This window comes from Salvia hispanica, chromosome 1 (assembly GCF_029641045.1).
Source record: "Salvia hispanica isolate PSC_SH4W2 chromosome 1, Shi_PSC_v1, whole genome shotgun sequence".
Classification (NCBI taxonomy): Eukaryota; Viridiplantae; Streptophyta; class Magnoliopsida; order Lamiales; family Lamiaceae; genus Salvia; species Salvia hispanica.
Window position 1 is genome coordinate 65,077,570 of NC_142692.1, and position 115,898 is coordinate 65,193,467.

Genomic DNA, 115,898 nt, shown 5'->3' on the forward strand with positions numbered 1-115,898 from the left:
AATGACTAGGTCGGTGGACTCTGATCATTCAATGGCGCACACAAATGATGCTATTTTATTTTCTTGTATAAAGGTTTCGAATTGCCCAAATTTTTGTATAAATAAATTAGTTTAATAAATTAAGTCACTTAAAAATAGCAGTATATTTTTAAATATAATTTAGGAGGGGAGTGATCAATTGCTAACTCATCATTTAATTGCTAACTACAACTAATTTAAGGCCATAGGATTTTAGAAAATGTGTGGTCTACAATTTGCCACGTGTAATTTTCGTTTTTATTAATAAAATAGAAAAAAGATTAAAAAAACACGCCAAATTAGGGTTTTAGATGAAAATGTCAATATAGTGTTTCGGAAATATCAACACAATGCTTTAAGAATGTTAACTCATTGCTTATATTGACATTCTACATGTATTATATTGACATATTTTATATAGTGTGTTGACATTTCTGCTATACGAAACAATTGAAATTTTTTTTTTTTTTTTTCAAATTTTGACGTCGGAACATATGCATATATGATATCGTTGGAATCCTTATAAAATTATCTTTAATTTGATATATGTTATATGAATTTAAAGTTTTGGGATTTCTTTTAAAAGTTAGTTATAACTAAACATGTAGTTAATTGACATTAATACCCCTATTGATATTTTATGGAATTAATCTTATGGCTTTATTGACGTTTTTTTTATCGTATTGATATTTCTTGGTTGATGATCTAGGCCCTTAATTTGAATATCTAATGGCTATTATTTAGTTGTAGTTAGCAATTAGGTATTGAGTTAGCAATATAACACTCCCCTAATTTAGGAAATATAGTTTTAACATTTTTTCTTTGCAATTTGATTTGTTTCGGATTAAAATAATCATAAATTATTAAAAATATTATACGAAAATTAACTATATGCATCATAAGTCATAACAATGAAACAATTGTCGTTCGAAGTGAAATTATGTTGGATTGTATTAAATACTACTCTCTCTGTGCAATTAAGAACACACTCCTTTTTCGTCAATTCCATAAAACTATATCATTTTCATTTATAAAAGTTATGCCAAACTCATTATCCATATAGTACTCCTCTATATTATTTCTCCTTCTTACTTTATTTGTTATTCACTTTATGTGCTTTTTATTAATTTTATAAAACGCGTGAAAAAAAGTGTTCCATTATTTCTAATGGGACAAAGAGTATTACACAAATTTATTTACAACTTATATTACTAGGGTCCATCAATAAACACAAATAATAATATGAGCCTCAATATCCATTAACACTATTTTAACTACTCTTCTTCTCATTTTTCGTACTTTACTATATATGCATTAATTATTGTGCCGTCGCAAATGTCCTTATTTTTTTTGGACAGATGAAGTATATATTAATAGTGATATATAATTATCCGTTATTGCACATGACCATGTCATAACAGTAGACAGTAGTACATTAAGCAGTTGAAATAATGAATAGGTTATTCATTTTCTTAGATTGCCTTCGATTTTCGATGTTGAAGTCAAACAACTTGTTCTCTGTGATTTCAATTTACGCGTTTCCCTTTACTGAATTATTTGGGCTACTGCATATAAAATTACGTTCGGATTTGTTGGGATACAAATAAAATTACATTCGGAATTGTTGAGCTACAAAGAAATTTACTTTTTTATTTGACAAAATGGTAAAATGGAATAATACTATATAATTATTTTTATTATTTGTGATGCATAACGAAAATTGGATAGAATTATTACTATAAGTATAGCTGCATAGGCACAGTGACGGATCTACACAGTGCCAAGCCCCCGCGCCAGCGGGGGCTTTCCTGGCACCGAACCTCGAATCCCCCTTATACCGCCGTGCTCCGACCGTCTCCGCCCCGGAGCGAGCCGCCGAGCCCTGACTCCGTCTCCCGCTGTACTCCAATCGTCCGCCTCAATTTAATTTCTGAAACAGTGAAACTGAAAATTGGGGAAGAAGAAGAAGAAAAGTGGGCTGGATTTGTTTTGGGCTCTTTAATTCATTATTGAACTGCTCTTTTATTTTGGACCTTTTAACTTAATAACTAAGTACCTAACAAACAATGCCAAGCCTAAGCCCTTACACAATTAGCCCAAACCCAAATCTTTACAGAAAGAGACTGAGAATTCACGCCTGGAATTGGAGGCTGGAGATTTTCGGCCGCCGCTGCCAGAGTTCTTCAGCTTGCCTTTCGCGATTTAGGTAAGAATTGATGTAAATAGGTGATATATCATACTATGTACTAGCCCAGAAATTGTTCGATGAAATGCTCGAAGGGAATTTCGTAAGTGAGTTAAAATTAAAGTTATTGATTTGAATAAAGAGAACATTTATTTCGAAATAATTTTCTATGTGCCAATTCATTTTGTCAAAAACAATCATTCAGTTTATTATATAATTGTTTTAATTAATTGTTTCTATTTATTGCTTAATTAATTGGGCCAAAGATTTTCGCAAGAGATAAATCTTTCCCCTTGGTGTACCGTTTGATTGAGTTGACACTGATCCTCCCGGTTGCAACAGCTTCTGTCGAGAGATTATTTTCTTCCATGAAAATTATTAAGACATATTTGCGCAATAGAATGGGAGACGAATGTATGAATGATATCTTAGTTGTATACATTGAGAGGAGAATTTTCAAAAAAATTGGAAATAAGACCATTCTTCGCCGATTTCAGGACAAGGCGACTCGCCGGAAACAATTATCATATAGTGTGTCGTAAGAGCAGACATTACATGTAAAATTATATATTTTAAATTTCAGCCCCGGCTTGCTCAATTTTCTGGATCCGTCACTGCATAGGCATATATGGGTTACTACTTACAACCATGATAACATATGAAACAAAATCCACCGTCTTCAAAAGATTCTCCTTCATTTTAGTTACCTATAATCAGCTTTCGAAATTAATCTTCAAAATTGAGGAGAAAACAAAATAGTAGATATAATCTTTATGTTGGCATACTAACTCTATATTGCATTCCTTCTTTGAAAATGGGGCCTTAAAAGGACTTCCCTTAAAAGGACTTCCAAAGATGTATGGAATTTTGAATCCTGGACATATATGTTTGGGTGGCCTAGTGACACACAGTAGTGTAATAGGCCATATTTCAACTTTAATGATTTCGATATTGAAATCTAATTCTAGATTTGAATTAATTCAACCACAACATTTAGACTATAAAGTGGAGATAGATCACTAACCTCCATCTATATTTTTCTTGTGTTGAAGAAGATGTTGAATCCACTTTTGATGATTCTCCTCTCCTTGGCCTCAAGCTTTGATGATTCTTTTTGATGAAATAAAGAATCTAAACTTTAAAATATATATAAATCCTATAATAATATATGTGTATAAACAATTGCCGAGAGCATGCAAATTGTTCTTTTCGAGTGTCTTTTTCATCTGCCTGCATGAGGCCTTTTATAGATGCATACGTACTGCATGGGAATGAATGTGACGATTCATTTATCACTTCAAAAGAAACCAACCGATTTCTTGTCCAAAAGGTGTGTCGATTAGTACCCTTAACTGCGATTAATTTGGATAATAGATAACTTCTTATCAAATTAACCGCCACCTTTCTATTCACTGAATCTCATGACTTATGTTTATATATACATAATTCATTAAATTCAATGTACACATATGTATAACCATCACATCACATGCATATTTTTATACGTATATACACATACATACATTACTTTATATATATATTATGAATTCATATATATATTTGCATGTGTTATTTCGTATACAAGTTATACACATATATATATTTATATATCATCTTAATAAGAGGCAAAAGAGGAGGGTTATCAATACACCCAATTCTAATTCTTTAATCGAAACCTATCCATCACAGTATCGTCTTTTATATTAGAATCTAACATTTAATATCATGAACTTGAACTTTAATTTAAACCACTAGATACATAGGTCATATAAGAATATAAATATTCTTACAAGTAGAAGAAATGAATGAACGACAAATTATTTACTATAGTTATACAATTTAACGCGGATATAACTCAGTGATCGATACTTCATTTATGGAAAACTCAGTTGGTTTGATCTCCAAGGATCTGCTCATGTCCTCCTCACTACCAGGGACGACAGAGAAACTATGAAGCATTATCAAAACCGAAGACACCGTCGGCCTATCCCTTGCATTTTTCGGAACGCACAACAAACGTATAGACTGTTTATGAAGTTCATTGGCAAATTCGTCTCTTTGGCCTTTGGTTCAGAATGGGAAAAGAATGTAATTTCATATAAAAAAATTAAATTCAAATGACTGTGTCGGTGGAATCTTCTGCAATGGCGTACACAAATTAAATGATGTTATTTTGTTGTATAAATTTTTCAAAATAATCTAAATTTTATATGAATAAATAACTTTAATGATTTAAATCACTTAAAAATATATTTTTATATAATTTAGGAATTAGATATAGTTCTTAACTATTTTTTTCTGTGTCCATATTGTTATGTCGTAAACTCAATGGTTAAGCAGGTTAATACACCCTATAATCTATAGTCTCATTTTTACTCGGCACAAGTTTTAAGAAATTGTTTGACTTTGGGAAGAAAATGAAGAAATGAGTTAGTAGACTATGGATCCCACTTTTATATAGTTTATAATAAAATGTGAGTGTAATGATTTGATTCACTGCAAATAAATGCGCTAATTAGTGACGATGACCGATAGCTCAAAACTAGTGACAGACAAAATACTGAAAAGCGTCGGTCACTAATTAGTGACAGATTAGTCCGTCACTAATACGAACTTACCATGACATCCGCTTATGTTTTACGTCATTGTGTTGGTTAGTAATTTTAGTGACGGATTTCTGTCACTAACATTTTTAAGTGACAAGCTTTTTAATGACGGATTTGCTGATATATAATCTGTGACTAACTATGTTGAAGAAATTTCACTTGATTAGGTTCTTTTTAGTAATGATGGGTTCACTTTTATATTGCACATGACCATATCATAAAAGTACTCCTATATAGTACATTAAGCAGTTGAATGAATGGGTTCATTCAATTTCAAAGATTGCCCTAGATTTTTGATATTGATGTCACTTATTGTCACACAACTAATTCTCTTAGGTTTTTAATTTACGCGTTTTTCTTCATTGAATTCTTTAGGTATTGCAAGTATATATATTGTTGACGTAAATATAATTTTTCGTCTGTAAATTGGGGGGCAATGAAGTGCGTACTTTTTATTAAATTTGGAATTGTTGAGATTAAATATATTTTTTATTTGACATAATGGTAAAATGAAAGATATGTAATTATTTTTATGGGATAGAGAGAGAAGGGGCGATCGACACGAGAGGGGAGAGGTGAAAGAAAAGTGGGTAGTAGAAGATAGATGGTGAGGGAATTGATGAACATTCTTGGCTTTCTAAATGCAATAGTGCACTATCCCATAAATTTTGTGGGATAATGTTAATTAAGTCCTAACAATAAAAATTAGATAGATCACGACAACTTTTGTATTATTCTTGTGCCTCATGCATGGATGTACTTTCAATCAAATCAAACATAGTTTATAATTGGTTTATTATCCTTAACATATCTTTACATGTTATTTCTAGGAAATCAACGTAACTAAAGAGTGTGCAAAAAAAAGTGCATGGATTCTAAGAAAAATATTTGGAAATTTACTTTCAGTAGAAATAGACGTTATTATTAAAAAAAAATGAAACGTCCATGTGTAATTACAAGTGTACGGCGGGTTCTAAGAAAAATACTCCCTTCATCCCATTATAATTGATGCATTTTCTTTGAGCATGAGATTTAAGAAATTGACGTGTCTAGTGTTAAAGTGAAAAGAATAAATTAAGAGAGACAGTAAATTAAGAGAGCGGAAGAAAAAATAAAATATTATGAAAGATGATAAAATTTTTGTAAAAAAAAAAGGATACGACTCAAATACCTCGAGACTAACTCAAAAGTTGAATATGACTAACTACCTTAAGACAAGGGGAGGGTATAAGATTTAGTTATATTTTCATCCAAATCCTATATATATATAAATTATTATTGTGCAACATGTTTCGGCAACGGCTGCTAAAAGTGTATGTATCACCTGGCATTTTTCGGCAAAGGAGTTATACAAATGAAACAAAATCCACCCTCTTCACAAGATTCTACTTCATTTTTCCCACCCATTTCGCTTGGGATTATACCTATAATCAGCTTTCGAAATTAATCTTCAAAATTCAAGAGAGCAAAATTATCTCTATATTGCATTGCTTCTTTGAAAATGGGGCGTAACAAGAACAACAAATTACTTACTTTTGAAACACATAGTTTTACAATTTAACGCGGATATAACTCAGTGATTGATGCTTCATTTTTGGAAAACTCGGTTGGTTTGATCTCCAATGATTTGGTCATGTGCTCGTTGCCACCAGGGACAAAAAATGCCGGCTCCAAAGGCACCGGAAAAGTGGCAGAGAAGCTTTGAAGCATTATCAAAACCGAAGACATTGTCGGCCTATCCCTTGCATTATTCTGAACGCACAACAATCCGATATGAATACATCTCAGAATATCATGGAGAGGGATCGAAGCAGACATCAATGCGGGATCAATTAACTTCCTCGCTCTTCCTGCACACCAATTTCTCCATGCCTGTAAGAAGGAATTCATGAATATTGTTACCAAGTTGACGTGGGATAACAATAAGCGATGTCATTTCTAACTTACATAACTAAGCATGTATTCTACGTGCTCTCCATTATCCACGTTCTTGAAAGAGCCGTTATTTTGTCCGCTGATAATCTCCAGCACCAGCACTCCAAAGCTAAACACGTCCGATTTAATCGAGAAATCCCCGTGTCTTGCATATTCTGGTGCCATGTATCCGCTATCAAGTGTACCCGTATTTATCATTATCTTTCTTATGATAAATTCTTAACCAAAGAAAATGAATCTTGATATGACAAATGAACTTACTAGGTTCCAACAATCCTATGTGTATTGCCTCGTGTTTCATCCTGTCGAAACAATCTTGCCATGCCAAAATCGGAGATTTTAGGGTTCTTGTCCTCATCTAAGAGTATGTTGCTCGCTTTGAGGTCGCGATGAATTATGCGTACACGAGACTCTTCGTGCAGATAAACAAGTCCCTTAGCGATGCCCTTTATGATCTTGTATCGACACTCCCAATTAACAAGCAAACGCATCATCGGATCTGTTTCTCAATCACATAGACATTACGTTTTCGTATATCAGCTTGTTTCTGGATAACTAAATATGAATAAATTGGTCAAAATAAAGGAAGCCGTTACCAAAAATAGAGCAGTCTAGGCTTCTATTTTGAACAAATTCATAGACAAGAAGCCTCTCCGATCCTTGTAGTGAGAATCCCAACAACCTTACCAAATTTCTATGTTGAAGTTTGGCCATTGATAATACTTCATTCTTGAACTCCAATTCTCCTTGCCCAGAATTCCTTGACAGCCTTTTGACTGCAATTTGTTGGCCATTTTGAAGTTTTCCCTAAAACAAATTCATGCATGTATCAAACTATCCTACCAAAGAACTTAGTAAGGAATCCGTTCGTCTACGAAATAATATCTCTATGTGCTATTTTGGGACGCTCACTATTTAAGCCACACTTACTTTTTTCCATTTTGAGATAATGGACCTCACATTCACTAAATTTCAACACTCACATTCTAGTATAAAGCTGATAGTAGTATTATATAAAAGTAGGACTTCCATTCCACCTAACTTTTTTCACTATTTTCCTTCACATTTCTTAACATTTGTGCCAAATCAAACTGAAGCTTTAAATGGGGACGGAGGGAGTATAATCCCCTCTTCCTCAAAATATAGACAAACTTGTAATTGTTACAGATTTTAATATGCAATTGATAAAGTAAAATAAAGATGAGAAAAAGTAAGAGAGCAAGAGGAAAATAGTAGTGGAAGTAGTGTAAGTGAATTGTAGAGTCCATAATAAAATGATTTGTTTGGTTAATATGCTGTTAAAACTTTCCTTATTTAGACTTGGTCTAATTATATGATAAAACTAGTCTATTTTTTTAGGACAAAAGGAGTACACGCTAGTACCATATTTACCTTATAAACTTCACCAAATCCTCCTTCTCCAAGTTTGTTACTAGTGGAGAAATGGTCTGTAGCAGCTACAAGTTGCTTGAAATCGTATAAAAGGGATTCTTCAGCACTTACAGCTTCGTCCTCGCCTAATCCGATTATAAATATTTAAAACATAGAAAGGGTACATGCTCAAATTAATACTCCCTCTCTCCACCAATAGTTGTCACAATTTTTTTTTTCCCGTCCATCAATACTTTTACATATTTACTATTAATGTAATGGATTGCATATTTCACTTACTCATTTCACTCATATTTTATTATAAAATTAATGTATAAAAATTGGACTCGTGTTCAACTAACTTTTTCTACGTACTTAAAACTCGTGTTAGGTCAACAAGTTATAAGAAATGGCATAGAGAGAGAGTATTTATAATATGGTGATTAAAAAAGAATGAAAATACCTTGTAATGTTATGTGCTCTGTTTTCTTGTTGAATCTCTTTCTGATGATTACGCCAACACAAGCAGCGAGAAACAGAGACGCCAAAATTGGAACAAGAATGATGATCACAGTTCGACTGGTATTGCCCGACGATGGTGGGGGCACCGGCAGCGGAGGAGGAGGAGGGAGGGGCGATATGATCGCTCGCACCTCTTGAATCCGAGTGATATTGTAAAAGGGTATGACCTCATATTGAGTAAAACAGCGGGGCATATATACTCTTGCCCCCGTATTGCCATCACAACACACATATTGCTCCGAGTTGATCAAACATTGATCGCAGCTCGTTTCTGTGAGATAAGGCACGCACTGCACCAGAGCGAATATGGTCTGAAAATCCGTTGTTGTCTCATTCCCCGCCGCGATCTTCATCAACGGCCCTCCTGCGGCCGCCTGACCGCGAAGATCCTTCAACAGCCCCCGCAGATCCTGATGTTGGAAGATATACTCAAATGAACATTAAGATAGAAATAGGAGTATATACTTATTTTAATGTTATGTCTTTCATTATTTAATTGCTTGCACATTCTCCGGTGTTTACGTGTGATCTAGGTCTTGAGGTCTTGGTTTGAGGGGAAAGTCTATTGGGGTGCAAACCACATCTCATATCGGAGTGTGAGTAGAGTTGCAAGCAGTATATGTGGGTTACCCCAACTCCATTAGTATGCGGCATTTTGGGCAAACCGAAAAATATCATATTAATGTGTAGTTCGAGTGTGTACCACCGAAGCCTAACACACATGATGTATGAATCATAACCAAACCAAATATATATTACTACAAGGTTTTACAATTCTTCTAAATTTTTTATATTCTACATTAGTCTTATATTTTTCAGTAATATATTTTGTATCACCTGGTTGAACTGATCGGGATTCCTTGCAGTCTGGGTACTCTTAGCAATGAAAGCGTCACTGTCAGTTCCGGCGCCGTCGGCAAGTGACTCGTCAGAGTAGCGCAGCGTGCATGTGTCTCTGAACAGGATGCCCTGTCTTCGGTTGGGGCACAACCGGAGAAGCTCTGGAGCGGCTTCTCGGAGGCAGGTGCGGCAGGCCTCGAGCTGGAAGTCGGTTCTGCAGAGCGCGGTAGCATACACTTGGTCCGGGGGTTGGCCCGCGGTGGCGTTGTAGAATCCGTTGTGTTGTATGTTTGGTGGAAAAGATGAGATTAGAGAGATGAGGTTGGTGCTGTATGTGCCGTTGGTGGTATAGTTGCCGCCGAAACAGCGGGGGATCTGCCCCGTTACGGCGTCGGAGAGGATGGCCAGAATGAAGAGGAGGAGGACACATTTTCGGATAGTCATCTTCGAAAAGTAGAGCACACTAATACAAGATTTCTATGGAAAAAACTTAGAAATTTATTAAAATTTGGTAAACCTTCAAACTTACTATTGTGGTATGGCATCAAAAGTTAATGTACGCGTTAACTCTTTAGTCTTTAGTCTTTACTGTCTCTTTGAATATAGATGATTTCCAGTTTAAACTCGTATGAGTTGGGGTATGGTTTTAATTTTCAACGTCACAAGTCAATGCCACTATCATTTAGATTCCGATAAGGATTGCAGTGGTTAGTAAAGTTTAATTAAGAGTACTTGTTAATTTAAAATCACAAAAAGTCAAGAAAATGATCGTAGAGAGTGAAGAGAGTTTGAAAATAAGGGTCCGCATTTGTCCTCGTAAAAATTGGATTCATGGTGTCAAAGGGTTTGGTAAGAGTGTCGGAGCCGCGGCGGCGTGGCGGTGGGGGGTGGACGGGCATGAGCCGCATTTGCGGCAAGGTCGTGACTTTGGTTCCAGCGCCGCGGTGTCAGCGCCGAGAGAGCATCTTTTTCTTAATTATTTTTATTTTCTTATTTATTTCTATAAATACAACTCCAATCTCCCCTCTTCTAAATTTTTCTCTATTCCACTTTCAAAAAATGGATAAACGATGATTATCAACAATTGATCGTTGAGGCGTTTTGAGGTGGAGCGGGAAGCTAAGGAGGAAGCGAAGCGAGAGGCGGCGGCAGCGGTCCCTCGTTCGATCTATCATCGGCGGACAATCCGATGTGACTATACCGGGGCTAACCAGCGGCTGATGGATGACTACTTTGGCGATAACCCTCGTTATACGCCGGAGCTTTTCCGTCGGAGTTTCCAAATGTCGCAACGGATCTTCATTCATATAGCAACGTCATTGGCAATGCGGTACAGGTGCTTCACCCTCCGACATGATGCCCGCGGCCGAATCGGACTATTGATGTTTCATAAGTGTACCATTTATGTAACAGCCCGAATTTCTAGGATATAATAAATACAGCGACTGCTACTTAGACGAACTTCAAGGCAACAAGAACATAGACTAGGGTTTCATTTAAAGAGATTTGACCAAGTGTTTAATGAACTATCAAGGCAATAAGTCATCGGCTTAATCACGAAAATCAAGATTTAATAGATAACATAGGCTAAGCTCAAAAGTCAAGGGTTTGTTGTAAATCCAACAAAACGCAATATTTCACAATATTCCAATTCAAAGAAATAAGTTCAAAATCAACCAAAGATAAATAGTTTCAAAAATTCAGCGAAAGCGATCCAAGAGAAAGCGAAGCCATGTATGAAGACACGACTACACTCAAAGTTCCAAACAACCATTTTATTCGATTCAACTGTCTCAACACCACCGACCGCCCGTCGCCACTCAACCTGCACATAGGGAAAACACATGCAGGGCTGAGTATTTTAAACATACCCAGTGGACTCATGCCAAAACATTTTATAGTTATGCCACCCTTACCATAGTGAACTCGAGGTTTAGCATTTATTTAAAGAATAGCATCGAGTATCACAAAAATATTTCATGGAATGGCCAGTCAAACAATATACCTCCCATTTTCTCATCAATCAACAATATCATGGTACGACGAAGTGTGGCCACACTTTCGCCCACGAGACCGGCCAACTAGCAAGGACGGCTCCCGATCTCCCGTGTACACTAGCCTGATAGGGTTTGCGGCCCTACTCAGACCCGAATTCGTTTATATAGCCCTATAGCCTAATGGAGCGCACTCGCAAATTAGGCATCAGGCACACACAATATCCAAAATAATCATAAGCATGGCATAACAGTTTAATCCACCCTTATCGCTCCACTTTCATATATTTGCAACATAAGAGAGAGTTTAAGAATAAAGCTCACCTCGATTCCTAGGCCACAAGTATGTTCTTCTTCTTGCTATCACTCCGTGAGCGCGAGTTCTCGCCTTTAATTTATGTATTTCAAGTAAGTCTCAATCATGGATCAAAATCATGCATGTTCTCACGTTTCCCTTCTTTCCATCGATTATTTTTAATATCACCATTCACATCAAAGTACGATTATCATAACGCTTTTATTCGCACAAAAACTCCAGATTTATCATCAAATCGTGTCACGCATGAGTGTTTCAAAACACACCCACACACACACACGATCACACGGACCAACACACACACACACACACACGGTTTCACACACGCACACACACACATGTGCATCCCATTCATCAATTAATTTCCCCTTCACTCATTCTAAATGCATGTGGACTCAAGAACACCGATTAATCGGTAGGTGAAGAAAAGATCAAAATAAAAATACCTTTTCGATAGAACAAACGGTAAGAAACAAGTAGTAGCCTTGGTTCTTCAAGATTTCTTGAATTGCAACTTCAATTCTTCTCCAAAGATGAAGAATTAATGGAGAAAAAGTAGAAGAAAATTTGAGAGAGAGTGGGAGAGAGAGATCGAAATTTTGGGAGAGTGGGGGCGTGATTTTGTGATGCTAGGGTTTTGATTCTCCTCCTATATTTATAGAGTGCAAGATATAATCCAATAATTAAATAAATAAAGATTTGGAGGAGATTTGGTGGTTGTAGTTGGCGTGATTTTCTAGGAGAAATAAGGGGGTTTCGAATTTTTGGCTATTTAATTAGCCTATGATTTAATTCAAATATTTCACGGAGTAGAATAAAATATCACGGAGCAGAATAAAATAATAAATCTCCCCAAATAATTAGGAATAGGCGTTAATATTGATTCTCTACAGGAATCAATTTAAAATATTATTTAAAATAAGATATGGCAAGATCTCCTTAGATATGGCAAGATATGCTAGGATATTTGAATTTATTTATGGAAGAGAATAAACAAGGGATCAAATAATATAATAATAAAATCCCTTCTCTCATAAAATAAGGGGATTTTCGAAAATCCTCCTTGAAACAACATAAGGGCCGAAAATTTATGGAAAAATTAAGGAATATTCGGACTTTGGATTTAATTTGGATAATTATCCCAAGCAATAATTAAATCCAAGAAAAATAGGATTCCTTTCCAAAATTGGGAGGGGTCGAAAATTCCATGCAATTAATTAGTGATCCTGTTAAATCTCACTCATCCCTTAGGAAAATAATTCACCACAATTATTTCACCTCCACTTCACATTTTTCATGACTTTGACCAATCCACGGCCACGTCATATTTTCCACAATATTGACTATTCAATAGCCACGTCATATACTCAACAAGTTTGACTGTTCAACTCCAATTCGCAATTAGTTCACAAGAGTCATGCAAATAATTACTCATAATTTAATCCATATATAGCATAGCATTAAAAGCATTTAATGCAAAAATTTTCACGTCTCAAAAATTAGGGTTCGAAAAAGTGGGATGTTACAATTTAGGCAGCTTGCCAATCCCGGGTCGGCTGACATGTTCGACGAAAACCTAAAGATGGGTGAGACGACTAGCCTAGAGGCTTTGAGGCAGTTTGTAGTGGCATCCAGACCATCTTCGGTCCAGAGTATCTACAAAAGCCAACCGCCGAAGATTGCCAGATACTGATATGCACGGGAGGGTGCACGATTTTCCAGGGATGATGGGCAGCATCGATTGCATGCACTAGGAGTGGAGGAACTGCCCGGTGGCTTGGAAAGGGCAGTTCACTACTGGATTCAAAATCAAACACCTCTTGATGATCCTGGAAACCGTAGTTGATTACCGGTTGCGGATCTGGCATGCGTACTTGGTGTCGCAGGGTCAAACAGCGACATCAATGTGCTACAGTCGTCGCATTTCTTCAACGATGAGTGTCGGGGTGAGGGTCCGGAGGTCAGATTCGTGGCACGCAATACAACATGGCCTACTATTTGGCAGATGGGATATACCCTCGTTGGCCGTATTTGTCAAGACAATCTGGCATCCGGTTGGTCCGAAAAATCCTATTTTGCGCTACGTCAAGAAGATGCTAGGAAGGATGTTGCGCAAGCTTTTAGTGTGCTCCAAGCACGATGGGCCATTATACGGTGCCCGACACGCGTTTGGCACGAAAACGATGTGCCGATATCATGTATGCATGTATCATATTGCATAACATGATAATAGATGATGAAGGATTTGCTGTAGAGCGCTGGGCATCGGACGATAGTGCTAGTTTAAGTCACGGTATTGCCGCCGCGCCCTGCAGATGGATGTACCGTGTAGTAATGAATACTTACTCCAATGGTTCGTCGATATGCGCAGGGACACAACACATACCCAACTCCAGGCCGATTTGGTTGAAGAGATCTGGGCACGTAGGGGAGCGAGCACATCGTGATATGCGAGACGGTGTTGTTTGTGTGATGTCAATAATTTTCGTTGTATAATTTTCTCCTTTTTACAGTACAAAGAAGATTAGGTTTTAAATTTTGTTTTAATTAAATTATGTGTTTTGTTTAATTATTATCGTCTGATTAATTTTTATTCTAATTAAATTAAAATATACCAATAATTGATAAAATAATGTGATTTGTGGTTGTGGCGTGTCTACTATTAGCCTAGATAAGTTTTTATGGCTGTAGAAGAATTTTTGTGGCTGTGCTTTGGGCGTCTTCATGGTTGGGCCACATTATCGTGGACACTCTAATAATGAAGCTTCATAAATCTTTTCTTCCCATGCATATGGGTTCAATGTTTGTCTCTCTTTAAATTTTTCGTCTCTAAATTTGGGGGTGGGGAAGTAATTAAGATCGTGTTTTTCAATTGTTCAGATTTGTTGGGCTACAAATAAAATTTCTGTTTAATTTGAGATTAAGGATAAATTAATTATTTTATCAAGGTTGTACTCTAGAGACAACATATCTAATGAAACACTATATCCCAACCACTAGATAAAAAAAAGTTGAATGAGATTGTGTTTACAAAATCTTAAATTTTGTTTACACGGATGTCATTTATGATTATTTTAGTTAATTTTAGGGATAAAATGGTCTTTAACAATATGGCGTAATGGTAAATTGTGAAACTAGTGGAGGTAATTTTTTAAATTATCTCATAAATCTAATACTCTTTTTTCCTAGAGCTTAGAGCAAACAAAATACAAAAGATGTACTGTATACAGGTAGAGAAGAGAGAACTTGAGATAAGACTTATTATTTCTGCGGTTTGTTCTCTTTCCTGAACCTCCTATTTATAGGCTAGAAATGAAAATTTGATTGGAAGACTTGACATTCAAGGTACCTCAGACCAACATATAAATTCATGCGGACTCTTTGCTTAATTTTTGATAAATATTATTCCCTCCATCTTTTTATAAAAAGCTGTATTCATTTTTTTTTATGTCTCATCTAAATTGAGTCATTTTTCATTGAAAAAATACTTTCTCTTCTATTTTATCCTCTTTTCACTTCTTTGATTTATTTTCTCTCTACTTAACTCTTTAAACATAATATTCTTAAATCTCGTGACAAAAAATATATCTCGCTTATGACAAGAAGAATGGAGTATTATATTTGGAACAATGGCTTGGGGATTTAAACCTTTCATAGTCAATACTATATGCATGATAATGGCAGGTGGATATGCTGCCTTGAACTATCCTCCTTGGGAAAACTTTTTCATAACTTTTTTTTTTCTCTAATATCTTATTGATTGCAAATTAAAATTAATATTTTTCACAAATAAGACTATTTTTTATGAATGGATAAAATACTCTCTCCGTCCGCCAAAACTTGACATGTTTTTCCATTTTGGGGTGTCTGTCATTTAAAGCTACATTTACCTTTTTTTCGGCTTTCAGTAAGTGGGTCACATACTCGACTAACTCATTCCACTCACATTTACTATACAATTATATAAAATTGAGATCCACATTCCACTAACTTATTAACTCCTTTTTCTTTATAAAATCAAACAATTTCTTATAACCCATGCCTAGTCAAAATGCGTCTTTAATTGGAGGACGGGGAGAGTATTATTTATCAATTTATTATTGTGACAATTCAACTTACAAATCTTTTAACTCATTTAAGTAGGGGTGTGCATTCGGGTTTCGGTTCGATTTTTCGTCCAAACCGAACCGAACCGAAAAACCGAATTTAGGCAAAAATTGAAACCGAACCAAACCGTAAAATCGAAAAACCGAAAACCGAAAAATCGAAAACCGAACTTAAAAAACCGAACCAAACCAAAAAAACCGAAATTTTAAAACAAAACCGAAAAACCGAAAAAAATGTATATATTTATATCTATAATTTATTTTATTTTATATACTATAATAGAATATAATTATATAATATAAAATTAATAGAATATATATAATATTTATTATATAAAAATATATTAAAAGAATATATATTATATATATATGATATAATATACTAAATTAATAGAATAAAAATATATAATAATATATTTAAAATATAATTCGGTTTTTCGATTTTTCGGTTTGGTTTTTCGCCCAAACCGAACCGAACCGAAAAACCGAAATTTTTGTATTTTTAAAACCGAACCGAACCGAAAAACCGAAAAAACCGAACCGAATTTCAAAATTTCGGTTTGATTCGGTTCGGATATTCGGTTTTCGGATTTTTTGCTCACCCCTACATTTAAGCATGTAAGTTCACATATAAGAGCATCAACAACTGTTGCCCTTAACCAGCTCGGACCTGTTCCGTTGGGATAGAATGGTTAAAGGTCGTTGTTGCGGTGATCCATCCCAACGGGCCTCCCGGTGGAGGGAGGAGCCCATATTGGCTGGACACGCGGGGCCACCACGTGACGCTCCCTGGTCGCACGCAGTGAGTGGGCATCGTTTTGGTCATTTTAGAATTTTTTTTTATTAAAAAAATTGGGAAAAAAATAAAATTAATAAAAAATTTTCCCTTCTCCAAATATTATCGTCTCTCTCTTTTTTTGTTTTTTCATTTTTTTATCCCCCAATTCATCGCAAAATCTTCTATAAATGCCTTATCCATCACATAATTTTTTCATACTCAAAAAACTCTCTCATTCAGTTTTCTCTCTAATAATTTTCATTTGCATTCTCAATTCAAGTATGGCAAGAGACAGGTGATGAGGCCAAACCAAGCGGCCCCCAAAATCCCATCACTACAAAAACCAACAAATTTACCGACGATTTGACCTCCAATGATCTGGCCAGTGACTTCACAAAGTAAAAGGAATGAATGAAGCTACAACTCAACGCGGATAAAACTCAGTGATCGATGCTTCATTTTTCGAAAACTCGGTTGGATTGATCTCCAATGATCTGGCCAGGTCCTCATTGCCACCAGGGACGAAAAACGCCGGCTCCAAAGGCACCGAAAATGTGGCAGAGAAGCTATGAAGCATTACCAAAACAGAAGCCATCGGCGGCCGATCCCTTGCATTTTTCTGAACGCACAACAAACCGATATGAATACATTTCATAACATCATGTATAGGGGTTGAAGCAGACATCAATGCGGGATCAATCAACTTCCTCCCTCTTCCCGCACACCAATTTCTCCAAGCCTATAAGAAGGAACTCATGAATATTGTTACGTGGGATTAACCATAAGCAACCAACCTTTTTAACTTACATAACTAAGCATATATTCTACGTTCTCTCCATTTTCCACATTCTTGAAAGAGTTGTTACTTTGTCCGCAGATAATCTCCAACACCAGCACTCCAAAGCTAAACACGTCAGATTTAATCGAGAAATCCCCTTGTCGCGCATATTCAGGTGCCATATATCCGCTGTCAAGTGTACACGGATTTATCATTCTCCTTTTTATGATATATTCATATAAAAACAAATAAAACAAATTATAAAAGAACATTTGTTTACATGTTATGACTAATAAACTTACTAGGTACCAACAATTCTACGTGTATTGCCTCGTGTTTCATCCTGTTGAAACAATCTTGCCATACCAAAATCGGAGATTTTGGGATTCTTGTCCCCATCTAGGAGTATGTTGCTCGCTTTGAGATCACGATGAATTATGCGTACACACGACTCTTCGTGCAGATAAACAAGTCCCTTGGCAATGCCTTTTATGATCTTGTACCGACTCTCCCAATTAATAAGTGAACGCTTCATCGGATCTGTTTCTCAGTCACACATACATTACATTGTTATATGTCAGTTCCTGGTTTACTAAATAAGAATAAATTTCGTAAATTGGTCAAAATAAAGATACATTACCAAAAATAGAGCAGTCTAGGCTTCCATTTTGAACAAATTCATAGACGAGAAGCCTTTCCGATCCTTTTAGTGAGAATCCCAACAACCTTACTAAATTTCTATGTTGAAGCTTGGCCATTAATAACACTTCATTCTTAAACTCCAATTCTCCTTGCCCTGAATTCCTTGATAGCCTTTTGACTGCAATTTGTTGGCCACTTTGAAGTTTTCCCTAAAATAAATGCATGCAAATATCAAGCTAATCTACTAAACAACTTAGTAAATAATATGTTACCATATTTACCTTATAAACTGCACCAAATCCTCCTTCTCCAAGTTTGTTACTAGTGGAGAAATTGTTTGTGGCAGCTACAAGTTGCTTGAAATCGTATAAAAGCGATTCTTGAGCACTTACAACTTCATCCTCGCCTAATCCAATTATAATTATTTCAAACATGGAAAGGTAATACATGCTGAAATTAATACTCCCCCCGTCCACTAAACCTCGTCACAATTTTCCTTTTCGACCCGTCTACAATACTTGTCACATTTACTTTTACTAAATGATCTCTTATTTCAATTACTCATTTCACGCCCATTTTATGATAAAACTAATGCATATTCTTTTTCCACCCATGTTTTTCATATTTTTCACAACTCAAGTGAGTCAACTCGTAATAAGTAATGGATGGAGAGAATAGTACCTTGTAATGTTGTTATGTCCTCTGTTTTCTTCTTGTATCTCTTTGTGACGATTATTCCAACAAAAGCAGCGAGAAGCAGAGAAGCCAAAATTGGAACAAGAATGATGATCACAGTTCGACTGGTATTACCCGACGATGGTGGGGGCACTGGCGGCGGCGGAGGAGGAGGAGGAGGGAGCGGCAATACTAACGCTTGCACCTCTTGAATCCGAGTGATATTGTAAAAGGGTACAACATCATATTGCATAGTACAGCGGGGCATAAGTACTACTACTGCCGTGCTGTTTTCACAACACACAAATTGCTCGGCGTTGATCAAACAACGCTCGCAGCCCGCTTCTGATTGACCAGGCCCGCACTGCACCAGGGCGAATATGTCCTGAAAACTCGGCCCCGTCTCATTCCCTGCCGCGCTCTTCATCAACGGCCCTCCTGCGGCCGCCTGTCCGCGGAGATCCTTCAGCAGCCCCCACAGTTTCTGATATCCTCAAATCATCACAACAAGATACAAATAGATATATCTAGATTAACTTTAAACCGCTGAACAACATCATTATAAGATAACAAATACTCCCTCCGTCCCGCTTTAGGAGTCCCGATTGAGTCGGGCACATGTTTTAAGAAAAAAGTGTTTAAGTGTGTAATAAATAAATGTTTTAGTAGATATTGGGATCCACTTTTAATTGAGTGTCCAATAAATAAATATTATAGTGGATGTTAAAGACCCACTTTTAACACTTTTTTATTAGTTGTAGTGGATGTTGGGACCCACTATTAACACTTTTAACACTTTCTATGTATTTTTTATTAATTTATACTAACCGGGACTCCTAAAGCGGGACGGAGGGAGTAACAAACTTATATTGAACTCTGGATTTTTAAATAATTATTTTTAAATCTTAGAATTCCCTATAATAAACTACGTAAAATTAAAGTTGTAATGAACTCTGCTTTATTTTATAATGATCGTGTCTTCCTAATATAAGACACATGATTTAGTTTGCATTAATCTTTTATTTTTCGCATTCTATTTTCCGCTACCTGGTTAAACTGCTCAGGACTCCGTGCAGTCTGGGGACTCCTGGAAAAGATAGTGTAACCGTCAGTTGCGGCGCCCTCGGCAAGTGATTCATCGGAATAGCGCAGCGTGCATTTGTCTCTGAACAGGATCCCCTGTCTCCGGTTGGGGCACAACCGGAGAAGCTCCGGGACAGCTTCTCGGAGGCAGGTGCGGCACTCCTCGAGCTGAAAGTCGGTTCTGCAGAGCGCGGTGGCGTAGGCTCGGTCCGGGGCTTGGCCCGCTGTGCCGTTGTAGAATCCGTTGTGTTGTATGTTTGGTGGAAAAGATGAGATGAGGGAGTTGAGGTTGGTGCTGTATGTGCTGTTGGTGGTGTAGTTTCCCTCAAAACAACCGTAGTTCTGCGCCGTCACGGTGCCGGAGAGGATGGCCAGAATGAAGAGAAGAACGCATGTTCGGGAAGTCATCTTAGTTTGGTTCTAACTGAGAAAAAATGAGCAAGTTAATACAAGTGGGAATTGCGTCTTAATTACTGCACTCCTAATATTTCTATACGCGTGAAATCTTTATTGACTGTGTGTGATCTCAAGTGTATGAATATGTTTTACGTATTATCTAGCGTTGAGATTCCGACAAGGACTGCGGTGACTAGTAAAGTTGTAATAGTATTTCCTAATTTGAACTCACAATAAGTCAAGAAAATGATCGGTTGAAATAAATGAAGAGAGTTTGAAAGTAATAAATGAACGTAAAAACTGGATTCATGGTCTTATAAAAGCTTGACAAATCAAAACTTTGTATCAAGGGTCTGGTACTTTTAATGGGCTCTCTTATTTCTAATTATGTTTCATTCCTGCCCATTTATTGGGACGTTGGTCCCTAAAATCATAAACTTTTGCCAAAATTTGGTTTAGTTACGTGAACTGTAGGAGTATATTTTTTCCCATAAAATAAGTCGAATATAATAGAGAAAAACAATAACAGAAAAGAACAAAGTAGTGAGAACAAGCTAAAGACAATTGTTGCGTGTTGGATATCATCGTGGATATAGATCTGTTATAGAAGCATCATTTTGAGTGTCGTAAGCTTTGGGAAGCTCCGTCTGGATCTCTTTCGCAGCCGAACTGAAATACGCAGGTTTGGAAGGCAGCGGCAGTGTCACTGAGACGCTACTGAGCATGACTTGAACCGACGCCATGGTCGGCCTCTGCTCCCCCTTTTCTTGCACGCACAACAAACCTATGTGAATGCATCTCAACATATCACCCACACTAACTTCTTCATCACCTCCCATCAACACCGGATCGATCATCTTCTTCGCTCCCCCCTCCTGCCATTTTCTCCATGCCTACAATTCACCATGTACATTATCAATCTTGAGAGGTGATAGATAGAAATATCCATAAGTTCCATCCTAAAACTGTCTGGTCATAAAAGGAGTTATATAATGGTTTCAGTTCTCTCTTTACAGGATATTGTTATAGTTATTTTTGTTTCATTTGCTAGCAGAGCATATATGAGTCATGATCATTTGTGTTTTTCTACTTACAAAACTCAGCATGTATTCCACATTCTCCCGGCTGTCTGGATTTCGAAAAGAGCCGTTTCTCTGCCCACTGACAATCTCTAGCAATAGCACGCCGAAGCTGAAGACGTCTAGCTTCACTGAGATTTTCCCATGCCTTGCATATTCCGGGGACATGTATCCACTGCAATATTCATTCAACACAAGTTATATGAAAAAACTTTTTTTCTTATGTGAAGAAATATTATTGGTATGAGCATGGTCAAGGACTAACAAGGTTCCAACAATTCTCCTCGTATTACTTCCACTTTGGTCTTGAAAAAACAACCTGGCCATACCAAAATCAGCTATCTTAGGATCCATCTCTGAGTCTAATAACACGTTAGCCGCTTTGAGATCGCGGTGAATGATACGGAAGCCAGAGTCGTTGTGCAGATAAACAAGTCCCTTCGCGATGCCCCTTATGATTTTGTAGCGTGTATTCCAATCAAGGGGCTCATGCTTGATCCGGTCTACACGTTCGCTAAGAGCAATTAACAAAACACCAACACTACTATTACTTGATGTGAATCAAAAATGCAAAGGTCAGTTACCAAATATGAAGCCATCCAGGCTTCCATTTTGAACAAATTCATATACGAGAAGCTTCTCCGCTCCTTTCAGCGAGAATCCCAGCAGCCGGACCAGATTCCTGTGCTCGAGCTTGGCCATTAACAACACTTCGTTCTTGAATTCTTCGTCCCCTTGCCCCGAGTTTTTAGACAGCCTTTTCACTGCAATTTCTCCGCCATCTTCAAGTTTTCCCTGACAAATATGAAACTGCTGCATTAACCTAACTGCCAACTTTATATGCTCTTTTGTCATTGCATTACCTTATAGACAACACCAAATCCACCTTCTCCGAGCTTGTTACTCTCAGAGAAATCGTTGGTCGCAGCTTTGATCTTTTCAAAATCATAAAGAAGGGATTCTACTGTGCTTATCTCCTCACTATAGTCTAATTCAACAAGTGAAATCAGATAAGTTTTGTGTTGGATTAAAAACAACAGAATTTATTGAAAAAAGAGTATTACTCTGGCTGACTTCCTCAGGATTTCTCTTCAATCTTCTTCTCAAGAAAATGCAAATGCAAACACAAATTAGAACAAGACCAGAACCAATCGGCACCACAATCAAGATGATAGTTCGAGTTTTATTACCACCACCCTTTCCTGCATAAATTTGCTTTCATTAGTTTCAAATTGAGTTTGCCAAATTATTCATAAAGATGAACCTGGTGGCGGAGAAGGTGTAGGTGGCACGACAAGTGGAGAAGGCGGAGGCGAAGACGCATCTACCATCGCTCGCACTTGCTCAAGCCTAGTTAGATTATAAAACTGTTCAAGCTGGAAATGGAGATTGCAACTCGGCACAAACATGATCACGAAAGTCGAACCATTGCAACACCGCGGAAGGCGCTGCACCAGCCCCGACAGGCAGTTGGAGCAGTCCCTCGACGACAGATCCGGCGTGCACTGCACCAGCGCGAATACAGAGCCACCGCTCGAATTCCCCGCCGCCACCTGTTAGGCAAAAATAAAATAAAAATAACTATAACAATATAACAATATCTCACGTAAGTGTTAAATAAAAAAAATAAAAAAAAAAAAACTGAAACCACTGTATAAGTCTCATGGGCCCACCTTCAGCATGGGCCCACCCGCGGCCGCCTGGGCGCTCAGATTGCCCAGCAGCGCTCTCACGTCCGTCCTAAACTGGTCGGACGTGGAGAGGTTGGTGGTGGAGCGGCCGGTGACGGAGTAGGCCTCGGAGAGGAGGCCGTACATGGAGGTGTCGGAGTAGCGGAGGGTGCAGAGGGGTTTGAAGAGGGCGGCTTGGGTGCGGTTGGAGCAGAGGGTGAGGAGCTCGGCGGTGGAGTTTCGGATGCAGGAGCGGCACGTGTCGAGCTGGGAGTCGGGTCTGCAGAGGGCGGAGGCGTAGGCGGGATCGGTGGTGTTGGGGAGAAGGGAGGAGGCGTTGTAGAAAGCGGCGTCGTTTAGGTTAGGTGGGAGGGATGAGAGGAGGGAGTTGAGGTTGGCGGCGTATGTGGAGTTTGAAGTGTAGTTGCCGCCGAAGCAGCCGTATTGCTGCGCTCTTGCAAAGGCGGGGATGATGACGACGACGACGATGACGATGACGGCTAGCCATGATATGTAGCTCATCATCACTCTATTTTATTGTCATTTCATCCGTCCTCAAAAAATAACATCATCTCGAGCAAAATGACCTTGTCAAAGCATAGTCTATAACTTCTTGAGTATATGTAGTGATAATTAATTTTTTAAAATTGAAAGTTTGTGCAATCGGTTAAAATTTTCAACCGATGCTGGAAATGTTTGTCGTTGATGTAATTGCTATAAATTCAACGCTTATGCATCGCATCTTAAATGCCAACACGGAAATATATTAGAGTAGTTGGTACTTGGTAATATGCTGATCCAGATTCAACGTTTATCTTCTAGAGAAAACAAACTAACCAGCCGAAAGAATGGAATAGGAAAATACCGTACTCCCTCCGTCCCAAGGAAGATTAACTCTTCTTGGGACGGCACAGGATTTTTATGCATGCTAATTTTAAAGTGTTTAAAAAGGATAGAGAAAGTAAAAATAGGAGAGATGAATAAAGTAAAAGATTTGATGTTTAAAAGTTAGAGAAATGTAAACAATAAGAGTGAGAGAAGGTTGCTGGGTGTTTAAAATTAGGAGAGATGAATAAAGTAGTGTTTTATATATCTCCTAAATAAGAAATAAGTCATCTTGGTTGGAAGTGGGACGGACGAAAAAAGGAAAATTGATCATCTTCGGTGGGACGTAGGGAGTACTCTCTTAAGGAAAATGGTATTGGATTAATTGAAAATAATAAAATAATAGACAATAAAGCATAGTGATACTCCCTCTGTTCCACGAATAAAAGTCTCATTTCTTTTTGACACAAGTTTTAAGAAATGTTAAGAAAAGTAAGTGAGAAAAAGTTAGTGGAACATGATTCTCACTTATATATACTCCCTCTGTCCCATTAAAAATGAAACGTTTTTCTTTTTGGATTGTCCCATTAAAAATGAAACGTTTCCTAAAATGGAAACAACTCTATCTCTACTTTTTCATCTCTTTTACTTTACTTTCTCTTCATTAACTCACAAAACAACACTACATAAAATCTCGTGTTGATTCCCAAATGTTTCATTTTAAGTGGGACGAAGGAAATATTAATTTTAAATGAAATGCAAGTGAAATGAGTCAATGGAATATAGGACCTAGATAATACCATCTATAGTAAGGACCAAAATGGAGAACTCCTACTCGCGGGGGCAAATGGCATAGATGAGAATAAAAGTGTTGATTTTTTACAAAATTAAAAGACTCAGTAGGATCAAAGGAGCATTAATCATTTTAAGGTGGAACGGAGGGAAGGAGTAATTGGTAATATGGTGATCCAATTCCAATTTAATATTGCTAATTGTCAAGCATGAATGTGAATTTTAGCATAATATTTTGTACAGTTGACTTATTATTAGTATTTTGGGACATTTAATGAGCTTGCAGATCAGCTGACACGTTCAACTCCGCTAGTTTAACGGCGTCCTAAGAAAGATGGGTTGGATGTGGAGTGATATTTAATTCTATATATACATATTGTTTGAGTTTAAAATTCTATACAATATTAATCTGTCATTAGGTAACTGCGAATTCTTGATTTTGTGAGATCATGATTCATTAAACAACTGTTTTGGATTCTATCCTGCTTAATGTATGTTGCGACATATAAGTGAAATGGGTCCACTTACATAAATATAATACTACTTTTTAATTAATATTATATCACATGTTCCCACTGCATTATTGAATACAGGGTGTTTCTTAGTTATAATTGTCACACTCACGACGCATGAAATCACTCGAAATTCAAATTATCAATCGGTATAAAAACGTCCTATCATCTAACTTTGCACTTCGTAGCAATAAAAAAGACGTTAGTTTACATATAGTATTAAGCAAAGAATAGGCTCCTAGACAGAAAAAACTATCAAAGAAGATTTAAATTAATCCCTAGACACGAGCAAAAACTAAAAAAATGGGCTCCTAGAAATGAGTCAAAATTGCAAATGGATGATTGAAGTTATTCCTTGAAACAAGCCAAAATTTTCAATGAAAACTGAAAAAGCTCATTGATACAAGCAAGAAATAAAACAACTCTTTGGTACGAACCTAAACTATCGTTAATGAATTGAAGAAGCTCTTTTAATATTGATATTCACGTTGGTGCATGATGCATGCACATTTGAATTTAAGTCACCTACCACTAGGGTATTTTCGAAGCATTTTTCCCTAATAGACAAATAGAAGAAGTAACACTTCTTCTCTTCTTAGAAAACCAAGTGAGTCCCTTGGCATTGTGCTGGAATGACATAGTTTATGCAAATGATTTCGATATCAACCATGCATTTAATTGACCCATTTCCCACAACTCCAATATATAGCATCTTCATAATCATGCATCAAACCTCTTCCTCACTCACCTCTCTCTAAACATCATGCCTATCTGCTTTCCTATGAGCAGAACACATTATGCAGAAAATGTGGTGTTTGATGAGTCCCCAAAAAGAGTGCTTATAGTAATGGACGCCCTCAAAGACTTCTCAATGGAGATTCTTGAATGGGTGCTACACAACTTCTCCTTTGATACTTCTTCCAAGATAAGCATCCTTGGCATCACACCATATCTCAATATTCCTTGTAAGTCTTTAATCATCATCATCTACTGTATCTTAGACAGTCACAAATAGTATAACAATATATGCATGCAGTGTCTACCAAGACCTGGTCTGACAAATGGGGCATGGACTTGGAGGATCTTGTGCCATTATTACAGAAAAATGAGCTCAATTTTGATTTCAAGTATCAGAAACTCGAACGACTTATCCATCTATGTCGAAAATATGGGGTGGGTGCATTAACTGTTCACTGCTATTACATTAGTACTATATTTTGATGGTTAGTATTATTAAGAGTGTGTTTGCAGGTGGTTCCAGAGATTAGAACTGAAATGGGGTATCCGCTGCAACTGCGGGTCATCGAACAGATCAGCACTTTACATGCCACACTTGTGGTATTTGATAGGTACCATGATAAGAAGCACATAGACTACTATGCAAAGAAGATCCGATGCAACATGCTGGTCGTGAACCACAACGGCAAAGCTCAACTAATCAAGAAAGTTAAATGCGATGATAGTCAAGTAGAGTCGTCGTCATCATCTTCCACCCCAAAATGACAACACAAACACAAGCACATCTATGCTGCTGTTCCAGTTCAACAATAAATCAAAGGCCATATTATGTGTTTCAACTTTCATTTCCAATCAAAGTTCACTTATTTTCGTATCTAACTGCAAATTCAGAACCAACTACTTTACTTAAACATCCAATTTTTAGCACATGTACTTGCAAAAGAAAACAACAATAGAGTATATACTGCAATTATTTTCCTCACAAATTGTGCAATGAATTGCCTAAAGCATATATTGGGTATTGAATCAAGAGTTAATATTCAAACAATTGCCAAAATCTGTACTTGACAGAGGATCACTGTCTCTACCCTCCACATATTTTTTATCTCCTTCGTTTCTGAATCTGCCAATTTTCCTCAGAAATCGAACTTTTATTTTTATCAGCACCTTTTTTCTCAGCAACCACAGCAGCTTTTTTCTCACCAATCAAACTTGGATCTTTACCAGCTTCATCTTTTCTTTTTGCACCTTCACATAGCGTCGGTAGTCTCTGATCGCATAGCTCGAACGGCATCTGTAAAGCTGGGCGAGTTGAACGGACGATAGAAAAGAATATAAGCCATCTGCTTGAAAACTTCTTCTTCATCTACAGCTGTAATCTACACAAGTAGAATACTCAACTATTAAATAGATAAATTTACGAAACAAAGTAACACAACAAGTATGATAAAGAGGTTTCAGTGCATTACTTGTGTATCATCATATCTGTACCACTCATTGGCATTCACGCGAATAAAGCTGTAGTAATGACCTGCGGCCGGTGTCTCCCCTTCATGCACTATAATAGCATAGAGCTCGTAGTATATCTGCATCTGCAAAACCAGCAAAAAAGACATTGAAACTTAAGAATAAACACCAGAACAATAAAAAGACCATCCTTTTGTTTTTTGGGATTAATAAACTAAAATAAAAACTCACTTTGTCTATACTAGTGAAAAAAGTCACTTTTCTAGGAGCGAAAGGTAGCAAGTCCAACAGAGGTGGAAACGACACATGCTTGTTGATTTTGTTGTTCAGACTGTCAAACCTCTTCAGGTGAAACGTGACAACAGGTTGAAGCCGATCCAGCTCAATTTTCTGTACTATACCTTCATTCCCACAATTTTCACAGCGAAAGTCAGGTACCATTGATACTAAATAAGCTTGCAGAGCACCAATGAGAGTGTCCGAATTCTCGATAGGTAATTGCAGGTCCCATACATCCTCTGTCTTACTAGAAGTCATACCACATGAACACATGATCTGCAGGTAACAGAGCAATGTAAATTTCAGCTTACAAACTATAACCATGCTTCATGGAATTGAGGAAAACTCTGCACATCACAAACAAAAGAGGGTGAAGAATACTGATATCACCTTGTTGACAAGACGGCCACCAAACAGTTGTGTGACTAAGATTTTATGTTCATTATCCTCATCTTCAAAATACTTGTCACACTGCGTTAGTCTAATCCATAGATGCAAAAGGAATTCATGAGCATCCGCCTGTTGACCCCATTTGAAGTGAGGTGCAAGGTCTAGCAGTTGAGTCAAAGAATCATTGAGAAAACAATCAACAGAATTGCTTGAATAAACGTGCACACAATTCAAAAGCCACAAACTTGAACAAATGATAGCCCTCAGTGCTCATTATGACAATTTTATACACAGTTCAAAAAACCAAATCTTGAAACTCGAGTTCAAGATTGAGCTCGAGTTTCATTTATTGAAACTCTGCATATCTAAGTATACGTTAAAAAAGTGATACTGCTTAAATTCTGAGCTAGTGTGTCAGGCAGATAATATTTCCTTCCTGAAGTAACACATTGAAATAGCTCTTCGAGGCTGCACTTTATACAGAACGTTTCATTGGGATCTGCAGTTGAGTTCAAAAACATTAAATGTTGATCGCCAATAACTCATCCACCAAGGAAATTACACTAAATTAGCATCGAACTCAAAGGAGAGAAGGTATATAGAAAAGGTATATCATGTATTCACGATTTTACCTCTCCATTGATGGGGAGGTAAAGATACCTCTTCAAAATGGGAAAAGGTATAATATCTTCTCAAATACCTCTCCCCTTGGAGAATGATTTTTCATGAAAAAAAGGTAAATGTGGTAGTTATATTGGTTTACCTATCCATCTACCTCTCTCCTTGGAGATGCCCTTACAAACGCACAGCACTGGGTTATTTTGGTAAATAATGGCCTCAAAAAATGGCACAGTATGCACCAAGCATTGCAAAACCGAATTCATGAAGCATATATTGTCTATATTCACCAGGCCGGCTCCCTGTCAATAATTACACACATAATTATGTACGACTAGTAACCGATAAACACTATATTGGGTTAATATTACATCAGAAAATGGCTTACTAAATGAACGAACTCAGTTGGATCATATGTATCAACATCTTCCCCATCATCCTGGCAGGAAAATCAGTTTATTAATCTTATATAATCAAATAAACACCAATATTCGGGTTAAGAAACACCAATCTTATATAATCAAATAAACACCAATCTTATATAATCAAAAGAAACACCAAATCAAGTATGAGTAGTCAAGAAAAGAGATTATTACGCTACAATATGGTTGATTTTCTATGTCCTCTTCCACAGGTGGAATAACTGTATATGGAGGCGCGTGCCGCACCTGCTTCCAAATAAAAGGAAAGCCGCAAATAAACAGATATATGTAAAATCAGAAGTCAAGAAAAGGGACCATTACCTGATCGACCAATGGCCGATCTGCAAAAAGCGAAGATGGAGCCCAAGTCCCATCAGGTTGCAGCTGCTAAATAAAAGGAAAGACACAACAGATATATGTAAAATCAGAAGTCATGAAAACAAGAAACACCAAATCAAGTATGAGTAATCAAGTAAAAGGACTATTACATAATCTATTATAGGTTCTGCTCGGCCCCCTGCTGGACGCTGCTTACAAATAAAAGGAAAGACACAATTAAACACACATATGTAAAATCAGAAATCAAGAAAACAAGAAACACCAAATCAAGTATGAGTAGTCAAGAAAAGAGATTATTACTCTATAATAAGGTTGATTTACTATGTAACCTTCCACAGGTGAAAGAACTGGAGATGGAGGCACATTCCATATCTGCTTCCAAATAAAAGGAAAGCCGCAAATAAACAGATATATGTAAAATCAGAAGTCAATAAAAGGGACTATTACCTGATATGGCCAAGGTGAAGGCCAAGTCCCAGCAGGTAACTTCTTCTAAATAACAGGAAAGACACAACAGATATATGTAAAATCAGAAGTCATGAAAACAAGAAACACCAAATCAAGTATGAGTAATAAAGTAAAAGGACTATTACATGATCTGATAGATTTTTTGCTACGGCCCCTTCTGGACGTGGAAGAACCTGAGATGAAGGCGCGGTCTCACGTTTCTGCTTACAAATAAAAGGAAAGACACAATTAAACACACATATGTAAAATCAGAAATCAAGAAAACAAGAAACACCAAATCAAGTAAGAGTAGGCAAGAAAAGGGACTATTACATGATCGGATAGAGTTTCTGCTTTGGCCAATGGCCGAGGTGAAAAAACAGGAGTTAAAGCCCGAGTCGCAGGTAACTGCTTCTAAATAAAAGGAAAGACACAACAGATATATGTAAAATCAGAATCATGAAAACAAGAAACACCAAATCAAGTAAGAGTAGTCAAGTGAAATGACTATTACATGAACGGATAGAGTTTCTGCTTTGGCCAATGGCCGAGGTGAAAAAACAGGAGTTAAAGCCCGAGTCGCAGGTAACTGCTTCTAAATAAAAGGAAAGACACAACAGATATACGTAAAATCAGAAGTCAAGAAAATAAGAAACACCAAATCAAGTAAGAGTAATCAAGTGAAATGACTATTACATGATCGGATAGAGTTTCTGCTTTGGCCAATGGCCGAGGTGAAAAACCCTGAGATAAAGCCCGAGTCGCAGGTAACTGCTTCTAAATAAAAGGAAAGACACAACAGATATACGTAAAATCAGAAGTCAAGAAATAAGAAACACCAAATCAAGTAAGAGTAATCAAGTGAAATGACTATGACATGATCGGATAGAGTTTCTGCTTTGGCCAATGGCCAAGGTGAAAAAACCTGAGATAAAGCCCGAGTCGCAGGTAACTGCTTCTAAATAAAAGGAAAGAGACAACAGATATATGTAAAATCAGAAGTCAAGAAAATAAGAAACACCAAATCAAGTAAGAGTAATCAAGTGAAAGGACTATTACATGATCTGATAGATTTTTTGCCTTGGCCAATGGCCGAGGTGAAAAACCAGGAGATAAAGCCCGAGTCGCAGGTAACTGCTTATAAATAAAAGGAAACACACAACAGATACATGTAAAGTCAGAAGTCAAGAAAATAAGAAACACCAAATCAAGTAAGAGTAATCAAGTGAAAGGACTATTACATGATCGGACAGAGTTTTTGCTACGGCCCCTTCTGGAGGTGAAAGAACCGGAGACGAAGGCACGGTCTCACATTTCTGCTTCTAAATAAAAGGAAAGACACAATTAACCAGACATATGTAAAATCATAAATCATATAAAAACAAGAAACATCAAATCAAGTAAGAGTAGTCAAGAAAAGGGACTATTACATGATCTGACAGATTTTTTGCTACGGCCACTTCTGGATTTGAAAGAACTGGAGACGAAGGCACGGTCTCACATTTCTGCTTCCAAATAAAAGGAAAGACACAATTGAACAGACATATGTAAAATCAGAAAAACAAGAACAAGAAACACCAAATCAAGTAAGTGTAGTCAAGAAAAGGGACTATTACATGATCGGGTATATTTTCTGCTATGGCCCCTTCCGGAGGTGAAACAATCAGAGATGAAGACCCGGTCTCAGATATCTGCTTCCAAATAAAAGGAAAGACACAACAGATATATGTAAAATCAGAAGTCAAGACAACAAGAAACACCAAATCAAGTATGAGTAGTCAAGAAAAGGGACTATTACATGATCTGACAGATTTTTTGCTACGGCCCCTTCTGGAAGTGAAAGAACTGGAGACGAAGGCACGGTCTCACATTTCTGCTTCCAAATAAAAGGAAAGACACAATTGAACAGACATATGTAAAATCAGAAATCAAGAAAACAAGAAACACCAAATCAAGTAAGTGTAGTCAAGAAAAGGGACTATTACATGATCGGGTATATTTTCTGCTATGGCCCCTTCCGGAGGTGAAACAATCGGAGATGAAGACCCGGTCTCAGATATCTGCTTCCAAATAAAAGGAAAGACACAACAGATATATGTAAAATCAGAAGTCAAGACAACAAGAAACACCAAATCAAGTATGAGTAGTCAAGAAAAGGTACGGGTACATGATCGGATAGATTTTCTGCTACGGCCCCTTCCGGAGGTAAAAGAACAGGAGATGAAGATCCAGTCTCAGATATCTGCTTCCAAATAATAGCAAAGACACAACAGATATATGTAAAATCAGAAGTCAAGAAAACAAGGAACACCAAATATATAAGAGTAGTCAAGAAAAGGGACTGTTACATGATCTAGATTTTCTGCTACGGCCCCTTCTGGAGGTGAAAGAACCGGAGATGAAGGCGCGATCTCACATTTCTGCTTCCAAATAAAAGGAAGGACACAATAAAACAGACATGTAAAATCAGAAATCAAGAAAACAAGAAACGCCAAATCAAGTAAGAGTAGTCAAGAAAAGGGACTATTACATGATCAGGTATATTTTCTGCTATGGCCCCTTCCAGAGGTGAAACAATAGACGAGGTCTCAGATATCTGCTTCCAAATAAAAGAAGCAAACAATAGATATATGTAAAATCAGAAGTCAAGACAACAAGAAACACCAAATCAAGTATGAGTAGTCAAGAAAAGGGACTGTTACATGATCAGATAGAATTTCTGCCACGGCCGATTCCGGAGGTGAAAGAAAAGACCCGGTCTCAGATATCTGCTTCCAAATAAAAGGAAAGACACAACAGATATATGTAAAATCAGAAGTCAAGAAAAAAACACCAAATAAGTAAGAGTAGCCAAGAAAAGGGACTGTTACATGATCGGATACATTTTCTGCTACGGCCCCTTCCGGAGGTGAAAGAACCGGAGATGAAGGCACGGTCTCAGATAACTGCTTCCAAATAAAAGGAAAGACACAATTAAACAGACATATGTAAAATAAGAAGTCAAGAAAACAAGAAACACCAACTCAAGAAAGAGTGGTCAAGTAAACGGACTATTACATGATCGAATGGATTTTTTGATACGACCCCTTCCAGAGGTGAAAGATCAGGAGATGAAAGCGCGGCCTCACATTTCTGCTTCCAAATAAAAGGAAAGACACAATTAAACAGACATGTGTAAAATCAGAAGTCATGAAAACAAGAAACACCGAATAAGTAAGAGTAGCCAAGAAAAGGGACTGTTACATGATCATATACCTTTTCTGCTACGGCCCCTTCCGGAGGTGAAAGAACCGGACATGAAGGCACGGTCTCAGATAGCTGCTTCCAAATAAAAGGAAAGACACAATTAAACAGACATATGTAAAATAAGAAGTCAAGAAAACAAGAAACACCAACTCAAGTAAGAGTAATCAAGTAAAAGGACTATTACATGATCGAATAGGTTTTTTGATTCGAATCCTTGCAGAGGTGAAATAACAGGAGATGAAGGCGCGGCCTCAGATTTCTGCTTCCAAATAAAAGGAAAGACACAATTAAACAGACATGTAAAATCAGAAATCAAGAAAACAAGAAACACCAAATCAAGTATGAGTAGTCAAGAAAAGGGGCTATTACATGATCGGATAGATTTTCTGCTACAGCCCCTTCCGGAGGTGAATGAACCGGAGATAAAAGCCCGGTCTCACATAACCGCTTCCCAAAAGGAAAGACACGAATAAACAGATATGTACTACTACAAAATAAGAAATCAAGAAAACTAGATTAAGCGGCTTACTGCATAAACAAGATTTTCTGCATCGGCCTTTTCCGTAGGTGATAGAACCGGAGATGAAGGCCCGGTCTCACATAACTGCTTCCAAATAAAAGGAAATACACAATTAAACAGATATATGTAAAATCAGAAGTCAAGAAAACAAGATTAAGCGGCTTACTGGGAGTTCAGGATGCTTAGCCAAGTCAACAACTGGAGCTATGTCGTCGTCTTCACTACTACTGCTATCAGTGGAAGAACTCTCACAATATATGAAATTCGTTCCTCCTTGATATTCAATATGAGGATAGGGGGCGAAAATCGAACTCCACGGTAAGTTGTAAAGCGCGTCGCGCATTTCCTTTGCACTCACTTCCTCCTCGGGAGGCGGGGTTGGATCGACTGGAGCAGGCGGCGTTTTATCGACCGGAGCAGGAGGGATTTGATCGACCGGAGCAGGAGGGGTTTTATCGACCGGAGCAGGAGGGGTTTGATCGATCGGAGCAGGCGGTGTTGAATCGACCGGAGCAGGAGGGGTTTGATCGACCGGAGCAGGAGGGGTTTGATCGACCGGATCCGAAGGGGTTTGATCGACCGGAGCAGGCGGGGTTTGATCGACTGGAGAAGGCGGAGTTGAATCGACCGGAGCAGGAGGGGTTTGATCGAACGGAGCGGGAGGGGTTTGATCGACCGGATCCGAAGGGGTTTGATCGACCGGAGCAGGCGGGGTTTGATCGACCGGAGCCGAAGGGGTTTGATCGACCGGAGCAGGTGGGGTTTGATCGACTGGAGAAGGCGGAGTTGAATCGACCGGAGCAGGCGGTGTTGAATCGACCGGAGCGGGAGGGGTTTGATCGACCGGAGCGGGAGGGGTTTGATCGACCGGAGCGGACGGGGTTTGATCGACCGGAGCGGGAGGGGTTTGATCGACCGGAGCGGGAGGGGTTTGATCGACCGGAGCGGGAGGGGTTATATCAACCGGAGCAGGAGGCGTTTGATCGACCGGGGCAGAAGGGGTTTGATCGGCCGGAGCAGGAGGGGTTTGATCGATCGGAGCAGGCGGTGTTGAATCGACAGGAGCAGGCGGTGTTGAATCGCCCGGAGCAGGAGGGGTTTGATCGACCGGAGCGGGAGGGGTTTGATCGACCGGAGCGGGAGGGGTTTGATCGACCGGAGCAGGCGGTGTTGAATCGACCGGGGCAGGAGGCGTTTGATCGACCGGAGCAAGAGGGGTTGGATCGACAGGAGAAGTCGGGGTTGGATCAACCGGAGCAGGCGGTGTTGAATCGACCGGAGCAGGAGGGTTTGGATCGACCGGAGCAGGAGGGGTTTGATCGACCGGAGCAGGCGGTGTTGAATCGACCGGGGCAGGAGGCGTTTGATCGACCGGAGCAAGAGGGGTTGGATCGACAGGAGAAGTCGGGGTTGGATCAACCGGAGCAGGCGGTGTTGAATCAACTGGAGCAGGAGGGTTTGGATCGACCGGAGCAGGAGGGTTTGGATCGACCGGAGCAGGAGGCGTTTGATCGACCGGAGCAGGCGGTGTTGGATCAACCGGAGCAGGCGGTGTTGAATCGACCGAAGCAGGCGGTTTTGGATCGATCGGAGCAGGTGGTTCAGCGGGTTTCTTTTCACCCGTCATTTCGGAATCCAAGAAGTCGAGAATTGGGAGATATTTTTTGCAGAATTTGGAAATGGATTTGTGGAGAAGGAAGGTGGTGTGAGAGAGATAACTGCTGTTGAATGTAGAGAAAGGAGGAAGTTACAAATTCTGTTGAAAAGCGAGGGAAATTTTGGGATTTTGAATTCAGTTATTAATCTGTCAGAGTCAAAGTTGGGCGGATTCTAGAGTGAGAATTTACATGGACCGTCGATGACTACTACTGTAATTTTGCATGAATGCCGTTGATAGTATTAAATATGAATATATTGTGTTACGTAACTTAAATGAAATATTATTACTATAAATTTTTATTTTTTTCATTATTAATTATCCATTAATGACATTCATTGACACTTATTCGCTAACTTTCATAATAATAATGCTTTAATAATTCTATTTTTCCTTAATTCGTTTGCATATACAATAGAGAATTCCTCCAGATTTTGTCGACAGATTTGGTGAGAATATTCCGACAAGATGCAGGATAATGCGAGGGGAAAGAGAGATGAGCTGGGAAGTTTATGTGAAGAAAGTGAATGATTGTTGTTGGAAATGGGTTGGCCTAATTTTGTACTCCCCCCGTTCCTTCATAGTTGAGGCGGAACTTTTCGACACGGAGTTTAAGAAATGAATGTTGAGTGTGTTAAATAAATAGATAAAAAAGTAACAAAAAGAAAAAGGTAGAGAAAATAAAGTAAAAAGTGAATAAAGTAGAGAGAATAAAGTAAGAGATAGTAAAGTAAGAGAGAGGAAAAAATTACTATGAAAGGAAATGACTCAACTATGAGGGAACTTCCTGAAATGGAAAAATGACTAAACTATAAAGGAACGGAGGGAGTACAAGAAAATTCCCTACAAGATGGTGATTTTTGTGATGTTCCTCCCCCTTTTTATCTCTTCAATCATTCCATTTCAATCGTTTTTCTTTGTGTTCTCATTATATTCATTTTGTTTTATTGATTTTTGAGCGTTTGTATTTATACACACATTTGTGTTCTGACTTTGCAATGGCGGGATGATTTCGAAGATGGAATTTTTAATTCTTATTTTTACAACTTTAATAATTCCGTGTGTGAATTGTGAACTGCATATGCTTTTATGCTCTGTTTACCTTATTTTTTCTTTTAATATTGCTACTCTTAATGGTTGATCATGGTTGATCATCAATCATGTTGTTTATATTGTTCTCCTTGCAGGTCTTTATTGTGGAAGTGATGTATGTTTTGAAGTGTCAAGCTTAATTATGTGATTGTTTTTACCTTTTCTTCATGTACTATTATAAAGTGTCAAATGTATAAATTTTTCATGTAGTACTCTATATGAATATTAGGTTAGTGGCAACTCTTATGCATTTATTTTTCTTGGACATGGTATGGGTGGTAGATGCGGGGTATGTTGTTAGGGTATGCAACCAGTTTTTTTTTGTTTTTCGGCTAAATGCATGCATATTGATATCGGTTGTATATTCCATGCTATTTTGCTGTATTTTTATTGATGATTTTGATCAATTTGGCTATCTTCTAATATATATTTATATATTGTTTTTATTGACATGTGTTTGTGATTGATCTTTTGTAGTATGAATCTAAAAGTGATTTAAATGATACGTGATTTGTGTGCAATTTTTGGTTTATAAACTTATTTGGTTATGAGTTTTATTTACAATAAATTGCTATTGTATAAATTTGTGATTTTAGAACTTGAAATAATAATATTATTTCTCATTTGGTATATGTGTTTTTTTTTCTTTATTTGATTTTATATTTTTTAATAATTATTTTTTATTTTATATAGTTATGATTTCAGATTTCATGATATTTTTATGAATTTATAAAATTATTTTACAGTATAAAATAAGTTTAAATAAAAAAAAATGGGTCGTGCATCGGGCACGTGGGTGATAGTAGTTAAAAGATAAACTTCAAGATATTTGTAAAAATTTTACATTCTTTATCAGGATTTAGGATTACATACTCATACCAGTTTTTTTACTTTCTCTACTAGAATTTAGGATTACATACGCAACTAGTTGGATTTTAGTAATTGGACTGCCACAAAGATAATGGACCTCCAACATTTGATCCATCAATCTATATATCACATGGGCCTCTTTTAAATGCCCATGTAAATGTTATAAACATTTGGGAATAAAATTTTGGTTTTGGGTGGCTGGTTGGCGAAAAGGGTGAAGAAGGAACGGTAGAAAATAATGGCGGGCTAATATCACAAAAAAAATTTAAAAGTTATTACGAATTTAAATAATTTTGAATTTTTTCCACTTGCAAATCCAGTTACATTTCCTCTGTTATAACATCACAGAAGATATGGTTACCACTTGAAAAATGATATTAATGTGATTACAAAGTCACTAAGAAGTTAAAAACTAGATATGATTATCTGTCTCATTTTAATATACATTTGGATTTATCATTAGTGGAAAAATTCAACAACTATTTAAGTTTGTGATATTATATGTTAAGTTCAAAGTTCGTAGAAAAATACAAATTTTTAAAAATTACATGATATTTTTTACCTACATTCAAATATTGAAAAACATGTTGCCATCCCATTTATCTTATGTTATTACATTAGGCCACATTACATAAGATATAATTATCACTGAAAAATGATAGTGATATAATTATAAAGCCCTTATAAGTCAGATATGATTATCCATCTTGTTTTAATAAAATTGAATATTAATGTATAAGAAATAAGATAACCATATCTAGCTCCTGTAAACTTTGTAATCACATCATTTTCATTTGTCAGTCGTGACCATATTTTGTGTAAATATAGGAACGACAATCTTAATAGATCTTTGTATAAATCAGTTTGTAATGCGAGTACACAACACAAATACCAAATCAAAGCATACATCATTATTTGTTTGACATTTTTGGGACCCCATAGATAGTGAGTGAGCCCTGGGCCATCGTCACATATGCTAACCCACTCTAATTTGTCGTTTCGGGTCGAACCACTAATATAAAAATTACAAGAAGTGGTGGCATAAGAAGAAACATAAAGTGTGTGTCGGTAGAATGGTTGATGTCTGAATTAAAGATCACGAGTTTAAGTTCACCATGGTTTAGACTTTAAAATTTACGTATATTTGTCGATAAAAAATAGAGGGGAAGAAATACACAAATTAATTACGGGAGATTTACTTAAAAAAAAAAAAAAAAAAAAAAAACCGTAATGTTTTGAGTGTTTAATAGACTGTTTCGATTATTAATGATCTGATAATTAAGTGGACGCCACGTTAATATTATTGAGCGCGACAATATATGGTGCACTATGAATAGCAAACTAGATATCGTACTACAACGTAGTGCATAGAGCATGAAATCAGCCATATATAACAAGTCCAAACTAATACAGTAACTCTTAATTAACACATCTATATTTACGAATTATGCACGCCTAGTTAGTGTGAAATGAGAAATATTGTAAATTGGAGATTGGACAATTCGAGGGTGTGTGATTTTTGATAAAATGTTTATAGATAATAATCTTGTGAAAGAAAAATATAAATTAACTGATGTAAACTAGCTATTTATGTAGAAACTTACTTCTTTCCTAAAATTGCTAATTTTTTAAAAATAAATTACTCCTAATCTCACAATAGGAGTGACACTTGGTGCGGGCATAGATTTTAAAAATGTAAGGAATAATGAGTTAAAAAAATTAATAGAATATGTGATCACTTTTTTTTATATTAGTTTTATAATAAAATGTAAGCGAATTAAGTTAGTAGAATGTGAGACCTACTTACTATTTACGGTAAAAGTGAATTGTGACTCTTATTGTGAGACGACTGAAATGCAAAAATGCCAAAATATTACTCTTATTGTGGTATGGATGGATAATCGTTCGGCTGAAGCCTACGTCTAGGCTCGCAAGTCCTTGTGAAGCAATGATTCGAATTGATGATTAACATGTAGTTTCTAGAACAAAAAGACATCGAAATTCTAATTCTGTTTATATGAAGTACTCCATTAGTTTTAGTTCTAAAACCAAAACTGTTTCGATTCTATTCTAATTGACATTTCTATTTAAATCGTAGTACATCATTGCGCCTGGTTGAATAGACATGCTAAATTTGATTCAATAAACATTGCATTTTGTCGAGTTGATCCTTGTCCCCAATTTATTACTAGTATTCACTACATAGTATACTAACCAGGGACGGATGTAATGTATAGTGAGAAGGGGCAATTGCCCCAGCTCAACTTTCCATTGACATGCATACATATAGATATAATTTATTATAATATACTCCCTCCGTCTCATAAAAGTCGAGTCGTATTCCTTTTTAGTCCGTTCCAATAAAGTTGAGTCATTTTCTTTTTTAACAAAAGACAAAACATCTAATCACTATTACTTTATTCCATCATTTACTTTACTCTCTCTTATCTTTCCTACTTTTTTCATCTCTCCTATTTATTTAATATAAATTCTTAATCTCCGTGCCCAAAAATTTTGTCTCAACTTTTATGGGACGGAGGGAGTATATTCTAACACTAATTTGCCCCCCTTCATTAAAAGAAAAAGAAAGTCATTTGCCCCTTCTCCTAAATATTCATGCCACTTTCTTACTATAATAAAATATTTCTTTTCCCTTTTTCCTCAAATTAAAATAAACAAAGCCTTATAAAATAGAGAAAGACCTAATTTGTCTTTATATTTGTTTATTCATATAATAATATATTATATTTTGTTATATTTTTATATTTGTTTATTTATATATTAATATTTTTGCCCCTCCTATTATAATTTTTTGAATCCGTCCCCGATACTAACTAGTATTTATTTATTTATGATAAATAGTGTTTCATCTCTCAAAGTCTCAAACTTTTCAATGTATTGCAAATAATGGCTTCAACTTTTATTCTTTTCATCAGATATCTTAAACTCTTAGAGTTTTAGATAAAATAGCGCATTGTACAAAATCTTATGATAGAAAGTTGATTCATCTCGTCGCATTAGGTTTGGAGGTAAAAAAATTTGCCACCTTAAACACATAAAATGAAGTAGTCATTTTAGAGTTTGGGTTCAAATTAAGGCCTCCCCTTTAATGGGCTACTGTGTATCCTGATTGAACCCCCTTATATGATATCGGACCGGAGTGTGGGGGCCGCTAAGACGACGGAATCGCCTTTTTTCTGCAAGAGAAATGGAAAGTCGGTGATACAAAACACTGTTAACCATATGTGGAGGTAAAATTTGTATAGTCAATGAAACAAATGTACATTTAAATCTTCTTAGTTTTTACTAAAACAAGGTGGTTTCATGTGTTTGAGACTACTACTTATTAACCATTTTATTTTATACCCTAAATACAAAATGAACGCAATATAACACTCGCTTTTTAGTTAGATCATTTTACCACCAAAAGTGTACCAATATATTTTTTTTAGAATCGATATCACATCCCATGTTAGATCTATTTATAAGAGATAAGTAAGTGTATAACCATCTCAATAAATCTAAAATATGACTATACTTATTTTTGTTGAAAATTCGAAATCTTATAACTTTGTCATCGAGCTGAATAATTGAAATGCAATTTATTTTACTTACATATACAAAATCAGAAAAATATCTGCAGCTATTTACACTAAATTCAAATTTATTTTAATATAAATATCATACTATTAAATGGAGTAATAATTTTATGCCGACCAATAGTGCCAAATTCAAACTTAAAAGTATATTCTTTATTTACTACTGTAGTATTTTTTTCACTCAAAAAAATTGAAAAAGTAACTTGGGTTTGTTTTAATGTAAACCTAAAAATAGATACTATTCTACTTAAATCTATTTTTGAGTTTATATCATATACAAAATAGTAATTTTACTCCAACTAAATTCGAATTTGACGTCAATTTTGTGTATATGTCTCACAAAATTTTGCAGTTGCTACATTATACACCCATATTTTAATGTTGTTTAGTATAAAAATACAAAAATGAATTTAAGTTTCGTGATATATAGAGATTTTAATAATGAAAACGGTTACTTTTATACGGCTAAAATATTTATTCTCGTAACATATAAGCAAATTCGAGATAGAAAGTCATAAATACCATTCATTTAAATCATACTCCATTTGTGATTCTTAATTTTTCCTATCTCTCTATCTCTTCAATATTATCCCGCTAACGTCATTATTGAAGATGCTGTTGTAGTTCTGCTACCGTTTCCTAAGATGTTTCCTTAATTTACTGATATCAAGCTATCTTATTTTAATAAATCATCTTTTAATACTTGTGTATTTTCAGATTTGAAATATAATGCGTATTTACAGTGTGTCGTTCCAAACTATATATGTATACCAAACTATTTAAAATTTGTGTCTTTTAGGCCTCCGTCACTGATTGGGTGGGCCTAATTTCCAACAAATGTATAATTGACACAAAGTTATTATTTTTGTGAAATGGAGTTGAAATTTAAAAGTAAGCTAGTGTTCTACTGTTTCACAATAGTTAGTAGTATTTTTTTTATAGTTCCAAGTTAATTAAATTATTTATTTATTCTTGTAAAAGCTTTAATCTTTCTCCTACTAAGGTGGGACTGAGAAAAAAAGTAAATACTAGCAATAATGAATAAACCCTTTATTTTAACACAACTACCACCACTTTTACTAGTGAGTCATGTTTTTTTCCTTGTAGTTAAATAATATGCGATGGCGATGAGGAATATATCATTATAATATATGCAAGTTGAATTAGATTAACACTAAACAGATTGACAGTATCCACCTAAATTATAAAAATTACTCTGTTTCAGCTACCCAAATATGCCATAACCCCAGATTATCCCTAATCCCTCCCTAATCTCCCCTTCTCTCTTTCTCTCTCTAGCTGCTTGCTTTTCCATCTCCACAGCCACAAATCCCTCTTTTTCTCTCTCCTCACAGATAACTCTGCTTCTGCTTCCAATTTTCTCAATCCGGTGTATGGAATAACCGATCAACGGCTCCGATGAACCAGTGGCCTGCTAGCAGCGCCGCCGCAGCCATGGACGGCGATTCCGCCGTGATGGACGCCTTCTCCGATCTCACTTCCTTCTGGCCCTCCTCTCACCACCAAACCCCCTCATACCCCCTCACCCCTCCCTCCCCTCCCCTCCCCCAATTTTTCAACCAGGAGACTCTCCAGCAGCGCCTGCTCTCCTTAATCGAGGACGCCGCCCACGAGAGCTGGACCTACGCCATTTTCTGGCAGTCCTCCGTCCTCGACTACGGCGGCGCGCCGGTCCTCGGCTGGGGCGACGGCTACTACAAAGGCGAGGACGACAAGGCCAAGCGCCGCACAGCCTCCTCCCCGGCCGAGCAGGAGCACCGGAAGAAGGTCCTCCGCGATCTCAATTCGCTGATTGCCGGCCCTCAGGCTGTCCCCGACGAAGCCGTCGACGCCGTCGATGAGGAAGTCACCGACACCGAGTGGTTCTTCCTGATTTCCATGACTCAGAATTTTGTCAACGGCTCAGGCCTCCCGGGCCAGGCCTTGTTCACCTCCAGCCCGGTCTGGGTCACCGGCCCGGACAGGCTCGCCTCTTCTCCCTGCGAACGGGCCCGCCAGGCCCAGGGCTTCGGCCTTCAGACGCTGGTGTGCATCCCCTCCCCAAACGGCGTCGTTGAGCTTGGATCCACGGAGGTGATTTTCCAGAGCTCGGATCTCATGAAAAAGGTCAAATCCTTGTTCAATTTCAACGGGCCGGAAACGGGCTCCGCCTCCGGCCCGAGCTCCTGGTCCTTGCCGGAGAACGATCCTGCCGCGATGTGGCTGACGGAGCCGTCTTCCTCCGCTGTGGATGTCAAGGATTCGGCGATCAACAACGCCAACACTAATCAGGGAAGTTCAATCCCCTCTTGTATTACTAGCAATCAACCTCTTTTAGTTAAGGAAAACCCTAATTCCATCAATTCCACCACTATGAATGAGAGCCAAAACCAGGCGTATGTTTCTAGAGAGTTGAAATTCTCCGAATTCGGGTTCGATGATAGCAATCCCAAAAATCATGGTGGTAGCAATCAACCTCTTTTTAGGCCTGAATCGGGAGAGATACTTAATTTCGGAGAGAGCTCCAAGATTAATACTGCAAATAGCAATGTGAATCTGTTTGGAGTTGAGACTGACAGCAGCAAGAGCAATAAGATGAAGAAAAAATCCCCAACTTGTAGAGGTAGTAACGAGGAAGGCATGCTTTCCTTCTCATCCGCCCCGACGAAGACCGATGTTGGCATCGAATCCGATCACTCCGATCTCGAGGCATCTGTTGTCAAGGAAATCGAGTCCAGCACCGTGGTTGACCCCGAGAAACGGCCTAGAAAACGTGGGAGGAAGCCAGCCAACGGGCGCGAGGAGCCTCTCAACCACGTGGAGGCGGAGAGGCAGAGAAGGGAGAAGCTCAACCAGAGGTTCTACGCTCTCAGAGCTGTAGTCCCGAATGTGTCGAAGATGGACAAAGCCTCCCTCCTTGGAGACGCCATTGCTTACATAAACGAGCTCAAGTCAAAGCTCCAGAACGTGGAGATCGCTAGGGATGATCTGAGGAGGCAGGTCGAGTCCTTCAAAAAGGAAGGGGGCCGCCACTCTGCCCCTCCGGAGCAGGGCCGCACCATGGTGGACATAGACGTGGACGTGAAGATCATTGGGTGGGACGCGATGATACGCATCCAGTGCAGCAAGAAGAACCACCCCGCTGCAAAGCTGATGGTGGCCCTCATGGAGCTGGACCTCGAAGTGCACCATGCCAGCGTGTCGGTGGTGAACGATCTGATGATCCAGCAAGCAACGGTGAAGATGGAGGGTCGGATTTTCACCCAAGATCAGCTCAAGGTAGCGTTGATATCCAAAGTTGCTGAAGCTCGGTAGCCATTTTCGAGGTTGGAATGGTATAATACTTTTTTATACTATTAGATATGTGCTTTGGCTGTAGTTTTAAGTATATAACTTGTTGAGTAGATTCAAGATTAAGCTGAATGTTGAATGTTGGATGCAAACTGATTGGCATTGCTTGTAGTTTTTGTTGTTTAGCTGAAGCCTCTATGTTTGTGTGTTTATGTATATATTTGTGAATCCAAGCTAGTCGTATGAGGCTGATTTTTACACGATAAAACATGGGATTTTGTTTTCCCTGTCTTGTATGATTAGGACTGGTGTCTATTGATCATTTGGTCACATGTTTTTCTTTTCTGAATAAATGTATTTGAGGATTATTCATGACTTATAATTGAACTTTCTTGGATTCATTTGTGGACATGGAAATGTGGAGTATCAATCACACTCACACACACACACCAACATTTGTGCGTGTGTGTAAATGTTATGTGCATTGAATCAAGTTAAATCTGAGTAATTTGTTACAGCATTGAATCTAGTTGAATCTAGTTGAATCGGAGTAATTTGTTACAGCTTCATATGTTCCTAAACTAGGATGATGGGACAATTACATGTTGCGTTCGGTGCATGATATTGATGATGATGTGAAGTGTCAAGAATGAACTATTTGCCAAAGTTTTTTTCTTTTCGCAATATATTTTTTTATTCATAGACAATTGGGAAAATTTCCAGTGGAAATGCAATCAAATGAATATAATTCCCACATTACACACAAACATCACAATCTTGGAAAAATAGGGGTATGTTACACTGTTGAAATGGTGTTTGTAAGACGAAGACAATTAGGTAGGGCATATTGGTGATGTGCCTAATCTCTTCTTTAAAGGATACCTAATAGTACTAAGCTGTCCAAAAGAAAAAGAGACATATACTTAATGTCTTAAACCACACACAAACATTTATATATGTATATTATCGAATTATTTCATGATTAGGTTATAATGAGAAGCATGTGTAAAGGAGTCAAGTCTAGGGATATGACCAAAAGCTACATGCATGCAAGATAAAATGAGCTGTCAATGTTCTTTTCACTTTCAACATATAGGAATACCCTCTGCCCAATCATCTTGCAATATAGTATGGGAGTTTCAATGAGTTTTCAAAATTTGTCAACTGCATTGACTATTCGTTTCTTCTTTCAAAAATAGCTGGAAGTAAGATTTACTCTAACAAATTCAGAAAAATGATTTTGGCTTTGGCTACGAGAGGATGAAGATGAGGATGATGTTAAGTTAAAAAGGCAGAGAAGGCGCAGTCACGATAAGTAGATCGGAAATGATGCAGGTATATCAATGTGTATAGAAGAAGGTATAACCACTAAACTATAAAGCTAACAAATGCTTTGTACATCACTCATCTGCAATCCTTTCCAATTTAAGTGCTTTGGATACTGGATGCATCTACCACTTGTTTACTCAGAGACTCTCTTGTTTCTTGCCTCTGCTTTCCAATGCCTTTGGTTTTGCTGGCTTCCAATAATCCACCACTATGTGAAGGACATGTTTCTTGTTTCTTGTGCATCCTGGCATCTTTCTTCCAATCTCTCAGACATTGAATACTGGCTGGTTGATAAACACTTGGTGCCTTTCTCAATTCAGCTTCTTGTCGCTTACGAGCTCTGTATCTACGTTGCTTTTCCCTATTCTTCCTACGAAGATGCTCTACTTTTTCAGCAATCTTAGCAGCTTCTTTTTCATCAATAGCAGTTTCATTTTCATCCTTAGCAGCTTCTTTTTCATCAATAGCAGTTTCACTTTCACCCTTAGCAGCTTCTTTTTCACCACTTGGTGCCTTTCTCAATTCAGCTTCTTGTCGCTTACGAGCTCTATATCTACGTTGCTTTTCCCTATTCTTCCTACGAAGATGCTCTACTTTTTCAGCAATTCTAGCAGCTTCTTCTTCATCAATAACAGTTTCATCTTCATCCTTAGCAGCTTCTCTTTTAGGATAACGTTCCAAAATTTCAGCAATTCTAGCAGCTTCTTCTTCATCCTTAGCACCTTCTTTCTCAACACTTGATGCCTTTCCCAATTCAGCTTCTTGTCGCTTACGAGCTCTATATCTACGTTGCCTGTCCCTATCCCCCCTAAGATGACGTTCCAACGTTTCAGCATTTCTAGCAGCTTCTTTATCATCTTTCACAACTTCTTTATCATTAGCAGCTGCTTCTTCATCATTCTCAGCTTCTCTATCATCAGTCTCAGCCTCTTTTTCATCAGTAGCAGCTTCTTTTCCTTCATTCTCAGCTTCTTTTTCATCATATGCAGCTTCTTGATGCAACACCATAGAGCCATCCATCCTGGAACAGCCACAACCAAATTAACTGGTTAGAAAGACATGTATTCCATATAGATGCTCTACAGATATTAGATCCATCAAAAGGCAACATTTTCCATAGGGAAAAAAAGGGTAAAAATGAAGATGGTCCCAGATTAACAGATAGCATTGGAACATCAGCAATATGTTATTGTTAGCTAATAACCAAAAATTGCTGGAGGAGTTGAAGTCAAGAATTATAAAGAGTAATGACTAAATACAACTAGATTTATGGTGTGATCTGCTTCGAGTTCTTACCTAAGTTTCTCTGATTTGATTATCAATTCTTGACACTATTTTCAAGTGATTTAAAGAAAACAAAGAACGTCAAGAAGCAAGGGAAGCCAAGGATGAAAAAAACAAGGAAGAGCCTTTGATAAAGAACACACAAACCTTCCCCATTTTACATGAACACAAATTTGACATCAAAATCCATTCACAACTTACGAGGTGTGCATTTTTATGTGTTAATCGTCAGATTTTAGCAATCAATTGACATTACCTCTCTATGCATGCATTGTGTATAAAGAAATCACAAAACACCCTAATTCCACAAACAAGAAACGAAGAGTTGGAAATAGAAGAGAAAATGCAGCACCTGGTTGAAGATTTTCCAATGAAAACAGCACCTCCTCCGTAGCTGAAGATTGAAGAGGAATATTTATACTACAATTCGCACTTGCTTTAGATACAAAGCATATATTGAAATACTACTCATAATTAGCCTGATGAGTAATTTTTATTGATAACTTATATATGATCATGCAAAAAAAAGATTGATTTTTTATTTCGATTCCGTGTTTTTCTAATATGTCTTATTTAGAGATATAGTAATTCACTGAATTTGAATACGTTTTGAGTTGACATGTACGAATAGGAAAATGGTAGAATTATAATATTGAAAGTGGGTGGTGACGCACTTGCCGTAGTCACCGGTCTCCGCTGCCTTCAATTCTCAATAAAATATCATTTCTTACATTCCACTTCCCTTTCATCCCTTTACCAATTCACACCCCGGCGCTTTTCCAGCTGCAGCCTGCACACGACGCCAACCTCAAGGTCTCAATTCCATTTCTGATTCTTCTCCTTTTTTTGTGTTTTCCATATCTATAAATTTTATTCCTTTTCATATTGGGATTTGAGTGAAAGATTGAGGAATTGTGGGGTTTTTGGGATTTGGTTAAAGAATCAAGGTTTTGGGCTTCAGCACATAGATTCAGGTGTAATCTGTCTTTTGAGGGTTTGAGGTTTAGCAAGGAAGATCTAAAGATTTTGCTTTTTCTTGGTGGAAGATTCGAGATTCTTGAATTCAACTCTTAAGGTGTGATTTTGTTTGATGATTGAGGTTTTGGGACTATTTCACTGCTGAAATTGGGGTTTTTTGTTGAAGAAGAAGCAGCTAGGTTTTTGCTGGAAAAAGTGTAGTGGTGATTGATGTTTTGGATTGATTTGATCACTGAAATTGGGGTATTTTGTTGAAGAAGAAGAGTGGCTAGGTTTTTGTTGGGAAAAGTAGTTTTTAGTTTCGAAAGAATGGATCCAAATCAGCCTCCTGCGAATAGGCAAACGGATCATTTGGGTGTAAACAAGATGGGGAAAAACATCAAGAAAAGCCCCTTGCATCAGCCTAACTTTGCTAGTGCTGCTGGAAGGCAGCAGCCTCAACCCCAAGTCTACAATATCAATAAGAACGATTTCCGTGACATAGTTCAGCAGCTTACTGGTTCACCATTACGCGACCAGCCTCCTAGGCCTCCCCAAACCCACCCGAGACCCCCCAATAACCGGTTACAGAGAGTTCGCCCCCCACCTCTGGCTTCGACTGGTAGGCCTCAGCTCCCCACTAATCCTCCTGTCCCTATGCGAATGCCTGCACCAGGTCCGATGCCTTACCCGAGTAACCTAGGGAGACCTCCTCCCCCAGTCCAATATGATCAGCACTCCCCCAACATGCTGCTACCTTCCCCTCCTCCTGATGTATGGGGAAACACTGCTGAGTCTCCCATTTCAGCCTACATGAGATACCTACAGAACTCAATCATAGATTCGGGTCCCAGACAACCCCACCCTTTCCCACAAGGTCATATGCAGCATCAAGTTCCTGCACAAAATCTACCACATCCTCATGCATTTCCTAACCCAGCCATGCCTCCAAGAGGAAATGGACCTCCCACAAATCTTCCATCTCCTCGTTTCAATGGTCCTCCACCCCTTCTTCCTTCACCTAGGGCAAATGGCCCTCCACCACTTCTTGCATCACCTCGTATGAGTGGGCCAATGCCCCCTCTTCCTTCACCTAGGGCAAATGGCCCTCCACCCCTTTTACCCTCTCCAACTTCCCAGTTCCTTTTACCTTCGCCTACTGGCTTCATAAACCTGTTATCTCCTAGATCACCTTATCCGTTACTTTCTCCAGGGTTTGACTATCCCCCGATCTCACCCAATTTCTCGTTCGCTTCTATGGGCCAGTCTGGAGTTTTAGGTCCCGGACCTCATCCACCTCCCTCCCCTGGTTATGGATTTCCTTTGTCCCCTTCCGGGTGTTTCCCTGTGCCAAGTCCAAGATGGAGGAACCAATAACGGTTCACTCTAGGCGAATCTCAGGAATTGTGATGTAAGCTGCGATACAAAACTTAGTCTTGAAAATGTTCGAGTCTTTGTACTTTTCCTTTTACCTTATTTTTTGTATTCACTCTTTTACACAGCTTTTTGTCTTCTTCGTGCGCAAACTATGTAACAGCTACTGAACTGGATTCTTTGTAATTCTAGTGTTTAGATGATTTAGTAGAGATTTCAAAGCCAACTCTAGTGTTTAGACGAAGCTGATAGTGTTGTAGAATTTGCAAAGTTATGTATAACTTTATTGTTTCATCTATATATGTTCCATTACCTTCAGGCTTCAGTATTTTTCCATAATCTTTTGCTATTGAGTACTCATATAGTAACATAACTGGAGTTGGTCTGATTATTGAATGTTCTCATTTCTGACTAATTATGAAGATGATTATTGAAATATGTCTATGGCAGTGTAGCCATTTCAAGAAAACAGTTAAGTTACTAAGTAGAGAGACAAGACAACACTTTGATTCGTTGAAGGGCCTAACTGATTTCCTACTATAGTAATCATTATTATAGGAAGGTGTGCGTTTCTAGTAATAGTGTTTTTTATCTGCAATTTGCCAATTTGGTCAAATTTTATCTATATTCAGCTGTACAGACTCTAAATTCATTGGGGGGAAATTGATACGTGTCATTCTTGTTCTAGGAAAGAAGAAAAGTATATAGGGATGTGAGTCAGCGAGGTAAGACAAAGATTTTCTTTATCACAGAAACATTGGTACCACTTTTCAGAAAAAGGGTGTAAGAATAAAATCGCTTCTTCTATTATTTTATGGGAGACAAAAAATCAAAAATATCCGCTTTTCTATTATTTTTATAATAATATGTCAAACCTATCCAAATTATTTAAACCAAACCCAATTGAATTGATGCAGTCATACGACATAGCTGAAAAAGGTATACTACATTTTTTTAATATTTATCATGTTTGATTACTTCATGAAAGTTGAGTTACTTCTAGAATTGTATTAAATTAAATCCTAAAATCGAGTTAAATTAAATCCTAATAAATTCAACAAGATTATCTCGTTTATGATTGAATTATCGTTTGTCCGTTTTGAACCCACAATCTTTAAGCCATAATTAAAGATTTATCATGTCTTTTAAAAAAAATTCCTGCTATATACTCCACAACATCATCGATTTTGTTACAAGTAGCATAAATTTGGAATATCACCAACTTCCGCTTTGAACTGGGAATCTCATGAAATTTAAGTGTTTGAAGTGGCATGTATAAAGTCAGTCGATTTTGTTCATTTGGTGATTTGCAAGACAAATGTTATAAATAGGATCAACAATCATCAATGGCGTTAGGGATAGTGACTTTGTAATCAAATTCACTCTCATTTGTGTACAAATGATAACAAATGGCAAAAATTTTCCAATTTCAGATTTAGTACAACTAAGCAAACCAATATGCCAACTACATAGCTCTAAACGATACATGTTTTGTAGAGAGCTCTAAAGGTGCCCTTGTGTTCTGAATAATAAGACATACCGGTGTCTAACTGCAGTCTGAAGAGATGTTGCAGCTAGTTCGAGTTTGAGACAGCATGTTACACATTACAAGTCGACGACCTCATCATTGCAAGCATCTCAAAAGATTGCAACTGCAGAGGCACAAAAAAGGATATTTACATGTGCCATCTTCGAAAAAGAGCATTAGCAGTTTCAGCCACGGGAGGGAACCATGACAACTTTCTTTCTGGATGCTGCCTAGTGTCTTCACACCATGAATACATCTTTCGAGAACTTTTCAGGAGTACGTCATGTGAAAATTTTGATCTTAGGTGAAGATCTTAAAACTCCATCCACCAAGTCTGAAGCATGATAGTCTGGAAATACATTGTTTTAACTTCCGTCTGAATTTGATAAATTCTTCTTCTTTCTCTTATGCTTAGGTTTCATGGCCTCTGATAATGACTCGGCTTTGATTTTTGCATCTCCAGCTTCAGCTGCCACTGATAATGAAGGTGATGGATCTGCGTCTCTAAGGGATTCATCTATTGCATTCAACTGTTGCTTTTCATGTAGCGTTACATCCATCTTCTGATCTTGTTGTGCTTCTACAACTGCAAAATGTGAAGCAGTTATATTTCTGATCTACAAAACAAGGATTAAACAAAATAAAGTGTTCTTATACGAAGAGTCAAACTAGCTCTAGGTTGCTATATTAAAGAACATTAAGCAACCCAGCATTAAGAACTAAGATTAGGAAAACGATTATCATATCTGCACATGCAATATGGAAACTGAATAACTGGCAGAAAACAAATAGCTCTGAAGCTGCTATGGATCTAAATGCATATAGTGCACATGCTTAAATGCTGAAAGTAATACGAATAGCAATTGAGGAGAAACTGCGATGGTGTCTTCTGCATTAGTGTCTTGTGAAAGAAGTAGATTGAAAATTGCCAGAACTTCAAAATATGGAGCCACGAATAACTGAAGCACAATAACCGACGGACTTATGTGATTAAGAGCCAGATATAGTTTATTTGGGAGAGCAAGGTGCTTGGGTACCCAAAAATAAGAAAATTCATACTCCTGAACAATGAGAAATATGACAGTGATGACAAGAAAAGAAATTCACTGAACAAAAGATCAAGAATGAGAAACTCCTAGGAAGAAGTGGGATGGCATCTCACCATCAAGAAGAGAATAATAAACCAGCAAGAATTAAGTATCTAGGAAATTCGTGATTCATTTAATCTAAAATCTTCATTGCCAATATCAAAAGAATAATAGATAAAAAAGTGAATCCAAGGCATAGATCTTGACATAATTTAATTTACTATTGAACTTTTAGAGCCAAAATCAGAATTTCATCTCTTTCATCAAATTCCCTTAACTATCCATTCATCCTAAGATGTTTGACAGTTCATGTGATTCCAATATGGCGTGAAAATCTGTGGAGATCTTGTCAGTGACGATGTGGCTATATCGTGACTGGTCCAAGAAAACACGCAAAGGTGACAGAACTACCAATAGAATACCTTGTGAAGCTAGACTTTCTTTCAATTCATCAGCATCAGCAACCTTGGAGTATGGATCCCTGCAAGCAAAAATAACATACAATAAGAACATGCCTGTGGCTAATAATTCAGACCAGGCATATTTTGAGGACTCTTTTTGGAGATTTGGATATACCGATTCCTTTATAGCAATCATAAAATGGACCACATAGTAACTAATTTGACGATTTTGCAGTTAATGCAGGCATCCATTCATTTGGTGTAACACTTTACTGGATCTTCATTTTAGCAGCATAACAAACATAAGTTGCCAACTACTAACCAGTGATGTACATGAACGTCCAACCAGGATTATATATAATCACAAAGCCAGTAGAATAAGTATTTAACAACTAAACAGCTTTTTATTGTAAGAGCAATTTCACTCATTGACATGTCATGAAAGTAGAGTTTACCAACTAGACGTTCCAGCAATGACGGCTTTACGTTTGTGTTCATCTTTCTTTGACGAGTGGCTCTCAACTTCCATGTCATCACTTTGACTGCCACTTGTTTTCTCTAGTTTCAGTTTAGGCTTCTCCATGTCCTTCAATTTATTGTTGATATTAACTGAATCAGGATGTCTTTTGATTTTTTTCAAATCTCTACTTGTTTTATATAATTCAACCTGCAGAACCGATAAATATTTGCAAAATATGTCACGAAGCCAGGTTATATGAATCATTACGAGATATAAACAAGTAAATTAAATGCCAGCAACTGTGCAAGCATATGAACTGACAGCTTTTTTAATTTTTCCAGTAATATCAGCAGCCTTCACAGATGCAATCCGCAAGCATTGCATAACAACACTTTGCAGCACACCTTCTCCTCCAGCCTTTTGAATTGCACATACATCACCATTTGTATTCAAAGTAGCAGTCAGTTTTCCACCCATAACAGCTTCTTCTAAGTGCGATGGGTCAATAATCTAGCAACATATGTGGGGAGTAGTGCATCAGAAATGTAACTAATTAGTAATCAATTACTATGAGATAACAAACATGTGAAACTCAGGGAAAACGACTTGTATTTATGATAAGCTTACCGCTATGCTCTGGTTACCAATAAATGCAAATGTTACTGCTATGGGGAGATGGTGTACAATCAATGGTAAGGGCTCCCTGACCTGCCATAGTACGAAATAAATTGAACTTCAGTATCTAGTTTTCACACAGGGCTGCCAAGCAAAATAAACCCACCAACCCCCCGCCCCCTCCCCCCTCTTATGGGTAAGCGAGGCAACGATGCAAGGTGACAAAGCTACCGACTTAATAACATAATTATATATACAAGGGCCTACAGTACATATTACGCATGTTATGTATCACAAGCTCATATATTGATTATCTGAGTACTCATATAATCCATGAGTCTTCATAGATTGCACAATAGCTGAGGGCGAAATCCGTTACATCAGATCAAAAATATTTGAGATCATCTATGAAAGGGAAGGAACGAACTTCTGGCGGATGTATTATAACTTCCTGACCATCTTCTCCTCCCAATGTGCACTCTGGCCTTCTAAATGTCAATAGAGCAGCCAAGGCTGCAATATTGGCGGCATCAATAAGATTCCTATTTTCAGGGAAAAAGAGAGATGCCGATAAAATTGTCTTTAATGGTCAGCAGAAGAACGTAGATGATCTAGTCAAATTAAGACATAGATGCACAACTTACCCACAGTTGTCTAGAATGTGAAGATCAATGCGGACAGACCACACCCATTTTCCCGCAATAACACAAAGTGATTCTGTGTCAATAGCCCTACTTTCTCTGTAAAGTCCATTTTTAGTTTCAAATAGCATAAAACAAAATATCAATTTCAAGCTATCTCCTAGTTCTATCACCTATGATTAAGTTCAAGTCTTCAACTAGACATGCAATATGTTGTCCTATAAATATGCAAATTAATAAACAAATGCTGAGTTACAAATTACCTTAACCCACGATCAACTATCCGTCCCAACTCAACAGCAGATTCCCCAGGACGACCAACTTCGAAAGAAGGATCTGCCATTGGAGAGAACTCAGTAAATATGGCAAGAGTACCTTCATTAGGGCGATCACGGTAAGGTTGCACTAGCTGTGACGTTACAAACCCCATTACGCGAGTCTGGCCCAGCTGGACTTCTGATGAGCCATCTTCACTGTTCAGACGCCAAAAGATTCACAAATTTATTTAGATTTTAGACACACACACCTACAATTACTACTAAATCATAACCATCATATGAATTCTAATTGAAGGTGGTAAATCGCCTTCGCTGAGTATCCATGAATCTTACCATGTAAATATACAAAATAACAACCTATATTCCTTAATGTACCCATTCTTGAAGCTATGAACAGCTGTCAAAGAGATTACAAGAGAAAATAGCGAAGATGATATCTTACCTTCCAAATTGGATAGTTAGGTTCCGGTAATCAAAAGGGCCACGGCCGTCGGTTCGGAGGTCAGACAGCAGCGCCGTCTCAATAAACTTCTTCTCATTGACGGTCATCCGCCACGAATTGGCAAAGCGCTGCTCCATAGCAATTGAGCAATTGGTTTATCCACTTCGGAATCGGTCTGCAAAATAACAGAATCGAATTTTACCGGCAGCGACAGGGAGCTAAAATGCTGTTCTGGTGCAAAAGGCAATTCTTTTTTGCCCTTTTAGGTCATCAGTTTTTATTTATTGATTGGGCTAGTTTTACAGTAGTAGTTTTGGGCTTCTGCTTTACGAAAGCTATAATCTTTGCAAATATTTTTCTAATTTATATATTCCAGATAAGTAGAGAGTGAAAACTGATATTCATCCTAATCAATCGCAGCACCAAATTGATTTGCAGAAATGGCAACCCTAAAGCAGACTCTAGGAGACCTAAACAAGGAGTCGTTCGTGGGGCTTCTTTCCAAGCTGATCGGCGAGTCCAAGTTCGTGCAGAACAACCCGCCGGAGCTCATCCCGGAGGAGGACAGGATTGTCAACCACGTACTCGATGTCCTCCGCCCCTACAGCACCGCCACCGGCGGACCCCTCCGCATCAACCACGTCACCTACAAGCCCAACCGCGGCAATCTCATCGTGGAGTATCCCGGCACTCAGCCCGGCAAAATCCTCTCCTTCGTTGGAATGCACATGGACGTTGTCACTGCCAACCCTTCTGATTGGGTAATTATATATTTATTCTACAATCGTCTGTTACACTCAGTGTTTTTTACTTGAGTACTTTTTTAGAATCAAGTTTTGTTTTTTTTTCGGATTCTGCAATAGGTTGAGGTCAAGTGAGCTACTAGAACAAGGTCATTCTATATTTGTGTGCTGATTTATAAACAAGGTGTTTTTCAGGATTTTGATCCTTTTAGTTTGGGTATCGATGGTGACATGCTTAAAGGGCGCGGAACTACTGATTGTTTGGGGCATGTTGCCTTGGTGGCTGAATTGATGAGGAGACTGGCGGAAACAAAGCCTCAGTTGAAGTCTACTGTTGTTGCTGTCTTTATTGCCAGTGAAGAGAATTCATCCATACCTGGAGTAGGGGTCGATGCGTTGGTGAAGGATGGATTGCTCAACAACTTGAAGCATGGGCCACTGTATGTGTGACAAGCCTGTATAATGTTAAATTGAATGGGAAGCTGAATTTATATTGAAATGATGAAAGTTTTCTTTTTATGATCTGTGGTGTTCTCCCTTTTCCAGGTTTTGGATTGATACTGCAGATAAACAGCCTTGCATCGGAACTGGGGGTATGATACCGTGGAAGCTTCATGCTACTGGAAAGCTATTTCACAGTGGTCTAGCCCACAAGGTAGATTCTTTTATGATCTCTTGAGCAAAAGCAATTTCTAGTATGAGAATTAGTGTTATAGAAGGTCTCACACGCCAGTAGTGCAGAAAAATGAGTTCAATTTTATTGGTGGGCTATAGAGCATGATATATGACATGGTTTTTTTATCGGGTCATGTTTTGGTAGCACCTTCTTTAATTTCTGTGCGTTCAACTTTAGATGTAGATGTAGATATGCATATTTTATCATCCAATTCTTGAGGATTTTTTATTTCAATTTTTGGAAAAGTACTCCATAAAAGAGTATATCCATGTTTTATCTGGTAGAGACTTGAGAGGGATTTGATTGATGCTCTTTATGATCATGATAGTTATCCAATCTTTACATATAATGTTGTTAGATCTACATTCGGAGAATAACTACGAATGAAATATCAGATAATTTAATAATTCCGGTATGAACCCAAGTAATTCCGGTATGAACCCAAGTTACTAAACATGTAGTAATTGGTTGATTAAGTACCTTTATAATAATCTAACCCCTCACACCCTCCCCCCACCAACAACCTCTTTTTTTCTGGAACTACGAATCATTTAATTTCCCGGAAGGAAAAAAAACGGATCTTGCGAACTTAAAATCATAGAGTAGATTTCCTCATGATCGCTAGTAGAACTCCGCCTCTTCTATTTTGCCTTCAGAGATATACTTTCTGTTGCAAGTGATCTGTCTTTTTGAAGAACTGAAACCTATGGTAAATCAAGTGCTAAGCACTAATATTCCCCCTTATGTGTCTGTTTTTTAATTTGAGGCTCGTTGATTAAAAATACTGCAAGAAGAGAAGCCTCACCTTCGACTCTTTACTGCAAAATAAGCTTTAGAGTTGAGTCTCCCACTATAGTAATGCTAGCAGAACCACATAGCTGTTCAATTGATCTTCTTAAAATCCCTTTTAGGCTTTAGGCATTAGCTTAAAGAAATAGCATTGAAAGATTTCTTATGTGTTGGTGAAATCAGTCTAATATTTCTGGATTACATTAGTAATTTAGTAGTATCAATGATATTTGGATTTTGGTAATGCTCTGCCTCTGACATTCAACATACCGTTCGTTGTAGATCAATTTTTATTCATAGGGGGGTGTGTGTACTGTGTATGTATATGGAGTATCACATTATTCTTTCTTCCTGGTGATTGTAGGCTATTAACCCCTTGGAGCTAGCCATGGAAGCATTAAAAGTCATACAATCACGTTTCTATGAAGATTTTCCACCCCATCCAAAGGAACAAGTATATGGATTTGCAACACCATCAACCATGAAACCAACTCAGTGGTTTTGTACGTATTGGATACTATAGCATAAGTCGGTAAATTCATGGATGCTTGTCTAGTATGCTGATTATTTTGTAAACTTTCATTGACAGATCCAGGAGGTGGGATCAATCAAATTCCAGCCGAGTGTACAGTTTCCGGAGATGTTAGGTTATGTTTGTTTCTTTTAGTGCATATTTTGTAAGTTTTGCCGCATAATTGAGTAGTAATGTTTTTCCTCTTTACTATTGCAGATTGACACCATTTTATAGGTATGGATGCACATATTATCCTTTATTGACATACTTTCTTTGAGTTTGACTTGTTCAAGCTGTCCATTGACTTCGATTCTGTGAAGCATTCAATTAAATACCTACAAATTGATGTTCCAGTGTAACTGATGTAATCAAGAAGCTCGAGGCATACGTTAAAGACCTGAACACGAACATAGAAAAACTGGATACACGAGGCCCTGTTTCTAAATATGTTTTACCAGATGAGAACCTCAGGGGAAGGTCAGTTTTTCCTCCCACGCCAGTTGGATATCTTACTTTTATTCTGTTTCCTTTCAAAGTTGAATAAGGTTTTAACGTGGTCATACTTCCCAGTCCTTTAATTTCACGATGGCATGTGTTTTGGGTCTTAATCCAGTTCCAGAGTTTTTAAGTTTGGCCCTATGTTTTTATTAGTTTTTTTTGGTTATTTATAAACTTGTCTTTTTATTACCAGGTTGGATATTACCTTTGATGAAGCAATGTCTGGAGTGGCTTGCAATCTTGACTCTCGGGGCTTCCATGTCCTATGCAAAGCTACTGAAGAGGTGGTTGGTCATGTAAAACCCTATTCTATCACGGGTAGTTTGCCTCTTATACGCGAGTTGCAGGTGGTACTCATACTCTCGTATTTACTTAGCTTATTCTGTGCAAAAGATATCATGAATTGACAGTTGCTTTATTATTAAACTGTAGGAGGAGGGTTTTGATGTGCAAACCGCCGGCTATGGTATATATGCTTCCTAACTCATTTATTATTTAATTTCAATTGCTGTTTAGTTTTATGCCATGGAACATAGCTCGTATCATTACAATCACATGCTTCCATTTATGTGTCTAAAGCAGATAGTCTCTTGCAACTAAGCTTGAAACATGTCGTACAAGCTCATGCTTTTCCTCAATCATTTCTAAGCAAAAATGTTAGTATTTGAAACCAATTCTTGTGTCCTTCTGCCCCAACATCATTGTACTTAAGCTAGAACACTTCTTTGGCCAAAGGTCTCGGGTTCGAGGCCACCGTGACACAGCCTTTAATATGCAGGGTCAATCTCAAGCAGTTGCTTGATCAGTTTTTGAATCAGGAACTTGTGTAAAAATGAATTTTAAACCACATAAATGCTTGGCTCATATAAATCGTGGGTATAGGTTGGTCTTTCTACATGTCCAAATGGGTATGATTTTTCTTTTTTGGATACTTGGCATAAAATGTCTTATAATGTCTGGTAGGTGCAACGTACACTCGGCTCCCTACAAGATTGTACATCAACTATTCTAACCTAAGAGACGAAACCTAATAAGTAAATCTGAAATGCTAGAAAATTAAAGTTTTGCATAATATTTTGTCGACTTAACTGTCACACTGAAATCCTGAAGCACTATAATGTGTTGTGGATAAGATTTGGATTTCGTGTCAGAGTATATCTGTTAAGTTTTGCATAAGAACTATAAGCAAGCATAGAAATCTTTCATCTTTAAAAATACAGAAATACTTGACAGTCTATGTTATACTATGACCAGATTAGAAGGCCAGAGTGATTTTAGTCCCTTCGTAGTTGATGGAGTAACCTTTGGATTATAGCTGTGACGAGTGATGCTTTCATTACTTATTTTCATTCTTACTGCACTCGAACTTGAACATCTATCACCAATCCATATTACCAAAGAATGCCTTCTGGCTATTAGGGGTTGTAGGAATTATGTATGAGTGATGCCTTCGAATTTGATTACTTATTTTCTTTCTTACTGCTCTCGAACTTGAACATCATCACCAATCCATATTACAAAAGAATACCCTCTGGCTATTAGGGGCTGTTGGCATTATGTAACAATGCAAAGAACAAATACATTGTCATATTATGTTAAAGGAATCAGCTCTAAATTATAATTATGAATGGGAACAACACTTTGGCTATGAGCATGGATGTTATACCTGTGAATCGTAAATCACTAAATCTACATCTTAACTGTTTATGCTCTTTCTAATCGAATAGTATAGTAGTATCTTAAACGGTTTCAAAAGGGAGGAACACGTGATTTCATACTTTTGATTGTGCCTTTCATACCTAGGTAAGATAATTTAAGCTTACTGAGTTTGACCACTAGTGTAACTGGAGATATTGTAATCGAAGGAGAAAGAAGAATATGATTGACTTTTCAAATTTGATTATGGAGATTCACTATAGTTTGTTTACTAGTTTTTCTAGATTAATGGCTCTATAGTGTCATGCATTGCAAATACGCTCATAGATGTGGAAACTGCGTAATAGACTCAATAGTTATGTTAGTACAACTGAAGGTTAATTGGCAGTAGTAGTTTGAAATTCTGATCTTGTTGGACCTTGAAGATTATGGTGAATGGAAGTTTTCCATTTCTTTTCTTCAAACTCGTCCTATGGTATTGACTCGTTATACTCGAGCTTGAGACGCATGCATAAATCACAAAGCCGTATAATAACAGTCGGCTCATTGATGCGAATCATATAGCAGTAAACCAGCTAAAGAAGACCTTTTTATTTCACATTTAGCATGTGTAGGCTTCCCATAGACATATTTTTATGAAAGTACGTATGTGCAATTGCTCTCAGTCATTGATAATCATTCGCTCATTTTGTCTTCGATGTGCAGGCTTAATGGCTACATATCATGCGAAGAATGAGTATTGCCTTCTCTCCGACATGGCCCAAGGCTACCGGGTCTTTGCTAGCATCATTGCGCAGTTGGAAGAGTGAATCTTAATATTGGTTATGTTGCATAGGCTTTTTAGCATAATATATCAAATGATGAATAAATGAGTATTAGGTTCCTGAATCTTGTTATCTTTTGGTATATTGCTAATTGGACTGGAGAATTTTTCAATCTTGTCCTTATGAATTTATGTTTGAATGCGACAATATTGTTATTTTCTACAATCTTTAAGCATATGGGGACATGTTTTTTTCACTTTTTGTCCCTTTCCATCTCATTTTGAAATTTGAAGCATACCAAAAGTTAGATTTATCTCGAGATTGGAACTGCACTTTCTTTCTTCCTTGACTTTTCTTGGGAGAATATATCTGTGGACCATTGATATCTTTAGTAGATATATGCACCATACTTTTTGGAATATTGCATTTATTCAATGAGATCATTTTTTACAATATCATCCTATCAAATGGGAAAATACACCATCAAAAAAGATGGACACTGGACATGATCATGATTATCTGTACATGTTAAATACTCCAAGAAAAAGTATTACTATTATTCCATAACAAAAAAGATAGCTTTCCTAATATCTTATATACAAGAAAGATTAGTATACATCACTATATATGATTGATCACTTCCAAGTACAAGTGATCAAACGTAAATGGCGTGGAACAGTATTATGTAATCTTTACAGCTTCCTCGAAGATTTGCCTTGAGCATGTGAGCTTGTGAACTCTCTGATGTGTTTTTCAGATGCCATGACCCAGAACCATAGACGAGTATATCCCGTGTGTATGATAGGTACACACAGCACGAAATTCGGTTAAGTGGTAGACTCATTATGTCTATACATTACCGAGTAATGGTAATGGAGTTGTTATACAAACTTGGATCCATTCAAATCCGAGATACAGCGCCAGAAGTGGCTCTAAGAGAGGAGAACATATCTTGTATTCGTACCAGGCTGCACGAGTAGACAATGTATCAAGATTCATGCAACAAGCCTGTGTAATAAGGACAAAAGATGTTCTACTTGATGTTGTTATGAAGCAAAATGATCAAGCTATCGAGTCTACCTATGTTTGAAACAAGAAAAGAACAAATATTGCTTGGGTGCAATTTCTCATACCAAGGGATGTTACATATAAGCAGAGGCTTAATCTCCCTGACCAGTTTTTACATCCGATATTATAAGTAGTATTATGAGTTTGGATGATTGATGAAGCAAACCTGAAAAGCCGCACGATAAAAGAGCTCCTTCCCTGCACAACTTGCCATGACAATCAGCATAAACTGCACGGATGCATGAAAACAAGGAATTTTTTAAAGTCTCTAGTATAAAAGAGCTTCATATATGCATCATTTACCTGCCATGGTGACATTCCATAGAAGAAGCTCTGTAGCTCCTCATTCTCCATAATTGTAAGAGTTAAATTCACAAACAAAGCATGTCATACATCTAGTTTGAAGAGAAGGGCCATAATTGGCATATCCCAATCCATCAACCATGGCATTTAATGTTAGATTGACTGCAATCAATTCCGTATAAACCGCCCGGCCAAAGCCATTGCGCCATGTATTCCTAATGTTCAAAAAGAAGGTAAGAGTCACATTAGAGACATCCAAAATGATAATGCTGAAGCCACACAAACAAGAAAACAATAGCAGCAGTTGAAAGGTGGCAGGTGGAGCTGAGGTTGGACACACAGATTACTCAAGAAAAATTAGTGTAGGAAAGATTAAATTGCAATAGTCTCTATGGATACTCTCAACCCTGCACTACTCAATTATAGGTGAATAATGCAGCACTTGATTTCGTGGGGTGATCCTAAATTACTCAACTTTTAATTTCTAAATCCCAAAAATATTTGCAATCAACTAAAAAACAATATTAAATGCAAATGATTGGATATTCAGGAGGGTGGCTTAAACAAGGAAGACAACTGGAGAAGATCTAATAATTGAGATGGCACATGGAAAAAATTAATTATTCACGTTTTGTACTACTAACATTTTTCGAATTAATAAAAATGTCGAGCAATTTTGTTTCAATTGTTTAATTTGTAGTTGTGTATTAATGTAACTGATAATACTATTCTCAAAGTATATGCCCTTCCCAAAGGATTAATTGTCAATTAATGCATAATTTTTCACTTAATTAATTTTGCCCAAAAGAAACAACAGCAAAAACTCCTCCACAATTTCCATATTATGTGTAATATAATTCTGTGGAGCAAGGAAAATGGTAAGCAATGACCACTTATGCACTTTTTATAAGTCCTAATTGTTGAAATGTGAACGTGTTTGAACGATCAAGAACAAGAATTGAGCGGAAGAAGAAATGTGTGAGCTTTAATCGAAATCTTATTGAGTGAAATCAGCAAAGAGTGTACAACTTGAAGATTACTCTCATCTATGAACTAACAACACTATTTATACAACAAAGAAGAAATCAAGTGAACAAGAACTTCACTCAAGAAACGGTTGTAACTAACTAAGCTCCTAACGGCTAGTAGCTCAACAAACTTTTGAACTTGCTTCTTGCTTTGATGTTGTGTTCTCCACCTTAAGCTTCCATGCACTCGCATTGCTATGTCCAGCCACTCTACATAACACTAATAATCAACAGCAAATATACAATGTAATTATGATATAACTAAAAGTATTGGAACAAAATTTCAAGTACAATTTAGGCCACATTGTTTTGAATTGGTTTTGACTACCAGTAGTTAAAGTAATAAAAGATCCAAGTTGAGAAAGGGATTTATATGACATTGATTTCATTGATTCAGATTATAATTTCATACTCCAATTATGACATCATGTTTTGCTAGTTAGTTCATATAAATCACCAACTCCCTTTAGATCGTTGATTGTAGTTTTGACATTATACAACTCGTAAAAGTACTTTTGATTTTAGAATGTGAGTAAAGGTTAATTTTGGTCCTAAATATATAATTAAAATATAAATTTGGTTCAAAATATTTACTTTTTGGAAAACGTGTCCAAATTCATTTATTATGGACCTGTTTTCCAAAAAAGTGAATATTTTTGATCAAATTCATACCGCGATTATATATTTAGAATTAAAATTAACTTTTATTCTTAAAATATTCTCACACTTGGTTTCAAATATATTGGTAAATATTTGACTTGATTCATATGTTCGCGAGTAGAGGCTCATCTCTCGAGTTTCACAAAAACACAATAATTGCATTCAATTACTTATAAGATAGCATCCGCCTCTCAGTCACGTACTCAGTTCAGATAAATAAATAAAATGGCCATTAAAACAAAATGAAGTCTAGAATTGAATAAATAATTAAAAAAATATTATTTAGTCAAGTACTCTCAGCCTCAAGTATTCTACTACTACCTCCGTCCCCCAAATATTGACACACTTTGACCCGATACGGGTTTTAAGAAATGTAATGGAAAGTGAGTTGAAAAAATTGGTAGAATGTGGGTCCTACTTTTAAAGTATTAGTTTTATAATAAAATGTGAGTATAAATGAGTTAGTGAAATATTGGATCCACTACCAAAAATGGTAAAAAGTGAAGTGTGTCAAACTTTCAGGGATGGACCGAAATAGTAAACTGTGTCAACCTTTCAGGGACGGAGGTAGTATAAGTTTAGCTATTCATATAATATACTCCCTCTGTTCCACTTTAAGGGACACATTTTCCTTTCAGAATGTCCTACTCTTAATAACACATTTCTAAAATATAGAAACATACATCTCTGCTTTTTTCCTTAGTCGTACTTTATTCTCTCTATTTTATTCTCAAAACAACACTACATAAAATTTCATGCTGAATTTCACTTTTAGAGTGAGATGCACGGGGGAATATAACTTAAAACAAATAAACGATGAAACAATAAAAATATAGGTACAATTTGTTGTCTTCCATCTTCTGCTTTTTTCCTTTGTCGTACTTTATTCTCTCTATTTTATTCCCAAAACAACACTACATAAAATTTCATGCTGAATTTCACTTTTAGAGTGAGATGCACGGGGGAATATAACTTAAAACAAATAAACGATGAAACAATAAAAATATAAGAAAACAAACTAGATAAACCAATGAGGTACAATTCGTTGTCTTCCATCTTCAATGAAGCTTTATCCTCCATGCTTGAATTAATACTTCTACTCTTAATATGAACTGAGGTATATTGAGTAGAGTAGATGATTTATAAAGTGGTGTACGAAACGATTATATAAAAGTCTTCTAATTTGTTCAACATGTTATTAGGTAATTTTCTATAATAGGTTACTATTGTTGTATTCATCATTTCGCCTTATATATATCGATATCTTGGCAAACTTACGAGAGATTTTCAGCCCCACTAAACGGCCAAATAAATACTTGAGGTTATTAAATATTCAGTTTATAGATGAAAAATGTTATTATTGGATATGTTGATATAGGGGAGTGCTAGGGTGTCACCACCTCTTAAAATAACATCATACCACCATTCTTAGTTAATCATTTGTACACATGGACGAATAATAAGTTGCCACGTGGCAAAAAAAAAAATCTGAAAAAGACGGCCAACAATATTTTGAACACTATACAACAATTTTTCTTGGCCAGCAATATTCAACACGCTATACAGCAATCTATAGATTGTTGTGTATCATTTATAATATTGTTGTTTATCGTTTATAATATTGTTGTATAAATGGTATCACGGTGTCACTTTAAGAGGGGTTGTCATTTTAACACAAACCTGTTGATACATATGCAAACTCTATATTAGAGTGATATTGTCTATTTTACATTAAATTTCTATGATTTCATTTTTGGATTGCTTCTCAAAATATGTATTACCAATATTAGTTGAATAACACACTTATACTCCATGTAAGTTGCAATTTTAGTTAATTTTTGAAAGAGTAAAGATTATTTGTGGTCCTAAATAAATGAAAATTTTATGATTTGGGTCCAAAATATTAACTTTTGAATTATTGCATCTCGAATAAATGAAAACAGTCTGAATTTGATCCATTTTGGACGGCGCGGTAAATAACTTGACGGTCAATGCCAATTAACTCAATTTTTACTGGATTAACAATTTTAACACAATGAGCAGACGCTAAATCTGATGTGGCAGCGGCATTTGTGGGTCGAATTGATGGAATTTGGCGACGGGTTAGGGGTGTTGGAGACTAGGGGGAGAAGTTAGTGTCAAAGGTGGAGGCTGTGAGGGCGAGGTCAACGGCGATGGGTATGGCGGAGAGGGTGAAGGGGGGAGATGATGCTAGAGGGTAAAAGTGTTGGAGATAGAGGATGTGGGAGTTCTTGATCTAGACAACAACGGTGTTGAAAAAATGACATTGGGAGCATTTCAGGGGTAGAAGTGGAGAGCCACGATGGGGATATAGTCTAGCCATATCATGCTAAAATGGGAGCACTTGTTCATGACGTCGGCAACTTCCACTACACCACGGCCGAATATCTGTGGATTGGGTGTCGTTTCTAGGATGGAGGGGATGGTGATGGTGGACGAATACAGAGAAAGTGTTTAGAATCAAAAAGATAGAATACATTATTGAGTTAAAATCATTAATCCAATCAAAATTGAGATAACTAGCATTGACCGTCAAATTTTGACAGCGCCGTCCAAAATGAATCAAATTCAGACCGTTTTCATTTATACGGATATAATAATTCAAAAAATAATATTCCGAATTAAATTCATAAAAACGTTGCAGGTTTAGAATAAAACATTACGTTTGCTCTTTTTTTGAAATATAGAATGTAGTTTGCACAATTACTCAACAAGAAGCAATAGGATTCTCGTCTTGCAGTCATGATTTATTGGCAGATGTTTATAAGCACAAGTGTGCCCGCCCTCTTCAGTCTCAGAGCATCTCCAATGGGGCGGGTGTCCCATAGCCTTCCCGACTGACTTTCCCAAAACACCTCTTGCCATGTCATAAGGACCTCCTACAACACTGCCACGTCATAAGGACTTCCCACTGCACAGTGGCGGATGTCCCTCGCCCTTCCCGCGCGGACATCCCGCAATAAAAAAAATTCACAAATTCACCAAATTAAACAATTTACGGAATAATGTACGGAATTAAACAATTCATCTCGGGCTGTCGGGCATATTGTAGTACCCAGGCATCATCCCCGCCATTTGGGGTTGCTGCATCATCGTCGTCATTCTGGGCATCATCCCGGATATCGGTGCACTTCCGCCGGTATTTCCCCCGACTCGAGCGGGAATATACGACGAGAGAATATTCTGCGTTTGTGACTCGCTCGTGGCAGGAGAATCACTATCGTAGTGCTCCATTTATCGTCAAAAGAAATGAATGTAGAGAGAGAGAAACTCGTTAAAACAAGTGGTGCGAATGAAATGAAGTTCAACGAGCCGTATATATAGAGTTTGTAAAAAAAAAAAATCGAACGTCCGCCGCGGACATCCGTTGGCATGACACAGTGGCGGACGTTCGCCCGCCGTGGCGACGGACGTCCCGGCAACACCACGAATCTCCCGTGTCCGCACCGGACGTCCGCGACGGACGTCGGGCACGCTGTCCGACGCCCGCCGGGACATCCGCCGTTGGCGATGCTCTCACAGTGCATCTGAACATTTACTTATTAAACTACCATTTTACTTCGTTTTTCAGCTTATATTAAATCATTACTCCATGTGGTTAGCATGATTGAAAATACTCCAGAAGTCATGCTAAACTTAAATAAATTCCATCCAGTTATATGCTTTCAAAATCAGCTGAGAGAACAAGGTTCAAATTTGGATTAAAAAACTCCATTGATGACATGTCGGTGCCAAAAACTATACTTTCAAGTTTCAAGTATGGCCGAAAAATAGTTTATTTTAAGCTAACCAACTAGACAAATGTATTGCACTTTATAGTGTTCCACGATAGCAATACGCTATGTCAAATGTTCATATAGTATTTTATTTCCTTTCCCTATTCTCCAGCTTTTTTTAATTTTTTGTTAAATTTTATGAGTCAAATTAATTTGTTCATTTACACACAAAAATTATTAGAGTTAATATATTTTAATTTTATAGTTAGAATTAATTAACTTTGAGGTAAGCAAAATGATAAAGGATTGACACCTAATAATACGTAATATACGAGTACATTCCTAAATGTGAATAGCTTAAATGCCTAATCATTTTATGCAACGAAATTTTTTACATATAAATAAATTCATACCACAATTATTTTAAGGGGATTAGCTGTCTATCACCACAAAGTGTCCCATAAGTTATTATTCAACTTATTTAGAAAGCAAATTATGATTGGTCTAAAGCACACTTAAGTGCATGAGTTATCTTTTAAGACTTAACTGAGTTGATGTGAAAGTAGCGAGTTACATTAATTTATACCCTCTAAATCACATCTCACACTCCACCTTCATAATATAGTAAGAATTAAATACTAAAAGTCTTGAATTTAAGGTTTTGCATGGAAAAGAAATGAAAAAAATATGATGCCTAACCCAAAAAAGGATGTCAATAGTAATTTGAGTATTATTGTGCTCCCATCCACACTGGCCCTCCATTATTGCAAATTTTCAATTATATAAATCACAATAATTCACTATATTCTTATTCCCATTCTACCCTCAACCTCCCACCATTAATTATATGGAGTATATAAACTTTACAAAATTGAAGGAAAATACACACTTCTCAAATTCAACTCTATTTTCAGATTAATTAACAAATCTCTCTCTCTCTCTTCAGTCTTCCCCAATTCCATGGAGCCAATCGAAGATGCGATTAAACAGCCAGCATCAGAATCAACTGCGGAATCGCACCACGTAGCAGTTCCTCCGGGGCTGACACCGGAGGAGTTCGAGGATCTCAAACCCGCGGTGGCGGAATTCCACAATTACAGGGTCAACGCCGGCCAATGCTCCTCCATACTGGCGCAGCGCGTCCATGCGCCTCCGCAGGACGTCTGGTCCATCGTCCGCCGCTTCGACAAGCCGCAGACGTACAAGCACTTCATCAAGAGCTGCAGCGTGCGGGAGGGCTTCACCGTGCGCGTCGGCGAGCTGCGCGACGTCGCCGTCATATCGGGGCTGCCGGCGGCCACCAGCACCGAGCGCCTCGACATCCTCGACGACGACCGGCGCGTGACCGGATTCAGCATCATCGGCGGGGACCACCGCCTCAGGAACTACCGATCGGTGACGTCCGTGCACGAGCTCCCCGGCGGAAACTCCACCATCGTGCTGGAGTCGTACGCGGTGGACGTGCCGGAGGGGAACACGGAGGAGGACACGCGCCTCTTCGCCGACACGGTCGTGAAGCTCAACCTCCAGAAGCTCGCATCCGTCGCCGAAGCTAGGGCTACAATCGATTGAATTTACAGGTAATTAATTAATTAATTCCTATTTTCTGTCGCTAAGTCGTGTGATTATGATATGCACGGCTGCAGTAGCTATCAACGATCGATCTGCACACAATTTCTGCGATTCGAAATCTGGAAATAAGATTCGAAGAAAAAGGACTTAATATTGGGGTTTTTTGAGTCTTGTTTGGAACTAGTTCATCTCTTTCTTTTGTTCATTGATTGCTGTGTGAAATTTGATTTTTGGTGGATATTGATCAATAATTGGCGCTTCAAAAACTACTTTCTTCCAAAGGGGAAAAACAACATTTGTAATTGTAATATTGGCGATTGGAGCAAATGAAATTGGAGAATTTGAGGCTGTCGACATCAATCAATGCTTTTCCTTTTGCTGTTTGCATCAATTTATTCTTATTCCATTGGTAAATGTGGTAGCAAAATTATTTTGCTTTGGGAATTCAAATACACTCTATATTGGAAATTTCTGTACAAATAAAAATACTGTGCATTGTTAAATTGGTACATGAGCATCAATTGTGCAATTCTTCCTTGTGATGATTCTTGAATGGGTAATGAGTTTGGATATGACAACATCAACATTCACAGAATAGTTACTAAGTGAGATCTGGTAGCTGTCGAAATATTATTGAAAATAAAGAACAAGATATTCGAAATCAACGAATTATATCGACAGGCATGTTGCTATGTTGTACATGGGTCCCCTTTTATGTGGCACAGCTTGTGTAAATATTTTATGTTTTACTAGTAAGTAATATTTATGGATCTAGTTTTTAAGTTACTTATTATCTTTGCATCATTTTGTTCACTTCTATTTTGCCATTTTCAATTCCATTCATAAGAATATTATAATGGGTATTGATGTGATAATATATTTTTCTATAAAAGATAGTGATAAAATAACTCATTTTCTTTTCTATCCCTCATTTCATTATCCAACAAAAGTAAATGCATGTATACTTAAATATGGTATTGGAAAGATATCTGTTGAATGATCCAAGCACTTGATAAAGCCCTTCAAATTTGATCTGAGTTTGTTCTGGAATTTACAAGGAAAAAAAGAAGCTGAAAATGGATAAAGGTGGACACTGGACTGGACTTCTTTTTTCTTTTGTTTTTCTCTTTTTCTGGAAACTATATTGAGTATAGAATGGTCAAGAAAGCTCTTTCAGCTGAAGTCACATGAGCAAATACAAAGAAAGATTTATACGGTCGTCAACAATGCTACCTAAAAAACAAACCCCTTTTTCAGCTGCAATTTCAGTTGTCACTATAATATATTTCATTTTAATTTCAGCTGCAATTTTAGTTGTCACGTTAATATTTTTCATTCAATCACTACTATTGCAAGGTGATCAATCCTATTTAAGCCACAAATTAATTTGAGAAATATTATTTTAGAAAAGAAAAATTACTTCATACTATAACTTTAAAATGAAAAACTTGCAATAATTTGAAGTTAAATTATAATTAAAAGAATATAATTTCAAAACTAAAATTTAAGTAAGCCCCTAGTTTTTTTCAAGCTCCACACTCATCTTTTCACGGTGGAGACGCTCGGCCTCGCGCAATGTCGAAGGGTCCATAAAATGGCTGACTTGTACATCAGAAGCATCGCTTTCCCAAAGAATTTCATGCTCGGGGTCTAGCTCAGATTCACGCATTCAACCCTTGCCCTTCCTCTTGTTGTTTTATGGCCCATGGGATGAAAGTCGGAAGGCATCCGTGTGCTAAAACTCTCATCCAAAGGAGTGTTGATGCCAAATGTCTCGTCTTGTATGTCTCCGAAGAATTGATCTTTCTTTTCTCAGGACCGCCTAAATAACCACCTGAAAACTTTGGGTGGTTCCAAACAATGGCACAGTTGCCCCTGTCAATTCGTTGCAAGTCGTTGAATTGTTGGTATCCCACCCTACTGCATATGCGTAGGCCATGAAAATTGTCTGAGCACTTGAATCCATTTCTGATCATTTGTAGAAAGATTAAAAAAAGAGAGTGTAATAAGAAGAGTGAGTGAATGTGAAAAAAGAGTAGGAAATCATGAGTGTATGTAGCCGCACGGACCGTCGGATGGCTGGGCCGGCCTTTCAGCTGGATAGGGATCGATCGGCATAAAGCCTTACCGATTTCCGCATTGCAATGAAATCGCGCCCGGGCGGCTTTGTGGATGCCATAGGCATCAAGAAAAAGGGATTGATTGAGCCACAAATCCAACGCAAGGAAAATTTTTCAAATGTTATAGTAGCAAATGTGTAGAATGCAAGTGGCCATGTATTCTTTGCAAAAAGACTTGAGTTTGTTGTTGAAATGCAGTGCTACTTCCAACTTTACTTTGCGTGCGTGCACCTCTTTGCCGTCAATGTTAAAATAACTCATTGCTAAAAGATTTCATATTTTGCACTCTTGTCATAGATATAGTTTCTTATTGGAAAATGAAAAAAATTAGATACATGCGTAGCTTGTGTAATTGGTTAGAATTTAAATCTCTAATTTTAGATCTTTTATTTTCGTTCTATTGCAAATTATATAGGAATAGTTGCTTCAAAATGAAATCTGCCTACATGGCTACATACATTTGTTCCACAAGATTTTGAAATTCTTGATATACAAGTTTATTATATCTTAATCAAATCCAATAGATTTAAAATTTATTTTTCTCCTAGTTGAAAATTCCTCAGATGATCCGCGGTCGCTTTGTTCAAATTTGAACTGAAAGAGATTCAATATAAGGAAACTAACTAGTCATTTTCACTTTTTTCGGAAATATAGACAAAAAGTGGATAATAGTGACTTAGTCCATGAACTAAGGACATTTATGGTTTGCTGATTCTGCACACTCCGTGAATCGATTTTAAGATGGCAAAAGTGAATCTAAGGTGGCATTTAAATGAATAAAAACAAATTACACATCCCTTAATTTGTCTCCACCATATATCCAGATTCATCGAGTATCTTGATTTGATGGATTTCCCCCGAATTAAGAAAGCAACAAGGTGGAGTCCCCATATCCAATTCCATGGCAGACTTTAATGATGTAGCAAATGCATACAAATAAAGAGAAAAGGGGTTTGCATGAGGCCATCCACGTCCCTATATCATATTTATTCCTTAACTATATGGAAAGTGATCAATTGCTAACTCATCATTTAATTGCTAACTACAACTAATTTAAGGTCATAGGATTTTAGAAAACGTGTGGTCTACAATTTGCCACGTGTAATTCTCATTTTTATTAATAAAATAAAAAAAGATAAAAAAAAAACTCCAAATTGAGGTTTTGGATGAAAATGTCAATATAGTGTTTCGAAAATATCAACACAATGCTTTGAAAATGTCAACACAATGCTTTAAGAATGTTAACTCATTGCTTATATTGACATTCTACATGTATTATATTGACATATTTTGTATAGTATGTTGACATTTCTGCTTGTACGAAAAAATTAAAAAATTTTGAATTTTTTTTCAAATTTTGACGTCGGAACAAATGCATGTAGGACATTGTTGGAATCCTTATGAAATTATCTTTAATTTGATATATGTTATATGAGTTTAAAGTTTTGGGATTTCTTTTAAAAGTTAGTTATAACTAAATATGTAGTTAATTGACATTAATACCCCTATTGATATTTTTTGGAATTAATCATATTGCCTTATTGACGTTTTTCGTTGATCGTATTGACATTTAGGGATTAATGATCTAAGTCCTTAATTTGAATATCTAATGGCTATTATTTAGTTGTAGTTAGCAATTACGTTATGAGTTAACAATATAACACTCCTCTAACCATCTCATCCATTAACTATTCATAAGTCCCACTGTACTTTTCAGCCCATCTCTTAACTAAGAGACAGCGCCTGCATCCCTCCATCTCTTAACCATCTCATCCCTTAACTATTCATTCAATTTCATTTTTTATTTTTAATTCCAACAAATTCAATTAATAAAAACACACTTCATTAAATAAAATAAACATTACAATTTAAAGGCCTAAAAAATAAAAAAATACTCACTCCGTCCCACATTTGTAGTAACATTTAGTTATGACACGGGTTTTAATGAATTGGTGGAGTGTGTAATTAATGAAGTGAGAGGTGGAGTGTGTAATAAATGAAGTGAGTTGGTGGAAAGTGAGATGGTTGCCTTTTTAGATTTTAAAATGTTTCTTTTTTGACTTATAAGTTTTGTTGTTAAAATTATTTAAACTTATGGTTTTTAATTTTCCAACTTGTTTAATCTTTTTTCCTTACAAAAATTTAAGCTTTGCCAAAGTTAAAATTTAAAAAAATGTTTCACACATTGCACACCCTTGTTTTTTTCGGCCTTAACATCTCAACAAATTTAAAGAGGGAATCAAATTCAATATTCACTAACTCAAACTCCAAATTATGGAGGGAAACATTCATTACATTCACATGGAGGGAAAAATCCAAAACCAAATCCCATGGAGGGAAAGATCCAAAACCAAATCTAAGCTAAACTATACCTATAAATACATTCACTCCACCATTAATCCAAGCACTTGAACTCCACCTACCAACAAACCGACCAAAAGGTATTTATAGCTAAATTACCCTAGGAGAATTCTCATCATAGGGCCGAGGAGATGGAGCAAGAGATGGAGCAACAGACAGAGCAGGAGCATATGCTCCAGATGGAGCAACATATGGAGCAGGAGCAGGAGCAGTTTCAAGAGGCAGAACCAGAGCAGGGGCCGAGGGCCAACCGGACTTTGAGCAGCCAAGAGAAGAACCATATTGTGCGGTTCCTTCAACAGCAATGCAGAGCTGGAGCACTGCCACATGGTTCATTTGAACTGGCAGCCAAGAGATTCAAAGTACACAGAACGACAGTGAGCCGTTTATGGGGGATAGCCAAACAGCACATTGAAGATGGGAAACCTGTTGTCATGATGAGCAGAGTATCAGGATATACTAAGAAAATAGGTAAACTAAATTTTGATGGAGATAAGTTCAGACAATTGACTTTTCTTGAGAGATCTTGCTATAGAAAAGTTGCTAGTAAGATGGAAGTGAGCAAGACCACAGTTGGTAGATGGGCAAAGAATAACCTGATAAGGCCACATACAAATGCCATAAAGCCAGCACTGACTGAAGCAAATAAAATCAGTAGAATGAGATGGTGTCTTACTCATATTCAGCCAGCTATAGATGAAGGGAAGCTTATTTATCATGCAAGGCACAACACAGTTCATATTGATGAGAAATGGTTTTACATGACAAAAGCTTCAGACATATACTACCTGTTGCCGGATAAGGATGAGCCTTACAGATCTTGCAAATAAAAAAGATTCATCACAAAAGTGATGTTCATGTGTGCTGTAAGTAGGCCACAGTTTGGGACAGATGGGCAGACCATCTTTGATGGTAAAATAGGCATATTCCCATTCACAGAACAAGTTCCAGCCAAAAGAAAGTCAAAGAATAGGCCAAGTGGGACACTGGAGACAAAGTCTATTCCATCAGTTAACAAGGAAGCAATGAGAGAATGTCTCTTGAATCAGGTATGGATATTTTTCAACTCACATTCCTATCAGACATTTGTAATGTCATCACTTAGCCATTCATTTATTTATTCATACATAATGCACAGATTATTCCAGCAATCAAGGCTAAGTGGCCAGCCAATGCAAGCAAGGATATATAGATGAATTATTGGGTAATGTTTGGAGTTCTTTTGAGGAACTCACACCACAAACTTTGAACAATGTTTTCTTAACATTGCAAAGTTGTTTCAGCAAGATCATAGAAGTGCATGGGGGCAACAACTACAAAATACCCCACTTGAACAAAGAAAGGCTGAGAAGGACAGTGGGGCTTCCTACATCACTTGAAGTTGAAGAAAATCTGGTAAGAGAAAGCTTGGAGTATCTACTACTCCCTGAGAATGATGTGGGTGTCTCATATTGCATAGGGCACCTAATCAATGTTTTAGATTTCTAGCTATGCCACTTGGATCAAGGGGTTTACAGTATAAGCATCAAAATAGGTTGGTGTTTAGGATGTAAACTTGTTTATTGGGTTATAGCCTTCATTTTGGGCTAGGATTACCAGGCTGCATTCTGGTATATGGTACATAGGCTTGCTTACAGCTCTAGAAGTTGCATTTTGTATGAACTCTAAGTGTAAGACATGGTTGGTGTGTGTTTTTTTAAAATTTGTAAATCAGAGCCAACAAACCAACAAAAGACAGCAAAATTGAAAATCAGAGCCTCCAAACCATCAAATGGGTGGCTAAGTTCACAAAAAACCAACCAACACAGAGGAATCATAGCTGAGCATGCATAACTCTCACAAAAGCTTCATCACAGAGGAGTAAACACACAATCAGAGCCCATAAACCAGCCAAAAGACATCAAAATTGCAAATCAGAGCCTCCAAACCATCAAAGGGGTGGCTAAGTTCACAAAAAACCAACCAACACAGAAGAATCATAGCTGAGCATGCATAACTCTCACAAAATATTCATCACAGAGGAGCATAAATGCAAATCAGAGCCAACAAACCAACCAAAGACATCAAAATTGCAAATCAGAGCCTCCAAACCATAAAGGGGTGGCTAAGTTCACAAAAAACCAACCAACACAGAGGAATCATAGCTGAGCATGCAAAACTCTCACAAAAAATTCATCTCAGATGAGCAAAGTTGCAATTCAGAGCCTCCAAACCATCATAGGGGAGCCTAAGTTCACAAAAAACCAACCAACACAGAGGAATCATAGCTGAGCATGCAAAACTCTCAGAAAAAATTCATCACAGAGGAGCAAAGTTGCAAATCAGAGCCTCCAAACCATCATAGGGGTGGCTAAGTTCACAAAAAACCAATCAACACAGCCAAGGCAACAATAACCCTCAATCAATTCAACTGAAACAGCCTCCAAACCCTACACAGGGGGTGGCTTAGAATTGAAAAAATACTCACAGATTAGAGGAGATCTTTCATGCCCGGCAACAAGATCAACAACATTGCTTTTTCATTCTCGATGTACTCCACCTTTGATGAAGACTGTGGTTTAGGTTCAGATGCGTCAAAGGGGAGCCAAGGTGCCTGCGTTTCAGAGTCTTCATAGGGCTGGAACGGTGGTAGACGTTCAGATCCGTCAAAGCCCTCAGACGGTGGCTGGGTTTCAGAGTCGTCATAGAGCTGGAACGGTGGTTGACGTTCAGACCCGTCAAAGCCCTCAGACGGTGGCTGGGTTTTAGATCCGTCGAAGTCCTCGGCCGGTGGGGGAAGCTCAGTTTCTTCGACGACCTCATACTCGTCAACCCCCCCAAACCGTCGTGGATTTCCCGATCGGTGGTACTAATCGACCGCTCGTTTGATTTCCCACCGTTCAATGACTTCTGGTGGTGTATCAGGGACGATTAAGGTTCCGGGAGGTGTATCGAAAGATGACAACGATTCAAACTTCGACAAAGCATCCCATTCATTAGCGATGAGAAGCGAACGGCGATGGAGTAATCGTCGGATTTAGATCGGCGATTACAGTAGGAGCCGATTAGGGTTCTTCGATTAGGAATAGAGAGAGACGGGAAGGTGGAGTGAGAGAGAAATGAAAGTCAAATGAGGGGGGTTGGGGGGGGTTAAGTGTTTGATTTATTTTTTGGTTTATTTTTGTGTATATAATGGCATTTGAGTGTAATTTTATTGAATAATGGGGTAAAATTTTATGTGCAAATATGGTAAATTCTAAATGTTACTCCAAATATGGGACAGACTTTTTCTGGGATGGAGGGAGTACACAATTAAAATCCTAAAAAAAATTAAAAATACATAATTAAAATACTCTAATTTAAATTATAAATACTACTCCGCCGGCGAATCATCCCCCGAAGTCGACGGTGCACCCAAGTTAGATCGAGCCCGAATACCAAGTTGAGCTTTCATATGCACAATTCCGTCCATATGGGCTTCAAATTGGGGAGGACTCATTTTTGAAGTGTCAGTGACAAGGAAGAGGTTTTATATTAGGGGCGACGACTCTTGTGTGTGCGTGTCAACTGGCCAGGAGGGTGCCTAGACCTAGCTGTGTCGTTGGGTCTGTGCCTAAAACCTCTTGTCAACAAAAATACCTCAACCCACTTCTACTGGCTAGTATAATGGAGTAAGGGTCGATCCCACAGAGATGGATGTAGGCGAAGTGCAATTGCAAAGACATTTCGGAAGGGTTGGTTTGCTACCACGCTTTTGGAGTTGAGTTCTACCTAGGTGTAAAATTAAAATGAGACTCTACCTATACTGACCAGTAAGTAACTAAATGCTTAATGCTACTGGATGTGTACGTGAATGTGAAAGTTGGACACCTAGTTATGCATATGAGAAGCTACTAGATAAAACTTACTAAAAATGGCTAGACAAAAGGTAAAGGGAATCAAAGGACATGCTGGCAAACTGGCTGCTGGGTTGTAGAAAAGCTGAAAAAGTGCAAGTACAAAAGCAAAAAGTAACAAAAGTAACATATCTTTGATTGTGACATTTCCTTCTTCACCAAGCTAAATTAACCAGATCTAACAAACTCCATTGATGAATGCTCAAGCTCAAAAATTCGTAAATGCAATACTTAACTTGAAATCAAGAACGAAAGCAAGAAAAACTGAGATTTACGCATACTGGTCAATAGGACAGAGTGACAGAAACAAACAGAAACGAATTCCATGCATTTTTTAGAAACTTAAACCGATTAAAACTTGTAAACACATTAAGGAAAGATTAGATCTAACTAAGGTAGGCAGATTCAAGCACTTAAGCAACAGAAATCAACATAAAACTACCGGATCTAGCTAACTAGGCAGAATGAAATCGTAAGCAAGCTGAAACACAAAATAAAACTACAATAAACTTCATTGCATTCAAGATTATCACCCAAAAGATGTTCCAACCAAAGTAACTACTAGAATCCAAGTTTAATGCAAGCAAAACAAGTACTTAAGTTAAGAAATCTTAAAAACAAAGAAAATAAAAGATTGTTTGGCTCCTCGGAAACTAAAAATGGAAGAACTTTTGGAACTATGGCGGCTGGAATGATTCAGGCATGATGACTCCCCGCCGGCTGGTGGCCGGAATCTTCATGGCAGGCTGCTGGATTTAGAGAGTGGAACTTAGAGCTAATGGAGCTATTCTCTCAAAAGTGATTTCAAAGTGATAAGTCCCCAGTCTCTTTATGTTCAACTCCTATAAATAGGGTGGCTTGCCCTAATTTCTAGGGTTGCCTCTTCATGCGAAACGACAACTTTGCCCCTCTTTAGTAGGTGATTGTTCCAAGCAAGTCCTTCCTTCTCGTGTCTAGTTCGGTAGCATCCATTCTGGCCAGTTTGCACCTTTTCTGCCCATAATTGCCAGTTTGCACTTTCCTGCTCATACCGGCCAGTTGCACATTTTTAGCTGCTTTTTCACTCGAATTTCTTCCGATCCTTTCCTCCTGATTTGGTACCTCAACCTGCACACTTTAGCAACTATTTTGCAGATATTATCCAATAAAGCACGTTATACTGACCAGTAACCAAGGCTTTGAACGAGACTCATCAGTCAGCCATCGTGGCGACTAGGTACATGGACATTAGGGTGTTCGAGCCCGAGCCCGAGCCCGCCTGGCTTGATTTGCCGCGGCCCCTCCCCCTCCCTCTAGCTGCCTTCGCCGCCTTGGTCACTTGGGGCCGACGTCGTGAACCGGAAGACCCCCCCTGCATCATCGGTTGGCGTGCCCTCTTGTGAGGTGTTGCCTTCGCCGCCATCACTAGACGAGTAGTGGCCACGCGCCGTGTGCTTCGTGCGTTTCGAGCCCGAGCCCGACTCAACACCGCCAGCCCACCTTTCAAGATGGTGGACGTGCGACCAAACTTCGACATGCTTGAAATCTTTACCGACGTCGTCTTTGAAGACCCGCAACTCCGCTCTCAGAATGTCGGCTCCCCTGGCTCCGCTTTGGTAATTCGCCTCTTCTGCCCTGTATATCACGCAAAATTGTTTGAAATCTTTGTCGCATCGGTACCAATGACTGCGGAGCATCTTCACGTTGCGGGCAAAGGTCTTCTTCGGCCTTCGTGCGTTGTAAAATTATGTGACTTTTTTCCAGAAACACAAGTGGGTTTGTTGATTCCCTATGACGGGATCGTACGAAATGCTGATCCAAGCGTCGTACAGAGCCAACGTCTCCTTTTGGCTGTATGGATGACGACCGCCGTCCCCCACAACCTCGTGGTCGCCCTCTTCCTCCTCGGCATTGACGCCGATCCTGGCGGAGCCTCCACCTATCGGCCGGTATTCCAAAGTGCGTTCCCCGAAAAATTCTCCGAAATTTGGGATAATCTCGGCAATTGCCCGTACCTCTGGGGGAGGGACGATAGTATGCATCCACATCAAAATGTGGTGTTTGTTACGCCGACGGAGTCGTCGAGCCTTGGGTGCCCGGCGACGAACCGGGAGTACCCAAAACTTTGTACATGCTCGCCCAATCGCCAAACGAGTTCAAGTCGAACCCGTCGGAGCGCCGCGAGCTGCCGCCGCTGGAGTTTCCATCGCCGGACATTTTTTTCAACAATTGGAGAGAAAAGAATAGATGAGTGTAGTGTTTGTGTGTAAAATGGAGAATGGAAGATGAATGGAGTATTTATAGAATAATAAAAGAAAAATTAAAAAAAAATTTAAAAATTCGACCGTTTGGAATGGTTAAATGACCGTTTAAAAAAAATATTTTTTTTGAAATTTCGAACTTTTAAAAAAATAAAAAATTATGACGTCATAATTCGATGCCCACTCGCGGGGCGGCGAGTGGGTGTCACGCCATCCGCCAACGCGCGCCACGTGGCCCGCGCGCGTGGCGAGACAGCTCGAGGCCGGCCTCTTCCGCGCGCGACGCGCGACGGGATGTCCCGTCTCGTCGGGACGAGTTCTATGTTGCAACGCGGTCTCACCGCCGTCTCGTCTCGGCGGGACGAGACCGAGACAGTGGCGAGCCGCGCTGCGGATGCCCTCGCAATTATGTGGAAACATGTTATGGAATTTAGGCATTGTTCAGACTAAGGACCCGTTTGATAGCCAACGGAGGATAAAAGGCGCCCAGTTAGTAATCTAAGGAATGGAGGCCCGGTGGGCCAAAATTTGTTATCTTTGACAGCCGTTTGATAGGCAATATTTAATTGACTATATTCTATTGTCATTGTTTGATAGCATATTATTAAAAATCTATTTTAGCATTGAAGGGATCTTCTCGATCCCCAAAAGCAGAACTCATTTTCCTATCTTTTTTCCCTCTTTTCTCCCCCTTTTTTTCTTAGTCCCCAAAAGTAGAACTCAAATTCACGAGGATTGCAACAGATATGTTTGTGTGTATGCAGTGCTCGGCAGAGATCCAATATCGAAAAAGACCTGTCACAGCAAATTCAGTCAGTTTCAACAATGAAAAGAAGAATTCATGTGGGGTCAGAATCTGCAGAAGAATGAGAAAAACAACAATGACCTGAAATTGGTGTGCCTTGTTATTGGGTGTCGTTGCAACGACACCCAACAAAACCCTATTCCCCAAGCTACACCGGCATACAAATCGTCTCCCAAAGCGACGACTTGAACTGCTCACAACAAAAATCAAGATGATAAAAGCAATATAATGAACTCCAACCTGAGATGTTTGTGAGATGCACAATTGAATTTGCAACTAGGGGTTAAGAGCAAATGAACTCAAAAATGGCGTATGTGGGAAGATTTGAGAAGAATGAAACTTGCGTCCCTTTTCTCAGCCCAAGAATCAATGCAGATTACTTATCTAAAAACAAACCTGAAGATACTGTGCATTTGTGGCTTAAATCTACGGGCCTAGGCGGGCCAGAGTAAAAAAATGGGCTAATGTCGTGGCCCAACAAGGGTATCAAACGAACGAAAATAACTAGTTACTAATCTATTTCTTGGCTCCCGTAGGCTATCAAACGGCTCCTAAGTATCATTATAGTAGGTGGCATAAGGCCTTTGCTGGCATTTATTGGGATTTGTATTATTATCGCCAAAGAGATATCGATTTGTCTCTTGAATCAATAATGATTCTCTATTTATTTCATGGTGACTCGAATCTCGACTGATTAGATGAAGAAGAAAAATCTAGCAATGAAGTTGCACACTTGTAATTGATCATATTTATGGTTACAGTAGCCTCACCAGTTCACCGGCCGATCCGATTTTTAAAACATTACTTTTAGTGTATCATGTAGTATCTATTCTGATTAAAAGTATTGAAACCATCGTACCAATATTCTCAACTTTAACTTGGAACAAGTCTTAAAAATGTAAATGAAGTTGGATTAAAAAAGCTGGTAGAATATAAGGTATCAAAAATAAACGTTACTACTATACTACACGATCTATTATAAAAAAAAATTGAGATATTTAATAAGTAGGAAAACATGAATTAAATTTAAAATATATTGTATAATTGAGGTGGGTTTTGCAAATTCCCCAATTCACGATACATTGAAAATGCTCTAATTCTTCTTCTCGTCCGCTCTCCGACTGCCTCCTATCGCGTATCGCCGCCGCCGAGTATGCTCTTCTCTCCCTCTGATCTTAACTAAGTTGTTTATCCACATCGGAATTTAATATTTTGGCTCCTAAGAGTTTATTAGCTGCAGCGTTTAACATCTACCATTTTCCAATTTTCCTTCAACTTCTCTGTATTATTTTCAGGAATTTCCTCCAATTCATACACAGGATTCTAGGTAAATTCACAATCCCCTTGTTTGGTGTGTGCGTTTGATGTGAATGCCACTTAGAATGTGCTGATACGGCGACATTTGTTGCGATGGTTCATTGATTTAGTGCGAAACTTATGTGCAGATTAACTGTTTGATAAAATCTTTCTGTTAACCATAGATGGGGTTTCATCAAAACGGAATGGTTTGGTTTGGAAACTGGACGCAACTTGTTGATTTACTTCTCGAGTTAGGTTAAGCAATGTTAAATAATTTATGGAATTATTTCATTTGAGGCAGTAGGGAAGTAAGAAAGATGGAGGGATATCCTGGTTGAATATCAATAGTCTAGTTGTTGATCTGTAAGTTCAGTTCATATCTTCTTGATTTAGATCAATTACTGGGAAGCAGCTCTCCGGTTAAGCCTCTACTGCCACTACTGTTAGGAAATCATAGCAAGAACATGCTTTTGCTTGCTGCTCTTCTTGTACCTTTTGCGAACCTACTTGGTTAAATTGATTTTTTGTGCTTTGCGAAGCTTAGGTATTTTGGACTGACAAATTTACTTGATAAAATATGCTAGAAGCACTTTAACCTTCCCAATGCTTATTAGACTATTATAGTATGCAGAGTCTTTCCTTAGGTAAATATTTAGCTCTCAGTTGTAAGTTGTAACAGAAAAGAGAATGTTGTAATGATCACCTTAACTTCTCAACTTGGTGCAATATCACAATTTCATAAAAATAGAATGCAAACTGAAATGATTTCAAATTGATAAAGGACATGGTTTTAAAGAAGACATCTATCTAGCATTAAATTACCAATTAGGGATAACTTCAAACAATGTAAAGAATAGTCATCTAAAACTCCAATCATTGCAACAGTCTTTGAGCACTCAAGGCATTGTCTGCAACCAAGATCATATCTTCAGAGCATGAAAATTTTAACCGGGCAACCAAAAGTGGTATAAAAAAGAAAAGCTGAAATTACTGTTATATCTTCATGAGTACTCTGCTTATATGTTTATAAACCATCGCCCCATGTCATTGAAGATATCTTTTCTACAGTAACAATGAGCACTCGCACGTCACTAGACTGTCCACAAAGTTCAGGCTTTGTAAATCTTAATGGGCCCAAGAATACAAACTTTTTCCTGATGTCTTGAATTTTAAGCAGTTTTTGTCAGGCTCAACTAACTGTTTGGGCTGCCATAATAAACCTAGGCTTGCACATAACTGATACCAAGTTTCCTGGCGTACAAGGCTATTGGACTGTCAGTATCACATTATGAATAACTAGTATACAATTCAAGTTAATCTAGGTATGATTTCACTTACATGGCCTATGCAAACTTTGTGTAGGCCATGTCAGTTTAAAGAGTTTAAAACAACAAATGATGGAGCATTTAGGTAGTAGTATATGTATTAGGCTATACAAGTGTATCCCTCTAATCTGAATTGTTGCAGTTAAATTTTTACATGCTGGTCACTCTGTGTGTGTTAACTGTATATATACTGACACCATCTTTCCTACTTCCGGTGTGTGCCCAGAAATAAAGCCTTGTTTAAATGAAATAGTATTAAATTTCATATGCAACAGCAGCCTAATGAAAAGGCCATTTATCATGCTTCATTTCAGTTCTCTCCCCAACAGGCATCATCAGCAGTCACAACTTCGTAAATTTTTTGATTTCTTCTGGACACTGTTGTTCATGCTTATTCTCGACTTGGTAGGTGATTGATATTATACATGGAGGCCAAGTTCTTCCGCTTTCTTAAGATTGTTGGAGTCGGTTTCAAAGCTAGAGCAGAGGCCGAAGGGCGTCTCCTGTACCTAAAACTTGGTTATAGCCATGAGGTGGAATTGGCTGTGCCTCCTGCAGTTCGTGTATTCTGCTTCAAAAACAACGTAGTATGCTGCACTGGGATTGACAAGGATAGGGTGCACCAATTTGCTGCTGCTGTTCGGAGTTGCAAGCCTCCTGAGGTTTACAAAGGCAAAGGTATTATGTACATTGATGAGGTCATAAAGAAAAAGGAGGGGAAGAGATCAAAATAAGAGGCTCTATGCTCTGCATATGCTACTCTAGATTTTTAATAAGTTTGGTATACAGAATTCGATATTGTTTCCTGGCTGACGGTTCTTTTTTTCATTGAGGATAAACTTTTAGAATGTCTCCATGTTTATGATTCATGACTAGACTGTATTAGATCAAGCCTTTTAACAGGCTGTATGTCTGAAGATATTTGACATCTTTCTTCAATCAACTTTGAGCCTGAAAGTGACTTGAATAGTTGACTACTCCACAGGTTACAGTATTTCTTTTGGTTTAATGGGGTGTTTTTTATATGTACTGCTCTTGAGGACTAATTATCCTTATATATTAAAATAAATGAATATACTGAATGCATTTCGCTCTAATAATAGGAATTTTATGATTGTATAGGAAGTTATGTGAAACAAGATCCTGTTTAATTTTGTATTATCACCTCAGTCCAGCAATAGTAGACTCATTTTATCATAGGACTTGCATAAATTTAGGCATTTCTATTATTACATGTATTTTTTTTAATTCATATTTTTTAAAAAAATTTACCAAAAAGATGGCGAGTGAATTCAGTATTCAGATGAAAAAAATAAAAGCTATCAAATCGAAATTGATAAGGTCCCTTCCAATGGTAGTGTCTCCTCTAAATTAAGCAGCACATCATCAACCATCAACATCAACTTTTAATTAACAACGCTATGGCCCAAAACATTAACTCTAATGAGAAGAAAATAGAATCAGGGTAGCTCTGCTTCAGCCGAATTGAGGATTGGCGCTGTTGGGTTGGGGAAGTAATAGATTCCGGGACTCCGTTGGGTCGGCAGTCGGTAGAGGGCATTTCCTGGGGTTCTTCAGTGCTGCGGTGAAGTCCACCGACTCCTGCAGCCCAACCTAGCCCCGTCACTGGACCCTGGTGCAACCAATCATGTTCATTACTACAAGATCTCTTACTAGATACTTGTACAACTAATCATGTTTCTTACATCTTGCAAGGGTGTTCGCCTATATGAGTGCGAGGTCACTATCTCTAGAGGCACGGCACTGAATTGTCGTCAAAATCTTTATATTCTAAGTTATATTTAGATGGTTATTTATAGAGTTTGAGCATAATATTCCGTAATTCAAATAACAGAATCAAATCACCCCAAAGTAATATTTCAGTTTGAATTTATTAAATTTTCAAATCTGATTATTCTTTTTCTTTGAAATTCGGATCTACAATTCAGTTTGGATTGATTTTTGTAACTTTAAAAAACAAATCCTAATATAATTTTATTAAAATATAACCTAATATATTATAATAATAATAATAATAATAAAATGTTTCAGATTTTAGCTTTCCAGTTTTTTTGGAATGATTGAATATTTATGATAAGCTTGAAATTAATATAAAATATTCGGATTTTCTTATATTTTAAATCATTTTGAATTTATATTCTCAAATTCCGATTCAATCGGTTCAAAGTAGCCAAAAATAACTGATTATAATTATAAAACAATTTTGAAACTATTATGTTAAGTTATACCATCAACTATTATTAATTTTTGTGTGATTAGAGTATATTGTTGATTTGGTAGTATAGTAGTAGATTTTATAAGTTGACACTTGCGATGAACCCTATTAAATAAAACACAACCCCAAAATCCGCACATAACATAGTTTGCATCTATCTGGAAAAGCGTCCATTAATATATGTTAAGAAATGAGATCGGCGTGTAGATTTGGCGACTGAAATAGAAAATTATAAAACCCTAATTCTAAAACCCCCACTGATCGCGCGATTCTTGAACTACCTCAGTGAGTCTCTTTCACAAATTCAGATTCCAAAATCAAAATCAAAATCAAAATCAACCTGCATTCTCCTCTCCATTTCTCCTGCTCTGCTGTATATAAAATTAATGGATTCCCAAGATTCCTCCGCTCCTCCGCCACCCCACCACCTCCACCACCACCACCACCCCCAGGCGCCCCCTTTCTCCGCCCACCACGCCATGTTGATGGGCCATCACCACCCCCAAATTCAACAGCAGCACCCCTCCAACAACTCCTACCTACTGCCCAACACCAACAATTCCGTCGCCCCAACCACCTCCGTCGCCTCCAACTCCCCCATGATGCACCAGCCCCGCTTCCCCTTCAACTCCATGCCCGCCGCCGCCCCGCCGCCCCAGAAGCCGCTCGATCACCAGTTCGCCGACGGCTCCCCCTCCGCCAGCGCCGGCGGCTGGTTCAGCGCTGAGCCCGCTAGGAAGAAAAGGGGCCGACCCAGAAAGTACTCTCCTGATAACAGCATTGGCCTCGGCCTCTCTCCGGCGCCCGTCGCCCAGATTTCCCCCGCTGGGGGCCACTTAGATCCCGGAGGGGGCGCTGCTGGCACGACTCCTTCTTCTGAATCTCAGGTCAAGCGCCACCGCGGCCGCCCTCCTGGCTCCGGGAAGAAGCAGCTGGATGCGCTAGGTTTACCCTCTTTTGCTTTCTTCCTTTTACTCGGATCTTTACTTGCTCATCTTAATGTTTCTCTTTTGCTGAATAGGAAATCCAGGAATCGGTTTCACACCTCATGTCATTACTGTTAATCCCGGAGAGGTAAATAAATTGCTTATGCTACTTTCTGATTTTGAGAACTTCTGTTGTTTTTCCTTTAATCTTTGGAGATTTCTGAGTGGGGGCTTATAGCTTAAAGATTCAGTCTTTATGATTCGTTAGCCTCTGGTTTCGGCTCCATGTTTCAAAAATTGAATTTTGTGTTAAGGATCAAGTTTGGTTAAGTTATGGGCCGGCTCCATGTTTCGAAAATTGAATTTTGTGTTAAGGATCAAGTTTGGTTAAGTTATGGGCCGGAACGTTACAAGCTATTGTCTTAGTAAGTTCTTACGGAATTTCAGTGGATTTTTCCTGTTGGATAATCAACAGAACTATCAACCAACACATTACTTCTAGAAATGTTTTTGGGTTTCATGCTTTTGTGGTTAATGAGTGCTGTCGCTTTATTTAAAAGCAAGTATGGAAATAACAAGCCCTTGCCTTCTAGCAGGAATGCTGCCAGTTTATGTTACTAAACTTGGTGACATAAGTGCATTCTTGGTGAATAATTGCTTTCGAGTTAAGAAGTCCATGATTCAATTTCTGTCCCCAGGAATGGTTTGTCTTTCAGCAAAATTTTTTACATGTTAAAATACTCCTCAATAGCACATGAAGTAAGATATGCTTTTTCCTCATCTGTATGCTTAGCAAAAAGTTTTTGTTTTCTTCTTAGCTTTTTTACCATTTTTTTTAGTTTTACATCACTTATGTTGATAATCAACAAAACGCTGTTAACTTTCCATTAATAATTATGCTTGGTTTATGTGGTCTTTGATGCGATCCGTGTGATGTACATGGCTTCCTGTGAGCAAAATTTGTTGAAAGTGCTATTAATTGATTGTCATACTTTATAGAATCTATATATTGTTACTGCATTGTAGTGTAATATAAACCAAATATGGTGTATGGTTTCGGAAAAAGTTTGAATGGTCTGTATAAGGAAGTTCTCAATTATTATATGCATAAGGTTTGTCAGATACTACTCCACTTTCAACCATTTGCATACAGGTTCAAAAGGTTTTACTGAACAGTGAACTTTTAGGGCATCTATATTTTCTATTTTTCTTCTATGTAAATTCTATATACATATGTGATGTGAGTCAGTTAAGTCGATGATGTAATTACTGGTTAGTTATTTCTGAATCCCTTTCCAACTTATTGCACTTAGGTTCTGTTTATTAGTTTCAATCATTCACAAACAGCTACATATTAACTATATTCATATATTTTCTCATTTATATGCTCAGTAGACCTCAATTTTCTTTCAGTATTCTTCTCTCTGCACTATTTGCAAGGACATGTAACCATTGATCATATTTGCTTATCCTAGCTACCACCATTTTATAATGCATTACAGATATTAAATTTGTTCCAATGTTGATTGGTCTATATTTATTGTTTTTTTTTTTGCACGTCAAAGCTACCAACCTGAATTTTACTACAAAGCTGTCTCGATAGTTACAAGTGCCTATAACATTCTAGGTGATGCAGTGATGCTATAGCAACAAGGTCTCAGCTTCTTTTCTCACAGAGCCCTTATCTGTGCAAAACTAGCTATAAGTAAATAAGGGACTGTTGAGTTATTACTGCTAGACATTTCTTGGTGCTGCTGTTTCCTATGAAATCATAATCGACCATCTTATGTGTTAATGAAGAGATTAATACTTTTGTCTGATTAATGTTTTCGGTTGTCATTGTTGTAGGACATAGCTTCAAAGATAATGGCTTTCTCACAACAAGGTCCACGCACAGTTTGCATTTTATCTGCTAATGGTGCCATCTCTAGCGTTAGCCTACGCCAACCAGCGATGCCTAGTGGCCATGTCAACTATGAGGTGGGTGCTACTGATAACCTCTGTGATGATATGCCTTATGTTAAATGTAATTGTAATATATGAATATATCATTATTGCTCTTGTGCCTGAAATGCTTCTATTTAGAAAGAGAGATGGGAATCTGCTGCCTACGTATAAATTGTTAACACCAACATGTCTACATGAACTTTAATCTGTGGTTTCATAAGTAATGCTATTTTTGCATCTAAATATAGGTGTTTTATGTTTGCTGTACAAGAATTTGTAATATGGGGAAGTGCCAGTCTCTTTTTACTTCTTTGGTTTCTTTTTTCTCCCCAATCTCATGGACAATAGTCTCCTGCATCCACATATCAATTTGACGTACACTCCCCAGAAAATGAATTGACAATAGCTCTTAAACACAAGTTTTATTAGTATGCTACTATGCTTATCAGCATGGCAGCATCTATAGCCTCAGGTCTAATTTATTCTGATACTCAACGTTTTGGTCCCTTTTCTCCTCAGCATTCAAAATCTCCTGTATTCTTAATTCCCCTCATTTTATGGCCTGTCACCTCAAAGGCTGAAAAGATAGATTTTCATTTGTTATGAGATGCTTCCACCATAAGAGAAAAGTTTCAGTCACTTGTAAATCAATTCTTTCCTATTTGAGACTTTTTGATAAGGGAGAGAGAGTCCTTTTCTGTAACTACTCCCTGAACTAGATGCTTCCCATCATTTAAATAAACGTTTGCCAGATCCTCCAGATCTATTTTCCCATTTTATTTGGGATTGTGTGTTGAAATATCAGTCCAAACATATGATATGAAATTCCATTTTTAGTGGATATGCTGCTTGAGGCATTCCTTGTATCCTAAACCTGGTAGTTTGAACTCTACTTACCTGTATGTGACTAGTGTATGGAACCCCTGAAAAATTATATTGACTCTATTTGCTCCAGAAAGAAAAGAGAACAGAAGGGAAATCTGCTCATGTGGGTGAAAACTTTGATTGGGTTTTTTCGCACCTCAGCCCTTTACATAGTTTACATGACATCTCAAATTTCAATCCTTTGATATTTCAAGCATTTAAGATATACTCTAATGCTGAATTCCTTATTGTTTGTTCTAGGATTTATTCCACTTTTGTTGTTGAAGTTGCAGTACAGTCTTTTTTCTCTGAAAAATGTACCTCTACTTACTGTTCTTTAAAATTAATAATTTTTTATTCTGGATGATGATTAAATGAGAGTATAGTTGTAATTATTTGTCAAAATTTTCTTTCCAAGTATATTCTTAACAGTTAATACGTGTGAAAAGGGGGAGGGGGTTATATTTGCGGGATAGAGGGGGTATGTGCATGTATATCAACTTTAGAAGTTAGGTTCTATATTCAGAGTTTGATCCGAACTGTAAAAACATTTGGCATTGGCTATTTTGATGTCAGTTCCAATGTTATTAAAAGCTGCCATGGCACTGTCATGGTGTGTTTCCACAGCAGGGTTTTGAAAAATGCCATCGTCATGACGATATGTGGCAGATTTTTTTATCGAGGGCGTCATGGCGTTTATGGCGTGTTTTTTTAATGTCTACATATTAACCATAAACCCGACCCAATTGCGCAAATGGCCCATCCCATTTGCCAATTAACCATAAACCCTGCCCATCTTCCCAAAATCTGACACCCATTTTCTAAAATTCGACACGCCTACATATTTGTAATGGTTTTAATATGTTTTCGGTTTTCTCAACATTTGAACGCAAACCCTACTACTTCCTTACCTAACTGCTCCCGCTGCATCCGTTCAATCTCAAGGGACTTACTTTATAACATTGATTAGTTCCACACTTTGATGTGTTGATGATATGGGCCATTCATGAATTGACAGGGGCGGTATGAGATCATCTCTTTATCAGGTTCCTTCCCAACATCAGAGAGCAATGGTAGTCGAAGTGGTGCACTGAGCGTGTCATTGGCAGGGACCGATGGTAAAGTATTGGGTGGCGGGGTTGTTGGAGTGCTTAAAGCTGCATCGCCCATTCAGGTAATCATCTTCGATCATATGTGTTGCATTTCTGTCTATCACAAGACACTGTCTAGAAATGAAATCACATTTTCCATTTTCAGGTTGTGGTGGGGAGCTTCATTGCTGAAGGGAAAAAGCCGAAGGGTAGCAGGCCGTCATCCAATAATAGTCCAGCTCCGAATATGTTGACTTTTGGCACTCCGGGCACAGAGGCGAGCCCTCCCTCTGGGGGTGGTTCAAGTGATTCTGCTGAGGACAACGGTGATAGCTCTCTGGCTCCCGGGTCAGGAGGGTATGGTAATGCTGGTGGGCATCAGGTGCCGATGTATTCGAACATGGGTTGGCCAAACTCCAACAAAATGTAAGGCCACCAGGGCTGGCTGGAAACGCTGACATCCATCACTAATAGAGAGATGCTTTAATTTAGTTGTTTTCTCATCTATGTAGCCTTCCTTCACTAGTAGCTTTAATACCCTTTACTTTTCTCATTCGGATGTGATGCGTGTGATTTCTTGCTAATGGCTTTGCTGAATTAATTAGCATTCTTTTTTATCATCATCATTATTATTATTAGTTACAACATGCTTTTCTTTACTTATCAATATATAGAAATAAAAGAACAACGAATACACATAATAGCATGAAAAGTAATGTGTATATGATTACTTTTATAAATACAAAATATTACTGCTACTATATTACGATGCCAATTGCATATAAATTAAAGAGAAATGTGATGCGACGCTACTAATTTGAGCACTAGATGAGCACCATTCCATGTCAGACAATTGTTTACTTCTTTTATGTTTATTATCAATATTAAATTATCTCACCTCTCTCCTTCGTCAACACCGCTCCACTTTCTTCTGTTTTTTCCAATTAAGAAAGAAATTCATCAAATAATCTCTCTCTACCGTTCTTTTATAAAATTGAACTCTCGCGCAAATAGACAAAGTTTCGTTAAATTTAACTTCCCCTAAATGAGCCGCAAAAATTGCTCTTCATTCTTGCGGAGTTCTTAAACCACAATTTATCATTTTTTCTAAAAGGACAACGATGCTTCTTCCACAATTCCAACTCTCCCAAATTTGGAATTCCGCCGCCGAGAAAATGTTATGCTGGGCGATTGAATTTGAGCGAGAAATGTAAATTCATTTACTTTTTTTCTTGGTGTAGTATATGAATGTAAATTCATATTTCACAGTGAAAAAAACGATGTTGCAATTGCCAAGTTATATATGTGAACATAATGAATAGAGAGAAAATGAAGAAAAGAATGAGATCTGGAGCTTTTATAAAAAAGAAGAGATGATGAGCGGTGTTCACGGAGTGAGAGAGGTTGATGAGAGATAAATTCATAGATAAAAAAGGAATCTTCAGACGTGGAATGGAAACGCTCACCTGTCGCTCAAATTCAATTGCTCAGTATAACATTTCTCTTAATTAAATTATATATATGGCACGTAAATTGTGATCATCATATTTAGTATTTTTGCTCACTTTCCATAAAACAATTAACTGAAGGCTTAATTGTACCATTAGTTTAATGAATAGGTGCTTAATTGGGATCTTTTTATTTTCATTTGTCAAGTCATTATGTCACGTTGGCGTGGATTTACCATAGAATTTGTACTCAAATTTGATAGTCAATTTTTCAATCAGGATATATGAAAGCTAAGGAAAATTTGTGAAAGCTAAGAAATTCTTCGAAGAATTTTTTTTTACTATTATCAATTTGCTATATCAATGATATACATAATTTAATGTAGAATGTGTGATTGTATATATTTCAATGCATTGTCGTTCTAATTATGACTACATATATTTAATTTAAGAATCATTATCACCTTATAATCTGACTGTGGTGCATTTTTGCTAGAATGTCAATATATTAGAATTAAGATAAACAAACCTTTCGGCTTAAAAAAAGAATAATATTGAATCTAAAATTCATACTTAATTTTTTATTGTATATTTAGACAATATGTATATGTAATTTACAAAATGGAATTAATAAGTACTCCCAGTCCATATTAAAAATAGAATTAAGAAGTAGAATTAAAATAGAATTAAAAAGTAGTCCTACTCCCTATTTCATTTGAGTGGCGCCGCGCCGCCTCACCACATCTCCGCCGCGCCACCGCGAAGTTGCTGTCTCTTGCTCGATGCTCAGCAGCACAGTCTCCTTGCTGCTTCATAGGGTAATTTTGTATGCTTGTATTTCCGTTTCGAGTAGAAATATAGGCAGTTAATCAACTGGAGGTAGAAATCAGTGTAGTTAGTTCGTTTTTAATGTAAAATATATAGCAAGATTGAGATATGGCAGATTAAATCAGCTTTGAAATGAGCTGATCTTGAAAAAATGGGATCTTTTCTACAAACAAATATTTGTTGACAGTGAATATCTCTATTTCCTAGGATGTTAATTGAATATTTGTTTGGAATGTGAACAATTTTAAGACTGTCCCCGCAGCTCTGCACTGCCTCTCCTCAGCTCTACTCTGTGTCGCACTTTCTTCTCTCCCACTGCAAAATTCCCTCATTTCTCTTGCTTGCAATTACAGGGGAGAAACGCTTGCGTCAAAATTTTATCTTGAACCAAATTTCAACATTATGAGGGAAATCGTTACTATCCAAGCTGGGGACTATGCAAATTTCGTGGGCTCTCACTTCTGGAATTTCCAGGTACCATTTATAAAAAAAGGGTTTCAAATAGCTTCACATGATTAATCCTTAGCCCTTATGTAATTGCACTTTCAATGGAAAAATGATACTTTACTTCATTGTGAAAGGATGAGTTGCTTGGACTGACCGACAGCATTGAGAGTGATCAGATATTCAAAAGCCATGGTCTTAACATGGATGTTCTTTACCGTCCTGGTGAAACTCAGCAGGTTGATCTTTTTTTCATGGTTTCATTTTAGTTGTTTCATCTGAAACTAGTGCGATTTGTTAGGCCTTGTTCCTGTTTGTGAAAATGTTTGTGTCTTTCTTGTCTAGGGCATTCTCACTTACACTCCTCGGCTGGTTTCCATGGGCCTTCAAGGTATTGATATCATTCCAAATTATTACTCAAAGCTCGTTGTTTCACTGTCCATTTGCACTTCTGCTGTCATTGCTAAAGGATTTTATCTTGGAATGATTATGTGCTGCAGAAATAATTTATTCGTTTTATTAAATGGAATAGGGATTTTAGCTATCATGTTGGTCGATTATTTGTTTTTTCTTTAATTGCCCGAATCTGTAGAAAATGGATTTGTTCATCTTCTAGGATTGATATTTGATACTGATGCGTCCCGTTTGACTCAACAGGATCCCTAGGATCATTGAGCTCACGTGGAACCTTGTACAAAGAGATTCAAGAAGCACAAGTGGGTAGTTTAACATGGTGAGACTCTGTGTTCCTTTAAAGTTCCATCATAATTTTCTTTGAATTAACATACAAGATTGATCTCATGCTCTGGCTTCCAAACTCTATTTAATAGTTTTATAGTGTAATGATACATGTTAACCTTGTACATTATCTATTGTTTTATTCTATATATGCATGTATATTAAATAGCTCCATACAATTTGTTTAGGACAGGTTCTGTAACAACTCAAACATCTCAACCCTTACAGAAGAATTTGTTCTTGCAAAGCTTGGACTGGGAAGAGAACACAAATGTGGATAGGTCTGGAGCTTATGACAATGCACAAAATGAGGCTCATGCTGAAGTTCAGGATAAGGACATTGTTGAGAGTCTAGAGAATGAAGTTCAGTATTGGTCGGACTTCTCAAAAGTTCATTATCACCCACAAAGTCTGTATGAATTATCTGGATTATGGACAGACAGTAAAGATTTTAACAATTATGGAATTGGGAGAGAGGCATTTTCTGGCGGTCTGCATGCTGAACAAGTCAATGACAGGCTTCGTTTTTTTCTTGAAGAGTGTGACCATCCTCAGGTAGTTCTGCTGCACTATATCTCTAGTTACCTTTTCCTTTCTCTAGGAATGTCTGGTAGCTACAATTTCACCCTTTTGGTTTTTCTTCACTAATATTCAAGATTTTTGCGAGTTTGCCAAAAGGTTGAAACATATAGATGTATCTCTTAGATTCAACTGAGATATTTTTTGATAGAAGGTTTACCAATCGTTTGCTACTTTAACCTTTAAGGTCTTCATTGCGTGGTTTTAGATAATCAACGGGAAGTAGTAGAGGCTCATAGTACAGCCAGTGTAATTTATTCTGATGCAATGCCTGCTCTCTATGGCTATTGGAATTTCTGTGTCACCTTATTTTCACAGGGAATTCAATTTATTGTTGATGACTCTGGAGGATTCTCTGGTGTAGCAGGGGAGGTTTTAGAAATTATAGCAGATGATTACCCAAACATTCCAGTTCTACTGTATTCTGTTCGCAGTCCTGACTCGTGTCTGGATCCTAGCCACCGCAAGCTGACAATAGCCCGTAGACTTCATAATGCAGTTTCATTTGCAAAGCAATCAGCTCTCTGCAAATTGATTGTACCTGTTGGTTTGCCATCCCTGAGTACAAGTAAGCATGCAATCATCTTGAGAGGCTTGCCTTTATTGGTTTGATGATTGTCTTTATCGCATAATTGTAGTATCCGCAGATTGAAGATAAACGAGATATAGTATCTAGTAAACCATTAATATGGATCTTTTCTAATTTCTTTTTTAGGGGGTCTTTTTTACTCCCTTTGTCCCATTTGGATTTTGGAATGTCTCATTTCCCTTTCGGGATAAAATTTGTGGGCTCATATCTATTTTTAACATTGCACATGCGGTGGGACACCACCCAGTGTGTCCAAAATGAATAGCAGTTTTAAATGGTATCATGGGAATGTCTAAATGTTATCTGGTCCATTTGACTGTAACTTGTGTAAATCTTCAGTATCTATAGTTGCATTTTCTAATTGCATATGCTTTGTTTTTCCAATTACAAAGGTAAAATGTCCAAGTACCTTTCTTTGGAAGATCGAAAGCCTTATCACACCAGTGCTGTTTATGCATCTGCACTTCATTCTATCAGTCTACCTTTCAGAATGGAGCCACATGGGCCCAGTGCGCAATACGGATCGACATCTGGTGCACTAAATATGAATGACCTGATACAGATTTTAGCCGGACAGGGTCGTCAGAATATGGTTGCCGTTTTGGATGCTTCTATGCCAGCTCCTGCTTTGACAAGTACTATATTCTGGTTTCTACCTCACCCTTGTGTTGACATTAATTTGTTGTTGTATATGAAATATCAAATCATGTATACTAGGTAACGGGTTCCAGCAACCTTTGTTGGAGACATTGCAGCCGCTGACCCCAGAAACAGCTGAAGATGTCGAAGACATGCAAGCTTTGGAGTCTATGATCATTCATGGAGCCTTTGCTTCAGGTAATGTTGAGAGCTTCCTTCATTTGTTAATTTTCTTCAAATCATCGCCAAGCATTTTATGCAGTTTTTGGTGGTGAACAGTGAACACCATGTACTAAAGAAATGCTATTTATGTACAAAAGAACCCTATCATATCATCTCGAGTTTGCATTAATCTGTACTGATCATGTATAACTCATGCATAGATTCAACTTTATCCATACAGTTATATCTCCAAAATGAGACAGATACATCCTTTTGTGTGTGTATAATAGATGGAGATGTTCAATTCTTCTAAAGATGTTTGTTGTTAATGAAAGATGTATTTACAGTTCTGAGAACACCTTTAGCATGTAAACGGGGACGATATTAACACTGAATTATTCTTTTGTGCAAATTAATCTCAGGGTCTGAAAGGGCTTCAGTTTGTGAAGTTACGGAAGCAGTGCAGGCTGCTTATACGAATGCAGTAAGAAGACCTAAGTTCTCTCATCTCTCAGTAGCTCAATGCCCTCTCCCCATACCATTGCCTTATCCTTCAATATTCGGGAAACTTGTTGGTGAACGTGGGGAGCTGTTCAATACGCAAGTTTCGGATTCATCATCATCAAGAGGGTCGCTTGAAGTCCACTCAGTCCCAATGGCAGCAAGACTGCGATCCAGCATTGCCATTTTGCCATTTCTGGAGAATCGACTGCAAAATCTTCGGAAGTTGGGGATTGCACGAGGGGCGCTGGGGTCAGAGATACTGGGAAGTTGGGGTTTCGGAAGAGATGATGTAGAAGACATAGGAGAGACGCTGTCTGATATGGTAACAAAACTCAATCCTATATCTGAAGCATCATCAGATTCTGACTGATACTCTGCCATACCTAGACAGTGCAACCAGAAATGTGGATTTAATTTATGAAACAGTGTTTACGCATTGATATGTATTACAAAAACATGATTCTGTCACTGTATTGGCTTTTCTGTTGCTAATGAATCTGTCACTGTTATTTGCATTCTGTTGCTAATGAATCTGTCACTGTTATTGGGTGTCATTGCTAATGGCATTCATTTTGAATCCTAGTGAGTGAAAAACTGATATGGCAAACTACTTTTATTTATTAACGTGATAGTTGAAATTACATGTTGATTGCCCAAATTCTACGTTGATTATCCAAAATTACACATCGATCACTCAATCGTTATGTAATTTTGGCTGCAACGTCGATTTTTCGATCGTTATAAAATTTTGTACGACATTTTTCAAGTATCTAGAAATGAAACAATGAGTATTAAATAGTACTCCCACCATCCCTTAAATTTGTCACATTTTTCTATTTTTGTCCGTTCCATAAAATTTGTCATATTTTACTTTTTACCATTTTTTATAATGGATCTCATATTCTACTAATTTATTCAAACTTATATTTTATTATAAATTAAGACTCATTTTCAATTGCCTTTTTTTCAACTCACTTTTCATTACATTTCTTATAACTCATGTCTGGTTAAAGTGCGACAAAATTTAAGCGATAGATGGAGTATTAGTATTTATTACTTAAACAATGTGATATTTTTGGATTAACGCCCTAAATGATGAAATAAAATAGATCATTTATTCTATAAATTTTGAAGCTTTTGGGCAACCTCCCAGCTCGCTCCTCACCAACTCCATGTACTTCAATATAGTGTTCCATCTTATATTCTTATTATAAGCGAAATATTTTTAGGTACAAATTTAAGAAAATAATATTTGGTGAGGTAGGTATAAAACTATAGAATAGATAAAAAATAAAATATTCAAAGAATAAAGTAGGAGACCTTACTATTCAGTAGTAGTACTCCATAATTTAAATTCAATAAACTTTCAAGTGCCTTATGTATTTAGTACTATAATTTTAATTCAATAAACTTTCAAGACATGACTAATCTAATTCTTTGAAGTTGAAAAATAACATCTAATCTAGATTCATGAAACTTGATGGGAACAATATTTGATTTTCGATGAATTTTCGAGCTCTTAGCTTTGCTTAAATATTTATTTTATTTTTAATTAAAAATCATTTATCTCAACATTTTATGTGAAATATACGTGTGATAAATTGAATTTTGTCAATTTAGACATATAGATATATTAAACCCAAAATAAAAAAACGAAAATAAATAAAAGAGGCGCAGTAGTTTACGAGCTGACTGTAGAATTGAGTTGAATACATTTCCATCGCCAGCAAAATTTCTTCTAAGGGGAGCAGATCTCGTTTCCCATCTCACTCGATCGGAGCTCCGGCGAGATCTCAGCCATGCCGCTGGCGGCTTCCGCGATTTACTTCCTCAATCTTCGCGGCGATGTTCTCATCAATCGCCTCTACCGTGACGACGTCGGGTCAGTCCTTCCCTCCAATTTTCTCTTTCTATATATGTATGCTTCAGATTGCTGTTATTTCTTACGACATTCTCTCAGAATTCACTAGAAATGCTGTTTGTAAATGAGATTGATGTATTATATGGTTGAATTTCCGGCTTTGTTGCATTTCTTTTGCTACCGGTGAGTATAGTTGAAGGTGTGAAGGAGATGTGGAGGGATATGGGTGGAATCAGTAACCTGGATAAATTGTGTCATATTGTGTAGTTAACGTTTTGTGTTGAAGAAATGGGATTTGAATCTGAAGTGGTAACTGATTTGGAGCTTTGAGGGTCTTTTTCTGCTCTTAGAGTAATGGAGATGGAAAAGAAATAAGATGATAGCCCTTTTTTTACACGAAATCTCTGGTGAATTATAAAACTAATAGTGTATACCCATTCTATCTGTGCTGAATTATAAAAATCGTGGTTGTTTTTTGAACTCTTTATGTTGCAGAAAAGGCAACATTTTTTTGCCCTTAAGGCAGCCATCAGCATCTGAATCTGCCAATTCCGTCCTCAATTCTGTTGAAAGAGCTATTAAATAACCTATATATCCGTTCTGCTAAAATGGTTTTGCATTGTGATAGATTTATCATGTCGATTCCAACAAAAAATTAAGAAGTTGTTTCTGTCAAATGTCAATGAAGTTAAAAGACCCCATCTTTTGTGTGCTTGAAGTGGTCAAGAAGACTGAGGCTATTCAATTTTTGGCTTCTGTTTGGATTTTGAAGTCTATAAAATTAAAATGAAGTTACTTCTATAGAAATAAAAATCACAAATGCTGCATCAGGATAATCTGATATGGTTCATTTATAGGTATAATGGTAGGATGAGATTCTTAGGAAGTGATCAAGGCATAATGGACTTGTACCAACAAAGGCTAGTTACACAGGCGATAGAAGAGTCCTGGACATGCTTGGACCATAGAAGTCTCAGAAGTGCATTTAGTAGGATGCTAAATTTGAATTAACTGCTAGCTTTAATTTTAGAATGCAATGGAAGTAAACAATTATCAACCACAAAATGAAAGATGTTTGTAGTACCAAAGTTTTATATAACACTACAGTGAAAAATATGACATTCTAAACCCTTATTCATGTACTATCCATTCTGTCCATTCCAATACTTCCAATTATCTTTTGTTGATGTAGCAGATTCTTGTAATTGTAAATCATGCACTGATGTTGTATCCAGTCCAAACTATCTTACATGCGTAAAGATATTTTTATGCATTTGTCTTGTTAAAGTGGGGTCAGGTGCCAGAAAAATATGTTTACAATTAATTGTTTTTTTTTTAATTGAAATTGGTGCTTTTTATCCTGAAGCTACCCATGGAAAAATTAAAGTAAGAATGATCATCATCCAACTAATCATGACCACTAGAAAATCATGAGATATCATCTTATGTACTTGACATAATATCTAGCATTTACCGACCTTCTGGGGTTAAGCCGTTAAGGAAAGTTTGGACTAAATCCGCGTTCTAAATTCAAATCTGAAATTGATTTACCAGTGGAAAGTAATTCTTCTTCGCGAAACTTCCGTTCATCCGTTATGTAAATGCTGTTATATCTTTATTGAGATTTTGGTTCTGGGTTCCTGCTCTAGCCTAAAGCTGTGAATCTTATATAAAACTTAGTTTTGTGCTGATTACTATCTTATTTGTTTCTTGGTTCTTGTTGATTGATCTGAGACTTTATATAATTGCATTTACTACAAAAAAGTATAATATATACATATGTATATCTACGTAAATTATTATATTAATCTAAACATGCATAACAGTATTTCTGCTTAAAATTATCAGAGGCAACATGGTGGATGCTTTCCGAGTCCATATCATGCAAACAAAGGAACTTGGCACCTGTCCTGTTCGGCAGATTGGAGGATGCTCGTTCTTTTACATGAGAATTAGCAATGTCTATATCGTGATTGTCGTAAGCAGCAATGCAAATGTCGCTTGTGCATTCAAGTTCGTCGTTGAGGTATCTTATGGCTAAAATTATCTTATTATGTCTGCATCATATACTAGCCTAGCTTGTGATCCTTTTCTTGGGATCTTTGTGCTGCTTTGTGGAACACCTTGTAGTTGGAGAATTTAGTGAACATATATTTGAGTTGGTCATCTCCTCCCTCCCATTAGTCCTTTACAATAGATATTCTGTAGTCGTTATGATCATTGAAGTCTCAATAGACAATTTGTGGCTTTGAATAAGCTGTTAGGGAGCTTATATTCATTCACATATTTTTCTAGTTTACTTGATCCAGTTATGTTCTTACCGTGCAGGCAGTCACATTATTTAAATCATATTTTGGAGGATCTTTTGATGAGGATGCCATTCGCAACAACTTCGTTCTGATATATGAACTGTTAGATGGTATGTCTACTGAACATTTTCTTATTCACTTTCTTCTCAAGAAGACCTTTCGTGTTATAAGAAATAATTCCTTCACTGAAGTTATAATTATGGATATGTTTGATGAAGGAGTATCTGTGACAGTTCTTTTTTTTTTTTCCTGGAACTCTTTGGTGTGGTTTAGGTTATATCCCATTCTTCATTTTCCATGGGAAATTAAAAATTCCCAGGGAGCCTTGATATGATTTTATTTTTATTTTTTTATAATCGTTTTTCACAAAACTTTGATACCAATCAAATCATTCAACTCTATTTATTAGCCAAAGTTAGGGTACAAAATGAAGGATACTTGTCTTTTATTGTTTCTTGGAAAGTGTTGGATAAACCTGCACCATACTTCCAGTACTTTTTAATGAATAAAGCAGCGATGAATAGTACATAACATCTTTGTGATGGCTGGATAAAGTTCTGATATTTTGCTTTTGAACTGCAGAAATTATGGATTTTGGTTATCCTCAAAACCTTTCTCCTGAAATCTTGAAGCTTTATATAACTCAGGAGGGTGTGCGCTCTCCTTTTTCATCCAAGGTCAGAGGTTATTCATGATTATCTTATGGATGTATTTGAATTGTGGAAGTTGTAGCATTGAAGAGATATTTAACTGATTAAGTTGTTTGATAGTATTATTATGAGGGTGTGATACTAACCATTCCCATGTGTGAATAACTTACAGACTGCTGATAAACCCGTTCCAAATGCAACTTTACAAGTTACTGGTGCTGTTGGGTGGCGTAGGGAGGGCTTAGTATATAAGAAAAATGAGGTACGGTATTCAGATTGCTACTGTTGTAGTTTTTGCGCTTGCTATTGAAGTGGCTCAAATAAAATTTTTTCGCAGGTGTTTCTTGATATCGTGGAAAGTGTCAATCTTCTTATGTCTTCAAAAGGTAAAGTATCTGTTTATTGTGAAATAGTTGCGTAATGCATTTTTATTCTTGTTTGCCTGGCGCCTGCTTCCATTTGCATAGCATGGGTGCCCTTATATTTTTTATGCATATTTTTTGATGATGACCATTTTCCATATGGCCTTTGTAGGTAGTGTCCTACGCTGTGATGTAACAGGGAAGATTCTTATGAAATGCTTTCTTTCGGGGATGCCTGATTTGAAGTTGGGATTGAATGATAAAATCGGACTCGAGAAAGAATCACAGCTCAAATCCCGGCCTGCTAAGAGGTAGGTCACAGTGTCACATTTATCTGTTAGTTCCACTAAATTACAACTGTTAAGCATGGATCAAATAAATGAAAATCGTTGACTAACATGTTAATGCAGATAAATGCAAAGTATGTCAAGTAATCATTAATTATTTTACTTTTAACTTATGAATATACTACCGGTCTTGCAAGCTAATAATATTTCACTTGCGAGCTTTGAGAGTTTGTTTTAAAAAACTTCTTTCTTGGATATGAAATACTGAGGCCAGACTCAAATGTGTAGATTGTTACTATTCTTTACTAAGTATTCCACTGGGCAATACCATGCATCTTCCATAATCCTTATCTTCTCTAGTCTTCATTTTATATTCTTATGTTCACTTTACTGTTATTAGATGCTTTTTTTGGGTAAAATGTTGGTCTTTTGAGGTTACACGTTGAAGATTTTTTTTGGCTTTTCTGTTTGCCATATTTTAAATGTGTCATTCTATGGTGTTGGGAAGACCTGCAGTCTCTTACAGATGCCATTTTATGCTTCGATTTATGTATAGTTTCTTTCTGATATGTCCTCTCTCTTTCTCTAATTAGATCTATCACTCAATTGATTAAGTTATATGCACTGGTTGTAGTGGATACCTCTGAAAGACATTTTCTGCTTTCTATTAGTAACTTAGGTGATTCCTGGTATCAACTATCAAGTGTTCTAGAAGTGGTCAGATTTAAATATCAATTTGCAAGTTCAGCGTAATGAACTTAGTTTTGGTAGGAGCTGCAACATGATGCGGTTTGGATTCATAAGATGAATGATCAAAAGCATGCTGTGATACAGAGTGATAGGATATACAGATGCAGATCAGTATCATGCTGCAAGCAGGAAGTGGAGTCAATACTATGAATTATAACAATGAAACATCTCTTGCTTGAAAGCATGAAACCAAATTTTATTACCATCCTGTTCAATAATAGAAAGCTCTGGCAATAGTATTTGATCTCATCCCTAAAAACTAAGGTTTATTCCATTTCGAGCTTATATTAATTGAGAACCATTTTTCTTGGGGTGAGAGATCCCATATTATACAATATAAAGATTCCTTGGGTGGTTTGTGGGCTTGAATGCTACCCAATAACTGATCTGGTAAGTATTTTGAAAATGCCATATATACTAGTGGTTTGACTACCCCATTTGAATGTGTCTACTAGTCAGTACATTGTCCGAATCATACCCTTCATCGTTTCCATTTTAGTTACCTTTATATTATGAATTTGGCTATTACCTCATTCTCACTTTCTAAAATTATTCAGCATTTACATTTTTTAGATACTTTGTAGGTGCTGCAATGTTCATGGGCTCTTTTATAAGATTGCTGGAAATGCTTTTTATTGTATCTGCTTTATCACTATTAGCCTGTGCAATGATATTATGTTTCGCTTGGTAACAAGTTTTTTTCTTTTTTGGTTTGCAGTGGAAAAACTATTGAGCTTGACGATGTCACATTCCATCAATGTGTGAACCTTACAAGATTCAATTCCGAGAAGACTGTTAGTTTTGTTCCTCCAGATGGTGAATTCGAGTTGATGAAGTAAGCTGATGTTTAAATTTTATTATGGTACATTTGATATCATTGTACGCACATCTCTTATATCTGACCACTTGTACACAATCTGCATTATGAAAGCCTTCTATAGATCAAATATATCATTAGGGTAAGCTTAGATTTTTTTAATTCCTTTTCTTATTGGTAATACTAGCTTTAAGTAGGAAAAATCTTGACTGACAAAATTCCAGGTGTACTCTTAAAGTTATTCTAGAAGAATCATTTCTTTATTTTGTCTTCTGAATCTCTTCAATGCTGGTTATGGTTTCCTTAACTATTTTTTGTTTAGCTTTGAGAGTCACATTCAAAGGGGAGATGTAGGGCTGATTCCCTCGTAAACATTTTATTGCCTGTTACCACCAATTATCTTTATTTTTATTTTTTAATTTCATTGTTAGATATTTTAATCTGGAATTTAATAAGTAGAGCTTTCCTTGACTTTACTAGATTTCTTATACGTATAATTGCCTTCACACCGCAGGTATCGTATTACCGAAGGAGTTAATCTTCCATTTCGGGTTTTGCCAACTATCAAGGAACTGGGTCGAACACGTATGGAAGTGAATGTAAAGGTTGGTGATGCAAACATTGATTTCAAATCACTGTTAATAGCCGCAGCAATTTTCATAACACTTATTCTTCATTGTAGGTGAAGAGCGTTTTTGGGGCAAAAATGTTTGCACTTGGAGTGGTTATTAAGATTCCAGTTCCAAAACAAACAGCAAAAACAAGTTTTCAGGTGACATCAGGGAAGGCAAAGTACAGTCCTTCTATTGATTGTTTGGTCTGGAAGTAAGTTGTTTCTAGTCTGTATCATCATGCAAGCACCTTTGTGTTTTATTTCACGTGGGATACCTTCCAGTTCCCGTTCTCTAACGCCAGTTCATTCACTATCTCACTTAAATGATGGCTTTTAACTAAATGCAATGCTGTGCTATTAAAATAAAAACTATAACCGCACAGAATAATGTAAATAAACACTGTTATAAATCCATGAGCTGTCTGGAACTCCTTTGCTAGACTTTCCTTTCAGAAAACCAAGTTCATGTCTATAATACTGAGCTGCAATCTCCTACCGAGTTGGTTTATTATTTCTAAAGCATAAATTTGAAATTGGAAATGTGAATGATTGTTGGCTTGCAATATATCTTACTTTTGCCATATATTGTTTGTGTCAACCACCTCTATTCTTCTTTCTTTTTGAATACGTCCTGCTTTTACTGTTTATTGATTGAGGTACTGGCAACTGTTGCCATATTTATCTGCACAATAAGTCATCCCAAGGGGAATCATCATTGTTAATACATGTTTTATGTTGAATCAGAGTGCAATATTTTTGTTGCACCACTATTTGAATGCATGTGAACCCTTAAACCTAGGGAGGTGCTTGGTAGGATTAGAAGGAGGGATGTTATGTCTTCCTACCTCCTTCCATTCCTTTGCTTGGTATAATTTTTTCTTAGGAATCACCACCATTCTTTACTCAATCACATTTATATTAGACATTTTACTTTACCTTCTCCTACTCTCTTGTAAGTGAAAGCTATTCTGCTGAGTTTGTTTTGGGTTATATAGTACTCCCTCTGTTCCTTCATAGTTGAGGCACTTCTTTTTAGCACGGAGTTTAAGAAATATATACGTAGTATGTTAAGTGGGTAGGTAATAAAGTAGATAAAGTAATAGAAAGAAAAAAGTAGAGAGAATAAACTATAAAGTAAGAGAGAGAATGAAGTAGGAAAGAAAAAATGAGTTAATTATTACTCCCTCTGTCCCACAAAAGATGTCACACTTGTGGGACGGCATGATTTTAGGAGGTTTTGTTTGTGTGTTAGGTGGAAAGAGAAAATATAATATTTATATTATTGTGAGAGAGAATTTTTTCTAAAAATGAAATATGACATCTTTAATGGGACAAACTAAAAAGGAAAGTGAGACATCTTTTATGTGGCGGAGGGAGTACCATATATGGAAATGACTCAACTATAAAGGAACTTCCCGAAATGGAAAAATGACTCAACTATGAAGGAACGGAGGGAGTAGTAACTTTATTCATTGTAAAACAACGTAGAAAGTTTTGTAATATGCTTTTTCATGTTATTTATTAAGCTTGATCGTGGGCGTTCTGGATTCTTTTCAGGATAAGAAAATTTCCAGGGCAAACTGAGCCGACATTGAGTGCTGAAGTAGAGCTAATATCTACAATAACAGAAAAGAAGTCCTGGACGCGCCCTCCAATTCAGATGGAATTTCAGGTGCAATTGCCTAGTAGCTTAATTCTTAGCAATGCATGCTTATTAATGATTAAATCAGAAGAACTTTGCAACTTTGCATAACAGTATGCAATTGACTGTGCAAGTCATTTTAACTGCTATCATTTTATAAGTTTTTTTTGGCTATCGTCAACTTCAGGGTATAGTTTATTTGCAAAGACTGCTCAAATCTTCGTAGTTGGTTTGGTGGTTTTCGAGATTAGCTTTATGTTCTGGGTCAACATCTAGGATTTCTGTTATCAAAATTTTCATTTGATTTGCTGAAACAGCTTTAGTCTTAGTAGAGTTCTGGCCAAAGGTTTTAAAGATTGTAGGGTTTACTGTGGCCAGAGTCCCTTTGTGCAAGGAGATCAGGGGATTTCGGCTGTATATGGACCTTCTCTTTAAAGGGTAAAGAAGGTTGAAAGAGGGGTAGTTGAGACTTGAGTCTGACTTTAAGGAATATCTGGAGGTTATATTTGTAGAAGTCAAAACATAAGAAGATATATGAAAGTCAAAATTAGCTACAATAAGGAATATACTCCCTCCGTTCCCAAAAATATTTTCCACATTGTGGATGACACGGGTGTTAATAAGGTGGTTGGTGGTGTGTGAGCAGAGTAAGGGTCTACTTCAAATGTTTGGTGAGTGTGGTGAATTGTGCGGGCCCTACTATAAGTGGAAAGTGAAAAATAGTTGGTGACACAGGGATTATTGCATAGAGGTAGGAGTAACCTGATAGTCAATTCACTAACATTAGTAACATATTACTATATGACAACATAAATGATGGTGTTTCTGACCAACCAAAAGATAACATAGCCAAATAGTAGTTCAGATTTATGCTTTGCTGCTTGTGGTTTTTTGGCTATCTTTTTGTTCTTAATTTCCTCGCCGCCCTTGGATTGACACCACCATGTGGTTTTTGTTTCTACTCCACTGATATAATTTTAGAAGGTGGATTCTTAGTAGTTTTCACATGTCTTACAAATCAACCATATACGTGGCAGGTTCCTATGTTCACAGCTTCCGGATTGCGTGTTCGTTTCCTGAAGGTAGTTGCCAGTCTCAATATGATTCGAACCATTCAAATCTAGGACTACTATAATTTTATCGCACACTTTTTTGCAGGTATGGGAGAAGAGTGGCTACAACACCGTGGAATGGGTTCGTTACATTACAAAAGCTGGTTCATATGAAGTTAGGTGCTAAAAAATTAAAAGAGTTCTAACGACATGTTATGGGAGATTACAGAAGAAGGAATATCCCCAATATACTATGGCCCAACGAAATTCTGTATCTGAAGTATGTATGCTCAATGATAAAGGTTATTGGCGAAACAAGAAAAATACAATGGTAGTTCTAGTTGAGTCGATGTTTGTCTACAGGTGCTGAATGTAAACGAACAGACACACTTGTTCATTTGCAGTTTGTTTCCCAACCTTTTTTGTATAGTGTTGTAGGCCACATAATTAGTTACTACTATTGTATTCATTCGATTATTGGAACTGTAGGAGCTGTGTTTTTGTTATATCTGGTAATGTTGAGTGTACTTTTTTGTATTTTGGATTTGCATTTTTGACCGATATAATCATGTCTTGTTTTTCACAATGATTTATTCTATGAAAAGTACAAAAGTACATGAGTTTGCAAATGTTAATTTTTGGCGTGAATTCAATTTTTTTTGTTAATAACTCAATTTTGTATATATAGTAGTAGCACTATAATACTAGTGTGTGAAATCCGATGCATTGTTGTTAGAATTTGCATTCTTTTACATTGTACCACTAAAAAATTGTGGTTTAAGAGTTTTCTAATGATAACTTCGAATTTCTCATCGTCGGAAAATTGAATTAAAGGAAGCAAGCCATTGCAAAATGTAGTTAAAAAAACAAGAAATACGTCGCTGATATATGTAAAAAGTAAAAACCACATAAAATACTCCTGATTTTATATATTGCACTAATTTTGTAGTACCGTTAGGATCGTTGACTACAACAGTAGTTTGATATTGTTCATTTTGAGTTAAGTCCGCATAGATTTATTTTTGTCCACTTTAAGTTGGACAAGAATTATATACGCGTTCCAACTTTCCTCTATTCTCCGATGTGGGATAGGTTATGCAATCACACGAACCAAAAATGCAGAAAAGTGAAAACTTACATTCATCACTGTAAGTACGTTTTTTTAATTTATTTTCAAAGACCTTTTTCCACTTTCCTTAATTAAAACAAAAATAAATAAAACCTTTTCACTTCTCCAATATTATTAAATAAAAATCTATATTGTCACTCTTATCTATCTTCAAAACTTTTTCACTCCACTTCCTTTAATTATTATTTTTATTATTATTGTAATAATAAAAATAAATAGACTCTTTTCACTTTTCTAAATTTATTAAAAATTTTATAATGATATTCTTGTCATTTTCTCTAAAAATCCCCGTTTATACATTGATGTATAGATAAACTGAAAACCTCAGATATAATAATATTAAAATATAATATCAATTTCAATATTTATTAATAACTAATATCACCCACGTGCGATGCACGATCCATTCTCTTTTATTTAAATTTATTTTATACTGTAAAATGATTTTATAAATTCATAAAAATATCATTGTATCTGAAATTATAAATATATAAAATAAAAACAATTATTAAAAAATATAAAATTAAACAAAGAAAAAAAAATAACACATACCGAATGAGGAACAATATTATTATTTCAAGTTCTAAACTCATATAGCCAAATAAGTTTATAAACTAAAAATTGCACACAAATCACATATCATTTAAATCACTTTTAGATCTATACTACAAAAGATCAATCACGAACACATGTCAATAAAAATAATGTACAGATCAAAATCATCAACAAAAATACAGCAAAATAGCATGGAATATACAACCAATATGCCGGATAGATTTAATTTCATCACAATAAATTCATATTTTGAATTAATTAGTTAAAATCAGATATAACTATATTTTCTAAGAATTAAAAATTATAAACGTGTAATACAATTTAAATGTATGATCCAAAAATTAAAAAAAAAACAGACAACTTTAGAAATCAACCATCACATACACATATTTCATATAATTGAATTTATAGTGTAAGAGCAGGTCTTGTGAAGAGCATTGATGTGGTGTTATGCTCTTGTGGAAGAGCATGAAATTGAAAATCAATAAAAGTGGATCTGAATATTCTTTAGAGAAAGCGGTTGAATATGGATATTATATTTTGACAAATGGAATATATAGATACTGCATACTACTGTTAATATATGAGCAAACCTAAGCCTACTATTAAGAATAAAATGAAATTAATTTATTCAAATCACATTAGTAAATACTTCAAATACTAACGTGGGGTATAATTCAATGCATATATTAATTAGTAAATTAAAAATAATATTATAAAAAATTTAGTTTTACATAATTAATTAACAAAAATATTTAGTCATATTAATAATCATTTATAATATTCTAAATAACTAATATCAAAACAATAAAAAAAACGTAAATGCGGAACCTATATAGATATATACACATGCTAAAAATTATTAAAACTTAGTTAGTCAACAATAAATACACACCATCCACGAAGATGATTTTTTATTCTACAGATCGTAAAGATATAGCAGTTTTTCTTCTACGGAATACTGGTTTGAAGGCAATTGTGTGGATGATACTCTTCTCAATGATGCCAAATAATTCCCTATGTGAATAAACTAAAAATGAAGAATAATTGTATAATTAAATTGTTTTTTTTTTCTTAGCAAAAATTTTCTGCCCACTCTCTTGAGGGAATTACAATTAAATTGTTAGTATACGATATAATATCATTCTTCTATTGTAGATAGGATCCAAAAGAAAAAGTAACACGATAAGAAGAAAAATAAATTAAATAATCAAACTAAAAACATAAATCAACAGGAAAGGAAACTAACCTGTTAAGCTCATGAATTCATCTGCAATAAATGACAAAGAAAAAAACAGTAGATGAACAATAAACAGAAAGATAGTTTAGACTTTAGAGAGAAGAAAATTAAGTTAATCTTTCAACAATAAACAGATAAATGGTTTAAAAAGAAGAAAGTTGAGCAAATCTTTTGTGAACATATACTAAAAAAAAGAGATCATTAGATCAACAATAAACAGAAAGATATTTTAGAGAAGAAAGCTAAACATTCACCATAAGCAATAAAAACACCGAAGATTTAGAGAGGTGAAAAGAAACTAACTACCCATTAACTCCTATTAATTTTAAATAACTTCCCACTAACTTCAAATAACAATTTAATAAAAAAAAGTAGTTTTTATTTAAATAATAATATCTATTTTAAAAGGATATTTCCCTAAATACCCCTAAAATTCTACTTATTTTCTAAAATATCCTCAAAACTCCCATTTTATATATTTATTTATAGATTCTTAAATCCAATTGACCGATTGAATATCCAATCATTTAAATTTCCCAATTGATCTAATGAATCCCAATTATTGAATTTAATCAATCAATTTTATTTCTAATTAATTTTTCAATTTGAGTTAAATCTCAATTGATAAATCTAAGTTTAGATCAACAATATCTCCATCTAACTGATTTAATTGGAAGGTTTCCTAATTAGTATTCAATCAATTAATCCTATGATTAATTAGCTATAGCATATATTCTCTAAATAAACTAGTCATTATTTGATAAAATCAAGTACTCCCTTCGTCCCATAAAAGATGTCACATTTCCTTTTTTGAACTCTTCTCAAATCAGGCGTTTTCTTCTCAAACCGGGCGCTTTCTTCCCTAAGTCGAGCGTTTTCACTGGACTGGGCAGTGTTCGTCTAATGGCCATAACTTCTTCTACGGGACTCCGATTGAGGCGTGCAAGATACCCACGTGAAGCTCTTTCGAAGACGAAGAGAATGGTATGAATTAAGGGCTAATTGGACTTCGAAATCTCCAGAAAAACTACCTCGAACTAAGGCTATTGCACATCCACTTGTTTTGCACATTTTTCTACACATTCTTCACAAAATGGTCAAATACCAAAATAATAGAGAAGTAATCATAATCATACCCGATAATAGACGAAATTTGATCAAAACCATGCAAGATTACTCTCTAAAACCAAGCAAAATCTAAGTATGTCACCATATTCATAAAAAGAAACACTCCTATTAAGTACTCCCTCCGTCCCATAAATGATGTCACACTTGTGGGACGGCACGAGATTTTAGGAGGTTTTGTCTTGTGTGTTAAATGGAGAGAGGAAATATAATTTTTTTATTTATGTGAGAGAGAACTTTTTCCAAAAAGGGAAATGTGACATCTTTTCTGGGACAAACTAAAAAGGAAAGTGTGACATCTTTTGTGGGACGGATGAACTACTATTAAATAGTACTCCCTCCGTCCAACAAAAGATGTCACACTTGTGGGACGACACGGGATTTTAGGAGGTTTTATTTTGTGTGTTAAATGGAGAGAGAAAATATTATTTTTATATTTATATGAGAGAGAACTTTTTTCAAAAATAAAAATGTGACATCTTTTGTGGGACAAACTAAAAAAGAAAGTGTGACATCTTTTGTGGGACGGAGGGAGTACCACTTTAATAGTACTCCCTCCGTCCCGCTTAAAATGACACGTTTTCCTTTTTATTTTGTCCCAGTTAAGATGACACATTTCCTTTTTTGGTAACTTTCTCTCTCCAATTAATAGCAAAATGCGAGAATTTTCTGTTCGCGTACATATATACTCCACTTAGCTATTTAGCTTCAATGTGTATATTCGTACCTAAAATTTTGTGAGAATTTGCAATTACTAACCTAGTATTTCCGATTCAAGACTGAAAAGAGAGAATTTGCAATTTGCACACTATATTCTATTTTTTTCAACTAACCATTATTTTAGCCCTTGCCAAGTGGTTGCAGGAATATCTAATTTCTGTCCATAGAAAAAGTTATGATGAATGCCACTCCTTTTATGTCTAGTGCTTAATGTGCCTATTTTACTTGTTGCAGTGTGTGGCCTCACATCCAGACCCAAGAATGTTGTTCCTCAAAGGCAATATCCACAATTCACACTTGAAACATATTCTCAGAAAACTTCATTAAGATTGGCATCTCTATATTAAGATTGGCACCTCAAAGGTAAAAGGGATCACAGTTCATTAAGATTGGCACCTCTGATTTTTACAATCCCTTTTCCTTGTTTGGGTATCCGGTGGGGTAGGATCTGAGTCTATTATTTTATGTGGGTTGATATGTAATGTTTCTGGTTCTACATTAGTGTGAACATGTAAGGATGAGGTAAATAGCATTAGGCTTGAGCTGATTATTTGGTTAAGCAATAGTTAATTGGCTATGCACATCACTTTTCGGCTTTCTCTATTGCAGATTACTTCTGCTGAATGACTATGAGATTTTGCTAGGTACGTTGCTGCTTATGCATGGTCTTTAATGCTCTCTGTTATTCATATTACTTCAACTTGTATAACCAAGGTTAATATAACTTTTACTATTCTTAAATTACATATATGGAAGGCTGCTAAGTACATCTAAATGGCTCTTTCCTTGATGCCTTTTTCTGTTGCAGCTCATATTCCTCTGTACCTGTATCCTTTTCTATATACAACCAGAAAAACTCGCCCATTTGAGTACTTTAGGCGTCATTGGTGCTCTGGTGAAGGTATTCCTTATTCAGCAAAACTCGCCCATTGTTTCTTGCCCTGCTTGCATAGCCACAAAAAGAGTAACGACTTCCATAATATAGTCTACGGACCTTTTCCTTTTTTCGTTTTCTTATTTCAGTGTGTTCTGATTTTTGTTTTGCACAATAGTAGAATTACTTGTATTAGTTAAAAGACCAATATCATGTTGTTAGGAAATATGTACTATTACATGTTTCCTTTCTCACATCCCCTACTGTCTTCTTGCATCCTAACACAGGAGTGATCAGTTTCTAATCTATGACTCTTTACTGAAATAATTCTGTTGTGCTTGCGTACAATGGAGATGGAAAGTGGACTATCAAAAACAAGTTGAGTTCCTCGAAGCTTTTGGTAGCATACCTTCATACAGTAATTCAGTTGCAGAACTACTGTGGTATGTGGATATTTTCTTCATCTTTGATATTGATACGGCTTTTGCTTTTGCAACGAAGTGAATGTTTCCAATTCACATGAGCTGGACAGCCTGGTAATTTCATATGTTAGATTTTGCTCTGTCTAATTACACCCATCCTGTCTGTGTCTGTGTATGACTGAGGAAGAAAACTAAACCAAATGTTCTTAATTGACTAGTTTAATGGGTTCAAGACAACCTGATACCCAATTCACCACCAACTAAAAGATAACATAGCCATGTAGTTCAGATTTAAGCTTTGTTGCTTTTGTGGTTTTTGGCTATCTTTTTATTCTTAATTTCCTTGCCCACCCTCGAATTTGCTTTTAGTACTTAAACAAACTAAGTCGTATTGACACCACCATGTGAGTTTGAGATATAGTGCTAACCTTTATCTTCTTTGCTTTTGTTCCTATTCCACTGAAATAATTTTTAGAATGTAGACTCTTGGTAGTTTTTACATGTCTTACAAATCAACCATATACGTGGCAGGTTCCTATGTTCACAGCTTCTGGATTGCGTGTTCGTCTCCTGAAGGTAGTTGCCAGTCTCCATTTGCTACGAACTATGGGAGAAGAGTGGCTACAACACGGTAGAATGGGTTCGTTACATTACAAAAGCTGGTTCGTAGTGACATGTTTTGGGAGATAAAAGAAACTACAAAGGTAGTTCGAGTTGAGTCGATGTTTGTTTACATGGGCTGAAGTACATGAACAAACTCACTTGTTCATTTGCAGTTTGTTTGCCAACCTTTCTTGCATAGTGTTTTTAAGGCACATAATTAGATACTATGGTATTCATTCGATGATAGGAAGTGTAAGAGCTGTTTTTTTTGTGTTATATCTGGCTATTTTGATAGTGCTTTTTGTACTAATATATTCATGTCTAGTTTTCAGAATGAGTATATTCTATGAAATCTTCTAATTGGAATCAGTTTGATCTATAAACAGGATTTGTAGGATTCGATCGCTGGTTGCAACATTCTACATTATGAAGTTTTAAAACGGTCAAATGCTGCGTATTTTTTGAGTTTTAGGAAAATATCAAAAAGTAACTAAAGTTGATATGATTTCAATGGCTATTACCCCTATTACAAGGCTAATTGGTTATGAATACATAAACTTTATCCAAATTCTAGTTATTAACTTATTTTATTGGGCACAAAAATACATGATTATAAATTTTGGCGTGAATTCTAAATTTTAATTGCTAAGAGTATCCACAGTGGGAGGGCCGCGGCCCTTGGCCCGGAGTCGGTCCAGACGCGGTCCCCCACTACCGAGGCGCAAGGTGGACGAGGGCCAGGGGGTGGACGAGAGAGGGCCGAGCTCTCGGCCAGGCCGAGGCCCTTGGGCACGCGACTCGGCTCGCCACTGCAGGGGCCGAGAGCCACGGCCCAGGCCATGGTTTCAATGTTTTTTTTGTTTTTTTTTTTTCAGTTTTTGTGTTAATTTTAGGGTTTTGGAGAAGATGAAGTGGAGAGAGAGAGTGTGTATGTGATGAAAATTAAAGGGGTAGTTTTCAAAAAAATTTGCATTAATTTAGCATTAATTTAGGAAATAAATCAATCTCAATCACTAAATCCCTATTAAATTGGTCAACTTTTTAATTAAGGATTGTGATTTCAATTCACACCCTAATTACGGAAATAATTCAAATTTAAATTTTCAATAAATATATTTACTTGTAATTGTCAAATTTTGTAAAATTTATTTAGATTTTTTTAATATTATAGTCCAATAATTTTTATTCTAGCTAAATTAAAATATAACAAAAAAATGTAAAAAAATAATTTTAATTGGTGGCCCGGAGGGCCACCATTGTGGTGGCCAAGTTTTTATGGGCAGGGTCAAGTTTGTTGGGCATGCCCAAAAAATAATAGATTGGAATTGCCCAGCCCAAGAGGACCACCACTGTGGACACTCTAATAACTCAATTTTGTTGAAAGACTATCCGTGATTACTATTCAATGATACTCCATATAGTTATCCTTCCGTTCCAAGTTAGCTTAGGTATCCCAATTTTTATTTGCTAATATTAGGGTGTGAAATCCTATGTGTCGTTGTTAGAATTTGCATTCTTTTTCAATCTACCACTAAAGAGTTGTGGTTAAGAGATTTCTGATGATAACTTTGAATTTCTCGTTGCTGAAAAATTGAGTTATTGGAAGCGAGCCATTGCAAATGTAGTGAAAAAAACGAGTAATGTTGTAATGAGCTTGGGTCAATGTTTCTATAAAACTAAATTACTTTTAAAACCTTTGACTAAATAACAAGTTTCAACCGAATGATTGGGACGACATTTTGGTTTTATTTTTACATTTTTCGTGGAAAAAACTATTCTACGTTCATAACACGAAACAAAACAATTTAAGATGCTAGGGATTTTATTTCATGGGTCAAAGTTAATTAAAGAAATTTGAAATATGATCCTATTCCAATGGCTTAGATACGAAACCAACTTTATTATGTTAGTAATATAATATTATTATATGCGAGAAAAGAGTATTGTTTGCATATACCGACATAGAATAATAATCCATCCGTCGTCCGTGTAATATATATTTATAAATTGCTTTACTAATTAAATGAATAGACCTATCGATATATATAATGAGAAAAGCAAAAAGAAAGAAAAATGACAAAAATAAAAAAGCAGAGATGCATGCATAATACCTATCTTCTGGATATCGATAGATTGACCCGTCTCTACCAAGTTTTCAACAACATACTAATTATAAATGATTGAAAATAAAATTGAATTGTCTAAAATTATATCTTAAGATTATAAATGATATCAACAAAAAGTGCAATATTACTAAAGGCAGTGAGTGCTTAGAAATGTCTCAATTCGATATCAACAACTCTGCTGAGCTGATTAAAAAGTGTTGGTCGGCATTTCAATTGAAGTGATATTTATTTATTTATTTTTAAAAGTGGGATTTGTGTTGATGACTTCCCTAATCACATAAAATGTTGAAATTAGAAGTTAGCTTGAAATCAGTTGTCGTGTTTCAAGTGTGTATACGTATTTGTACCTAATAGTATGATTTAATTCAATATCTGAATGGAATAAACTACTAATATTCTCAAATAATGTATATATTACTAAATATATTGAAGTTGGTGACCGTCTTTGTATGATGATTTGCAGTACGAAAAATGTTGTACAGCCTGTACTCTGTCCACTCTTCCATTATACATATTACATACCCAATCACCATCACCTTTTCAATTTATCCATTATTTTCACTCTTTTTTCTTTTTCCTTTTTGCAACTTTTATTATTTTAGGATTCTTGTATGATGTGATTGTAGATATTAGGAGTTTGTAAACTGATGGAAGGGAGAGAGGTACTAAATATCGGTGAAACTTTTTTAACACTAGCTGAACAAAAGGGAAAGGTCCCCCACAAAATATTTAACTTAGATAATCTTTTATGATATTTGTGCTTGAATATACTAAAATTATTTAACGACCTCATCCAAAATCAGCCTAAGCCTAGTTAAACGTCAATGGTCGAAGGCGGTTGAGAGAGGAGACTGAGTTAGCCAATCTTTCTCCAAGGCGGTGAAAATGAAGAAAATTGAGATACAATATTCCACCATTCTTGGCCATTTACCAATCTTAATTACGTCAAACTCAAATAACCAAGTTTCTATACCAAAATATCATCAAAATTTAAAACAAAGTATGTCTAATTAGTAATTGCAAAACCAGAATTCGAAAGTAGAGAGATCAAAATAAAATAATAAAAAGATTAAGTATATATTTTAATACTTTATAGTATAATAAATGGAGTAATAAAGTACTCCTATTCGACTAATCAGGTACGCATGTTCAAGTAGGAGTGCGCCTACATATATTTTTCATATCTAGTCAATTTCATTTTATAGTCAATTCCTTATTTATAATAGTGAGGCAATGGT

General features: G+C 36.9%; 16 protein-coding genes and 1 pseudogene across 32 annotated transcripts; 11 read left to right on the forward strand and 6 right to left on the reverse strand.

Moving 5' to 3' along the window:
* Positions 1–6,095: 6,095 nt before the first annotated feature.
* On the reverse strand, positions 6,096–9,958 carry LOC125219647 (cysteine-rich receptor-like protein kinase 29). Its single transcript, XM_048121677.2, has 8 exons — positions 9,475–9,958; positions 8,579–9,047; positions 8,137–8,261; positions 7,341–7,551; positions 7,006–7,243; positions 6,757–6,916; positions 6,343–6,681; positions 6,096–6,233 (listed from the first exon to the last, which is right to left on the reverse strand). The coding sequence occupies exons 1-7, from the start codon at positions 9,919–9,921 to the stop codon at positions 6,367–6,369; spliced, it is 1,965 nt and encodes a 654-aa protein (XP_047977634.2). The 5' UTR covers positions 9,922–9,958; the 3' UTR covers positions 6,096–6,233; positions 6,343–6,366.
* A 6,954-nt stretch (positions 9,959–16,912) lies between these two features.
* LOC148934406 (cysteine-rich receptor-like protein kinase 29) lies at positions 16,913–20,257 on the reverse strand. The gene is made up of 7 exons (XM_089069979.1): positions 19,814–20,257; positions 18,773–19,250; positions 18,373–18,497; positions 18,090–18,300; positions 17,752–17,989; positions 17,479–17,638; positions 16,913–17,410 (listed from the first exon to the last, which is right to left on the reverse strand). Exons 1-7 carry the CDS (start codon positions 20,255–20,257, stop codon positions 17,096–17,098), a joined length of 1,971 nt encoding a protein of 656 aa, XP_088926105.1. The 3' UTR covers positions 16,913–17,095.
* Positions 20,258–20,689: 432 nt separating this feature from the next.
* LOC125218317 (cysteine-rich receptor-like protein kinase 29) lies at positions 20,690–23,609 on the reverse strand. The gene is made up of 8 exons (XM_048119963.2): positions 22,998–23,609; positions 22,589–22,877; positions 22,389–22,526; positions 22,188–22,312; positions 21,909–22,119; positions 21,590–21,827; positions 21,340–21,499; positions 20,690–21,138 (listed from the first exon to the last, which is right to left on the reverse strand). Exons 1-8 carry the CDS (start codon positions 23,517–23,519, stop codon positions 20,827–20,829), a joined length of 1,995 nt encoding a protein of 664 aa, XP_047975920.2. The 5' UTR covers positions 23,520–23,609; the 3' UTR covers positions 20,690–20,826.
* Positions 23,610–25,886: 2,277 nt separating this feature from the next.
* On the forward strand, positions 25,887–26,626 carry LOC125218313 (uncharacterized). Its single transcript, XM_048119957.2, has 3 exons — positions 25,887–26,088; positions 26,160–26,296; positions 26,375–26,626. The coding sequence occupies exons 1-3, from the start codon at positions 25,887–25,889 to the stop codon at positions 26,624–26,626; spliced, it is 591 nt and encodes a 196-aa protein (XP_047975914.2).
* A 61-nt stretch (positions 26,627–26,687) lies between these two features.
* Positions 26,688–34,473, reverse strand: LOC125218307 (uncharacterized). Of its 9 annotated transcripts, none has more exons than XM_089058032.1 (34): positions 33,756–34,473; positions 33,599–33,673; positions 33,439–33,516; positions 33,254–33,328; positions 33,079–33,141; positions 32,881–32,955; positions 32,694–32,768; positions 32,526–32,591; positions 32,354–32,419; positions 32,172–32,243; positions 31,991–32,065; positions 31,809–31,883; positions 31,622–31,696; positions 31,440–31,514; positions 31,254–31,328; positions 31,065–31,145; positions 30,883–30,957; positions 30,749–30,775; positions 30,520–30,600; positions 30,338–30,418; positions 30,157–30,237; positions 29,970–30,044; positions 29,824–29,868; positions 29,677–29,748; positions 29,526–29,564; positions 29,359–29,424; positions 29,212–29,283; positions 29,004–29,054; positions 28,761–28,917; positions 28,389–28,496; positions 27,998–28,158; positions 27,560–27,883; positions 27,331–27,453; positions 26,688–27,240 (listed from the first exon to the last, which is right to left on the reverse strand). In XM_089058032.1, the coding sequence occupies exons 1-34, from the start codon at positions 33,930–33,932 to the stop codon at positions 27,112–27,114; spliced, it is 3,045 nt and encodes a 1,014-aa protein (XP_088914158.1). In that variant the 5' UTR covers positions 33,933–34,473; the 3' UTR covers positions 26,688–27,111. The 9 variants fall into 9 exon arrangements, with proteins under 9 accessions (XP_088914158.1, XP_088914156.1, XP_088914152.1 ...); XM_089058030.1 differs by having other exon boundaries at positions 30,520–30,594; positions 30,749–30,781; XM_089058026.1 differs by having other exon boundaries at positions 30,749–30,781.
* Positions 34,474–42,057: 7,584 nt separating this feature from the next.
* Positions 42,058–44,466, forward strand: LOC125222154 (transcription factor MYC2 pseudogene; annotated as a pseudogene).
* An 848-nt stretch (positions 44,467–45,314) lies between these two features.
* Positions 45,315–47,217, reverse strand: LOC125218301 (uncharacterized). Its single transcript, XM_048119936.2, has 2 exons — positions 47,064–47,217; positions 45,315–46,448 (listed from the first exon to the last, which is right to left on the reverse strand). The coding sequence occupies exon 2, from the start codon at positions 46,445–46,447 to the stop codon at positions 45,524–45,526; it is 924 nt and encodes a 307-aa protein (XP_047975893.1). The 5' UTR covers position 46,448; positions 47,064–47,217; the 3' UTR covers positions 45,315–45,523.
* A 165-nt stretch (positions 47,218–47,382) lies between these two features.
* Positions 47,383–49,360, forward strand: LOC125217825 (uncharacterized). The gene has a single exon (XM_048119374.2). It carries the CDS (start codon positions 47,999–48,001, stop codon positions 49,043–49,045), a length of 1,047 nt encoding a protein of 348 aa, XP_047975331.1. The 5' UTR covers positions 47,383–47,998; the 3' UTR covers positions 49,046–49,360.
* Positions 49,361–50,430: 1,070 nt separating this feature from the next.
* On the reverse strand, positions 50,431–54,632 carry LOC125220177 (exosome complex component RRP45A-like). Of its 2 annotated transcripts, XR_016137748.1 has the most exons (10): positions 54,496–54,632; positions 54,039–54,248; positions 53,779–53,874; positions 53,562–53,676; positions 53,147–53,227; positions 52,841–53,029; positions 52,515–52,726; positions 52,081–52,139; positions 50,774–51,156; positions 50,431–50,694 (listed from the first exon to the last, which is right to left on the reverse strand). XR_016137748.1 is itself a non-coding variant. In XM_048122323.2 (9 exons), exons 1-9 carry the CDS (start codon positions 54,630–54,632, stop codon positions 50,936–50,938), a joined length of 1,320 nt encoding a protein of 439 aa, XP_047978280.1. In that variant the 3' UTR covers positions 50,431–50,935. The 2 variants fall into 2 exon arrangements, 1 of the variants encoding a protein (XP_047978280.1); XM_048122323.2 differs by having other exon boundaries at positions 50,431–51,156.
* On the forward strand, positions 54,538–60,391 carry LOC125220178 (Peptidase M20/M25/M40 family protein). Of its 2 annotated transcripts, XM_089069990.1 has the most exons (11): positions 54,538–54,668; positions 54,934–55,256; positions 55,434–55,678; positions 55,785–55,893; positions 57,068–57,206; positions 57,293–57,350; positions 57,434–57,451; positions 57,572–57,694; positions 57,909–58,062; positions 58,148–58,181; positions 60,077–60,391. In XM_089069990.1, the coding sequence occupies exons 2-11, from the start codon at positions 54,936–54,938 to the stop codon at positions 60,178–60,180; spliced, it is 1,305 nt and encodes a 434-aa protein (XP_088926116.1). In that variant the 5' UTR covers positions 54,538–54,668; positions 54,934–54,935; the 3' UTR covers positions 60,181–60,391. The 2 variants fall into 2 exon arrangements, with proteins under 2 accessions (XP_088926116.1, XP_047978281.1); XM_048122324.2 differs by lacking the exon at positions 54,538–54,668 and having other exon boundaries at positions 54,867–55,256.
* Positions 60,392–67,803: 7,412 nt separating this feature from the next.
* Positions 67,804–69,811, forward strand: PYR1 (Polyketide cyclase/dehydrase and lipid transport superfamily protein). Of its 2 annotated transcripts, none has more exons than XM_048081905.2 (2): positions 67,804–68,511; positions 69,562–69,811. In XM_048081905.2, the coding sequence occupies exon 1, from the start codon at positions 67,892–67,894 to the stop codon at positions 68,501–68,503; it is 612 nt and encodes a 203-aa protein (XP_047937862.1). In that variant the 5' UTR covers positions 67,804–67,891; the 3' UTR covers positions 68,504–68,511; positions 69,562–69,811. The 2 variants fall into 2 exon arrangements, with proteins under 2 accessions (XP_047937862.1, XP_047937861.1); XM_048081904.1 differs by lacking the exon at positions 69,562–69,811 and adding an exon at positions 68,578–68,863 and having other exon boundaries at positions 67,805–68,511.
* Positions 69,812–73,115: 3,304 nt separating this feature from the next.
* Positions 73,116–73,814, forward strand: LOC148934407 (uncharacterized). Its single transcript, XM_089062293.1, has one exon. It carries the CDS (start codon positions 73,116–73,118, stop codon positions 73,812–73,814), a length of 699 nt encoding a protein of 232 aa, XP_088918419.1.
* A 7,114-nt stretch (positions 73,815–80,928) lies between these two features.
* Positions 80,929–83,537, forward strand: LOC125218549 (large ribosomal subunit protein uL6m-like). Of its 3 annotated transcripts, none has more exons than XM_048120235.2 (3): positions 80,929–81,055; positions 81,200–81,231; positions 82,843–83,537. In XM_048120235.2, the coding sequence occupies exon 3, from the start codon at positions 82,954–82,956 to the stop codon at positions 83,260–83,262; it is 309 nt and encodes a 102-aa protein (XP_047976192.1). In that variant the 5' UTR covers positions 80,929–81,055; positions 81,200–81,231; positions 82,843–82,953; the 3' UTR covers positions 83,263–83,537. The 3 variants fall into 3 exon arrangements, with proteins under 3 accessions (XP_047976192.1, XP_047976190.1, XP_088926139.1); XM_048120233.2 differs by having other exon boundaries at positions 80,930–81,055; positions 82,938–83,537; XM_089070013.1 differs by lacking the exon at positions 81,200–81,231 and having other exon boundaries at positions 80,957–81,055; positions 82,938–83,537.
* Positions 83,538–84,910: 1,373 nt separating this feature from the next.
* Positions 84,911–90,215, forward strand: LOC125224070 (AT-hook motif nuclear-localized protein 8-like). The gene is made up of 5 exons (XM_048127416.2): positions 84,911–85,709; positions 85,786–85,838; positions 87,539–87,670; positions 89,520–89,675; positions 89,759–90,215. Exons 1-5 carry the CDS (start codon positions 85,151–85,153, stop codon positions 90,020–90,022), a joined length of 1,164 nt encoding a protein of 387 aa, XP_047983373.1. The 5' UTR covers positions 84,911–85,150; the 3' UTR covers positions 90,023–90,215.
* A 1,486-nt stretch (positions 90,216–91,701) lies between these two features.
* LOC125223066 (uncharacterized) lies at positions 91,702–96,038 on the forward strand. The gene is made up of 10 exons (XM_048126027.2): positions 91,702–91,858; positions 92,222–92,342; positions 92,450–92,551; positions 92,658–92,703; positions 92,970–93,045; positions 93,239–93,605; positions 93,948–94,197; positions 94,611–94,853; positions 94,936–95,055; positions 95,442–96,038. Exons 2-10 carry the CDS (start codon positions 92,271–92,273, stop codon positions 95,891–95,893), a joined length of 1,728 nt encoding a protein of 575 aa, XP_047981984.1. The 5' UTR covers positions 91,702–91,858; positions 92,222–92,270; the 3' UTR covers positions 95,894–96,038.
* A 1,165-nt stretch (positions 96,039–97,203) lies between these two features.
* LOC125223954 (AP-2 complex subunit mu) lies at positions 97,204–106,403 on the forward strand. Its single transcript, XM_048127275.2, has 13 exons — positions 97,204–97,405; positions 99,233–99,410; positions 99,713–99,803; positions 100,276–100,370; positions 100,516–100,605; positions 100,681–100,729; positions 100,878–101,016; positions 102,461–102,577; positions 103,074–103,164; positions 103,242–103,384; positions 104,730–104,844; positions 105,852–105,896; positions 105,973–106,403. The coding sequence occupies exons 1-13, from the start codon at positions 97,323–97,325 to the stop codon at positions 106,051–106,053; spliced, it is 1,317 nt and encodes a 438-aa protein (XP_047983232.1). The 5' UTR covers positions 97,204–97,322; the 3' UTR covers positions 106,054–106,403.
* A 4,361-nt stretch (positions 106,404–110,764) lies between these two features.
* LOC125224257 (uncharacterized) lies at positions 110,765–112,934 on the forward strand. Of its 4 annotated transcripts, none has more exons than XR_016134373.1 (5): positions 110,765–110,998; positions 111,245–111,349; positions 111,444–111,536; positions 111,797–111,952; positions 112,463–112,934. XR_016134373.1 is itself a non-coding variant. In XM_048127629.2 (5 exons), exons 2-5 carry the CDS (start codon positions 111,298–111,300, stop codon positions 112,564–112,566), a joined length of 339 nt encoding a protein of 112 aa, XP_047983586.1. In that variant the 5' UTR covers positions 110,765–110,998; positions 111,245–111,297; the 3' UTR covers positions 112,567–112,934. The 4 variants fall into 4 exon arrangements, 1 of the variants encoding a protein (XP_047983586.1); XM_048127629.2 differs by having other exon boundaries at positions 111,863–111,952; XR_016134371.1 differs by having other exon boundaries at positions 110,779–110,998; positions 111,245–111,279; positions 111,863–111,952.
* Positions 112,935–115,898: the final 2,964 nt, after the last annotated feature.

Excerpts from the sequence above, each read along its gene's own strand:
- LOC125219647 (XM_048121677.2), bottom strand. The coding sequence starts at position 9,921 with ATGACTATCCGAAAATGTGTCCTCCTCCTCTTCATTCTGGCCATCCTC. Across the intron at positions 8,262-8,578 it reads AGAGCACATAACATTACAAG|GCGAGGACGAAGCTGTAAGT; the intron begins GTATTTTCATTC and ends TAATCGGATTAG. Across the intron at positions 7,552-8,136 it reads GATTTGGTGAAGTTTATAAG|GGAAAACTTCAAAATGGCCA; the intron begins GTAAATATGGTA and ends AATTTGTTTTAG.
- LOC148934406 (XM_089069979.1), bottom strand. The coding sequence starts at position 20,257 with ATGACTTCCCGAACATGCGTTCTTCTCTTCATTCTGGCCATCCTCTCC. Across the intron at positions 19,251-19,813 it reads GTCCTGAGCAGTTTAACCAG|AAACTGTGGGGGCTGCTGAA; the intron begins GTAGCGGAAAAT and ends TGAGGATATCAG. Across the intron at positions 17,639-17,751 it reads CGTAGAATTGTTGGTACCTA|CGGATATATGGCACCTGAAT; the intron begins GTAAGTTTATTA and ends TACACTTGACAG.
- LOC125218317 (XM_048119963.2), bottom strand. The coding sequence starts at position 23,519 with ATGATGAGCTACATATCATGGCTAGCCGTCATCGTCATCGTCGTCGTC. Across the intron at positions 22,527-22,588 it reads TACACCTTCTCCGCCACCAG|GAAAGGGTGGTGGTAATAAA; the intron begins GTTCATCTTTAT and ends AAATTTATGCAG. Across the intron at positions 21,139-21,339 it reads TGGAATACATGCTGAGTTTT|GCATGGAGAAAATGGCAGGA; the intron begins GTAAGTAGAAAA and ends GGTGAATTGTAG.
- LOC125218313 (XM_048119957.2), top strand. The coding sequence starts at position 25,887 with ATGCCTATCTGCTTTCCTATGAGCAGAACACATTATGCAGAAAATGTG. Across the intron at positions 26,089-26,159 it reads ACCATATCTCAATATTCCTT|TGTCTACCAAGACCTGGTCT; the intron begins GTAAGTCTTTAA and ends ATATGCATGCAG. Across the intron at positions 26,297-26,374 it reads ATCTATGTCGAAAATATGGG|GTGGTTCCAGAGATTAGAAC; the intron begins GTGGGTGCATTA and ends GTGTGTTTGCAG.
- LOC125218307 (XM_089058016.1), bottom strand. The coding sequence starts at position 33,932 with ATGCGCGACGCGCTTTACAACTTACCGTGGAGTTCGATTTTCGCCCCC. Across the intron at positions 31,146-31,253 it reads CAAAAAATCTGTCAGATCAT|AAGCAGAAATGTGAGACCGT; the intron begins GTAATAGTCCCT and ends CCTTTTATTTAG. Across the intron at positions 30,601-30,700 it reads CAGAAACTCTATCCGATCAT|AAGCAGTTACCTGCGACTCG; the intron begins GTCATAGTCATT and ends CCTTTTATTTAG.
- LOC125218301 (XM_048119936.2), bottom strand. The coding sequence starts at position 46,447 with ATGGATGGCTCTATGGTGTTGCATCAAGAAGCTGCATATGATGAAAAA.
- LOC125217825 (XM_048119374.2), top strand. The coding sequence starts at position 47,999 with ATGGATCCAAATCAGCCTCCTGCGAATAGGCAAACGGATCATTTGGGT.
- LOC125220177 (XM_048122323.2), bottom strand. The coding sequence starts at position 54,632 with ATGGAGCAGCGCTTTGCCAATTCGTGGCGGATGACCGTCAATGAGAAG. Across the intron at positions 53,875-54,038 it reads ATAGTTGATCGTGGGTTAAG|AGAAAGTAGGGCTATTGACA; the intron begins GTAATTTGTAAC and ends TGGACTTTACAG. Across the intron at positions 53,030-53,146 it reads TTGGTAACCAGAGCATAGCG|ATTATTGACCCATCGCACTT; the intron begins GTAAGCTTATCA and ends ATATGTTGCTAG.
- LOC125220178 (XM_089069990.1), top strand. The coding sequence starts at position 54,936 with ATGGCAACCCTAAAGCAGACTCTAGGAGACCTAAACAAGGAGTCGTTC. Across the intron at positions 55,894-57,067 it reads ACAGTGGTCTAGCCCACAAG|GCTATTAACCCCTTGGAGCT; the intron begins GTAGATTCTTTT and ends TGGTGATTGTAG. Across the intron at positions 57,695-57,908 it reads GATGAGAACCTCAGGGGAAG|GTTGGATATTACCTTTGATG; the intron begins GTCAGTTTTTCC and ends TTTTATTACCAG.
- PYR1 (XM_048081905.2), top strand. The coding sequence starts at position 67,892 with ATGGAGCCAATCGAAGATGCGATTAAACAGCCAGCATCAGAATCAACT.
- LOC148934407 (XM_089062293.1), top strand. The coding sequence starts at position 73,116 with ATGGAGCAAGAGATGGAGCAACAGACAGAGCAGGAGCATATGCTCCAG.
- LOC125218549 (XM_048120235.2), top strand. The coding sequence starts at position 82,954 with ATGGAGGCCAAGTTCTTCCGCTTTCTTAAGATTGTTGGAGTCGGTTTC.
- LOC125224070 (XM_048127416.2), top strand. The coding sequence starts at position 85,151 with ATGGATTCCCAAGATTCCTCCGCTCCTCCGCCACCCCACCACCTCCAC. Across the intron at positions 85,710-85,785 it reads GAAGCAGCTGGATGCGCTAG|GAAATCCAGGAATCGGTTTC; the intron begins GTTTACCCTCTT and ends TTTGCTGAATAG. Across the intron at positions 85,839-87,538 it reads TTACTGTTAATCCCGGAGAG|GACATAGCTTCAAAGATAAT; the intron begins GTAAATAAATTG and ends TCATTGTTGTAG.
- LOC125223066 (XM_048126027.2), top strand. The coding sequence starts at position 92,271 with ATGAGGGAAATCGTTACTATCCAAGCTGGGGACTATGCAAATTTCGTG. Across the intron at positions 94,198-94,610 it reads TTTGCCATCCCTGAGTACAA|GTAAAATGTCCAAGTACCTT; the intron begins GTAAGCATGCAA and ends CCAATTACAAAG. Across the intron at positions 94,854-94,935 it reads GCCAGCTCCTGCTTTGACAA|GTAACGGGTTCCAGCAACCT; the intron begins GTACTATATTCT and ends CATGTATACTAG.
- LOC125223954 (XM_048127275.2), top strand. The coding sequence starts at position 97,323 with ATGCCGCTGGCGGCTTCCGCGATTTACTTCCTCAATCTTCGCGGCGAT. Across the intron at positions 99,411-99,712 it reads CATTCAAGTTCGTCGTTGAG|GCAGTCACATTATTTAAATC; the intron begins GTATCTTATGGC and ends CTTACCGTGCAG. Across the intron at positions 100,606-100,680 it reads TAGTATATAAGAAAAATGAG|GTGTTTCTTGATATCGTGGA; the intron begins GTACGGTATTCA and ends ATTTTTTCGCAG.
- LOC125224257 (XM_048127629.2), top strand. The coding sequence starts at position 111,298 with ATGGTCTTTAATGCTCTCTGTTATTCATATTACTTCAACTTGTATAAC. Across the intron at positions 111,537-111,862 it reads TCATTGGTGCTCTGGTGAAG|ATGGAAAGTGGACTATCAAA; the intron begins GTATTCCTTATT and ends CGTACAATGGAG. Across the intron at positions 111,953-112,462 it reads TCAGTTGCAGAACTACTGTG|GTTCCTATGTTCACAGCTTC; the intron begins GTATGTGGATAT and ends TATACGTGGCAG.